Source organism: Maniola hyperantus, chromosome 19, assembly GCF_902806685.2.
Source record: "Maniola hyperantus chromosome 19, iAphHyp1.2, whole genome shotgun sequence".
NCBI classification, from domain to species: domain Eukaryota; kingdom Metazoa; phylum Arthropoda; class Insecta; order Lepidoptera; family Nymphalidae; genus Maniola; species Maniola hyperantus.
In genome coordinates, this window is record NC_048554.1 from 1,915,923 (window position 1) to 2,060,101 (window position 144,179).

Below are 144,179 nucleotides of genomic sequence, written 5' to 3' on the forward strand. Positions count from 1 at the left end.
GGCATTTTATCTACGAGCCCACCCTGACAGCTTATTCCGTTTATCCACCCTAAGGTGTATACTCGGAAACGAGCGTCCGTCAATCCACCCCATACTAAGAATTTTGTCATCCGGGGTGGATAGATGGGACAGACATTTCGGAGTATACAAAATGGAGTATACCTAGGGTGGATATTTTAGAGTAGATAAACGAAATAAGCCCCTGATGTCACAAAAAAGAATGCATTTTGGAGTTAGAGAGTGCTTTGTAGTGACATCTAGGTCCAAATTCATAAAGATCTTCGTTCAGTGGTAAATAAAACAACAAACATAACTAAACAATGACTTTATTTATATTACACTAGTTAAGTATTATTATAACTAAAAATAAATAAGGGTTTGAAAGTATTTAAATATGACAGATCCTTTCTTGACAAATTAGTTGTACATACTATATCTTACAAATATCACACAATTTTCATATTTAAAAGCCAAGACTGATTATTAAATCTTTACATAAAAAGCAAAGAGAGTTAAAATTTCTTATGAGTAGGAAAATTAATTAGGTCAAGGTTACCTTCAGAAGAGCTAAGATTTTAATCAAAATTCAACTTATAATATTGCCCTGAATTTTTAGATAAATGTGAGACAAGCTACACAAAAATCTATGTACCTACTTCAAAGTAGGTAGGTACAGTAATGTACTAATTTTTTATTTTTTAGCAAATTTTTTAACAAATTTTATTGTTAGCAGAATAGTTTATTTCTTTGGTTGATATTTACAGTACGCGGCCTAAAGTGATGAACCTTTAGAATGACATTTCAGGTTTGTAGAGGGTTGTCTCTGTCACTCATACCCATATGACGTTTTGTCGCTCTCAACGACCGAGACAGTGCTCTACAAATCTGCTATCTCCATCTAAAGATCGATGTTCGTCACTTTTGGCCGCGTACTGTACCCAATACTCAATACAATATGTTTTAATGATTTATGAATGATTATTAAATATAATAACTTTTATATGACGATTTTGAATTACATAATATAGTTATTCAAAAATTTTGGTTAAAATATTGATTTAAAAAATACAAACTGTTAATATTTCAATCGTAATAAAATTACATTACATACATATAGTAAAAGTATCAGGTTCTTATAATATAGTGACCACTTTCCATGTTATTATTTTATAAATTTTTGGTAGTATTTTGGAATGTATCTTAAAACAATACAGGTCTATTACAATAATCAAAATGTTCTGATATTCTGTAATAATTATTATTTTACAAATCAGGCCTTGTTCTCTTTATTCACCCTAAACCAGCCACCCTAGGGGATTTACTTGGAAATGTGCATCCATCTATCCACCTTGGATGGCGAATTTACAGTAGCTGGCAAGAAGTATTATATATCACCTTTAGAAAGACATTTCGGCTTTATATAATGTTGTCTCTGTCACTCATACATTTTGTCGGTCTCAATGACAGAGACAACGCTCTACGAAACATCTCTTTCTAAAAGATTTACAATATTTCATGCCAGCTACTGTATATATTATTATTTAGTCTGTGGTGTATCGATGCACACGTTTCCGAGTGTACACCCTAAGGGCTGTTTTAGGGTGGATAAATGGAATAATCTAAATTGGTCACATTGGTGACATTAGTTAGTAAGAAACTTTGAGTATATACCAATTTGACTGCAAATCTTTTCATAACCAGACAAGTTCTAATTTTAAACTATCAGCGTACCAATGGCATAGTAACCAACTTTGCATTCAATAGCATGCGTCCAAGAGAGTTCGATCCCGGGCACGCACCTCTAACTTTTCAGAATTATGTGCGTTTAAATTAATTAAATATCACTTGATTTAGCGGTGAAGGAAAACATCGTGAGGAAACCTGCATGCCTGAGAGTTCTCCATTATGTTCTCAAAGGTGTGTGAAGTCTACCAATCCGCACATGGCCAGCATGGTAGAAAACCTATGGCCAAAACCCTTCTCACTCTGAGAGGAGACCCATGCTCTGTAGTGAGTCGGTGATGGGTTGATCATGATGAATGATGATGATGTACCTATGATGGTTCTCTTTTCACAAAGACTCCAACTTGGCTGAACTTACCCAAACACTCAGGGTTCTTATGCACTAATCTGATCCAAATCACTACCCATATTATAAAAATGCCAGTGTTTTTTTTGTTGGGATTGTCCTTCAATCACACTGCAATGGAGCAACAAATTGACCACAGATTGATTTTGACATAGATATAGTTAAAGATCTAGTGACGTAGGCTATCTCAGAAAATCAAAGAGTTCCTTTCTTGATAATCTTAATCCATGAGGACAAAGTTGCGGGCATCAGCTAGTCTAAAATAAATGATGTCCTATACAAACCGTTTTTTCTCAGATTTAAATCATACTAAGTCAGTAATGAGTATCCAAATTCAGTATAAAATTTTCTTGATCCATAGTCTCTTAGATTTGGATCGGACTAGTGCAAACCTAACTATTCCTCAAAATAAATTAAAAGTGTAGTTGGTAGATAATAAATTAGATATTGAAGCCCATTTTCCTCATGCAAGCCTTGTGTTCTTCAATCAATGGACCACAATTTTCTTCCCCATTTTCAATAATACTGGAAAAAAGAATCAAATATAAAATGTACCTAAAATATGCGATTTAGGTTTAGAAAATCTGTCCATAGTAGTTTTTTAGACAGTAATTACGTAATGATAATAAAGTTTTATTTACGGCAAAATGAAAAATAACCTTACCAAGCATCGCGCGCTCTTTTCGTCTCCGGACAGGCACAGCACGGTTTTAGCTTCGGTTTCTCCGCATTCGCTTGTGCCACCGGCTCTGGCACCTTCATTTCTACTGCTTTTGCACTCGCATTACCCATTTCTATTAAGTTTTCCAATAATTATTAAATTATGATGCAATAAAAACACCTTTGTGAATCGTGATTTTTTGACATTGACAGTTGACTACGAGCACCCGACGAAATAAAAGGATAAAAGACTACCTACGAGTACGATTTGACATTGACATTTGACAGTTTGAAGATTATTTGGCAAACGTTTGGAAACTAAAACAACGTTAAGAAAACAAAACCATAGAGTAGGATGTATATAGGGTAAACAAAACTTTTCGCTGGAAAAATAAACATCGACAGCCGACAGCAGGCAGCAGCGTAACTAGTTAACTATTTAGTTTTTTTAAGATTATCTCAACTTATTTTTTCCACTGTAGAAGTTACTTATTAAAATATAACTAGTTTCCACGGGTGAATCCAACTTTATTGAGCAACTTCCCGCTCCATAAAGCATGGCGCACATGCCGATTTTCGACATAAACTGTAAAAAAAAGACAAGTTAGAATACCTAAGTACCCCAAAGACAGTTAGAATACCTAACTTTCTGATGGTGGCAAGCACAGTCCTAAATAAACGCTGAGTTCGTTTTTTTAAAAAAAAAATACTAATTCTCGGAATGACACCATTGCCGTCCAATTCTAACACTCGTGATCACTTAGGTCAGAAACCTTCCCACAAGTCCCAATAACAACTGCACAAAGCTTCTACTCAATCGGATTAATAAATACCTACGCATAATACGTTACTGAGGCACGTAAGCTTGGTGTGATAATGGACGAAAATCTCCGATTTGAAAGCATGTACTAAACGCAGTAAGAAACTGCTTTTACCGTCTCAAGGTCTTCGTATCGAATAAGACCTTTTATTAAAACAGATGTGCGCATTCAACTTTGTGAATCTTTAGTTTTATCTAAGCTGAACTACGCAGACATTGTCATCGGTCCACGATTTTGGATAAGGTACGCATTTTGTACCTTATCCAAAAGGTACAAAATGCTTGCGCTCGTTACTGTTTTCAAATACCACCCCGTACTCACGTCACGCCATTCTTAAATAATGCTGGAGTTATGAAAATGGAGTACCGGAGACAGTTACACTTTGCCGTTTTATTATTTGGGGTTGTAAAATATAAAGTTCCTCAGTATCTATACCATAAACTGCAGTGGGCAAGTGATATTCATACCACTCACCATACCAGGGCAGCTGCATATTTAATCCTTATGCCGCGTCATGCATCTGCGGCTTTCAGAGGTAGTTTTAAGTATAATGCAACGAAATGTTGGAATAACCTTCCTCCACCTTATAGAAACCTTCAGACTTCTGGCGCTTTTAAAGTAAAATTCAAAAAACATCTTTTAAATATTCAAAAGTTACAGATTTAGTCAAAATTTATCTTACCAAACTTTACTTTCTCATCCACACCTTGCGAGCTATTTTATTTTATTTTTTCTTTATTATACTTACAAAAACAAAAAAAAAACTATCGTACAATTTTCCTATTCTTACAATTTACAACATCTATTTCAATGTATTATTTCTTATTTCTTCTTTTATGTCCTATATCACTTTAAATTTAAAAACTGTAAACACTTTATTTCATTTTATTTATCCATTTACTCGCCAACTTTATATATTCTATGCCACTGATGTTTAGGTAATATTTAAAAGGCGGTCACTGAAAATCAGCCAGTGTCCTAACAGCCCATACAAATCTTTTTTCTTCGTGAAAAATAGTTCGTCACTTTGCAGTAGATGGCGCTACTTCGGAGAATTATTTCTTCGGTGAACCTCAGATGTTATTAGTCTGTGTTCTGTGATTTTGTTTCCTTTTGTGATCCGTGAATGTGTTCTGTTTGTGTTTTTATGATAAATTCTACGATTTTGCTTGCTCCCTGGACTCCGACGGCTTCGTTTTTCTCACTGGACTTACGCGCAAACCCCTGGACACTGATCTGCCTAACGATTTGGACTATAGCTGCTTGTGAGAGAGGTTATTTTGTTGTGTGCCGAGATACGGTAAAACTCGTAAGTAATCAACTTATAAATTATTATTTAAAGCAAAGACTAATTATTAGTCTTCGTCGCCTTCGTGTCTATGCTAAAAACTGATGCAGATTTCCTCACGAAAAGAAGGAGTTTTAACAGTGTTATGAAACGTTTGATATATTAAAAACTTGAGTCCATCGGTTAAGCTACTGGTGGTTAGGGCTTCATAGTAAGGTAGCTCCACACTATATTTGCTGTCTTGAGTACGTCTCCTTCTGTATCTGACCTTTGGTCTAATAAAAGCTTCATTAAATGTTGCTCTTCATTATTTATATTATAAACTAGCTTATGCTCGCGACTTCGTCCGCGTGGAGTACACAAATTTCAAACCCCTCTTGGACTACACAAATTTCAAACCCCTCTTTCACCCCTTTAGGGGTTGAATTTTCAAAAATCCTTTAGCGGACGCCTACGTCATAATAGCTACCTGCATGCCAAATTTCAGTCCGATCCGTCCAGTAGTTTGAGCTGTGCGTTGATAGATCAGTCAGTCACTTTTCCCTTTTATATATTTAGATAATATGTAATTTTGGATGTTTGTTACCACATCACAATTAAAGAAACAATTTGGATTAGGTTAATTAGCAACAGAGATGGTATATTATGCGGTATGCACCAATTCTAAAGTCCTCGCAGACAAAGTCATAAACAGAAGCTGGTAGTAATACTCATTGATTTATGCAACGGTATGTGGTCAGTTCTCACAATTTTTTTTCAGGCAAAGATGGTACAATTCTATATTCATTTCTCAATCCTGAAAAAGAAATGGATCTGTATCTTGCGTGGACTCGAGCTGTTGGACTAGACACATCTTTGGATCCTCACTATGTGTATCGAAACCGACGAGTGTGCCATGCTTATTTTGAATTGAAGTTTCAGATTAAGACGAAGGTGATATAATTAAAATGGCATTTAATCTATTTAATAAAAGAAATTATAAAAAACTGTCTAATCGCTACACTGTTGTTTTATTTGCCTAAAGTAATTCAAATTCCACTGTCTCCAAAGTAATTTATAAAAGTCAAATCAATTAATATTTGATTTTTGGAAATTACTTTGGGGAATAATATTATTTAAGAAATATCCTGAGGAGCGCGATTTGTTCGGCTTTAGGGATGTCACATATCGCTAGATGGCGCTATGCAATCAATCTGAGTGTTAACTCTATACCCTATATTCAATGTACTCTGTGAAATCAGCGTTGGGGCATCTGGTACCTCAGATATTTGCTCTAGAGGTTTGTGTCTGAGGGGCCCGACGTCTCAACACAAGCTGAGTGGCCTACCTGTTCGAGGTGTTGCACTGCTGTACAGGACGATATTGCCTACACCATGTACCACCTATATACCTCGAATAAACATTATTCTATTCTAATATGTAATTGACTATTCACCTCCTTGGAGTAAATATATTCTGTGCTATTCACACAGACAAACACTATTCTCTATCTCTATAGGTAAAAAATGTATACTTATGACTTATCTATCAACGCACAGTTCAAACCACTGTAGTCTGTGGTTCAAACTACTCGGGCTGAAGCTATTATGACGTAGACATCTACTAAGGATTTTTTGAAAATTTTACCACTAAGGGGGTAAAATAGGGATTTTAAATTGGGGATGAAGTCGCACGCCGTATAGTTTTATGTATAAGAATAACAACAGTTTAGTGTAGCAGATATGTAACTACTTATAAAAAATTAAACAAAATATTAATATACTTTCAAAACTTTAATTGGACAGGCAAAACGATTCAAAACCATCGATTCAAAACCATCGATGGACAAAGCAAAAAACTGATCATGCATAACTTCTTTTAAAATTTATATAAAAAAATAGGTACTAAAACGGAGCGAATGCACATTTTCTTATCTTGAACATAACAAACTTCCTTGGAATTACAATTAAAAACTTAAATGTAAATCTCATAATCACTAAACCTAAGTACTATAAATCTGAAACTTCTGAATCAAACTTTAAAACCGTAAATCATAATCACAAGTTCATGATTAAAACAATAATTATAAACTAAAATGATCTTAAAAGAACTAAAATAAAAAGTATATGAATTGATACATAAATCAATGGTGACCATGAATTCTTTCAGTAGTTAATTGTATAGGTTTGACTGTGGTTTTATACGAACGCATTCACTATGTATCAAATCAATTACTAAAAGTCTATTAAAACTTAAATATCTAAAGAAATGACATTAAAAAATTATTTAGCATGTTAATGTGGTTAAAATCAAAATGCACATATTACAATATTCCGTACAAAATAACGTAAATTTGATAATCACGAACATAATGATAAAATGTTAATCGATTAAAACTTTTTCAGTGTTTGCGACCGAATTATAAATCATTTTATTATAAGTAATACGCGACCCAATCTGCATGCTTATTTGTGTATCTCGTGTTATTTAACAGACATTTAATTTAAAAATGTCCGTTAAATAACTGTCGAACTCCTAATAGGCTACTTGACACTTTTTTTAAGTTGGTCTTAAATGGTTAATATTTGTCCTATTATATCAAAAAAATTAACACTATATTTTTTTGCGCCCTAAAAACCGTAAAACTTTAATTTAAAAATATATTTTTCTTAGCCACGTGAAAACACTGTCGGCCATGTTTGGCCGATAGATTATCTGTGCTCTGACGTCATGCATTTGTAAACAACAGCATAACCTCCCAAAGTTTAATAAACATGACTTCTATACTAGTTTACATGAAAAATATAGTAATTATCGTTATTGTATCATCCGAGAATGTAAAAAACGCATCGATAAAGACCACAGGAAAGTTGTGGATTAGAGTGCCCAGTGAAATAAATATACGTAACACGCAAAGACTTGCTTAAAGGGATCCTATATGACTAACGACTTCAATCCAAATTTATTTTTGCAAAGATCACTTTGTTGTAAGTCTTACTTAATAACTTATTAACTTATTCAATTTATAAAGAGAAAACGATATTTTTTTACGTTTACTATGAGTTTTTAGAAATATATAAAAACTAGCTTATGCTCGTGACTTCGCCCGCGTGGACTTCATAAATTTCAAACCTCCATTTAACCCACTCAGGGGTGGAATTTCAAAAAATCCTTTCCTAGTGGATACCTTCTCTTTACCTACAAAGAACACACGCACAAAATTTCATGTATCTAGAACCAGCTGTTTAGATGTTTAGGCTGTGCGTTGATGTATAAGTTAGTCAGGACTCTAAATTTTATATATATGGATACTACGTTAGTCCCCGCGTGACATAGGGATGACATTTCTTTGTTTACATATTAATGACGTCACATCATGGCTGACAGCGTTTTCTGCGTTTCAAATAAAAATAAAAACTATTTTTTTAAATTGGATTTATATATCCATCCTGCGTTTTTAATAATTGTTATTGATATATTTCGTTGTCTTAAGCAAAATACTATAATAAATAATCATTTATTGGACGGAATTAGATATGAGTCAAGTAGCCTATTTGTTGCTGGCTTACCGGGTAAGTTTGGTGCCGCGAGTGATAGACAAAGATCATGATGGCATGGACAACACATAAATATCACAATAATTTAGTGAACTCTTTACTTTGTATGTAATTCAGTGCCAATAAAGATTCAAATCTAAAATGGCGTTAATAACTCTGTCTTACTCATGCACTATAGATTGTAAGTGAGAGGGAATAATTGTTGCTTCCATTTTCGATTCGATTCTTTATTGATACGAGTTAAATACAAAGCTAATGTTATCAAATCAAAAATGGCGTTAATAATAATTCTGTCTTACTCATACACTATAAATAGATAAATAGCGTGTAAGTGAGAGGTAATCATCAACCCTTCCATCTTGGATTCGATTCTTTATTGGCACGAGTAACATACAAAGCAAATGTTATTCAATCTGTCTTACTCATACACTATGAACAGGCATAGCGTGTAAGTGAGAGGGAATGATCAAATTTTCGAGTCATTTCTTTAATGGCACTAGTTATATACAATTAAGTTACAGGAAGAGATACGCGATTTAAGCCTGCAGATTGCGTATTATAAATATGTATTAAATTGTCACTTAAGTAGGCGCTGAAAATATATAAATGTTTCTCGTAAACGAGTTGTTTAAAATCAAGTCAAAAGCGGTCCAAATTTTTCCGTGGTACTGATTTAATATCTGTCATTAGCCAATAGCGATGTTGTCTTTTCACTGCATATTGATAAAAATATGACGATAAAAGATTTATCAAGTGGCAAAATTTTATAAAAAATATATGGACACGAAAACTTCAGTTAAAACAAAAAAAATCAAAAATTAAAACTGCGAGGACATTTATTTTTTATTTAACATAATAATTATTATAAAAACTAAGTCCGGATTTTTAATGTATTCGTTTAAAATGTGTTCGAAAAAAAAGGGTTAAAACTTAAAATCAAAAAATAAAACATGCATGTTCTCGCGAATAAATGATTGCCTAATTCTAAATTAAAAAAACCTTAACCTTCAATCTAATAGGATTTACCATCGGCCCGTTTACTTCAACAATATACGAGTCCGGAAATTCCATGATAGAGATCAAAATATTGTCGTAACGCTTTGAGCTAAGATAAAAATCTTATTAAAAAAAACTTATTAAAATACATTTTTAAAATCTCATAAAATCAACGAGAAACATTTGCCGGCTCATAACACCAGTCACGGTTTTCAACTTTGGCACATAAATTAACACTTATGCCATATGAACCACGCGATTATTGTCATAGTAACTAATTTGTGATAATATCAGTCTTGAGCTATTCAGTCGAGATCGATACGTAACTTTGTTACGGTAACGTTAGTCAATTAATCAGTCTTGAGCTTTGATATGATTGATCACTTATTTTCGTTCCTGAACGTAAAATATCAAAACTGTTTAAGTAACATATTATATCTAATATTTTTTCGTTCGAGTACCATAAACTGTCTTCATGGTTGATATTAGTGGACAACAATAGGAATTTCATTCGTATAAAATAAATATCGGGTTACATTATAATACTTATGAGATTAAAACGTTTTAATGTCCTTTAGACAATAATAAAATTACATAACATCCTAATCTTTTTCATATTTTCGTACCTTTTCTATTTCATAAGAGTACGACCCATGAGTGTAAGAATGTTCATATTATGAACTTTAACAAAACCGGAAAACTCCCTGAATAAAATCACCTCGGCTTTGTAATTCTAGCCATTCGAAGGTAGCTAAAACTTTTAAAATAATTGAAAATGACATTAACAAATCTTGAACAGTTTAGGCATAGGCAAATACAAAAATATATAAAAATACCCCTAAGATGATTTTATCGGAATTCTTCCAGTCGTGTGTGGGATCCTTAATATTTGTTATAAAAAAACACTATGCGCGCCAAGAATTACATTTTATGGCCTGTCCTAGCCGAGTTAACAAAATACATTTTTCAAATAAAATAAAGTAGGTACCTACCTATTTTTGAATGCATTCGCCCAACTTTTTCTACTTCAAAATATACCAATTTTTTAAACTCGGTTATCCTATTTGATGGGTAAAATAAAATAATTAAGTTCGTGCAAATAATAAACTTAATTTAAGTACCTAACTATGCTATAAGCAATTTCATTTTTGTCACCAAATAGTAGCGTAACAACGGAGGGACAAGAGATAATTTTTAAAAATCAATAGTTTAAATTTTTTGAAGGTCCGACAATTTTTTTTTGAGGACTTATATTTGCTGTCATAAGTTATATTATTATTGGCATATATTCATTTGGACCCCCTAGAAAATTATTTTAGAGCTAACGAAAGATGAGACTGGAAAAGCGCGGCAAATTTAAAAAATATCTAAAATCAGCATGACAGACCTGGAATAATTCCTTTAGTATCTCTATGGAATAACCTAATTTGATAGGACAGCACTATAAATAAGTAATTCTAAAGTATCAAATTAAGTTATTCCAGGTCTAATTTACTAATTTTGGGGCTGCCAAACTTGTTTTTTTTTTAAATTAACCGCGCTTTTCTAGCCTCATGTTTCGTTAGCCAGACTCTATAAGTACCTAACAAGGGTCAATCCAGATCATGATCACGGATAAAAATTAAAGATCGCCACGCACCCGTCCGTTACTTAGGTAATCATTCATCCAAGGTTACTTAGTATTTAGCAACGTTGTTAATTGTCAAAGTGACAATTTTTGACAAAAAACACCGTTGATATTCGATCCACGGATCGTGATTTGGATTGACTCTGTACCTATCGCCCTAAATCCATGTTTTACGCCACTGTTTCCATTATTTCACTAGTGTGTTAATCTCATAAGTATTACAGGTAAATTATGTCGTAGATCTATGATCTACCAATTGTCCTGCGTGCGCGCAGCAGCGTTGTATTGCTGCGGAGAGTTGAGAAGCCTCACTTCGGTCGGCACAGCGTCGAAGACGCGCGGTTGTTTTCTCAGTTCTGGGAAATAAAAGTGTGCATTGTGCAATTTAATTATTATTGAGGTATTTTCTTCGCGATTCTTTGTTAACTTTTCTTACGTTTCAGATTCATGACCCATGTACAAAATTCGTGACTTTTGGAAGACTTAAAAAAAATTAAAATGTGTTCATTAAAGTAAGATAACTAGGTACTTATATGAAACCTGTACATTCTAAAACAGATTTTTATTTATTTTTTGCATTAAGTATAGTTTTTTATTTATCATGAAAAATGCTAGAAAAATATCCGAGTATGTATTAAGAACAGACCGGGTTTTTTTATTTGAAAAATAAAATTACGCAATGTGCTTTTTGGGCCCTTCATAAAATTTTCAAATTCTTTATAAAATGAAAACACAATCGGATACAATTTCTTCGATAGTTTTTTTTTAAATTACTCCAAATACCTATCTAGATTTTTAGAAGGTGGACACGTCGATCTCATCCTCGAGTCCTCATGGTCGCCTCGATCAGTTGACAATACAACACTCACCAGCAATGATTGACAGCATCTTCTTGCGCGCGCCGAAGGCAGATACGCCGATCTCGATGAGGTCGCCCTCGATTAGCGACGCGAATGTGGGCAAATCCACCTCGTGTCTCTTGAACAATTCTGCAAACAATTATTTTGTTTATTAGGGTGTTTGAGAATGCCTATCTTCAGATCTTTAGCTTAGAATAATTTAGTTGAAGAAACTTTGGGACAAAATTCGAATGTGTAAAACTTGGGTAACTTAAGGACATACCTACTTAGATGAAGAAACTTGCGACAAAGTTCTTAGTGATTAGATTGATGGTCACAAAAAATAAAGAGAAATGGAAACCAGTACTAACAAAATATTAGTGCAAACGTAGCGTGTGATGATTAAGATATTTTATGAAGTGATTTTTTTAGGATCTTCGGATCTTAAAAAGAATCACTGGGACTTGGAGAAGAATTTTTTAAATGTTACACAACATGCCATCTTGTTTGGCGGCGACTATACGACAAAGATGTGGCTGGTTGTGGAGTTGTTATAGCATGCTCACCAATATACTTGTAGAGGCCGCGGTCTCTCAGCAGATCGTACAGCATCTGGTAGGTGCATGGCTTCTTGTTCGGCGGTGACGGTGTGTGCGACTGCGCGGGCGACTGCGTGTGCGACTGCGCGGGCGACGGCGTCTGCGACTGCACCGACGACGTGGACGGCGAGGCTCGTTGCGGAGGCGAAGTCACCATAATATTGGGACGCGATAACTCCGATCTATTCCAACCCTTTTCAGGCTGTAAAAGAATAAGGATTTTGACTGTGAACTGTAAACATGAACTATGTAAATTTTTTACGATTTATCTTTATACTTATTTGGTAGATACTTCATGGAAAAGGTGACTGACTGACTGTCCTCACAAAGCTGTTAAGCAATTTACTCCCCGATTCCCATTTGGACGGTGTTGCGCACTATAGTTCAGTGATGTTAGGATGCTTACCGTGGTCATGCCTTCATTCTCTTGCAGGTTCATGGGCCCGGGGGAGGTGTGGCTAAAGTAGTATCCCGACCAGCGGTTGGTTGGCACGCGGTACCCGCTTCCTACAGACTCTTGCATGGCCTGCAAACGTTGGTATGAATCAGATGGACGAAATAGCCGAATATTCAGTCAACATTCAAACGAAAACTTCGGCCAAACCGTGAATAAGTATAATTTATTATTTTGTAGACAGTAGAACCTTTAAAGCTAGCGCGCACCACGGTAAATTTCTGTACGTTTTTTTCACGCATAATCTGGTTCTTCTCAAAAATAAATTTTTTATTTATATTTTATTATGTACCTTATTGGCTTCGGCCCGCAGCTTTCTGTATTCGGTTGGCGGGGACATCTTGAGGGTCTCCAAAGTTTTTTTCTCGCAGCCGACGGCGCGGCGATCCGATATCGGCAGTTCCGAAATTATGTTCGCCAAATCTGTTGTGTGTCCAATGTTATAAGTACATATTTATAAAGCTATTTTCAGAACAAAATAATTCATTCAACAGTATTCCGAAAATTTTCGAAAATGAGCCAAGGTGTGTCGCAGCGCTGCTGCACCGACTAATCAGAAAAGCGGCTGTAAGTCTTACCTTGTTGCGTGCGATCAGAGTCCGTGGAGGTGCTGGTGGAAGCCGTGGGGCTGTGGGTGCTGACGCGGGTGCTGATCGGCGACACTGACGGAGAACCCACGTTGCTGGCGTTACCTAACACAAAATATTAATATTAATAAAACTCGTATACCAAGGGTTCCCTACCATTGTACAAGAAATATAACACTTTTTTTTTTTTTAATTTTCATGGTGGAGATATATTTCCGGAACTTTTAGTTCTATCAAAATGAACAATGGGGTCGATTCTCTAGTACACAATCTCTAAACTAAACTAAATTAACAGGTCTAAATCTAGTGCTTTCCTATTCCGCAAGCAACATTATGAAAGGGATAGCAATAGATTTAGACGTGATATTTTAGTTATACTCGTGCTACGTCCTCGAATCAGTAACGTCTAGATATTATTGAACACAATGTAGTACGCATAAGGAGTCACCACTTCAGCACTGTAGTTTAGAGTTTTTTTTTTTTTTTTTTATTATTATTATTACCCCCCGATTGGACGACCTCACTCGCCTCACGGCCGTCGCACCGCCGCTTTTCATTTCGCATTTTAGTGCTCAACCACTTCACTTGTTCAGTATCTCGCACGCAGTAGGCTTATAATTTAATAATTTAATAATTATAGTAACTATGCCGAAACGTGTAAACAAAAGTAGTTTGGAATTAATAGTGAATAAATTAAGAAAAGGAAGTGAAACTTTCACGACATAAAAAACGTGACGCGGTCACGTTAAGTTCTCCATCATCATCGAGCCAATCTTCGGATTCATCGTCAAATTCATCGAGGCCAGCCACGCCAAAAGAAATTGTTGATGGTAAGTACCTACCTACCCGCAATTATAATGATAAAAGAAAAAACTTACGAATGTATCAGAATTGTCTGCGAGACTCTTTCGCCACATTCGTTCTAGTTTAAACCTTCAAATGATACGCTACGGTCTATGCACCAGAGTAGTCTGCGGGACTATCTCGCCGCATTTGAACCTAGCTCTTTAAAGTGCATCAGAGTAGTCTGCGGGACTATCTCGCCGCATTTTAACCTAACTCTTTGAAGTGCATCAGAGTAGTCTGCCGTCTGCGGGACTATCTCACCGCATTTGAACTATTGGCTTTAAACTGCATCAGAGTAGTCTGAGGGACTATCTCGCCGCATTTTAACTATTAGCCGTAAATTGCCAACTTTTTAAAGTGCATCAGAGTAGTCTGTGGGACTATCTCGCCGCATTTGAACTATTGGCTGTAAAGTGCATCAGAGTAGTCTGCGGGACTATCTCGCCGCATTTGAACTATTAGCCGTAAATTGCATAAACTCTTTAAAGTGCATCAGAGTAGTCTGCGGGACTATCTCGCCGCATTTGAACTATTGGCCGTAAATACCTAACTCTTTAAAATGCATCAGAGTAGTCTGTGGGACTATCTCGCCGCATTTGAATGTTAACGACTGTGAAATAGCTTTATTTTTACAAATTGCATCAGAGTAGTCATTAGGATTATCTTGCCGCATTTGTACCCGCAATATCTACCCGCAATTATAATGATAACAGATAAACTTAAGAGTATATCAGAATTATCTGCGGGACTATTTCGCCACACTCGTTCTACTTTAAACCCTTGGGGGAATTCTAGGGTGTAACAAAATGCATCAGAGTAATCTGAGGGACTATATCGTCGCAATTGAATGTAAAAAGAGTAGTCCTTAGGACTATCTTGCCGTCTTTGTAGACCACAATTATATTAGCTTCTCTATCATACCCGATAACGTGTCGGGAGAACCGATTGCATCGAGTGTTCGTGATGAGGACGCTGCTAACACCATAATCTTGATATACTGGGTACAGACCCGATATGGGCCTGACATTATTAAGGAAGTTGCGCCTAGATTTATCCATGTAGCAACATTCGGTTCAAATAAGGATGTTCACAAGGAACTTTTGAAGAAATTCTTGGTTCCGAGGAACTGTATAAATATGGCTGCACCAAAGCTTAATCCCAAGTTTAAGGCCACAGTTCCTGATCAGGTCAAATGGACAAGGCCATTGAGGCACGTCAAAAGCAGATAACAACTGGTATTTTCTTGCTCGGAAAAGTAATATCGGATCAGCTATGTGCTACCGAGAACAACGATTTGACTAGAGGTCTTATGGGACTTAGTCGAATCTTATGCAAAGTTCGACATTCCGAATCGGAAGCACGGCGTAACTTCGCACTTTATATTTTATAGGATATTGTTAAGAGGGATTTAAAGGACTAGCTTTTGCCTACTAAGAATGGCAAAATTCTTTTCTGGTAGCAACCTTCCGGAGACCATCAGATGACCATCAGAACAGTTTGCTGTTCTGATGGTCGATGGCTGTTTCAAAATCTAGCTCGGACTTAAAACCCGAAATTCCCAAGAAGCCCAAAAGCTTCAACATCACGAGGGCCGCGACTCGCAGCCACCAGCCACCTGCCCCGCAGAACGTGCTGTCCCGTGAGAACCTGTCGCAAGGCTACACGCAGTGGCCCAAGTAGACCCACCGCCAGTACATCTGATACGTTACGCTGGACGCCTCGCCCAGTTTTATAAGTCTTAATTGACTTTGATTTAATACCATCTTATCTTAGATAAACGGCTATCAAATGAAACTTGATAGACCAGTCCTGCCATTCGGTATCTGTATACCTACCCTACGGCGCCATAAATGTTTACTAAACTGATGAAACCTATTGTAAAGTTTCTACATTCATGTGGTTTTGTATCATCTATAAGTATACTTATAGATACATAAGCTATACTTCGTTGGTTATACTTACGAAGACTGTATGCAAAATATTGAGGCCATTAAAAATTTACTAAGGGCGCTGGGCTTCATTATTAATGAGGAAATAATGAGTAAAAAGTAACAGAATGCAGGATACCTTCAAAGTCTTGCAATTATTTAGGTTATACTTATCATAAATGGCAATTTATAATATCACAACCTATGCTACGCTTAAAACGCTGCAAAATACGGAAATTTGCCAAATTATTAGGTTTATTTGTCTCTGAATGCAGGCCATAGAATACGGATGGTTACAGTACGAAACCAATATAACCTGCGACAATTATGAAGCATTTATGACAATGTCACAACCCTTACTAATTTAAATTGGTGGCTCTGAATGTCATTGACAATTCAGTTCATAGAATCAGAAGCGACCAAAGAATTTGCAAGTACTACTACGTAGAAGCGACAGCTATGTATTAGAGGAGCTATGTCTGGTCTGATGCCTCAAAAACGGGATGGTCAAACCGCTAAGTGGTCGCTGGTCTTATAGTGAGGGGCAACTACATATATCATTCATCTCGAACTTTTAACTGCGTACTTTGCCCTAAAGCTATTTGCAAAATGTTTTTACGACTTTCAGAGATTACTTAAACACAACTGCAGTGAGCTAGATTAATCGCATAGGCGGCGTTAAATACCCTCACATGAACAACGTCACTAAAGACATATGGCAGTAGTGTGAGTCTCAGATGATTATTATAGTAGCTTTATATATTAACTATAAGTCGTTAGATAATATTATTGCTGATCGGGAATCTCGTCAATCACATCATGATGTTTGAATGGGAGTTAACGAACTCTGGCTATCAAAAATTGATGGGAAATTTTTCCAGTCCCACAAATTGATTTATTTGCTACCCGAATAAATACTAAATGTGATAAATTCGGATCATGGCATAGCATAGGGACCCTGATGCTTTTGAAATCGACGCTTTCACATTAGACTGGTCTCAAGCTTTAATTTATGTATTTATTCCTAGCGCTGTTATACTAAAAACTTTGCAGAGCACAGACAAAGCTGTAGGTATAATGGTTGTTACTTATTGACCCAATCAACCATGGTACCCATTATTTATGCATCTGCTCAAATCAGACGTAAAGTTAAATTTTAACGATGTTCTAATACCTTGTCCCAGCAAACATTGCCCTGGGTTGCCGGGGTATTGTCCGGACCGTATTGCTATAGCGACGTGTGCCCATCCTTTCCATTCCTACCTGATCATCATCAATCATGATGGTTTCATGGTCGACTAACACTCTAATAATAAAACACAACATTTGCCTCAAACGTTGGTACCTATACCTTTTGTATAGATTATATTGTTTAAACATTTACGATCCATCCATTCCAATCGTCATAGAGTTCCTCATTAAGATAATTAATATTGGTGATCAATATAGAACTATCAATAGTCACAGAGTTGCTCCCTATCTAATAAGTAATTGGAAATATATCACAGGACGATAGGATTACAAGATTTTGTAAAAGTGTTTACTTACAAGCTAAGACCACCACATAATATCCACGTGGTAAACAAACATAGTTCAAATCAGTTAGATTCTTTGTCTCCTATTGAAAGTATGACCCTGTAGAACAGCTTTCAAAGAAATGCATGACTTTATTTGCTCTTGTGACAGCACACAGTGCGAACGCTGTCTAAAGTTAAAATTGACAAAGTAATTATTTCAAATGATCAATAAATTATAAAAATCATGGAATTTATAAAAACGTCCAAAGTGGGTACATAACAAACCTATTTTGTAACTACCTGCCTTCCTTCAAGGAACTCCCAGAAATATGCCCTGCAAAAACGCTTAGGTATTATATACATGGCCAGAACCAAAAACTTACGAAAGTCTGACCGACTATTGTGTTTCACCTCAAACGCTAAGCCAGTGGATTAAGTCCACCTGGAAAGATAGTGGAATTGACGTTTTCATGTTTTCTTCCCACAGCACCCGACACGCCTCAACATCTATGGCGTTCAAGCTTGGGGTCAATCTAGATATAATAAGATAGACCGCTGGGTGTAGCGGCAGTTCCACTACCTTTGCCAAGTTTTACAACAGGCCGGTAGTCAATAACTCGTTATTAAGTTATCTAGGCTACTAAGGTAGTTTACCTTAGTAGCCTAGATAACTTGGCCTTAGTAAGAACGATATGTTCGCTTTGATTAAAATTAATGACATTTATAAATAATATTGCAATTTTTGAAGACGATTACTCTTTGTACGTAATACTCTTTTGTTACTGTAATGAATGAGCAAAAGTTTCCTACATAATTCATATTATTTTTATTGCGACGTTCCCTCCACGTACTCTCAACATCTACATTGTGTTCAATAATATCTAGACGTTACTGATTCGAGGACGTAGCACGAGTATAATTAATGATTAAACGAACTTACCTGTACGTGAAGTTCTATCATAATTATACGAAGTGCTACGTCCGAAGAATCAGTAACACCCGCCCGCCCTGATAACCCAGAATGTTGCGGAAACATCGCAATCATCTAAACTAAATGAAAAGCGGCGGTGCGACGGCCGTGAGGCGAGTGAGGTCGTCCAATCGGGGGGTAATAATAATAAAAAAAAAAAAAAAAAACTCTAAACTACAGTGCTGAAGTGGTGACTCCTTATGCGTACTACATTGTGTTCAATAATATCTAGACGTTACTGATTCTTCGGACGTAGCACTTCGTATAATTATGATAGAACTTCACGTACAGGTAAGTTCGTTTAATCATTAATTTCGTTTAGAGATTGTGTACAAAGGAATAAGCCACAATAATGGGGCCGATTCTCTAGTACACAATCTCTAAACTAAACTAAATTAACAGGTCTAAATCTAGTGCTTTCCTATTCCGCAAGCAACATTATGAAAGGGATAGCAATAGATTTAGACGTGATATTTTAGTTTCGTTTAGAGATTGTGTACAAAGGAATAAGCCACAATGAGTATGTTGAACTAAGTAAACATAATTTTGTAGATAATTAGAATTTTTATTGTTATTGACGGTTTTTTTATATCTCTAATAGATTTTGCGGAATTAATTAAACATTTGTGCATACTTGAATGGGCCTTGTCTTTTGCTTAACTTACCGGAAATGTTCTGCGTGTCGAGCGACACGGAGCTGCCGGTGAAGTTGCTCTGGTAGCCGCTGCTGCTCGCCTGCGAGCTCGAGCTCATCTAAATATATAAAAGGGAAATACCACTCATTCACTCACTCACTCACTAACTGACTGACTGACTAATCACGAAATCTCAGGAACTATAAAGCCTATACAAACTTGAAATTTGGAAGGTAGGTTCTTTCTAGGACGTAGGTCTCAGCTAAGAAACGGTTTTGAGAACATCCCCCCCTAAGGGTGGGAAAGGGGAGGTCGAAGGTTGTATGAAAGTCCTATGTTTTTGAAGTTAGAGACATGAAAATCGACATTTAGGTTATTAGCTTTAAATAATAAAAACTGTATAAGTCAATTTGGGAAATCCCCTCCTTAAGGGTGGTAAAATAGGGGGGAAAAGTTTTTATAGACAAGTTTTAACTATTGTTATTTTTACTTGGAAACGTAGGTTCTTTCTAGGGGGTAGGTATCAGATAAGAAAGGATCTAACTAAATTCTCCCCCTAAGGAAGTGGAATGGGAGTTGAAAAGTTATATGAAAATACTATGGTTTTGGAGTTAGAGATACAAAAGTCGGCATTATGGGTATTCTGGGTTCCGTGACTTAAGGTGAGACTGAGTGAGTAGGTAAGTGAGGCCTTTTGTAGCGGGTTAATTTCAGATCTCATGAGAAACCAGAAATTTGACGCCGACGAAGTCGCGGGCAACTGCTAGTCATCATCAGATGACTAGCAGTTGCCCGACATGACAAACATGCTCGAGTCTTTGGAAAGCGCGTGTAATCTATAGAGGGCTAATTTACCCACGACTCAAGGTGCTGGAATGGCGACCTAGCACCGGAAGGCATAGCGTTGAAGACCCCCACTTAAATATTTATAACTATGTACCTTAAACACTTTTTATATCTAAATATATAAAAGGAAATGTTGACTGACTGACTGACTGGCCGATCTATCAACGCATAGCTCAAACTACTGAACGTATTGGGCTGTAATTTGGCATACAGGTAGCTATTATGACGTAGGCATCAGCTAAGAAAGGATTTTTGAAAATTTAACCCCCAAGGGGGTGAAATAGGGGGTTGAAATTTGTGTAGTCCACGCAGACAAAGGCGCGAGCATAAGCTAGTTTAATAATAATTATTGTCAATTTCTCAAAACTGTCAAGTAATGAAGTGTGCACATGTTAGGCGTTGTTACAGATCCTAATCTATTGTTTTTGTATTTAGACTATTGTTTAGTTACAACCTGTTTAGTGTGCCTTTACAATAAAAATAAAATAAAACTAAGTGGACGGACGACAGCAGACGAGTCTCAGGGAGCCGCTGGATTCAGGCGGCGCAAGACCGTGGCGTGTGGAAGTCCCTACAAGAGACCTATGTCCAACCGTGGACATCTATCGATTAATGATGATGACTGCGGCAGGGCTGATTTAGGAGGTGATTGCCAAAACCTAGGACAATCGGTTGCATATCTGCTTCTGCTCGCCGATGTAGGAGGTGATCTAGGATCTGACCTAGAATTACCCCTTTTTCTCCCCACTTTTTCACCCTAAATCTACTCTACCGCTAGCCGCAGTATGGTGGGTAGTCGCAGGGGTTTTAGACATTGCTCGGAATTTGCTGCTGAAAAGTGCCGCAAATTGCTATTGTGCTGAAACCATGTCTTATTAAAATCGAAATGACGTCATTTTGACGTCAGCCGAAAAAAACGGGACTTGTCTCTGCGTAAGTCTGTCTCCTTTTAAATTCGTCTTAAGTTTGAGCTAAGTCAAAGTAAGTACCTACCTATGCTTTTTTTTGAAGCATTTTTTCTACTGAAAATGTTAGATACCAAGCTGTTTTAACTTACGTGTCTCTGGTCATGCGGCATTTGTGTACATGGCGTCACTTCGGCGTTACCAGACATCGCTGTGAACAAAATGGACATAAAACACTTGACTGACGTTAAAGGTCAACGAACGTTGCGTAAATAGTGACTCGGAGTCAATGCCTCGTCTTAGGTGGGGCATTGATCCGAGTTTTACACGCTATACATTTTTGGGTTCTAAAATACTAAATCCCTAAAACTATCAGTACCCTTATTATAAATGCGAAAGTGTGTTTGTTTGTTGGTTTGTCCTTCAATCACGTCGCAACGGAGCAACCGATTGACGTGATTTTTTCATACCTGGAGGGTATAGTTAAAGACCTGGCTGGAGACTGACATAGCCTACTTATTATCCCGGAAAATCAAAGAGTTCCCATGACTGAAGACGCGGACGCAGTCGCGGGCATCAGCTAGTAATAAATAATGGCGTAGATGGCCAATTCGGTGACAAGTTGATAGGATTTATTATACCTACTCACTGGGAAGGAATCCTTGACTACATTAACTGCCAAGGTTTGCCAAGTTGGCAAAGTTACTGCTAAGAATGATACAAGTTAGAAACAATATGGAGAACTTTCAGCGAACAATTTCTCAACTTCATAGTGGTTAAGACTTAGTTAAGACTAAGTTAAATAACAACTAGCTATGATTGACTTCAGTCACACACACACACACACGCACACACACACCCCCCCCCCCCCACACACACACACACGCACACACAATATTGTTACTAAAATAGCCTAATTTAAATTTAAATTTGTATGCGGCGCCCGTAACACAGGTTTACCTAGCACGGACGCCAAAGCACTCCTTCAGGTTCTTATATTTTTATTGTTTCTACCTTTTTTATGTGTACTTGTTTTAAGGAGTCTTTGTCTTGTACAATATTTTTGAATAAATAAATATATTATTAAAAAAAAAAAAAAATTATACTCACGATTCCAAGATGGTTGGGCCTTATACATGCTGGGCCCGGGGTTAGCAGCCATTCCCGGGAAGTGGAAGGCTCCGGGGCGAGGCTGCGGCGACGGTATAATCCATCCCGGGAACATTGGCGGTGTCACAGCCAACGGGGATATTGGCGCCGGGTAACCACCAGGAGTAGGGGGACCGTGGCCGTACATCGGGCTGCCAAGGTTGGCGTAATTGGCCAAGTCGGTGATAAGTTGGAGACTGTACTGCGAGCGCGGAGAGTTGTTCACTGGCACTTGGGTTGGCGAGAAGGGATTGAAAGGGCCAAAGTTGGGCATGGCTCTGGTGACCGCTGGGATGTTGTAGGACTCCGGGATTTCCACGGTGATGGAAGGCTCGTTCGCGCCGAGCAATGCGCGGCGAACCTCGTAGATATCGCCTGTAAGGAAAGATACATCTTATTATTTACTATAAGATACCCGCGACTTCGTCCGCGTGGATTTAGGTTTTTTAAAATCCCGTGGGAACTCTTTAATTTTCCGGGATAAAAAGTCGCATATGTCCTTTCCCGGGATGTAAGTTAACTATGTACCAAATTTCATCAAAATCAATTGAACCGTTGGGCCGTGAAAAGCTAGCAGACAGACAGACAGACACATACTTTCGCATTTATAATATTAAGTATGGGCCGTGAAAAGCTAGCAGACAGACAGACATACTTTCGCATTTATTATATTAGAATGGATTAGAGTTTAGACGTAGTTTATTCAGGATCCTAATTCCTCATTCAATTCCTATCAGGTAGGCCTGATACATACATAAGGTTGGAATCAGGATCCTGAATCCTGAATCGATTACGAATCTTTACGAACCTACCACTGATTTAAACAGATACACAGCTAAATGCAAAGGAGTTCAAAGGATACAAATTTTATAAGCACAAGCAAAAATTATCGCTGGCACAAGCGAAGCGAGCGCAGTGTTAAGTTACCGGCGCATCTCACGATGCCCTTGAAGACGACGGAGGTGATGCCCTTCTAGCACGAATCTTTACGAACCTACCCATTGATTTAAACAGATACAATGAAAAATACAAAGGAGTTCAAAGAATAAAAAATTGCACAAGCGAAGCGAGCGCAGCGTTAAGTTACCGGCGTATCTGTCGATGCCCTTGATGACGACGGAGGTGATGCCCTGCTTGGGCTTGTGGCGCACAGTGACGAGCACGTTGTGCTGGCTCATTAGACGCTCGGTCTCGTTGTTGTCCGCACGGCAGCTGTCCTGCAGCACAAGTATAGGATATGTCTTACCGGCGCATCTCTCGATGCCCTTGATGACGACGGAGGTGATGCCCTGCTTGGGCTTGTGGCGCACAGTGACGAGCACGTTGTGCTGGCTCATTAGACGCTCGGTCTCGTTGTTGTCCGCACGGCAGCTGTCCTGCAGCACAAGTATAGGATATATCTTACCGGCGCATCTCTCGATGCCCTTGATGACGACGGAGGTGATGCCCTGCTTGGGCTTGTGGCGCACAGTGACGAGCACGTTGTGCTGGCTCATCAGACGCTCGGTCTCGTTGCTGTCCGCACGGAAACTGCCCTCTGGCACATCGAAGATCACGACTAGGGGGAGGCTTCCCTGTACACACATAATTTTGATTTTGCATTATTATCTACTCAATATATAAAAGGATTAGGTATATATCACTTGCTTTAACGGTGAAGGAAAATATCGTGAGGAAACCTGTATGCCTGAGAATTCTCCATAATGTTTTCAAAGGTGTGTGAAGTCTACCAATCCGCACATGGCCAGCGTGGTAAACTATGGCCAAAACCCTCACTCTGAGAGGAGACCCGTGCTCTGTAGTGAGCCGGTGATGGGTTGATCATGATGATGATATAAAAGGAAAAGGTGACTGGCTGACTGACTCTCAACGCACAGCTCAAACTACTGGACGGATCGGCCTGAAATTTGGCATGCAGATAGCTATGACGTAGGCATCCGCTTAGAGAGAATTTTTGAAATTTCAACCTGCTCGCGACTTCGTCCGTGTGGACTCATCATCATCATCATCAACCAATAGACGTCCACGACTGGACATAGGTCTTTTGTAGGGATTTCCACACGGCACGGTCTTGCGCCGCCTGGATCCAGCGGCTCCCTGCGACTCGTCTGATGTCGTCCGTCTACCTAGTGGGGGATCTTCCAACGCTGCGTCTTCCGGTGCGAGGTCGCCATTCTATAGGACCTTGGGACCCCAACGTCTATCGGTTGTACGAACTATGTGCCCTGCCCATTGCTACTTCAGCTTCGCAACCCGTTGAGCTGTCGGTTACTCTAGTTCTCCTACGGATCTCCTCATTTCTGATTTGATCACGTAAAGAAACACGCGTGGACTACACAAATTTTAAACCCCTATTACACCCCCTTAGGGGTTCAATTTTAATATAGGTATAATAATTCAATAAGGCCTAAGGGTACTGATGAATGAAGTGGGCATGGAAACAATGTTTGTCGCAAAGACCTTGAGATGCCAGTCTGATGGACTGCGACATAATTGAATTGCTTTGGAGAATAGACACGCCCGAATTTGCATGACAATATATCACGAGAGACGTAATAAATTGCAAAGTATGTCGGGACAATATTAATGCTTGAAGGACAGATATGGATTGTCCGTGCAATGTAAGGAAGTTCATACACGGACCACCGCATGGCACGACAGTTGTCGTGTAAAGCAAAATGGACTAAGAGCCAGCACGTGCCAGACCTTCGTTATTTTATAAAATCTGAAAGTTTCAACTGGGACGAAACGTTTGTTTGGATCATGGTATGGTGGCTTTGGGAGATAACCTAGGTAATAAAGGTGTAAAAAATCTTACAAGCGTCAAAGTGTGAAGTCAAATTTTTTATATTTTCTTCAGAAAAGTATTAGAAATCACGTCATACATGGCCAGACAATTAGTTATTAGTATCATGGCAACCCCCTGTTAGACGCCCTTTAAGTTTGAATTTTAAAGGTGTCTGGCAGGGGCCACGACACAAGTGTCTGGCAATGCATGACGTGATTTCTAATACTGTTCTAAAAAATATAATATAAAAAAATTAGACTTTATACTTTGACGTAAGATTTTTTATAACTTTATTAAGTAGTTACTTGTTATCTCCCAAAGCCACCATAATCCAAACAAACGTTCCTCCCAGTGTTGGGGGCACTACGCAGATAAACTTTCAGCTTTTATAAAATAACGAAGGTCTGGCACGCGCTGGCTCTCTCTCTAAAAGGCGTCGGATGTGGGTGCCGTTCATAATGAGCTTGAGCTAAGTGTGGGTGCCGTTCATAATGGACCTTCTAGAAGATACTAGAATCTACTTACCACTAATTGCTGCCTCGCTTTGTAAACGTCGTGGATCTGTCCAGTTATAGTAACACAGCTCTTGCGAAGAGTCGGTATATTAGGGTCGTCCGCGTCAGGGAACATGATCTGAGTATGGGTGCCGTTCATAATGAGCTTGAGCTCAGTGTGGGTGCCGTTCATAATGGACTTTCTAGAAGATGCTAGAATCTACTTACCACTAATTGCTGCCTCGCTTTGTAAACGTCGTGGATCTGGCCAGTAATAGTAACACAGCTCTTGCGAAGAGTCGGTATATTAGGGTCGTCCGCGTCAGGGAACATGATCTGAGTATGGGTGCCGTTCATAATGAGCTTGAGCTCAGTGTGGGTGCCGTTCATAATGGACTTTCTAGAAGATGCTAGAATCTACTTACCACTAATTGCTGCCTCGCTTTGTAAACGTCGTGGATCTGGCCAGTAATAGTAACACAGCTCTTGCGAAGAGTCGGTATATTAGGGTCGTCCGCGTCAGGGAACATGATCTGAGTATGGGTGCCGTTCATAATGAGCTTGAGCTCAGTGTGGGTGCCGTTCATAATGGACTTTCTAGAAGATGCTAGAATCTACTTACCACTAATTGCTGCCTCGCTTTGTAAACGTCGTGGATCTGGCCAGTAATAGTAACACAGCTCTTGCGAAGAGTCGGTATATTAGGGTCGTCCGCGTCAGGGAACATGATCTGAGTATGGGTGCCGTTCATAATGAGCTTGAGCTCAGTGTGGGTGCCGTTCATAATGGACTTTCTAGAAGATGCTAGAATCTACTTACCACTAATTGCTGCCTCGCTTTGTAAACGTCGTGGATCTGGCCAGTAATAGTAACACAGCTCTTGCGAAGAGTCGGTATATTAGGGTCGTCCGCGTCAGGGAACATGATCTGAGTGTGGGTGCCGTTCATAATGAGCTTGAGTTGCTCGGCGCCGCGCCCAATCACCACCGGGTGGTGCATTGGCGATATTTCCAGGGTCATTTGGACTTTGGTTTGGCTCTGGAGACAAAAAAAATGGTTTTATATATTACTAGATGATGCCCGCGACTTCGTCCGCGTGGATTTAGGTTTTTCAAAAATTCCGTGGGAACTTTTTGGTTTTCCGGGATAAATAGTAGTCTATGTAACTCTCCAGGTCTTTATCTATACGCATGCAAAAAATTACGTCAATCCGTTGCACCGTTCCGTTGCGCGACGTGATTGAAGGAGAAACCAACAAACAAACACACTTTCGCATTTATAATAAGGGTACTGATTCATGTTTCAAGCCGGCTGCATATTATCAGAAATTGTCTGTCAGAAAACACTCTATGTGAACATCAGAATCTGGCAAAACACTAACAGTCTGTTACAGCATTGCAGCGCCTGCGCCGGGGTGTATAGCAAAATGTATTCAGAGACATTGTGCGTATGTGACTTTTTCTGACAGACAATCCATACTAATATTATAAATGCGAAAGTCTGTCTGTCTGTTTGTCTGTCTGCTAGCTTTTCACGGCCCAACAGTTCAAGCGATTTTGATGAAATTTGGTACAGTTGGTTGAGTTAGCTTACATCCCGGAGAAGGATAAAGGCTACTTTTTATCCCGAAAAATCGAAGCGTTCCCACGGGATTTTTTGAAGACCTAAATCCACGCGGACGAAGTGGCGGGCATCATCTAGTTTCTACTAAAATGCGTCCGGTCTAAATAGTGATGAAATTCGTAAAACCTAAATTTAAAAAAAAAACATCTTACTCCAAAAGATAAGTATGATTAGTTGGTCGAAGAATAATAAGAAGGATAGTAGGTATGTATAATGTAATAGTATTTACAGTACACGGCCGAAAGTAATGTACATCGGTCTTTAGAATGACATTTCGGCTTTAGAATGGAATAGAATAGAATAGAATGTTTTTTTATTCATGTAAACTTTTTAAAAGTGCTTATGAATAGTCAGGTTTAATTTACCACTGGTTCGGAATGCCGTTCCTACCGAGAGCATTGTCCGTTTATAGAGCATTGTCTCTGTCACTCATACCTATTTGACGTTTTGTCGGTCTCAGCGATAAAGACAGTGCTCTACTTTGCTATCTCCTTCTAAAAGTCGATGTACATTACTTTCGGTCGCCTACTTTAGGTATTTTGATACAGAATACTGACCGCTAGGTGTCCGCACATATAATTCATCAGCAGCGTAGTGGCTTCCATAGTCGCGCTCACCTCCCACTGCACTCCCTTCACTACCATCATGTTGGCGTGCAGCTTAGGACGGTTTCGCAGCATCACCTGACAAACAAATAAGTTTAAGTTTTTTTTTTTTTTTTCCTAACATAAAGCACCATTATAAAATGGCAGCTTTATTACTACTACCATCTAGCCTATGGGCTAATAAGTAATATTATTCTAGCTTAAACTTCTACTTATGATTAATTTTTAAATCTAATTTACAGTCCAATAACTGTCCTTAGTTTATTCTAACACGTACTTACAGTTCACTATGTTCTTGTGACCTAGAAAAATAAAGTAGCACAAGCACTATTACACAGTAATAGTGCTTGTGCAAAGTATAAGTAAAAATAAGTTTAAGTAAAAAAACTTTTTTAAATTCAAAGCTCTGTTGACGTCGGGCTACAATTGGGTATTTGACTCCAATTTTTTTATTACTTTATTATAAACTAGGATAAAAATAATGACGTAAACTGAAAAAACTAATTAAATCGATCAAATAACAAAAAAGTTATAAGTATTTGAATACTTCTGATTAGACAGAGATAGCGATATATAATTTTGACGTCACACCTTACTAATGCCATAGTAGCTTCGTGCGGTTTCATACAAATTTTCGTTTTGCGAGAAAGGGATAGAAGATCCTCCCACTCCAAAATTAAAATGCCTGTAACTTTGTAAATCTTTGTTGGATTTTAATATTTTTTTCAGCATAGGTTACGTCATTATTTTTATCCTAGTTTATAATAAAGTAATAATATTTATCAAATTCAAAAGTAGGAAAATACCCAATTGCTCAAAGAATAATAAGTACACGCGGGGTCAGCTGACACATAGCAGTGTTGTGTCGGCTCTCACCTGCACTTTATACTGCTCCTGTATCTGCAGCACGTAGGGCGCGGTGATGTCGGGCTGCGACTGCGATGTGATCGGCAGCTCGAAGCAGAACACACGCGGGGTCAGCTGACACATAGCAGTGTTGTGTCGGCTCTCACCTGCACTTTATACTGCTCCTGTATCTGCAGCACGTAGGGCGCGGTGATGTCGGGCTGCGACTGCGATGTGATCGGCAGCTCGAAGCAGAACACACGCGGGGTCAGCTGACACATAGCAGTGTTGTGTCGGCTCTCACCTGCACTTTATACTGCTCCTGTATCTGCAGCACGTAGGGCGCGGTGATGTCGGGCTGCGACTGCGATGTGATCGGCAGCTCGAAGCAGAACACACGCGGGGTCAGCTGACACATAGCAGTGTTGTGTCGGCTCTCACCTGCACTTTATACTGCTCCTGTATCTGCAGCACGTAGGGCGCGGTGATGTCGGGCTGCGACTGCGATGTGATCGGCAGCTCGAAGCAGAATACTAGTGGAGTCAGGGCCTGAGACAACAACGTTATGCTTATGAATATTGAATATTCACCGCTTACTCGCGACCTCGCGGCTGCTGACACGACAAACTCGTATTGTAAGCCTAGTTAGTTTACTATTTATTGGAAATAGTTTTTTTTTTAAAGAATATTAGCCATGTTAAATGTAGGTACGACAATAGTGCAACGGGCGGGGTTTGAACCGTCGACCTTTCGGTTTTCAATCCACTCCTTTACCAGTTGAGCTATTGAGGCTCTAATTACATTAACAGTTCGTCCGCATGGACTACAAAAATTTCAAACTCCTATTAATTTACCCCCTTAGGAGTTGAATTTTCAAAAATCCTTTCTTAACGGATGCCTACGTAATAATAACTATCTGCATGCCACATTTCAGCCCGTTCCGTCCAGTGCTTTGAGCTTTGCGTTGATAGATCAATTACTGTCAGTCAGTCAGTCATTTCCTTGTATATAGATTCCTAGAGAATGCTAATTATCTGCTTACCCGTACGCGAGCTCTAGCACGTTCCACGCATTCCATGCCGCCAGCGATGGACACTTGGTTGCTCTTCTCTTGTGTGCTGGTCCGGTTGGAGTCCGGGAAATGGATGTGACACCCTGTCTCCTCCATCACACGCTTGATGGTCTGTCCGCCCTATGAAACAATATTTAGGTATAGGATGCGACACCCTGTCTCCTCCATCACACGCTTGATGGTCTGTCCGCCCTATGAAACAATATTTAGGTATAGGATGCGACACCCTGTCTCCTCCATCACACGCTTGATGGTCTGGCCGCCCTATGAAACAATATTTAGGTATAGGATGCGACACCCTGTCTCCTCCATCACACGCTTGATGGTCTGGCCGCCCTATGAAACAATATTTAGGTATAGGATGCGACACCCTGTCTCCTCCATCACACGCTTGATGGTCTGTCCGCCCTATGAAACAATATTTAGGTATAGGATGCGACACCCTGTCTCCTCCATCACACGCTTGATGGTCTGGCCGCCCTATGAAACAATATTTAGGTATAGGATGCGACACCCTGTCTCCTCCATCACACGCTTGATGGTCTGGCCGCCCTATGAAACAATATTTAGGTATAGGATGCGACACCCTGTCTCCTCCATCACACGCTTGATGGTCTGGCCGCCCTATGAAACAATATTTAGGTATAGGATGCGACACCCTGTCTCCTCCATCACACGCTTGATGGTCTGGCCGCCCTATGAAACAATATTTAGGTATAGGATGCGACACCCTGTCTCCTCCATCACACGCTTGATGGTCTGGCCGCCCTATGAAACAATATTTAGGTATAGGATGCGACACCCTACTGTCTCCTCCATCACACGCTTGATGGTCTGGCCGCCCTATGAAACAATATTTATGGGAGGAAGGACTTGGGATTATTTTCTATACCTACTCTTGGGCTTTCTTACTTTTGCTTTTGGTCACTCAGCGGGCGATGGAGAGAGCTATGCTTGGAGTTTCTCTACGTGATCAAATCAGAAGTGAGGAGATCCGTAGGAGAACTAGAATAACCGACAGGGTTGCGAACCTGTACCCGTAGTACAAGATTTTACGTCTCACCAAACGAAACCAAATTCGAGAGTCGAAATACTTCCGCGTTACAGTAAAGTGGACCTAAACAGCCTTGAATTGAAGTCAAATATTCAATGCCACTGATTTTAATTTCGCAATGTTTCCGCTTGGAGCGCTGGCTGTAGAAGTGTAGACAAACTTGAGCTTTAAAACAAGGCAGTTAAGATCCAGTTTACTGTAACGCGGAAGTATTTCGACTCTCGAATTTGGTTTGGTTTGGTGAGACTTAAAATCTTGTACTACGGGTACTGAAGTGGTAATGGGCAGGGCACATAGATCGTAAAACCGAGAAACGTTGGGGTCCTAAGGTGCTGGAATGGCAACCTCACACCGGAAGACGCAGCGTTGGAAGACCTCCACTAGGTAGACGGACGACATCAGACGAGACGCAGGGAGCTGCTGGATTCAGGCGGCGCAAGACCGTGGTGTGTGGAAGTCCCTACAAGAGACCTATGTCCATGCAGTGGACATCTATCGGTTGATGATGATGGTGATGATGACTCTTGCGATTATTACCCCAAGAGTCCGCAATAGCAATCCGCAAAAGCAAAATAAACAAAATAAAATAAATAAGTGTCGGGCTGTTCGACTTGTGAACGATCCAAAACTAACCGGCTCTTTGGAAAGCCTGGAACACCGCAGAGACGTTAGTTCTCTATGCGTGTTCTATCGCCTTTGTAATGGGGAGTGCTCTGAAGAGCTTTTGACCTCATTCCACCCTCATTTTTCTACAACCGCACCGCGCGCCACCGTAAGGAATTTCACCCTCACCACCTGGGTGTCTGGTGCACTTCGACCGTCCGCTGTGCCAGATCCTTCTTTCCACGCACATGCAAACTGTGGAACCAACTCCCATCGGCGGTGTTCCCACTAGATTACAACACGGGGTTATTCAAGTGGCGGACCAACAAATTCCTAAAAGGCCGGCAACGCATCGGCGGTTCCTCTGGTGCTGCAAATGTCCATGGGCGGCGGTAAGCACTTAACATCAGGTGACCCGCCTGCTCGTTTGCTCGCTATCTCTATTAAAAAAAAAATATTAGCATAGTTTAATTAGCCGTCACTCACTCACCTTGCCAATGATGTGTGAGTGATCCGTGTAGCTCACGTCTATCTTCATGGTGACACGGTTACTCTGCCGACAAAAAATACCCCCAATTTACTTACTAACAATCTCTAATTTTATATCTACGAGTAGGTACCTATAGTACGCGACAGGTTGAGATGGTAATCGGGGTGGAGACGCCCCACCTCATACCCCGATTGCCATCTCGAGGTGTCGCGTACTATACCTGCAGTGCCGGCCCAACCAAAATCGGCGCCGTAGGTGATATTTCAATCCATCCTTCCATACTCAATATTATAAATGCGAAAGTGTGTCTGTCTGTCTGCTAGCCTTTCACGGCCTATCCGTTTAACCATTTTTGACGAAATTTGGTACAGCGATAGCTTGCATCCCGGGGAAGGGGATCTAAGTGTTCCCACTAGATTTTTAAAAAACCTAAATCCACGCAGACGACGTCGCGGGCATCATCTATTATTATTACAACTGCGAAAGTGTGTCTGTCCACGTCTCATCCGTTTTAATTTTATTGACGAAATTTGGTACAGAGAATAGCTTGCGTTGCAGGGACAGACATAGGCTTTATGTCCCGGAAAATCAAAGAGTTCACATGGTATTCTTAAAAAAACCGGCCAAGTGCGAGTCAGGCTCGCGCACCGAGGGTTCCGTACTACAGTTTTACTTGTTTCGACATTTTGCACGATAATTCTGACCACAATTTTTTTTTTGTGTTATGTAACCCTAAATTCATGGTTTTCAGATTTTTCCACTTATGTCTGCTATAACTCATGTACCTGCCAAATTTCATGATTCTAAGTCAACGGGAAGTAGGACCCTGTAGGTTTCTTGATAGATTGACAGACAGATGGATGGGCAGACAGATAGACAGTCAGATAGACAGACATGAGCGTCAGAGTGCTAAATACATGAACTAAACATCTTTGCTAAAAAATGAAAATCTGAGATATGATTTCACTCTGATCCACTGAAAATACCTACCATGGAATTAAAAAGAAATATGTAATTACCTAATTCAAGACATTATTAGTATGGATCTACCTATCTACTTTACTAACAAATAAGACTCCTAACGGAAACAAATAATTAATTAATAGCTACCTATATTTACATAACATTATGTTCCTAAAAAAATCCGTATAAACTTTGATTTTACGGGATAAAAATCCTGTAAAATCCTTTGTTCGTTTCTATTCAAGCAATCTTCGAGCCTATCAAGGTAAAAGACAGATAGACTAAACTATAATCTAGGACAATACAGTATGGGTTGAGACCAACATCTTACCCTGGTGTCCAGTAGCTGCATAATCTTCTCTCGTGCGAGTTTTACATCATCAGGCCTGCCTGCGATACGTACGTGAGGATCTGCACAATTAAAATACAATTTACCGATCACGTCATATTATATTTATCACTTTATTCACACTGAGATCTGTTCACAATTCGCAAGAAGTCTTCCCTTCCATAAAAATAAAAATCTTTTATTTTTTTATCAAAATATGTCACAAAATACGCAAAATCTCACCTAAGAACTCTGAAAACTCAATAAAATTATTATCGCGTATTCTTTTAATAACATAGTAAATAAAATTATCGCAATGTTCTGTAACAAAAACCATGATTAATTCATTTAAATAAACACAAACATATTTAATTAGTACGAAATTCGCGTTTTGACCAACGGACGCGCACAGAAATTGTAACAAAATTTTGAAATAAAATTGCTTTTGCGCCAGACTGGCGCCGCGCGTTTGTCTACTTGGCGCCATCGGGAACGTTATTTTTCAAAAATCCGTTCCGAAACACGTAAAATTGTTTTGAATAAAAAATATTATATTTTAAGGTCAGTGTTCGTGGTCAATTTTTGGAATTATTGAAAAAAATATTATTTAATGTATTATTATATTTAATAAATTACTAATATAAATAAAATATTCACAGTCAATTGAATTAATAAAAATAAAATAAGATATTAAAAAATAAAAATATATCATTACGTATATTTTTTTTAATTTAGATACATTGGCCCTTGATTACAATTTCACCTGGTGGTATGCGATGACATGTTACTAACTTAACTATAATTCTATGTAAGTTTTACCATTTAACTCCTATATGCCGCTCTAGATGTGTCCTAAATATCAAAAGAAGATTAGAAAAACAGCTGTCAATTACCTTTTTTTGAGCGAGCTCCAATTTTCAGACGCGCGGGCCAGTTTATAAGCGTGTTTGTTTCATTCATGACCTACAATGTTGACCATGTGGATTAGATACATCTCTTTCAAATGACTAGATTATCATTCAATCTACTTCATTAACCTTACCCTATGAAAAAAAGCTTGAGCAGTTTGGGATTCTTCCAAGTTTTCTGAAAAAATTGACATAGGTTTAGGTAATAAAAACTTTTTGAGCTTTTTTAAAGTTATAAACTGTAACACGGTACTCATAAAGTATGTGTGTAATATGGTCAATTTTAGAATGTTTTTGCTCATACCAGCAAGCATAGCTTCCAATCGGCGCCGGTCGATGCGGAATCTTTCTTGATATACATCCTCGGCGCTATTCAATCCAAGTATCACTGCTAACTTCTGTAAGTCTTCTGCTGACGTCACGGAATTACTTGTTCCACTCTCGGATGCCTGTATGAAATTTAGGGTTTGCAAGTTACTTTGAAATATGTGCTAACTTATAAATTTTATAAGTTAGCACATATTTCAAAGAAAATCTATTATTAATTTTCTTACCACTAAACCACAAAACTACCATAAAACTTTTCGACTTTAAAGCATTAAAGTCGAAAAGTTTTATAAGCACGCTTAATTTTTACATGTTGCCAAAATGGCGGACGTCGAGATTTTTGAACAAAAATTTGTGATGTTAATATTTGATAGTTTTGTTCCATGCGTATCTGCTTACGTGTAATATTCACTTAATGTAATACTCACTTCACTTATGGTGTCTTTATCAGCACTATTCTTAAATTCTGATAGGTGTGATTTTGCCGTTAAAAAATTTGTTGACGCCATGCTAAAATTAAAAGTTATTTCAATATAAAAGTGAATTGATTTTCAGTCATTAAAATAAACAAATTTTAGTATAACTCTATAAAATTAATTAAGATGCATTTTCACTAAAAACTATACAAAACTTAAAACTTAGAAGAATGACCTAACTTTATAATGTCCCGGGCCCAACTAGAGAGAACAAAATGTCTGACTTTTGTTCTTCATATCAAATTTCATTCGTGTCAAATTAAAAATTTTATTGGCATAGATGAGGGTAGTTTTGTGTGTCATGGTCATAACTCGTTTTTTTCGATAGATTTATTGTTGACTCTGTAATTAGTAAATAATTTTTTTATAATGTACAAAAATTTAAATTCATTCTAAATGTATTTAAAAGATGCTTTTTAAAATTAAGGTTGTTAAACAGTACGTTCCTTTAATCCGTATCAATTATTCGAACATGGAGGCCTGTCATGGATTAGCCAATCAGAAAACAGCTTACCGCGCCGGTCGTCACGCGCCAAGACGGCGCCATTCTCTATTTCTTAGAATCATCTAAAATCATAGTAGTATACTATAAATATCCATATGATTTGATAAGTACAAATAAGTTGCCGTTTAGCTATAATAAAACTCTTATTAGTTAGGTAATTAATTTACTATTCTTCTTATTCGTTAGTTAACTAATTATATAACTTTTTGTTTGAATTGTAAATAAGTAAAAAGTTTTAAATTACATTTAGGTTACAGGTAACTACGCGAGTCTATTACAAAAATTGTGTTTATTTATAAATTGTAATACCTATGTAATTTATTTATTTATATATACATAACTAAAAACAGATTAATGAACTCCAGTAAAGAAATAATTTAAAAGAAAGTTTACTTTTTATTTTATTTTTAAACGAACTTGGTGCATGTTATGAATGAAACCTTTTATTTGAAAACGGAACGTATCCATTGAAAAGTATTTTGAGCGCAAGCCACTTGAGGGCGCGTCAGTCGGGTTTCTGCGCTTGCCGGTATATGTAGTGTGTGACTCTCGGCTCGAGTTCACGAAATTTTTAAAATTATTGTATCTACAAATTAGGTAATTAAAAAAGTGTAGCTGTAATTTAAATTGTTTTAGTAAAAAGTGTAAGCTTATTTTAGTGTATTGTCTAGTTTTGTTTTGTGCGTTTTATAAGTTAAGTGTTTAAAAATAATTTGACGGTGAGTACCTAACTCGAATTAATCTGAGAGTGAAGACGTAAATAATTTTGACAATATTTATACGAATAAAAATGTTAAATGCTAATTGTTTTTTAACATAGAAATACTTAATTGTCCTTAAGGTTAAATGCTTATGATCTTTGATTTCATAAATTATTCACGTAAAGCCGAAAACAAAATATTTACTGAAGTACCTAAGTAGGTATCCATAAAATCTTAAAAAATCTGTCTCGTTCATGCGTTCATACGAATTCTGCAGTAGCAGATTAATATATTAAATACCTACTACGAGGTAACAGATGGTCTTCGGTGGCTTAAGTTTCACGACTGTTAACCCTCTTTCACAAACAATATCGAACTTTGATGCACAAGACTTGGGGTATGAAATGCCATTTTCTTGGTTTGCTTTGTGAACTTGTGAAGGGTGCGTAGAAAAGATATTTACTGTAATTATTTCTTGATGTTCATATTATATTCCTGGCAATAAAAAGCTACTTAAAAATAAAAAATAAAAAAAAAAGAAACCGGCCGAATTGAGAACCACCTCCTTTTTGGAAGTCGGTTAAAAATAATAAGTAGGTAGTAGGTAGGTATACTGTAACGTTGAATCCTCGTCTCGGTGCATGAGTCTGACTTGCATTTGTTCAGTTATTTGCGCCTATTTGCTTAATCATCATCATCATCATCAATCGATAGACGTGCACTGCTGGACATAGGTCTCCTGTTGGGACTTCCACACGACTCGTATGTTGTCCGTCCACCTAGTGGGGGTCTTCCAACGCTGCGTCTTCTGGTGCGAGGTCGCTATTCCAAGACCTTGAGACCCCAACGTTTATCAGTTTTACGAACTAGGTATGTGCCATGCCCATTGCCACTTCACTTGCTTACTCATACTGGTTTAAAATTTAAAAAAAAACACCACATCACGTCTCGGGCAAGCAGGGTTTATAGGATGGAGATTTATAATGCCCAATAAAATATTATTTTTTACCTTTATATGCGATAGTGTCTGTCTGTCCGTATTTTATCTGTTACCTTTTCACGGCCCATCTTTTTTTATAATAGTGAATTTTTTGATAATACATAGGTAGGTACATATACCTATTAGTATTTACAAAAAAATTATAAATTCGAGAATAGGTTAAGTAATTTGATAGCTAATTAGTGTAGGTAGGTACGTATATAGTACATTTTATAAATATTTTCCTTTAGGCATATTGATTGGGACCTCCTCTGGGCTCTGCCTACCATCCTGCAGTCTGTAAGGTAGGTGGTAGGAACCTAACTTATTTTACTTTAAAACAATTAAAGATTTACATATACATAATATACACCTATAGCCAGTGGCCTGCAGGTCATAGAGGCATAAATGCACTGCTTACCCCAGTTGTAATAGCTCAACTTGTAATAAAACAGGTTCCTACCTAATACCTAACTAATGCCTACCCTGGCTTCAAACCCTGTGCACGCCACTGCATATAGCTATACAAACGCGACAGACCGAGATGGCAATTGGGGAGGGAACGCCACGAACAGCCCGCACGCTAACCCGGTGCGGGTGACGTGCGGGGCGTCCCCCGTCTCATACCCTATTGCCGTCTCAACCTGTCGCGTACGTAATACGTCAATGTAATAGACGATTAAAGAAAGTAACTGCACAGTAACAGGCCCATTCGTAGAATATTCATTGCATTTTAACGACAATCAGGCGCCATTGCGTTCCATTGAATACCTACCTACCTACAGTACTCGTAATGTCCCTAGTTGTAGTAGAGTAAATTCCCATCTAGCTGTGGTAGCCTAGTGGTTAGGACGTCCGCCTTCCAATCGGAGGTCGGGGGTTCGATCCCGGGCACGCACCTCTAACTTTTCAGAGTTATGTGCGTTTTTAAGTAATTAAAATATCACTTGCTTTAACGGTGAAGGAAAACATCGTGAGGAAACCTGCATGCCTGAGAGTTCTCCATAATGTTCTCAAAGGTGTGTGAAGTCTGCTAATCCGCACTTGGCCAGCGTGGTAGACTATGGCCAAAACCCTTCTCACTCTGAGAGGAGACCCGTGCTCTGTAGTGAGCCGGCGATGGGTTGATCATGATGTCATGATGAAATTCCCATCAAGATCAAGATGCTGCTCGCTTCGGCGATGTTCAGAATAAGTTAGTAAAAAGCAAAAACCGGTCAAGTACGAGTCGGACTCGCGCACCGAGGATTCCGTACTTACAGTCAGTGGGAGGCTTCGGCCGTGGCTAGTTACCACCCTACTCGCAAAGCTGTGCCGCCTTGCGATTTGGCGTTCTGGTACGATGCCGTGTAGAAACCAATTCGGCATGGGTTTAATAAAAAAACTGCCATACCTCTTCCAGGTTAGCGCGCTTCCATCTTAGACTGCATCATCACTTAACACCAGGTGAGATTGCAGTCAAGGGCCAACTTGTATCTGAATAAAAAGTTCCCGTTACCATCTTAGACTACATCATCACCTAGGTACCACCCAGTGAGATCGTAGTCATAAGGCTAACTTGTGTATAAGGAATTTAAAAAAAAACTCAATAGGGTCTTGGACTGTAGTAATAAAATGACCAGGTTTTTTGTATCGCGGCAGTTTATGGGGCTAGAATTCATTATTAAGGCCCAAGAGAATAATTAAAAAAACAACATTTTTATTTATTTTTAAAATAATTAATTATTAACGTCACGCTATGGCCAATGGCCAAAACCCTTCTCACTCTGAGAGGAGACCTGTGCTCTGTAGTGAGCCGGCGATGGGTTGATCATGATGATGATGGTAATTATTTGACTCTAAGGCGTAAACGACAAATGTTTTTAAATTATTTAACATAAAAATATTTTCCCGCAGAAATTACTCTATTTCAATGCTGCTTTTTAAAAAAAATTGTCGTTTACGTATTGTGACGTCATTATTCACCTTCCGTAGAGCGCGGCGTGACGTTCATGATAAAAATATCTTTATTTATTTTAAATGGCTTTTATACACTAGGTACATATGTAGATACATGTCAACCCTATCGTACCTTATAACATAAATTAACTAAAATTAAATTTTATATAAGTAACTAATATTCTACCTAACTTAAGTTACTTAATTTTTTTGTGTATATTCGTATCTCTATATTGAAAGTCATTCAGCATTTTAAGAATAGAAAAAGCAATCACAACACCTCTGTGTCCGACCAGAGGCGCATCGAGCTAAATGCTGAATGGCACTTCGACTATAGGTATACTTTTAAATAGCGACACTACTTTCTTCAAAAAATCTATTTTTCCGAATTATGTACCGTATACTTAGAACATTCATCATCATCATCATCAACCAATAGACGTCCACTGCTGGACATAGGTCTCTTGTAGGGACTTCCACTCGCCACGGTCTTGCGCCGCCTGGATCCAGCGGCTCCCTGCGACTCGTCTGATATCGTCCGTCTACCTAGTGGGGGTCTTCCAACGCTGCGTCTTCCGGTGCGAGGTCGCCATTCCAGCACCTTGGGACCCCAACGTCTATCGGTTGTACGAACTATGTGCCCTGCCCATTGCCACTGCAGCTTCGCAACACGTTGATCTATGTCGGTTACTCTAGTTCTCCTACGGATCTCCTCATTTCTGATTTGATCACGTAGAGAAACTCCAACCATAGCTCTCTCCATCGCCCGCTGAGTGACTCTGAGCTTTCTTATGGGGCCCATAGTTTGCGACCATGACTTAGAATATTATAACATAAGAATTATCTTATGTTCATAAGGTAAACGGGTAATACGAGACACCAACATGTGGGTAGCACAAAAAATGCCCTTGCTCTTCAATTTGGGCGATCGATCATTGAAACGCCCCTGACGTGTTGCTTAGCCTTGAGGCTATTCAAATCACATCCAAATACACTGCACACAGTGCGAATATGTTTTGTTTCGCAGCATTGATATAAGTCCCGTAAATTGCTAATGCGCGTGGCCGCCATCTTAATGACGTCAGGTCGACAGGTCGAGATGGCAATCGGGGTATGAGGGGGGGGGACGCCCCGCACACCCGCATATCACCCGCACTGGATTAGCGCGGGGGCTGTGTGAGTGTGCGGGGAGATATTTCCCCATAGGTATGTCTGCTATAAAGGTCTGTACGCACCTAAGCTGCGCTGCGCGTCACTGCAGGGCGCGGCACAGAGCGTCAAAATATTATTTCTATCATTTTGAATGGCGCATATCGCACTCGAGAGGCGCTGCACAGCGCTTCTCGCTCTTCTGCGCTCTGTGCAGCGACGCTAGTGCGACATACCCAGCGGCGCGTCGCGTCGCTTCAGAATGCTACGGTGCTCGGATAAGATACACGCGCATCGAGTTAAGTATTTAATTTAAAGGCGTGATAGACCTCAAAATAAATAACGTAGTTTTAATTTTTGGCACATGGCGGGCTCTTAGATGTATATCCTCAAAATTCCCTACTCCTAGGATGTCGGCTTCCACCCTTTCCCTCTTCACTGTCGCTCATCTTGAGACGATGACGCGCAAGTGACGCGAGCTGCCGCGTACTGCAGTTGTAGTGCGGTAGGTACCGTGAGCGGCCTGAAGTCGGACTGCAGCGACGCGCAGCGCAGTGCAACTGCGTACAGACCTTTAGACCTACCTACCTGCCAAATTCCGTGATACTAGGTCAACGGGAAGTACCCTGTAGGTTTCTTGACAGACAGACAGACAAAAAAGTGATCCTATAAGGGTTCCGTTTTTCCTTTTGAGGTAGGGAACCCTAAAAATCGATTAAAATAACTCAGTAGCGGCAAATATTTGATGTCACGTTCGATGTTAGTGCTACTCTAATAAATTTTAATTACTTTTGTTCGAAATGGAACGCAAAGATGACATACCCCGTTATTTTATTGGCGCCAAACGTAAAACGAAACGTCTCGCGTACTTAACGGTCCTTAAAAAATGAAATCGCAAATACACGATTTAAAAAAAGAATCATTTTGTACGGCAATTGACCGGAAGACCGTGAGCTGTATTTAATTAAATCATCGTCGATCAGTTATTTTAATTAATGCGGTGTTTTAATGCAAATACTTTTTTTGGCGATATAAACAGCTAGTGGTGTGAGAGACAAGTTTTTTTAAATTTAATAGCTCAATGGTTGTTGAGCGGACTGACCGACTGAGTTCCGATATGTCGGCGGTTCAAGCACCACCCGTTGTACTATAATGTCGCACCTACTCCTTTTTTTTTCCGTGGGGAAATCCTCATGGATACCACCGCACCCGGGGGGCACGGAGGTTGTTAGATAACCTCCATATCTCCATATTAAGTACTTCTATACCTAAGCTATACCTAAGTATTAGAGATAAACTGTACTAACTCAATATAATTTAATAATATATCTAACTATACCTACTAACCTATAATTGTACCTATCTATAACCTTTAAACCTCACATTAGTAAATAAGCCTATTTTAAAATGTACTCCATTATATTGTAAACAAATCATTATTATGTAAACAAACCAAATCTCGCCCTCGTCCTTTAGACCATTCATTATCCTCTCCAGTTCCAAATCACATATATAACCCAGATATCCCAAAATCCAAACATTCTATTTCAAACTCTGTTCTACACTGTTACTCTGTTTCTTTAAGTATAAGTTCTTTGTTTTAATTATTGTTTAAATATTATTCATCTTTATAAATTAAATTTATTAGTTTTTATTAAGCCCTTTAATTACGTAACAAATTGGCGCAGTTCGGTAGGATTATTGCGTAACAAATTAAATTAATTGTGCAAATTTAAGACGACAAGAACGTGCGTCAAGAGACAATAGCTCAAAACGTACGGTAGCTGCAAGCTTTTAACAAATGTCGCCGAACGCAATGCTCCTCATCTTGATGTTACTGTGGTAAGTGGCTTAATTTGTCTGCTCAATTCCTATTTTTTTCCTTGTGTGTACTATTTTATATCTATTTATCCTATTTCTACATGCCTAAATCCATAAAAAACGAACCATACACCAACTCTCTATATCCCAACTTATCTCAATCGCCGATACAGGACACAAACACAATGCCTCTAGAAATTAACACGTTATTAAAACTCATCCCAACATTCGACACCGCAGAATCACAACAAATCTACAGATTTGTCCGGTCTTGTGACTCTGCATTTCTTCTAGCAGACGCCGAGAAGGAACAAATCCTACTCGTCTATGCACTAAATAACATAACGGGTACATGTGCTTCCGATGTCCACTCTAAACAATATACGTCATGGGAAGACCTTAAGTCCTACCTTATTGAGAAATTCTCCAATGTCAAGACGATTTCACATCTCAATTTAGAACTACAGTCGATGTTCCAAAAACCAGCTGAAAGCATAACCGACTTCTTCCACAGAGTCGACTTATGCCGAAGCAAAATAGTTGAAAAACTAAATACCGAAATCAAAGACAATACGTTATTAGGTCGGATGGCAACAACAGAAGAGACCGCCTTAAGCGTCTTCGTTAACGGCATTAGCTCCGAAATAGGTACGATGCTAAGAACGCGAGGTTTCCGAAACCTAACTGTAGCTGGGCGTTTTGCCATAGAAGAAGAAAAAATACGAGCTATGAACACAGCTAGGCAATCCTTATTTAAAAATAACACGAATCAACATAAACCCAGCTTACAACGAACTCAAATCGTTCCTAATCCTCGTACAATTTATAATTCATACCCATCAAATACGAAAACCTGTAACTATTGCAAAAATCCAGGTCATCTAATATCTGAATGTCGCAAAAGAGCATATAACAATAACTTGCGCAATAATATCCAGTCGGACTCCCTCATACGAAACACGTTGCCAGCCTCTCTGGCACAAACGCGCCCGTCAACACAACGAGCCTTACCAACCCCTTCGGCACAGACACGCCCACTAATACAACGTGCCCTACCAGCTCCTCCAGCTTATGCAAATAATTTAAACTGCGAAGCGACCAACGAAATGAGCAGCTCGTCGGAAATCGCTTCAGCCTCCTGCTCAATGATCCAAACTCCAACACCGAGTTTGAACCTAGAGAATTTCCAACTCAAATGGTAAGCAGACCTACTCTGCCCAAACAAAGTCTTAGTCGCAGTTTCCAAAATCCAGTCCATCGGGGACACAATATAACTGCCTCTAAGGAAATCAATGACGCATCGCCAGTCTATGGGAGACAATACAAAGATGCATCTACGCAAACCAACCAAGATTCAATATCCTCGAACACTGTATCTGAATTTCAATCAAAATCGGTAACTCACGAACAGGGTAACCAGCCCCAAACCCGCAGTACTGATGTAATTACTAACTCCGAATCTTTCAACAATACTAAATCTGCGAGCTCCGCAAAACCTACTAATTCTAACAAACCTACTATTTCCAACGAATCCAACATACCTACGAGTTCTACTATTCCAACTAACGTTACCAAACCTACCATTTCCACTGATTTCACCAATTTCTCAAAAAATCATGCCAAACCCACTATTCCTACGAAATCCCGTAAATCTACCAAATCACGATACCATTCAAAGCCTAAACCCAAACCTAAACCTAACCCAAAACCTCAGAATACTATTCCTACCGATTCAAACCCTATTCAATCCTACTCCGTATCGCCTCTAAATGACGTACCTCCCGAGAACTTATTACATTGCACATTCCAAATAGAAAATCAACCCGTAATTCTATTAATTGACACTGGTGCAGGAATTTCAATATTGAGACAAGACAAAATAGGTACAGCTCAGCTAAATGACCTAGACAAAGTCTCTATAATAGGCATTTCTAACTCGCAAACATCAACCACCAGTTTTGGCTCAGCTGAAGTTTCTCTAGACAACTTCCCAAAGTTTAAATTTCACGTAGCCAATTTGAACCTTAAAGCGGATGGTATTTTAGGTAACGACTTCATGACACAGTTTAACGCCAATATTTACATGAAATCAAAAACAATGCGCATACGTGATAAAACCTATAAGCTTCACTATCTTAACGAACCCGTCACTAATTACGATCCAAATAAACAATTTCTTGCAAGCCGAACGGAAACCATAATTAGATGTAAAACAAATAACATTGACTCGGGCACAGCCATTATTGAGAAACAAATATTACCTAATGGCATCGTTATTCCTAACGCATTAGTAAATGTCACAAACAATTCATTCTATATCACTTGTGTAAATGCTAACAAAAACGACGAGATAATCACTACGCCTATTATTAATGCGGTTCCATTTAATACTAATGACTATAATATTACAAACAACAACACATCCCAAGAACCTATAACGATTAACAACATGAACTCTTTAGACCGTCAAAGCAAAGTTATGCAGTTAGTAAGAAAAGAACATCTAAATTCCGAAGAATCAGAATCTTTAAACAAAATAGTTTCCGAATTTTCAGACATATTCTTTATTGAAGGCGACTCTCTCACATTCAGCAACCACACGAAACATCGAATACCTACAACCTCTGACAAGCCCATTCATACTAAGACTTACAGATTCCCACAAGTTCACGAAAACGAAGTTAAGACTCAAGTCCAGAAAATGTTAGACCAAGATATTATTCAACCTAGTTCATCCCCTTGGAGTAGCCCAATCTGGGTAGTTCCTAAAAAACTTGACGCTTCTGGAAAACAAAAATGGCGTTTAGTCATAGACTACCGCAAACTAAACGACGTAACTGTAGGTGACAGCTATCCACTTCCTAACATCACTGACATTCTAGACAAATTAGGACACTCTCAATACTTTACTACCTTAGATCTTGCCTCAGGATTCCATCAACTCGAAGTCGAACCCGAAGACATTCCTAAAACAGCATTTAATACACCCTATGGTCATTACGAGTACAAAAGAATGCCTTTTGGACTTAAGAATGCTCCTGCCACCTTCCAACGTGTAATGGATTCCGTACTCTGCGGATTACAAGGTGAAAGATGCTTTGTATACCTAGATGACATTGTTGTTTTTGCATCAAGTCTACAAGAACACGAACAAAAACTTTGTGAAGTATTTTCTAGACTCCAAAAATACGAACTCAAAGTCCAACCTGACAAATGCGAATTCTTAAGACGTGAAGTAGCGTACCTAGGTCACATTATTTCTAGCGAAGGCGTAAAACCCAATCCAGACAAAATTCAAGCAGTCAAAGATTTTCCAGTTCCAAAATGCTGCAAAGATATAAAAGCATTTCTAGGTCTTACAGGCTATTACCGACGATTCATCTCGAATTTTAGCAAAATAACTAAACCACTTACTAGTCTTCTCAAAAAGGACACACCTTTTATTTGGGGCGAAACCCAACAAAAAGCATTCGAAGAGTGTAAAAACTTACTAATTAATCCACCTATCCTGCAATATCCTGACTTTACAAAAGAATTTGTTTTAACCACTGATGCTTCAATACACGCCATCGGCGCAGTTCTATCTCAAGGACCAATAGGCAAAGATCTACCTATAGCTTATGCATCTCGCACACTTAATAAAGCCGAATCAAATTATTCCACCATAGAGCGCGAATTATTGGCAATTGTTTGGGCCGTCAAACATTTCCGTCCTTATCTATTCGGTAGAAAATTCAAAATTGTGACTGACCATAAACCACTTACATGGTTATTTTCTATAAAAGACCCAGGTAGTCGTCTCGTTAGATGGAGACTAAAACTAGAAGAATTTGACTACGAAGTTATTTATAAAGCAGGTAAAAGTAACACAAACGCCGATGCGCTTTCACGACCCCCTGTCATGAACACTAATGTTGTAGACCCAACACTCGACGATAACGACATTCAAAATTCCACTCAAAATCCAAAACCTACTGAAGTATTCTCAGAAGATTATCTCCAAATCAATTACTCTCATTTTTTTGAAAACTCCACTTATAGCTTCGACACTCCAAATCTCCATATTTCTCCAGACAATCTCTTAGACGACAGACATAAAGACATATTTATTCCCATTTCATGCGAACTGTCAGATAAGAACGACCTTTTTAACACTGCAATCTCAACATGTCCTCAAGTAGATCCATATTTAGAAAAACCCAAAACACTTTACGATGTCGATTTAGTGGTTTCAAATAACAAACAAAATATGTTTTTCGGTTGTACAAGGCCAACACATTTCGACTCATGGGATTCTGAAAGTTATTTCAAAACTCTTCTAAGTTGTTTACAACAACATAATTGCAAATCACTTTTCGTCCCAGATCTCAAAAATTACCCAACATGTAAATTACAAGGCAACGAACAACTACACATCACCGCATACTTAGCTGACTCCTATGACTGTGAAATTACGATTTGTGAAAATAAGGTTAAACATCCAAATCCAGAAGAAATCCCTGAAATTCTAAAAACATTTCACGATGACCGTTTATCAGGACACAGAGGAATAGTAGAAACAACACGTAAAATCAGATCCGAATATTTTTGGAATGGTATGACTGATACTATAAAAGACTATGTTAATAACTGTATGACATGCCAACGTGGTAAAATACAAAGAAAAACATACAAAGCTCCCATGGTTATAACAACCTCTTCTACAGAACCATTCGAACGAGTTACCATCGATTTAGTTTCTTACTCTGACATTACAGGTGACTCTAACAAATACATACTGACCTTACAAGACGACTTAACTAGATTCGTCCAAGCTTATCCCATTCCCGATAAACAAGCAATCACTGTCGCTAAATCCCTTCTAACCTTCTGCCAACATTATGGCATCCCAAAACGTTTTCATTCAGACCAAGGTGGTGAATTTGTCAATAATATCCTGAAACAGCTAATGAAATTATTAGGCTCACAACACACGTTCAGCACAGCATATCATCCACAAACAAACGGCGCATTAGAACGATTCCATGCAGTACTCAGAGACCATATACGCATGTACTCTACAAAAAGGTCCCACAATTGGGATCAAATCGTACCACTTGCAATAATGTGCCATAATACCTCACTGAATCAGTCGACAGGCTTCACACCTCATGAACTCCTATTCGGATATAAACCTCGTTTGCTTTATACCCTTAAAGACTCGCGCGAGTACACAACAAGTGACTACCTTAACGACCTTAACGAACGTCTTAAAATATCTCGTGACATAGCTCAAAGAAACCTTAACAGCATGAAAGATAGAGCTAAAATACGCTATGACAATAACATCAAAAACATAGCTGATTTTCAATTAGGCGATAAAGTTATGCTCCGCGTACCTAATCCTAATAATCTAGATAGCAAATGGGAAGGACCATACGAAATTGCAAGAAAAGGGTTCAACGAAAATTACATTATAAGGAAATCTGGTAGAAACCAATTAGTTCACGGCAATCGCTTAAGACCTTTACAGGATTGCAATGATCAACTTGATACCTAGTTTTAATTTATATATTAGATAGTTTTAGATAGATTTATACATATAGTTTATACAATTAAAATAATATTATTTTACAAATTTCTATTTACAAATTATACAATTTTACCAAATCTTTTATACTTCTAAACTCTCTAATTCAAAAAAAAATAAAATAATTTCTAAGTCGTATAAAAGAATAATGTTTTTCAGGTCGTATCATTTGGTGATGGCCAATCCTATCCCACGAAATCAACGAAATAATGAAACACGACATTTCAATACCAAATTCGCTGAAATCATGAATACCCATACTTCAGTTTTACAATTTTATCTTTACTTAAATTTATTCTTGTACAAACTCTACATCTTTGTGAAAAACTTCTATATCAATAAATTTAAAAATTCATACACTCCTAACGTTTTATGCTAAATTATATTCTATATTATAAATGAATTCTAAACTTGTAATCACAAATTAATACTTCTATTTGAACTTCGATTAAAACTATTTTAAGAATTTTGTACGACAAATACCTAAGTATTCTATTTGCGAATATTTAGATCATACTTAAATCAAACTAATGAAATCATTTTTAACTCATTATAATTAAAACGAATATCGACTATATCTTCTAAATCCTAAAATTTACAATTGGCCCAAAAATAGTTTTAGATATTATTACAACAAGCATATTGTCTATTGAATCGAGCACAATCTGCCCATCTATTATTTTACCGTATCCATCAATATGTTTTTTTTAATTATAATCACATGAAAAGCTTCATCAATATAATTGCTTCAAAAATACATAACACTTTACACAATACTACAACTTTATAGAATCTATAACTCTAATATTATACACAAATCTCTTTAAGTTAATTTAGGTTTTACAATTTTATTCAAATTAATTTATATTATCATAATATAACATTATATTCCATTCCTTTTAATCATTCCAATTCCTCTTTTATTCTACCTTCCTTTCCTCGAGCAAACATAACTTGCCACTTCTACGACACGGCAACGCTGCGTGTCTACAAGCTTCCGGAAAGATGCAAGATCGTCGTACTTACCTGAAAGAAGATTCTACAAGCAACAAAAAGAACTACCAATAAATTGCCAATTCAATTATTCTCAAAAAATAGCAACACTTTTAAAACGCTTAAAAATAACCGATGGATATTTTCACTAAAATTTAAATTGAACATCAAAAGATCTCTGAAGACTCTAAAATCATTTCATCGAAACAAGATGCAGATTCTACGCAACATTTGTGACATTGAATGCAGAACAAGACACATACCACTGAATTCGCTGTACATCATCAAGGATCAAATCAAAGTACAAAAACAACTTCTAAAGGAGTATCAAAACTCCTTCAATCATAGTGATTCCAATACCAAATACTCTTTTGCCACTATGGCACTGGGCACATCTATGCTCATTTTCCTAATATAATATAAATGTTGTCCCTGGCGCCGCTTCTGCCTTCGAAACCAAAACCAACCAGATCGAGATCTGCAATCCAGAGGTTGCATTCAAATTTTCAACAACTGTTTCGACAATTCTCGTCAGCATCAAACTATCCCAATGGCCACGATCATCACGAATGCAGTTTCCAAAGACGAAGAAGAAGAAGAAGACCTACCAACAACTAACCCAAGATCGCGCACTCCAAAGGCCCGATCTTTATTCTAAGAGGGGAGGTGTTAGATAACCTCCATATCTCCATATTAAGTACTTCTATACCTAAGCTATACCTAAGTATTAGAGATAAACTGTACTAACTCAATATAATTTAATAATATATCTAACTATACCTACTAACCTATAATTGTACCTATCTATAACCTTTAAACCTCACATTAGTAAATAAGCCTATTTTAAAATGTACTCCATTATATTGTAAACAAATCATTATTATGTAAACAAACCAAATCTCGCCCTCGTCCTTTAGACCATTCATTATCCTCTCCAGTTCCAAATCACATATATAACCCAGATATCCCAAAATCCAAACATTCTATTTCAAACTCTGTTCTACACTGTTACTCTGTTTCTTTAAGTATAAGTTCTTTGTTTTAATTATTGTTTAAATATTATTCATCTTTATAAATTAAATTTATTAGTTTTTATTAAGCCCTTTAATTACGTAACAAGGTTATGTCGGACTCTTACCGACTAAAACCCCAAGATGTTCCACGCATCGCCTGGTGGCTGGGCTACGGGGCCAAACACGTTCGCGCAATCCAGCCAGCGGCGCCTGCTGAGGACCCACCTCAGGAGACCAATATAGTCCCTACACACCGTCTGAGGCGCACCAGGAACACGAAGGTGCGCCTCCCTACTCGAGGACTGGTTTCTTTCCGGACGATAGACTCCCAGTGTCTATTGCCCGAAAGTCCTTCTCGAAGGGGGTAGGCGGCGGTCGTGGGCGACTCGCCTACGCCCTACCCTCTTACGACGGAGCTGAAATCATCTTTTCTCTACTCCTAGCACAAGCTTTACGCTTACTTGCAGGGGAAAGGGGAATATTAGTCATGGTTTAGCATGGCGAATATCCCTTTTAAATATGCAATTACACATAAACTTAATTTAACCAAGGTCTGGTTTTAATTCCATAATCCTAACTCTAATCTTTGGTTCTAAATTCTTATTTGGCTACAAACTATTTTATTGAACTTTCTTATTGTTAATTTTTAAACGACCTGTGTCCAGAGCCATTGCAATAATTTAAAAAAACTGACTGGGATTTGCGGACCGCATTGTGCAAACCACTTACAGTGCGACAAGGCTATCTTGGCGCGTGGCGAAAATCGGAACTAATGTTGCCCTCAAGTGTCCCCTATGTTCTTGTTTGAATATTCTTAGCCTTTGTTCTCCAACAGTGCCCCCCTGTCAATGTCATTCAAGTGCCATGAGATCGTACTGAGAGTGTCGTACTGTAAATTGAAACCGATGTTCTTGTGAATTATTTAATTAATTTCACAGTTTATTTCATGCGTGAAATATGAATGCCACGCGATTTTCTCATTTGCTGTAAAAAGAACCCAACCGCTGTCCTCTAAGGCCTAGAACACACAACGCAACTCAAAAGTGACTGGAGTTACTTTGTATGCTTTACAATAATTGTCTTACAAGACAAATATATGAAACCAGACCACTTATGTCGCAAATTGTTTGAGACGCGATTGATATGCCTTGTTAATTAGTTGCATTGAAGTTGTTTTGGGCCCTTAGGGGAATTAGATACGTGAAACTACTTAGTTTCATCAAAGGTGCATCAAAAATTACTCTATTTTTATGTGTTAAAAAATCGAAAAATATTTGTCGTTTACGCATTGTGACGTCATTATTCGCTTTCCGTGCATCGTGGCGGTAATAATTAATTATGTTAAAAATAAATAAAAGTCGTGATTTTTTAAATTATTTTCTTTAATAATGAATTGTAGCCCCATAAACTTCCACTAGATACAAAAAATCACATCATTTTAGTACTACAGTGCAGTATTTCACGTTGGACAACTAGTGTCTCTTATGCTACGTCTGGGACTCTATCACGGGTTCAGAATGTAGATAATACGGAGAAGAGCCGGCAAGAAACTCTGCAGTTGCTCTTTTATAATTACCATAGTCAAATGCCTGAAATGTATTTCATTGCAGTTGCGTTGCGCAGTCTGTTCTGGGCCTATAATAGTAGCAAATAAGCGAGCTGCTAAATAATGGCCACATTCCAAAGTGTCAATAGGTATACTTAATATCGAGGTAACTGTGCCATTTTTTGCAATGTGTGAAATACCTACTTAAACATTTTTATTTTATTTGCAGTTCAAGTCATTCCGAATATGGCCAAGACAGAAAAGTCCTTTCCGAGAAACTTTACAGGTAAGAATTTTTATTATGACCTCTGGTTTTTTGTTTTTAATTTTTTGGGCTTTAAATACCGGTTTTTTCGTTCAGTTTCCAGTTGGTTGCTTTATCGTTTTTAACACTTGGTTTAATCCGGACACGAAAACTAGTTAACTTACCTATCTATTACAGCGAGTTTGATAAATCATAATATAACATGATATAGGGTTGCCAACCGTACTATATAGTTATTGTTTTCCATATAGTAAGACTAGCTTATGTCCTCGACTTCGTCTGCGTGGACTACACAAATTTCGAACCCCTATTGGGTTGAATTTTCAAAAATCCTTTCTTAGCGAATGTCATCGTCATAATGGCTATCTACATGCCAAATTTCAGCCAGATCCGTCCAGTAGTTTGAGCTGTGCGTTGATAGATCAGTCAGTCAGTCAGTCACCTTTTCCTTTTGTATATTTAATTGTCGTCAAGCGCAAGCTAAATTCTAAGTTCTAAATTAGCCAGTACTGTCCCACGTCTGGGCAAAGGCCTCCCTCCGATCCTTCCACCATTTCCGATTCCGTGCCTCTTCAGGCCACGTGACTGCAAACTTATCGAATTCATCACGCCAACGTCGCCTCGGCCTACCACGCTGGCGTTGATGATTCTGGGGAGAACGAAACAGATTTTGCCCATAAGTCATCTGGCCTGCGGCACACATGACCTGCCCAGTCCCAAGCGCAAGCCTTGTAAGAAAACTAGCTTATGCTCGCGACTTCGTCCGCGTGGACTACACAAATTTCAAACCACTAAATTTACCCCTTTAGGGATTAACTTTTCCAAAAAAGTTCTTTCTTTCTTAGCAAATGTCTACGTTATAGTATTATCTACCTGCCTGCATGCCAAACAGCCCGATCCGTCCAGTAGTTTGAGCTGTGCGTTGATAGATCAGTCACTCAGTCAGTCACCTTTTCGTTTTGATTGTCGTCAAGCGCAAGCCTTGTGATAAAATATTTGCACAGTGGCCTACGCTCGGTTGCACCCGTCGTGACGTAGGTGGCCGCAAAGTGCTGGCACACAGCCATCTTCAAAATAAACTCGCCTATCTCACGCGTAATCATTTCGCGTTTCCGTTCATTACCCAGACATTAGGAATTAGGATCACCATCGATCAACTCGTGCTCACTACAGAGCACGAGTCTCCTTTCAGAGTGAGAAGGGTTTTGGCCATAGACTACCACGCTGGCCATCTGCGGATTGGTAGACTTCACACACTTTTGAGAATATTATGGAGAACTCTCAGGCATGCAGGTTTTCTTACGATGTTTTGTGATATTTAATTATTTAAGACTCACTTAACTCCGATGAAGAATCACTTAAATGCGAAAGTGTGTCTGTCTGCTAGCCTTTCACGGTCCATCCGTTCATCCTATTTTGACGAAATTTGGTACAGCGATAGCTTGCATCCCGGGGAAGGACATAGGCTACTTTTGTCCCAGAAAATCAAAGAGTTCCCACGGGATTTTTAAAAACCTAAATCCACGCGGACGAAGTCGCGGGCATCATCTAGCAGTTTATAATAATATACTGAGCCTGATCCTAAAAACGTGTAAAGAGAAAAAATATGACTAAGAAATCAAATAAACCTTCCTTAGACCTCATTAATTAATCCATCGGTTTTAATACGTATAATCCTTGGACGATTTAACCTAAGGACGCGCCTCGCATGATTATTCCCCTCTGTCAATAGTAATGGATTTTTAATCCACTGCGTTTATAAACACTGTTTGCGGAATCGATTTTGTCATTGTCAGAATCGTTTTCGATGTGTGACGACGTCTTACACGCTGGGTGAAAAATGCCTGTTTGTGCCGTTAGTGAGTGCAAGAACAAATCAAACATCAAATTTACAAAAAGATGGAATTTCATTTCATAAGTAAGTATTTTTGGTGTAATAAACGCTTTCTATAAATTAAATTACATAAATTATTATAATAAAATAACAATCGAGAACTTTACCGATTCAGTAATTGAGTACGTAATAATTCGGTAGAAACGAGTCACACTCCTCACGAGCTATATTTTGTTTTTTCTAAACAATTGCAACCCTCGATATATACAAATTAGGTTAAAATTTGAATACGCGTGAACAGCATGAAATTACGTAGTAGTACGATAGTGATTGCGGTTCGATTATCGATATCGATGAAAACATTTTCTTTATTATTAACGACTAAATTACCGTCTTCAAGTCAAGTAAAGAATAGTTATTATTAATTACCACAATTTTTTCGCTACCTATACTTGTAATAAAACTGGTCGATTTCTGTGATTTCACGTACTTAATACATTTAAAAAAAAATTAAAGCAACGCAATTTTAGTGATAGGCGCGAAATGTATAAAATTTATGTATTAAATCGCCAAGAATGTACATAACATTAACCTAATGGTAAATAATGACGTGTTAAAAATAGAAGAGGCCACCGTGTGTGTTTACTAATTTATTTTCATAGTATCATATCTGTCTTATGGAATTTTGCTGTGGGGTAAAAGCGGCAGGTATTGAGAAAATTTTTGCATTGCTAATTTGTAAGGGCAATACGTGTTATATTTAATAACTTACATTTAATTTTTTTGGACAAAGAGTACACCATATTGGAATTACCATGTAAACCCAATGTGCAATAAATAAATGATTGATTGGAAAGAAAAAAACATTTTATTGATTGATATACCTACTAATTATGTTTGGTAGGCTTTTGCGCGGTCAGGTTTATTTTGTATTATATAATAATATAAGTCATTAATAAGCACATTTTCACTATCGAAATTTTAAATGAAAATTTCGTTTTATAAAAAAATACAAAGATTAAAAATGATATAAAATAAGTAAAAAAGTATGTGCATATTTTTTAAATAAATATTTTTCTTATTTTTACGTTGCATTATTAGTTTTTGGGATAATTACCTATTAAGTGAGGTGAATGTATGCAAGAATACGCTACGCTGACCAAACACTGGTTTTAAGTAATTAAATACGAGTAATAAATTCTTACTTCTACTTTTGTTTCTGAAAAACTATCGATATATTTTAAAATATCGATACGGTAGCATCGCAAATCAATTTGACAGTCTTACACTCGTAATGTCTTTGTATGTTGATGTATATAACTTATTAGTGTGCGTAAAATGTAGTAGTGTTGAAGATTTAGATATGTTTGTGTTAATAATGACACAAAACTTTGTTGAGTGAGTGTGTCAAGTTGTCTATGTAGTGTTTCCTCGTCCCGCACCAAAAGTGACAGAAATTTTTATTCGTAATATTAGGCGCGTTACAAGTCCATAGGTTAAATCGTCCAAGGTATAATCCGACCATAAAAACGTGCCAAGTATTGACAGGTCCTTCTACAACCGGAAGTAAAATAAGCAATCTACCTTACGAGTTACATGGAAACGTCAAAACCACAGAACTTTAAATAAGAATATAGTAGAAATGGTATCCCACCAAAAATATTACATGTAAAGGTTGCCAAGACTCACAAGTTCATCATGCTTTCACTGTTAAAAAGTTATGAGATATCTAGTAGAGCCACCGACCGACCATGGACCGACCAAATTAAGTCTGCTGTGGGCGGTCCTTTGCACGAGTGTACCAGGCTGTCGGCCAGCAGGGAGAAATGGCGAATGCTCGTGAGGCGTATAACATCTGCCCTCAAAGACGTTGCTTCGTGATGACCACGACCGCTCTGCCAAGAGTGATACGACAAAGAATAAGAAGAAGTAGAGCCAAGCCCCTAGCTGAGCTTTGATTTGTGCTGCCCACGGGGCTTGTCCTAAGAACAAAGTATGTATATAGCTCTTAAATGCTCTTGACTGTATCACATTTTAATAATATTAAACAACAAATAACTCTACTTATAAGCCCTGATTCTACAATTCCTAGATCTTGGTAAAAAAGGTAGGTATGGCTTGGCCGTTTAATCGGGGGTACGTTTTCGGATTTTCCTATAACATGTGCTATATGACCTGCCTATCTGCCAATTCACGATTCTAGGTGAACGGGATTCGGGAAGTCCCCTGTAGGTTTCTTGATAAAGAATATATCCTATAATAAGGGTTTCTTTTGTCCTTTTCAGGTACGGAACCCTAAAATGAACGCGTCAGAAATGTCGGGCGTTTGTAGATAGTTGAACGGCCTTGGCATCGTTAAAGAACTCTTTGCCACAGCTTTGCGCGTTATTTGTATACAAACATACACGTGATGTTATTCTTATACACGTTTTTGTATTTTATTCACATGTCAATCTCTATATTATATAAAAATGAATCGCTGAATGTGTTGCTGATTGCAAATCTCGAGAACAGCTGAACCGATTTCGCTATTTCTTTTTTCACAATATTCCTTGAAGTGCGGGGGATGGTTCTTACAGAGAGAAAAATTTTAAAAATTCCTGAAAAAGAAATCGACTGTTAGGCGGTACGAAGTTCGCCGGGGCAGCTAGTTATTAATAATTTTATTAGAACATTTTAAGTAGGCTGATTAATCAAATCATTAGAAGAAAAAAAAATTAAGCAAAACTGATTTTAAATCAACATACCTAAACTGAAAGTTGAAACAGTTTTGTCGATCTAATCTATATCTGTCAATAAATTGATAACATGTCAATTTATTAGAGCTTAAATCATACTTTTGAGTTCGACATGGTAAAAAATCTCAGGCAAAAACAGCAAAAGCACGTGTGCCCAATCATAAAATCGCTTAGCAAATTGACAGGTGTGTCAAGTTCACTGCGCACGAGTGTAATTTGGGACAAGCCGACAAAATGCTCGAAGCAAAAAAACTGACACGATTTATGAGTCAGTTTAAACAGGCAGCTGCTCGATTGCGGTAGAATGACAGCTACAATGTCTCGATCGCAATCACCTCTGATTGGTTGACGCTCGCTTACTATTGGCTACAATGCATTGTTGCAACAAGAATCGCATAAATTCAGCCAATCACAACAATTGAGATTGTTATAATGATTGCTGAAATGATTGATTGGCAGGTTTTACGAAATCGACCTACAGATTGGTTGATGCTCGCTCACTATTCGCTACAATGCATTGTTGCAACAAGAATAGCACAAATTCAGCCAATCACAACAATTGAGATTGTTATAAAGATTGATTGGCAGGTTTTCGACCTACAGGTGTCTTTATCTTCTTTCAGTAGATATATACTAAACGAACATTTTTGTGGTTTATTATGTAAATTAGTCTACTTTCTTATAGCATTAAGAGCGTAGGGTTTTATAAATTGTTATTTGGAGAAAGTCTACTCCCTATATTTGCTTCAAATATCCATCAGTCCATCTCCTTGTACCTGTTGACTAATATGACAAAGTATTCTTCAATTCGATGTTAGAGCATTTTCGTTTATACCTACTAAACTTTCCTATAAGTTTTCATCGTCTTTAAAGTGAGGATTGGCAGTGAGTCCCAGTGTCACTACAGAGCACGGGTCTCCTCTCAGAGTGAGAAGGGTTTTGGCCATAGTCTACCACGCTGGCCATGTACGGATTGGTAGACTTCCCATACCTTTGAGAATATTATGGAGAACTCTCAGGCATGCGGGTTTCCTCACGATGTTTTCCTTCACTGTTAAAGCAAGTGATATTTAATTAATTAAAACGCACATAACTCTGAAAAATTAGAGGTGCGTGCCCGAGATCGAACCCCCGACCTCCGACGTCCTAACCACTAGGCTATCACAGCTATATTGCTATATTGGCAGACTTTACAATTACTTAATAAGTTCTAAATATAATGGTGATGGAATTCTCAACTAATCGATCGCTCAGGTTTAAAATCAATTTACAATCTCCACTAAGAAGTACCTGCTTCTTCCCACATACCTTTCTCAAGTGTCTCGTAATTTCATCAACTCTGACATATACCTTTATACAGCTTTGTCATAAAACACTATCTTGTAGCGTAGGTAGTTACCGGCCGCAGCCGCCCACCGAGTCATCAGACGTCACGTCGTCGCCATAATTTCACGACTCTGTCCTTATAGCTTTATAGCGAGAGAAAGCTGTAGAATCGCTACTTTTGTGTAAAACTAGTTGGTTCATCTACACGATAAAGACAAATATTGGCGATATTCACGGCTTTGTTATAGCGTAAGTTGCGAAGTACAAGTACACTATCAGTGCACACAGATAGCAGTTCACGACAGTTAGGGAAAACGTTTGACGACCTCCCTGGCGCAGTGGTGAGCGCTGTGGTCTTAATAGTGGGAGGTCCCGGGTTCGATTCCTGGCAGGGGTTTGGAATTTAATAATTTCTAAATTTCTGGTCTGGTCTGGTGGGAGGCTTCGGCCGTGGCTAGTTACCACCCTACCGGCAAAGCCGTGCCGCCAAGCGATTTAGTGTTCCGGTACGATGCCGTGTAGAAACCAAAGGGGTATGGGTTTAATAAAAACTGCCATACCCCACTCCAACTGCCATCATCACTTACCACCAGGTGAGATTGCAGACAAGGGCTAACTTGTATTTGAATAAAAAAAAATAAAAAAACGTTCAGCATCAGCAGTAGGAAAGGCATTCCGAATCAGTGGTAGATGCATCTGAAGATTCAAAATGCCGTCAAAATGTGAGTACATTTGACGCAGGTAGCCATAATTGTAGCCCTATTTTTCTATGATTTCACGTCACCATAGCACAGAATAAATAATAGTACATAGCAAGTGATATTTATAACTCCGAAAAGGTATAGTGAATTCAATATTAACTGGCGTAATATTAACTTATATTAAAAGTGACGGGTAAATTCAGAAGTATCAACACTGGTTGATTTGCAACAAAATATATATTACTAGATGATGCCCGCGACTTCGTTCGTGTGAATTTAGGTTTTTAAAAATCCCATGGGAACTCTTTAATTTTCCGGGACAAAAGTGTCCTATGTCCTTCCCCGGGATGTAAGCCATCTTTGTACCAAATTTCATCAAAATCGGTTGAACTGTTGGGCCGTGAAAAGCTAGCAGACAGACAGACAGACAGATACACTTTCGCATTTATAATATTAGTATGGATATACGGTTGAACCGGTTCCTTTAATAATGAATGGGCTCTATGAGTGTTTGGTTTATTACCCCTATTGTTACGTGGCATGTCGAATGTAATCCTATTGTTATTGCTAATGACGGTCTTAAGTGGAAACACGCCAGTTTATATTGAATGCACTATACCTGGCGTATCTCCCCCCTAGTAGTAGGGCCTACGCAGCATAGTCAATCCGAAACAACACAAAACCTGGCGTATCTGTGACTGAACTCCCGACCTCCCGAATAGGAGGCGACTTAACCACTAGGCTATCACGGCTCTTGCACAGTACAACAACACCAACAGTACAAGTCGTTGCCAAACTAAATAATTGCTAACCTACGGTTGAACCACCGTCAAGTGCTCAGTTGCTTGCACGAGGAAAGTGCATGCTAATGAAATAGTAAACTGCTCGCCCGTGAGATCCTAACGTTCTGCCCACACCATAATGCCTACTTCCGTACTAATATATTATAGATGCGATAATGTGTACGTCTTACACACATTTAGGATGTAAGCTAGCTCTGTACCAAATCCATACTAATATTATAAATGCGAAAGTGTCTTTTTGTCTGCTCCACCGAGGGATAGTCTCTGGTCTGCTAGCTTCTCACAGCCCAACAGTTTAATGAATTTTGATGAAATTTGGTACAGAGTTAGCTTACACCCCGGGAAGGAAACAGACTACTTTTTGTCCCGGAAAATCAAAAAGTTCCCACGGCATTTTTGAAAAACCTAAATCCGGACGAAGTCGCGAGCATCATCTAGTTTCATATAAAGCAGTTAAACGGATGGGCCTATAAGAATCCCGTGGGAACTCTTTGATTTTCTGGGATTAAAAGTAGCCTATGTCCTTCCCTAGGATGTAAGCTGACTCTGTACCAAGTTTAATCAAAATCGGTTAAACTGATGGACCGTGAAAAGCTAGCAGACAGACAGACGGATAGACAGACACACTTTCACAATTATATTATTAAGTATGGATTTATAGGGATAAAAACTTTAGTACGTGATGATAGGGTAAACAGTCCAGTTATGTGACAAACGAAACCTTACAAACAAAATAACAAAATTAATGTTTATGTTGATTATCGACTGAACTGGCAACGTGTCCTATCTCAATTTTTTAACGATTTCATTTTATAAGCTGTTTTGTACTCCACGGTACACGGCCACAATTCAAGACAGTTACTTAGTTTGGATCAATTTTAAAAGCAAGAATACTAGCGAGGCTTCATCCACACTGGCAGGCGTATGTACCTATAGTCCGCGACAGGTTGAGATGGCAATTGGGGTATGAGGCGGGGGGACGCCCTGCACACCCACACGTCACCCGCGCTGGGCGCACCGGGTTAGCGCGTGGGCTGTGCGGGGCGTTCCCTCCCCGATTGCCATTTCGACCTGTCGCGTACTATATCTATGTTTAAAAAACGTAGTTAAATATCCTACAGTAACGGTGTCAAAAGCAGGCACAAAATAATAAGGTAAACGGTCTAGTAGACAGTCGTAGATTTCTGTTATTAAATTTCATTGCAAATCATGCATGCATGCATAATAATTGCCTAAATTACTATTCAACTGATTAAATGAACCTTGATTAAATGAACAACAGGAAAGAATATTGGAAATACGTCATATAATCAATTTTTATCTACTATAATTTTTCTTGGAAATTAATAGTTAAAGCTGATTATAGATTGATTTTTATAGAAATGATTATAATAAATAACAAAGGCAAGGTTATACCTGGTTGTTTATAGAAATACTTAATTGCGATTTTATAATCGACTAGCGTATGCTCGCGACTTCGTCCGCGCGAACTACAAAATTTCAAACCCCTATTTAACCCCCTTAGGAGTTGAATTTTCAAAAATCCTTTCTTAGCGGATGCCTACGTCATAATAGCTATCTGCATGCCAAATTTCAGCCCGATCCGTCCAGTAGTTTGAGCTGTGCGTTGATAGATCAGTCAGTCAGTCAGTCAGTCAGTCACCTTCTCCTTTTATATATATAATATATAGATATAGATAAAACCTTTTTTTTTTACTAACTACAACATTGATCTGGATCAAAAATATGTCACTATTATCAAGACAAGGATTAATGTACTAGTAATTCCATGACACTACTACACACATGTACACGACTTTCAAACCCCTATTTTACCCCCTAGGGGTTGAATTTTCAAAAATCCCTTCTATCGCATGTCTACGTCATATCTGCATGCCTTTCAGCCCGATCCGTTAAATAGTTTGAGGTGTGCGTTGGTAAGTCAGTAAGTCAGTAATCTTTTCCTTTTACATATTTAGATTTGATGTAAAACCAGTCTTGAATATGAGTGACGGTCTGTCTTAAGTGTACCTATATTTGAACTTGCGGTTTCATAGACATGAAGTTTTTGCTAATTAACTCCCGGAAACGATGATGCGTTTACCTTCAGCGTGTGCTCAAATTACTGTACTCTATACTCGAGATAAAAGATAAATTTCGTGGTTATTTTATGACAGGCTATATAAATAAGATGCACAAATCCGCAAGGTATTTCAAAAGGAGATGGTGTTCAAATCGGTCCGTTTTTTTAAAATGTATGTACACCGATTTTTTCGGGGTTTCTGGACCGATTCACAATTTTTTTTAAATTAACAGTTGAAGTTTCCGTGGTGGACCTATAAAAATTTCTAGACCCAACTCCTTAATCCTGATGCTGCAGGGTTACTGCCTGCTTAAGTTATCAAGATTCAGGAAGTGTTCATATTGAATTAATATTATAAGTACCTACCAAGCAAAGACTTCACGAATAATACACGAATTAAGGGGGTGAAATAGGGGTTCAAAATTTTTGCAGTCCACGCGGACGAAGTAGCGAGCTTAAGCTAGTTCTTAATGTGTCTAGGTTCAAAGATATTTAAGCTTAGGTAAAAAAAACATAACTCATTAGTCATTACTCAGTGTCCTTATCTATGTGTCTTTTTAACACATTCATAAGGTCATACATTACAGAACAATGGATAACCGGTCCCACAATGTATGGCCCCTACGTGTGACCATTGAATTAAAATTGTATTCATCCAATATAAGGAATATCAATTGTTATTTTGTTATGCAGTATAAAGACCTGCTGTCGTCCTGTCCTACCTTACTTTTTATGTGACTAGTGAGAGTTGAAATATGTGGCAGTATTCACTAGTGTGCATTTTAAACTTATACATAAGCTTTTGGATAGTGAAACTTCAAGTGAATATGTAAGTACTTTTTTTATTGCTGGAAAATGCGTTTCCAGCTTGATTTGAACTTGATTTGAACTCTTTGATTTTCCGGGATATAAAGTAGTATATGTCCTTCCCCGGGATGTAAGCTATATCTGTACCAAATTTCGTCAAAATTGGTTGAACGGATGGGTCGAGAAAGGCTAGCAGATAGACACACTTTCGCATTTATAATATTAGTATGGATTTATTGAATGGTCTTACTGCCGCACTCAGAGTAGCTTAATCATTACTTAAGTTTAGTTAAAACGAGACAGAGGTGATGATTGATGACGTATAAAGTAGACCAATTTATCGTTTATGTAATAAACTGAAGGAGGAAAAAACCTGGTTGTGTGTTTCCCGAGCTTTATTGAGTTGTTTAATGCTTGTAATCAACATAATAAACGGGATAAAATTATTATATTTTGATTGAGAAATAACCTCATACGAAATTAATTTGCACTAAATAAGACGTATAATGGGGCTGATTCTCTTGTACACAATCTCTAAACTAACCTAAATTAACAGGCCTAAATCTAGTGCTATCCTTTTCCACAAGCAACATTATGACAGGGATAGCAATAGATTTAGATGTGTCATTTTAGTTTAGTTTAGATATTGTGTACAAGAGAATCGGCCCCATTATGTATTTCTGTATGCTAAAATCATAACCCTTCCTTAGGATTTAACGTAGTCAGATAAAAATTCTTGTGCTTACGTTGTGGTTTTTATTATACTTATTTTTAACTAGCTTATGCCCGCGACTTCGTCCGCGTGGACTGCACAAATCTCAACCCCTTTTATACCCCTTAGGGGTTGAATTTTCAAAAACCCTTTCTTAGCAGATGTCTACGTCATAATAGCTATCCAGCCCGATCCTACCTACTATTATTGTTAGAATAGGTATTAGATAAGTACACTTTCAGTATTACTATACCTAATACCTATGTATGAAGTGCAAAGAGCAACCGCCGAGTTTCTTGCTGGTTCTTCTCGGTAGGAACGGCATTCCGAACCAGTGGTAAATTAAAACTACCTGACTATTCATAAGCACTTGTAAAAAGTTTACATGAATAAAAAACATTTTTTATATCTTATTAGAACGGCAGTGCCACTTACACTAACTAGATAATTAATAATAAATATAAATACAAATAAAGGTACAAGAAAAAAGACATAAAATACAAAACGATAAAAAATCAACATATTCTATTCTATTCTATTTTATGTAATGGTAAGTATTGCCAACAGCTTCCGTAGCTATATTTACCAAGGCAAAGGTCGACAACCTCTCTAATGGCTGTTTCACGTAATAGACTGCGGAATTATCTACACACACGTCATGAGAACTAGTTTTAAGGTCACTTTCAGGAAATAGAAAAATAGCAAAGTTTACTTACACACCGAAATTTATGAAAAAAAATCCATTCAAATTCAACTGCACTTATACATTAATAAAACCGGCTAAATGCGAGTCAGGCTCGCGCAATGAGGGTTCTGTACAACAGTCGTATTTTTTCGACATTTTGCACGATAATTCAAAAACTATGATGCATAAAAATAAATAAAAATCTGTTTTATAATGTACAGGTGAAGACCTTTCATATGATACCCCACTTGATATAGTCACTCACTTCGAAAGTTGAAAATAAATAAATTATTAGTTCATGACCACAATTTAATTTTTTTTGTGTGATCTAACCCTAAATTCACGGTTTTCAGATTTTTACCCAAATGTCAGCTATAAGATCTACCTACCTGCCAAATTTCATGATTCTAGGTCAACGGGAAGTACCCTGTAGGTTTCTTGACAGACAGACAGACAGACAACAAAGTGATCCTATAAGGGTTCCGTATTTCCTTTTGAGGTACGGAACCCTAAAAACCGGCCAAGTGCGAGCCAGGCTCACGCACAGAGTGTTCCGTACACACAGTACAGTCGTATTTTTTGCATTTGCGACATTTTACACGATAAATCCAAAACTATGATGCATAAAAATTAATTAATAAATGTGTTCACGGTTTTCTGATTTTTCCCCTTCCAGCATGCAGGGTGATTCGCTAAATCAGTTTCTAATACTGAATGATAGGCTCGGCGCTCATTTTTTAATTCGTTGAAGGTTTCCTACGAAAAATATTTTAATATCACCCAGTGAAGCAGCAATGGCACCGATTCTAAGCACAACCTAATTTTAGAGTATTCGCACCCTTTTCTTACTATTGTAATATGAAAAGGACAGAAGCAGTTTGACATTTCTAAATTTAATTTTTAGATGGTAAAACCCGTGATTTTAGCACGCACTCGCAAACCTACTGTTTAAATTTGTATTGTGCACTAAAATTTAGAGTCTTTAAATGTGAAAGTCATGTTCCGTTCCTTTTTTAGCATTAGTAAAAAGAAAAGGATGCAGATACTCTAAATTTAGTTTAGAGAGAGACTAGAGAATCGGGGCCAATGTAGAACTAACCAACCTCGGTGACTATCGTTTAGTGTTAGACACTGAGTTAGAGAATCACCTAGCTGTAGTACGAAGTATAGAAGTAGGTACGTAAGGAGGAACCGGTAGCACTTGTAAGTTGTAACATAAATCGGTATAATCATAGCTTTTTATTAGAACCATGAATAATTGCCATAGCGCAGCCACATATGGAAAATAATTTATTATAATCACGTCGTGGCCGGAAATAAGTATCTATGTAGGTTCTAAGAATCGGTTGTTAGCCTTTTAATAATACCTATCTAAATCACGATGTGAGAATTTCATCAATGTTAATAATATGTACTAGGGTTGTCAAAACAAGAAGAAACACCCCCTGTCGATTAAAAGAAAAAATTTGCAAATCGGTCCAGAAACCTCGAAAAAATCGGTGCACATACATTTAAAAAAAAACGGGCCGAATTGAGAACCACCTCCTTTTTGGAAGACGGTTAAAAATAGATAATAGATAGAAATACATATAAAGCTATATTTCGATGACTTCAGAGTTTATTTATAGTGCCATATTATATACAATTTATAGCACTAGGGGATAATGTAGCTAATCTAATCTATCAGTGAATGAATTTACAAAATCGGATCAGTTCCGGGAATTACTTCTAAATCCAAACTAACGTACTTAACCTATTTATATCTACTTAATATTAGCACAGTTTAACGAAATACTACCAGTTGTTCGACGCCTTTGAAGTCGAGCGATGCCGCCGCTCGTGTAGGTATATACGTGTTCCTACGCAAATATGCAAGGGTTGTCACAAAATTGGGATTAAAATCGCGGGGAAATCGGTGAAATTTTAGACCCTTGTTCTGTTTAGAATTCGTATAGCATCCGTAGACAGAACAGTAATGCTCCATTTTATGATAGAACTTACTAAACGACACTTAAATTATTTAAAACCACGCTCACGTAAACCCTCGTCCATCAATCACGCAGACTACGCGAATCTGCGTGCAAAGGGCCGCGCCGGCCGCGCTCCGCAAGTCGCAACCCACCGCAATTATTATTTTTATTGGACTGTATATTTCAAGGCTGTGATATTAGTGTAGATCACTTCCTATTTTAGGTTTCTGATAAAGACACTCTAAAATAGTTAATTAATAAACTAAACAACTATTAGGCATTCACCCTTCTACGTGCTTCTACTATCGTACCGCAAGGCATTGCCAAGGTCGGCACCCGTACGTAGTGGAAATTCCACGGATACGTACAAAGCGATTTGCCTCCTCATTTCTTATCCGAACCGCTAAGATTTGGAACACCCTTCCAGCAACACCCTTCAGTTTTCCCCTCCAATTATAATATGGGTACCTTCAAGTGGAGAATGAATAGGCATCTAGAGGCAAGCGCAGTCCATCTGCATATCCATCATCACTTGGCACTGGGTCTGATTGCAGCCAAGCGCTAGTCTATAACGAGGGTTCCGTACAACAGTCGTATTTTTTCGACATTTTGTACGATAATTCAAAAACTAAAATAAATAAAAATCTGTTTTAGAATGTACAAGTGAATACCTTTCATAAAGTTAAATAAGTACTTGTAAAAAGTTTACATGAATAAAAAAACATTCTATTCTATTCTATTCTGTTCTACCCCACTTGATATAGGTAGTTATCTTACTTAGAAAATTGAAAATACTAATTATTAGTTTATGACCACAATTTAATTTTTTTTGTGTAATGTAACCACAAATTCACGGTTTTCAGATTTTTCCCCAAATGCCAGCTATAAGACCTACCTACATGCCAAATTTCATGATTCTAGGTCAACGGGAAGTACCCTGTAGGTTTCTTGACAGACCGACAGACAGACAACAAAGTGATCCTATAAGGGTTCCGTTTTTCCTTTTGAGGTACGGAACCGTAAAAAGTAAGTAAGAGTAACACTGACGCCGTTAAAACAGCTGTAACTTACAATGTAATGTTTACAGTTATGTAATACAGCCGACTTTACACACCATTGTTTGTAACCGTTACAATGTAGGTAGATTTGTGACCGAAAGGTGACAACTCACATCGTATAATATACATGCATAATGTTTTACCCACGTCCAACTCATTAGCCACCTTTTCCTTTTATATATTTAGACTACCTTATGCTCGCGACTTCGCCCGCGTGGACTACACAAATTTCAAACCCCTATCAATCAAATATTTGAAAAGAGCAACCGCCGAGTTTCTTGCTGGTTCTTCTCGGTAGGAAAGGCATTCCGAACCAGTGGTAGATGCATCCGACGACGATTCGAAAGTACTTGTAAAAGTTTATTTGAATAAAAAAGATTTTTATTTTATTTTATTTCACCCCCTAGGGTTGAATTTTCAAAAATCCTTTCTTAGCAGATAGGTACCTACGTCATAATAGCTATCTGCATGCCAAATATCAACCCGATCCGTCTAGTAATTTGAGCTGTGCGTTGATAGATCAGTCAGTCAGTCACTTCAGTTTTATATATTAAGATTAATAAGATACGAAATTCCGAACCTGCCCAACAACATTCTTACAAAAAATGTGTTAATTGTAAAATATGCAAGGTCAAGATAATAAAGTAGGTACCCGTACTTAATTGAATGAAATACAATTACATTCGCTCGTACGAGACGTCAATGTTATCATGTTCATACCAACTTCCTTTGTGAAATGAAAATGAATGAAAAAAATGAAAATCTTTTTTATTCGTATAAACTTTTACAAGTGCTTACGAATAGTCGGATGCTTCTACCACTGGTTCGGAATGCCTTTTCTGCCGAGAAGAACCAGCAAGAAACTCGGCGGTTGCTCTTTTCAAATATTTGATATAGGTACAAGATTATGCCATGTATAAAATAGTATTTGCAGTCTTGTGCGTTGCTGGAACGAGCTGCAGGTCAAATCCACGCTCTTTTATCATTTAGATAATCTTCAATTGTGTAATATGCTTTTTTCAGGAGCATATTTTTAATAGATTTTTTAAACTTGTGCAAAGGTAAGTCCAAAATAGTTTGCGGGATTTTATTATAAAAGGTATGATACTATTATCAAAACTAGAAAGTTATTTCCGCCACAAAGGGAATTTAAAGTATCTGTTTTCTATTTCTAACTAGTTGATGTCCAAGACTTCTTTCGCGTGTATAGGTTTTTTAAAAATCCCGTGGGGACTCTGATTTTCTGGGATAAAAAGTAGTCTATGTGCTAATCCAGGTTATATATCTATCTCCCTTCCACAACCAAATTCGTTTAGTAGTTTTTGACACACATACAAAATTTGACGGCCGCGACTTCGTCTGCGTGGATTTAGGTTTTTAAAAATCCTTTAGGAATTCTTTGATTATCTAAAATAAAAAGTAGCCTATATCACTCTCCCTAAATCGCTTAGCGGCATGTCTTTTGTCGGTAGGATGGTAAATGGCCACGGCCGAAGCCTCGCACCAGAAAATTGGTCATTCATCACCATCATCATCATCAACCGGTAGACAGACTGCTGGACATAAGTCTCTTGTAGGGACTTCCACACGCCACGGTCCTGCGCCATCTGAATCCAGCGACTCGTCTGATGTCGTCCGTCCACCTAGTGGGGGGTCTTCCAACACTGCGTCTTACGGTGCGAGGTCGCTATTCTAGCACCTTGGGACCCCAAAGTCTATGGGTTTTACCAACTATGATGCCCTGCCCATTGCCACTTCAGCTTCGCAACCCGTTGAGCTATGTCGGTTACTCTCGTTCTCCTACAGATCTCCTCATTTCTGATTTGATCACGTAGAGAAACTCCAAGTATAGCTCTCTCCATCACCCGCTGAGTGACTCTGAGCTTTCTTATGAGGCCCATAAGGGCCCATAGTTAGAAATTATCATTGTATGAAGTTAATTCTAATCTTTGATTGTTTCTCGAGTCTGATTTATTTCCGTGCATTACGATTTATAATCACGAGGTGATTTTGCAAATGCGCCAATTTTTTTTACAACTGTTAGGTACCCATCTACTGTCGGACCGCTGAATACTAAATGCGTGTTTTTCGACCTTGGGCGGAAAGGATTTACGGCGTCCGTCAAAGCTATTTGAATTACTAACTTTAACGCCTCGCCGGCTGTAAAAAGTTTATCTAAATATTTTATTGTAGTTTGGAGCTATTTTGTATTGTCTTTGTTTACCACACCTGCTGCTCGATTGCGGTAAAATGTCAGCTACAATGTCACGATCGCAATCAGCTCAGCTGCGCGATTGCGGGAGAATGGCAGCTACAATGTCACGATCGCAATCATCTCTGATTAGTTAACGCTCGCTCACTATTGGCTACAATGCATTGTTGCAACAAGAATCGCACAAATTCAGCCAATCAGAACAATCGAGACTGTAATAGGTAATGATTGATGCAGGTTTCTTGACAGATCGACCGGCAGACAGACAACAAAGTGATCCTATAAGGGTTCCGTTTTTCCTTTTGAGGTACGGAACCCTAAAAATTATAAAATACCTATGTCCTTGTATTACTTGTTTATCAATTAGGAAGGACGAAGATTAACTCCATCACAGCGTCAACATAATATCCTGTTAAACATAACGGCTTTAAATCACAAGATTATAATACGTCCTTGTGCGGAATTTACATTATCAAAATCTATAAAGAAAATCCTTCACTAGACTGGTTTTATGCGTTAAGCTACAACATAAACAAATCGTTATGTTAATAGCGTATTATTTGCATATACTCAAATCGTTTGTATATAGGTCACTATGAATTTAAATGAAAAATGTTGACTTTTTAGGGTTCAAAAAAACTTCAAAAAGCACGCTGTAAGCGAGGCTTCACCTATAACCACAGTTCAGTCTGCTAAACTCTATAGAGCGTGCTTTGACTTTGCTTAGACTTAAGTACTTGTTGAAACGAGACAGACTTATGACAGCTATATAACGCTGTCTCGTATAATAACAGTGTCTTAAGTCTGAGCAAAGTCAGAGTGCGCTCTATTCATCTCACCCTTATACTCGCAGACTAAGGCTGAGATCTATAGAGCGAAAACGAGACAGACTTATATAAGCAGAACTTCAACTGTTTTAAAACTGAGCAAATGCAAAGTTTTCTTTATAAATCTCAGCCTACATTAGTATTTTATAAGGCTCAGCAATCTTCATCGTCATCAACCGATAGACGTCAACGGCTGGAAATAGGTCTCTTGAGGTCTGATGTCGTCTGTCCACCTAAGGGGGGACCTTTGAAGGTCCGTCCACCTTCCAACGCAGCAGCAATCTTAAAACATTGAAATTGAAACAAAATTCTGGATCATCATCATCATCATCATCATCATCAACAAATAGACGGACATACCTCTCTTTGTAGGGACTTCCACACGCCACGGTCTTGCGCCGCCTGCATCCAGCGGCTCCCTGCGATTCGTCTGATGTTGTCCGTCCACCTAGTGGGGGGGGGGGGGGGGTCTTCCAAGCGGGGGGCTGCGTCTTCCGCAATAAAAATCTGGATAACTTAAGCATATTTTTTTAGGTAGTCGTGTATTAATTACTCATTGTACAAAGTATACATAGTTTTTACAATAAAACCTATTCAAGATTTGCTTTTATATGATGTAAAGTGTAAAAACCCACTAGTTATTAAAGGAGACGAACAAATTCTTCACTTAGATATATGTATGCAGGTATATTAACATAATTAGTTAATGCAACATTGATCTTAATCTTTAGTTCATGCAAAAAGTTGTTTTTAGGGTTCCGTGCCTCAAAAGGAAAAACGAAACCCTTATAGGATCACTTTGTTGTCTGTCTGTCTGTCGGTCTTTCAAGAAACCTACAGGGCACTTCCCGTTGACCTAGAATCATGAAATTTAGCAGGTAGGTAGGTCTTATAGCAGCCATTCGGGGAAAAATCTGAAAACCGTAAAGTGGTTACATCACACAAAAAAAATTAAATTGTGGTCATGAACTAATAATCAGTATTTTCAATTTTCGAAGTAAGAGAACTATATCAAGTGAGGTATCATATGAAAGGTCTTCACCTGTGAATTCTAAAACAGTTTTTTATTTATTTTTATGTATTATAGTTTTTGAGTTACCGTGCAAAATGTCGAAAAAATACGACTGTATTACGGAACCCTCGTTACGCGAGCCTGACTCGCACTTGGCCGGTTTTTATGAGTATATCCGTCACAAAATTAAGTTTTATAATCATAATTGTTTTATTATCTAATAATTTATAACCTTAAGAACGTGGAAGGTCGTTAAGTCTTCTTCACGGATAATAATTCAAACACAAGATTTATTTTATAATTATTTTAATTTATGTCCAAAAAATTAAACAGAGTGAGACAAAAATAAAAAATACTTATATCAATTCACATTACCTAACTACATACCTACTACCTTTTCATAAAGGATAACGCCGCCCGTAATTAATATCCCAAAACTTAGTCCAAAAGTTTTCATCATCTGCATCATAGACTTTATTTAAAAGTAGCTGATGCCCGAGACTTCGTCCGCGTGGAATTAGATTTTTAAAAATCCCGTGGGAACTCTTTGATTTTCCGGTATAAAAAGTAGCCTATGTCACTCTCCAGGTCTTTATCTGTACCCATGCAAAAAATCACATCAATCCGTTGCACTGTTGTACAAGGACAAACCAACAAAACACACTTTCGCATTTATAATAAGGGTACTGATTTATTTTCTACCCCTTTTTGAAGTGGTCGAAGATTCCACCCCATTAATTATTGAAATTTTATCTTCAGTTTTTGGTCCCAACCTCCTACATAATATTTTGTTCTTTTAGGAACATCAAACTATTATTGATTTGCTCTGGCCCATTTTCTGAGATCATGCTGCAGTAGCCTCTTGAACTCGATCCGTCATCGCCATCCCGCGGGGTGATTACGTAAAAAGGTTGCAATAGCGACAGCAACACGACATCAGTAGCAATGCGACAGTTCATTTGCTTTCTCTCTTCTTCTTCTTCTTATTTTGCTTTGTGGCTATTGCTGTCTCTCTGCCAGGACGTTTGACAGCAATGATCGCGAGATTTACGCCTGTCACAAGCCTGTCGCGAGATACGTAAACACCCCGCCGATCATTTGAAAGTTCACGTAGTTAAACAATTTTATATTTTGCCTCACTTTACTTTCATTAATTTTAGTACCCTCCCAATTTGGTTGCCAATTTTCATATTTTGATCTAAATTTTGATCTGCTCACATCTTGTCAGTTGGTAAGACCTCGTCAATCTTTATGGGTGCTCTGAACTACGCAGTGAGTTCAACAGACATGTATTGTAAACGAGCTCGCATTTGCGCATGTGTATGAGAGGTCATACGTTCCGCTGACAAAAATTTGCCTACTGCGTATAGAAATGCTGCTGTTTTCAAAGCAGTCACAAAGATGAGCGAGGGCTGTACCATTAAGCAAACGTCTTACTCAAATATCTCGTAAAATTTACTGATGATATCTGTTCTTCCAGGTTGTCTAACATGCGTGCAAGTGCTGAACATCATGGTGCTCCTCGGCTTCATGCTGAACTACGCGCTGCGTGTGAACCTCACCATCGCCATCGTCGAGATGATCTACGACACAAAGAACCACACAGTTGCCAACCTCACAGAACACATCAATGGCACAGTAGAGGTGAGTGCAGCAAAAACTATCTAGATTAAAGATAGTTGGGTAAATTGACGATTACCGCAGTGGCGGTAAATTGACGATGGATAAATTCAGTTGTATGGGCTTAACATCTGTTTAAACTGCGTCTTAAGTTATTCTGGTAAAATAGCTGAGGTTTAAGCTTAAGTTAAAAATATTAATTGGCAAATATTATGAGGGAACGGGTTGAAAGAAATGATCCGCGGGATTATCTGAAACTTTCCTGCTATTGGCTGAAAGGCACAGTCGCAGCAATAATATCATAAATTCAGTCAACTACATCAGCAGCGGTTGTTGCACCATCACAAAACCTTCGCAATCATCATACTAGCAACCTGAGTGACGTAAGTAAAAAAAATCCCGTACGACTTAAGTAAAATAAAGTCGGTCGTCGTGTCCTTTATCAGACTATTATTACAGTACGTCAAAAGATCATTAGATATGTAGTTGCAGAAATCTTAGTTCTGTCAACAGAATTGCCTATTACACTGCAAATTAAGACAAATGTCGGTTCGACGTGACCTACATGCAGCCGGCTAAATTGCTCCGAGATAAAACGTGGTCTGGGTACATAATCATTATCATTCAATGATAAATCTATTAAAAAGACAGTAAACCTGTTTAAAGCTTGAATAAATTACCGTTAATTAATCTGAGAGATAAAACAGAGACAAACTTATGTAGCATCTTCAATATATTTCTTTATAGATATGTCGGCAGAGAGCTCTAGGATCGTCGTATTTCCTTCTATTGGGCGTTTATCTACAGGGTTATCATGTTGGCTTAATAGGAACGCGGGATACGATTCTACACAAGTACACAAGTCGTTTCTCTTACCATCTTCAAACCATATTGTTATTCTTACGTGTCCATGGTAACCCAGATTGTGTCATAATGCGTAGACTCGATCAACGCCACTAGACAACGTTTGCGTCCCGATTACTGCCGAGTATCTCCGACACTCCTGTTCTTAGCAGCACACGCCCTCGTGTGAAGTACATCAGCTGCAGTTACTCTGAGAAGAAATAAAACAACCAAAGAGTAGCTATTTAAACACTTACACACGAGTGCTTGATTCCTCGGCCAATTCTGACTTCAACTTCAATAGAGAAAATCTAAGAAATATTAAAATCATTATCGCCAGTTATCTCAAATATCTAGAAACCATTTAACTGAGCTACAGTTTATTTCGCATTATTGTTCATAAACAAAACAAATAGGTTCTCAATCATTTTTTTTTACCACAGCCATGTATCAGTCGTTTACTTTAAAAATCAAAAATAATTCAACCAAAAAATGTATTCTGAAAACACTCGAGTCAACACTCCTATCGGCCCGGCTCCCACAGCCAACGAGCAATTGTAATTACCCACGCATATCCATCCCCCGTGGATTGCGGTTTCACTCTCACATCCATCACAGTGGATCAACGAGCAATTGTAATTGCCCACGCACATCCATCCCCCGTGGATTGCGGTTTCACTCTCACATCCATCACTGTGGATCATCCGTGTGCATCTCCCATACACACGCGCACCTGTCTGCGCTACGGTCTCTCAAGACCCCGACCTCCACCAGAGCTAAACGCGCATCGCGCGCCCACGGACTCTCAAGTTGCCCCAAGAGACACCGATTTCTACCGGGCTGCGACTACGTAATAACTACTGGCACGGTCAAACTTCATATGGCCGATAGAGTCTCTACTCGAGCTGTTACTGATCGTGATCATTCTACTCATTATAATGATCTTCACTTAGATTGTTTACATCACTCTCTTCGAGTGGTACATGACCTACTGGCATTTTTTTAAACTTATCATGTGCATATTTTGTAACTTCTATTTAAATTTAGAGCTTTTAACGTATAACGGTCACGTACACAACATAAAATCCATTCCGTAGGTACTGAACACTCGTGTTTGACCAATAGTAGCCACAGAAACCACATTATTAACACATTCAGCGTTAAACTTGATTGTAAAACTTTATTTAAATAACGAGCACTCAGCACAGGAATCTTAAGAAAATGCATTTACATCACCTTTATGTTCCAATATGCCTAAAATTGGTTGTACGACGCAGACATCTACGTATCGCTCACCAGCTGCCCTCGTCGCGCTCGTCCCGCAAAGGAATATTAGTTGTAAACGCCATAGCTCGGATTTCTCGTAGTTTGAATAAATTATTTTGATTTTGATTTCATACGTCATAATCGTTTGTCGTGCATGATCTTGAATCCGTGCCTGGTTATCAGGTAATCAAACTCGGGTAAATCTCCACGGTAATTTGGTTTAGGTTATTGTAAGGTGGCAATCCGTTCACGCATGTTTTCGTTCTGTTGTTCAAACAGTGTACGCCAATTATCATTACCGTTCCCGTTGTTCCCGGTCTGTGCCAACACTGATCCCACTTCTGATGTCGGCAGAGAGCTCTAGGATCGTCGTATTTCCTTCTATTGGGCGTTTATCTACAGGGTTATCATGTTGGCTTAATAGGAACGCGGGATACGATTCTACACAAGTACACAAGTCGTTTCTCTTACCATCTTCAAACCATATTGTTATTCTTACGTGTCCATGGTAACCCAGATTGTGTCATAATGCGTAGACTCGATCAACGCCACTAGACAACGTTTGCGTCCCGATTACTGCCGAGTATCTCCGACAGATAGATTAATCAACTCATCTTCACAAAACTGCTTTGTTGTTCTAATGATCAAGAGGTATCTATCGCGTTCAAGTAGTTCTAATACCAACCGGTCTGGATCAAAAAAGTCATGGAGGTGTTCTGTCAAGGAATTTTCAGTTGCCAGCTCGGTATTGGGAAGTTGGCGGATTATATCCCCAAACTTTTGAGACCACGGAAAGCCTTGAGCCTGATCTCTCTCCAATCCAATCCATCAGCCTGTTTGCGTCCACTGCTAGACATAGGCCTTTCCAAGAGCTCGCCACCAAACACGGTCCTCAGCCTTCCTCATCCACCCGCTCCCCACCACTTTCTTCAGGTCATCGGTCCAGCGGGCTAGAGGTCGTCCCACACTGCGCTTACCGGTACGCGGTCTCCACTCCAGAACACGTCTGCCCCATCGGCCGTCGGTTCTGCGACAGACATGACCTTCACTCACATTCACATTGCCACTTCAGTCTCTCTCCAGTCGTGTCAAATGGAAGAGTAAGGGAACATTTCCTGCGTATGAGGCTAGACCGATTCTCAACGGAGACTATTTGACTAATTTTGACTAATTGTGATCGGTCGGGTTGAATTCGCTCAGGATAACCTTGTCAATCAATTCATCGATCAGTTGAGACATATCTGCAATTCAAATCGAAGCTTTAGAAGATTATTTATAAACAGTTACTTGTTGTCAAGGATGTTAGGTTCCGTGTATTCAAAAGGCATTAGTATGAATTATATAGTGTCATAAACATTGGTCCTCCATATTATTTTTCCTCAAGAAACTTGCTTGTAAAATCTGAACGCCTTTTGCGGTGGCCTCATTATAGTCTCAAGTCTAAAGCCTGGTAATGACACTGTGGCATTTTGTATTTATACAGAATTTTGGCTCCTAATGAGGATGATTCACCTGCCACCGAAAATTCACGATTAAGGAAAACATCTTAAGCCTTCAGTTGCCCCGGCCTCGCTCGGGTGCCATTTCTGAAAATTATCTCTGAGTAGAGGTTTACGTTATTAATAAAAACCTACATACGAAACCTCAAGTCTCTAAGCCTTGGGGTTTGGGCTATGCGTTATTATACATACGTTATAATAATACAGGGCAAGATAAAAGGCAGACGTAGACCTGGCTGTAGACGAATATCCTGGCTTAAGAACCTTCGACAGTGGTTTAACATGAGTACAAGGTCACTGTTTAGGGCAGCGGTAAACAAGATCCAGTTAGCCTTAATGATTGCCAACCTCCGGTAGGAGATGGCACTAGAAGAAGAAGACGAAGTTAATATAGCAGTCGATGTCTCAATTGAGAAAGTATTTCCGATTGGTTTTGATGAATTGCAGACTGAAATTCTAATTTCTCTCATTTCTCCAGCACCCAGGTCACATAGAACAGACGAGGTATCACTGGGATACAAAACAGAAGAACCTCCTGCTGGGATCCTTCTTCTGGGGCTACGTGCTCACAGAATTGCCAGGTGGTCGACTAGCAGAGATTATAGGAGCTCGGTGAGTTCTATAAAATTGTTTTTTTTCTTGGAGCAAATCATTCTGATTTGGTAATTTTCAATAGCGTAGTCATGACAGTTCTCTCATCAGCAAATTGGCTAGGTGGTGGCTAAACCGGGTAGTAAGTTAGAAGAGCCAAGTAAAACAATGGTTCTACTGGGTTCTTCTATCCAATCACAAATATGTACTACCACATTAGTTACACGTGTGTACTTTCTTTAGGATCTTTAGGGATTTTTTTTAATGAAAGTGGACGCACACTTTCTATGCGGTATTTTTGATGACTCTTTTCTTTAATATTATGTTATGCTACGACATTGTATAAGAATTCTAATAACCTTGGCTGTGATATTAGGTAAAGCATTTTGGTACAGCAGTAACATTAGCCAGATATTAGACTAAACTCCAGATCTAAACTAATTTTGAAACCTGACAGCAGATTTTTTGAAATCTAAAACTTAATATGAGACGCTATAAGAGAAGCACAGCTAGTATAAAAAAACTTGTACACACTTAATTATTTTCAAAAAAAAATTTAGAAGCTAGTTTTTTACTGGTACTCAATAAATCGATATCAAACTAATTTTATTATCCCAAGAAACGAACTGTAAAATTGCATTCCTCCGTCAAATAAAAGGGCCGGTAAACGGAACATCGATGCAAGATACAAATCGATATTCGTGATTCTTAATCTAAAAGAAATAAGGGTCATATTGTAATGTGTTAAAACTAATCGATACTGAGTTATGAAAACAATATCCTTGATGATTAACTCAGTACTGAGAAATAAGAAATAACTTATTCGAATCATGTAGCGGAGGGCGTTGACTTTGCCTTAATTTCTATACCTGCAAAAATTTTTACAAAAAAAATAAAAACCGACTTCGATACACAAACACTAAAAATTGAAAAATAATTTAATTTATTACAGAATATATTATGCATACAAGAGTTAATATAGTTCCATAATAATACTTTTTGGTGCCGGTGCCAATTAGCTTTAGCTGCGCGAATCGTCTAGACTTCATATTTTTATGAGACTCCACAATGGCACCTCATTGGCACCGACCCCAAAAAATATTATTATGGAACTATATTAACTCTTGTATGCATAATATATTCTGTAATAAATTAAATTATTTTTCAATTTTTAGTGTTTGTGTATCGAAGTCGGTTTTTATTTTTTTTGTAAAAATTTTTTATTTCACAATTTTTAGTGGCCCCATGGAGTTATGCTATGACTGGTTAAAAATCTACTGTTTACTAAGCTATTACACTGATCGCGAGCAATTTACTCTTATCCGTTGAGGAGTTCCAGTATCTATCTTCGAAGATGTTCATCAGATCTTTACCAAATTTAAATGGGACCAACTTTGAAGTATACCCTTTCAAACAAAAAAAAAAATTTCAAAATCGGTCCAGGCGTCTTCGAGTAATCGGGGAACATACATAAAAAAAAAAAATAAAAAAAAAAAAAAAAAAAAAAAAAAATTCCGACGAATTGAGAACCTCCTCCTTTTTTTGAAGTCGGTTAAAAAGGTTTATTGCTTTTTTCTTGGCTTCTAACAAATCGATTTTAGTCAGACCATTATCGTGACGTATTTGTATATGATTAACATCTTTGTATTGTGTTTTTGGACGCATTGTATTGTATATGTAGTGGAAAAATTGATTATTTCTTCGTAGTGTCTTTTGACCGCGAGCTAACGTTAGATTTTTTAGTCTATCAAGTAATATGTTAAGATTTTTCCATAATGGCGAATCTTAGTACTTACTGTATGTACCTGAAATCTACCACTTATACATGCTATATAATGTTTAGCTTGAAAGAGGGTTAGTGTGTGCAATTCCTTGTAGCAGTCCATTTATACTTTTGTAGCTGACTCGGCCAAAAAAGTAAGCGTTCTGTGATTTTCTTTAAGCAAAGGGTTGCTAAAAACTCTAACGGTTGGTTGTTATTTCAATCATTTTTCTTCATTTATTTCGATGAGGTATTCCAAAAATACATATCCCGATAAAATGAATTAACTGCAATTAAAATGTTTATTAATTATCATTGTAGAACAGAGTTTTTTCAAGATAATGGCTTAATTGCCCCAGTTCGTCGAACCGGATTCTTTATCCATGAAACATTGTGTCTTTAATAAGGATATGTTTAATATCATCATTATTTATTGGTGCTTTAGGTGAGTTTCGGCCTCAAAAAAGCCTCATCTAAATATATAAAAGGAAAAGGTGACTGACTGACTGACTGACTGACTGATCTATCAACGCACAGCTCAAACTACTGGACGGATCGGGCTGAAATTTGGCATGCAGATAGCTATTATGACGTAGGCATCCGCTATGAAAGGATTTTTGAAAATTCAACCCCTAAGAGGGTGAAATAGGGGTTTGAAATTTGTGTAGTCCACGCGGACGAAGTCGCGGGCATAAGCTAGTAAATTATAAAAGTTAAAAACATTTAGATCTGGCACTGATGACTAGTAAGTAAGAAATAAGAATTATTATGGAGATATGGGTCAGCCTTGCGTAGTCCACCATCACAATGCATAACGCATTCATTGTATGTATATTTTTAATATTTTCATGTAGGTATGTAGTTTGGGCTTTTATAAGAATACTAGCTTATGCCCGTGACTTCGTCCGCGTGGACTACACAAATTTCAAACCCCTATTTCACCCACTTAGGGATTGAAATTTCAAAAATCCTTTCTTTGCGGATGTCTACGTTATAATTTTCAGTCCGATCCGTCCAGTAGTTTGTGCTGTGCGTTGATAGATCAGTCAGTCACTCAGTCAGCTTTTCCTTTTATATATTTAGACTAGCTAATGCTCGCGACTTCGTCCGTGTGGATTCCACACTAACGCCTATTTTACCCCCTTCCTATTTCTATTTCCAAAGGTCGATGTACATAGGTAGTCATTTCGGTGTACTTTTGACAATCTAGTCTAGACTCTGAGAGATGTTCACCTCGAGCACTGTTAGCTTCTCATTTGAATTTTATTAACCAATTAAACTCAATGATATTTTGTAGACAAGTTCTAGAAACTAACACATATTATGTTGCTATAGTTTGTCTGATTTTCGTAAAAATAGTTTTAAAGTTAACGGGTCCAAAGATTCGCAGGTAATGTAAAACATTGCGCCCGTGTTTTGTACTTTGAACCTAAATATTTTAACGGAAATCCGGCAAACTACAGGCAAATAATAATAATTAATGAAATTAAGAACCTGTGAATGAGAACCAACCCATGTTTGTATCGAAAACGCACTGAATACAAATTACAATTATTTTATTATTGATCGGCCGATCGGCCCGTGATATCACTGGGGGCCATGCCCGAAAATCAGCGCTGCAGTTGACCGACTGCAGCAATAAGCTGAGGCACAGCGCCCCGTTCGGCCAAGATAGACACTAAGCTAGTTTTAAGAAGTGGGTGCCTGGGTCTTGGGGAACCAGGGAGCATGGACACTGGTCGGCTCCTTGGTTCCCCAGCGACTACGGCACCCTACCTGTTTGTACCTATTTGTAAATTTGGCTGAATAAAAGGTTTTCTATTTATATTTATTTATTTATTTATTCTCTCAAAATCGCAAGCGTAACTGACAGCTAATCAGGCTTTTATAAGAATACTAGCCTATGCCCGTGACTTCGTCCGCGTGGACTACACAAATTTCAAACCCCTATTTCACCCACTTAGGGATTGAAATTTCAAAAATCCTTTCTTTGCGGATGTCTACGTTATAATTTTCAGTCCGATCCGTCCAGTAGTTTGAGCTGTGCGTTGATAGATCAGTCAGTCACTCAGTCAGCTTTTCCTTTTATATATTTAGACTAGCTAATGCTCGCGACTTCGTCCGTGTGGATTCCACACTAACGCCTATTTTACCCCCTTCCTATTTCTATTTCCAAAGGTCGATGTACATAGGTAGTCATTTCGGTGTACTTTTGACAATCTAGTCTAGACTCTGAGAGATGTTCACCTCGAGCACTGTTAGCTTCTCATTTGAATTTTATTAACCAATTAAACTCAATGATATTTTGTAGACAAGTTCTAGAAACTAACACATATTATGTTGCTATAGTTTGTCTGATTTTCGTAAAAATAGTTTTAAAGTTAACGGGTCCAAAGATTCGCAGGTAATGTAAAACATTGCGCCCGTGTTTTGTACTTTGAACCTAAATATTTTAACGGAAATCCGGCAAACTACAGGCAAATAATAATAATTAATGAAATTAAGAACCTGTGAATGAGAACCAACCCATGTTTGTATCGAAAACGCACTGAATACAAATTACAATTATTTTATTATTGATCGGCCGATCGGCCCGTGATATCACTGGGGGCCATGCCCGAAAATCAGCGCTGCAGTTGACCGACTGCAGCAATAAGCTGAGGCACAGCGCCCCGTTCGGCCAAGATAGACACTAAGCTAGTTTTAAGAAGTGGGTGCCTGGGTCTTGGGGAACCAGGGAGCATGGACACTGGTCGGCTCCTTGGTTCCCCAGCGACTACGGCACCCTACCTGTTTGTACCTATTTGTAAATTTGGCTGAATAAAAGGTTTTCTATTTATATTTATTTATTTATTTATTTATTCTCTCAAAATCGCAAGCGTAACTGACAGCTAATCAGGTACACTAGTATAGTAGCTATTATAATAAAATGCATAATATTATATTACGTGAGCTATAAGTAATAAGTTAACACGCATATCTATAACATAAACTGAGGTAACTGGTCGTTAGCAACAGGCGAATCCATCAACCATCATGCAATGAATTAATCACTATTAGCGATTCACGTAGAACTTTCTAGGAGCACCAATAGAAGGGTCGCCTCGGGTCAACGAGGAAAGATGGTCGCGCTTTTGGCATTTAATGATGCTATCATGCCTTAAAATAAGAAACATACCTATTGAATTTTCCAATTCCTATTTATATGCTAATGTCATCATCATGATCAACCCATCGCCGGCTCACTACGGGTCTCCTCTCAGCGTGAGAAGGGTTTTGGCCATAGTCTACCAACGCTGGCCATTTGCGGATTGGTAGACTTCACACACCTTTAAGAACATTATAGAGCACTCTCAGGCATGCAGGTTTCCTCACGATGTTTTCCTTCACCGTTAAAGCAAGTGATATTTAATTAAGTAATTAAAACGCACATAACTCCGAACAGTTAGAGGTGCGTGTCCGGGATAGAACCTCCGATGTCCGATTAGAAGGCGGACGTCCTAACCACTGGGCTATCACAGCCTATAATATGCTACTTTAAAAGCCCGAAATCCTAGGAATTTCAAGAAAACCTTAGGTTTTATTTACCAAGTCTTAACTGTAAAACTTTTGAACTTTTCTATAATAATCGTTTATTTCGGATTATATCTAACCAGCATTTACGTAGGTAGTAAATCGCAGGTTTTTTACAACAGAATTAGCGGACAGCGCGACGGTGAATAGTTACTTGTATAATTATTATATAGTTATATAGTTATACTCATTGTGTACCTACAGGCTACAAGGTTCACAGGATCTCGTAATAAAATATTTCTCAGACAGACGTTTCTACAGTGAGTCATGGAATGAGTAAGATTGCATGCGCTATGGTCATAATATCGCTTCAATGCAGTTTTGGTTTTTCAACGGACCGGATGTTATTCATTTACTTTATATTAGTAGTGGGGTAATGCTGCCAGCATCTTGGGTCTCGATGAGGTTTTAGATTTAATTTATTTTAGTTTTATTTTAATGTTGTTTTAGAAAAGATTAAAAGTAAACTTTTAATTTTAGATTTAAGTTTTCTTTTAATATAATTGCATATTTAAACTAATTAATAAAATTTCCTACTTAAGAATTAAACAATAAATTAGAGTTGGACTTTTAAGAATCCTGAGTTCACTAAGGATTCTTAAAAGTCCATCCGTTTAAACGATTTATATGAAATTTGGTACAGAGGTCATCACGGAAATTGACAAAGGCAATTTTTATCCCGGAAAATCAAAGAGTTCCCACGGGATTTTTAAAACATAGCTTACGAGATCCTGTCAAAACACTGGCATTGAGAAGGTTACACGTGATTCGACGTTAGGTATTGCCGCAATTTGAATTGCTAATACCGTTTAGCTGAAACATAGCCAGCACGATACGGCAATTATCATCTGCTTTCCATTACTTCGGCGCGGCTCACTTCAATTGCGGTTAAATAGAGGATAATAAGCAGTAAAGTAGATATAGTGCATTCAAAATAAACTGGCGTGTTCCCACTTGAGACCATTAGAAATAACAATAAGATTACAGTCGACATGCCACGTAAACAATAGGGCTAATAAACCAAACATTCATAGAGCCCATTCATTTTTAAAGGAGCCGCTACAACCTATTGTTATTGTTAATGACAGCCTCAAGTGGAAAAACGCCAGTTTATTTTGAATACACTATACCTAATGTAGGTACACTTTACATGGCTAGCTGTTGGTTGAGAACCAAGTCTGTACTCTATTTGCAGTGTTTGTTAAATTGTTATACAGAGTGTATCCAGAATGCTAGCAAAAAGTTAGCGCTATTGTTAAACTACCTAAACAAAATCCAGTACCAAAATAAACCATTTGTTCTAAATAATATCTGTCCTGGCTGTACTCACGTGCTTAGTCGACGTTAGCCCGACTAGTTTCGAACCCACCCGGGGTCCTTTTTCAAGGGAGTCCGTTCGCGCACGTGCCGCGGTTTTGACTGAGAGTCAAACAGAGAGAGAGAGAGTCAGGATGGGTTCGAAACTAGTCGGGCTAACGTCGACTAAGCACGTGAGTACAGCCGGGACAGATATTATTTAGAATGGAAATCACTCACGGTAGTTTAAACGCTAAAATAAACCATTTGCCTCATTTTTGTCAAATTACAATTATACTAGAAATAAATAAAAATCATAATTTTTTAAATTATTCTCTTTAATAATGAATTCTAGCCCCATAAACTACCGCTATACCAAAAATCACATCACTTTATTACTACAGTCCAAGAGGCAAGACCCTATTGGAAGTAGATCTTAGCTCATAGCATACAAAAGCTTGATCTTTATATATTCGAAATGGAACGAGTTTCACGAGATCGTATTTGTTTGTTCACTTACTAGGTTAGCTTACGGCCGAGCTGAATTATATTATTATTATTTGCAAATGATTCATGCATGTTGTGTTGATTGATGCAGATCGTTCTACCTACATGACGAATAATCTCGATAACACATCGAAAGAGCAAACATGATTTAACAAGTGGTTGCGGGGTTGTTTTTTTTTTTTTTTTTTAATAATATTATGAGTCCATAGGATCATTTTTATATTGATTTTTTTAATAGGGCTTACAATAGGGTTGTCAAATTATTTTCAGATCAAATGATTAAATAAAAAATTTGTTCATTTCGACGCGAAACTTTTATAAACAAGGGTTGTCAAATATTCCGCATATCAGACAAATCTAGCAATTTATTTTAAAACCCTAGTTGATGCCCGTGGGTTCTCGTCCGCGTGGATTTTATGATATATTTAAAAAATTCCGCGGAAATCATCGATTTTTACGGGATAAAAAGTAACCTATGAGCCAATCCAAACTATGATCTATCTCCATTCCAAATTTCAGCCAAATCTGTCCAGTATATACACAATCTTTTGCCTTTATAATATTAGTGTGATTGCAGTCTAGATGAAGAAAAGTATACATAATACATCAATATATTTAGAAATACGAGCAGCGAGTGTTGAATAGGTATTATCAGTCGCTGTTTACAAATATACTATAATATAGCTACTCAATACTACGCAACGAAAGTGCAAGTTATTATGAGACCACTTTCACCTTCTACATCAGCTATGATGATAATATCTCCGTACATTCAAATTATAATTGCGTTTGTATAAAAAATACTCGATTGTTTTATTTGTCTGATCTGTTTCATATGATCAAAGGAAAATATAATGAACTTTCTAATTTAATATTACGTGTACAATCTGAGAAAGGACTCGCCAAATTATTTGCTTTGTGTCATGTCAAAAGATGCATCAGATTGTCCGCGTAATGTTTCACCTTTTAAGTTTTAAAATATATCCATTTTCAGGCATCATTTATACTAACTAGTACCTACCTACTCGAGGTCGTTTTGAATTTTGATATAATATACTTACTTTTCAAACATGATAAACATAACACACAAGGCAGCGTCGGCGGTCCAAATTATAAGTTTGGACCAGTTTAATTCATACCTATTAATTATTATTATTCCATAAATATCGACGCTAATTTGGAAAAACCAAATCCAGTTTTAAATATACAAATGGAGTAATTAAACACACCCTAGATTTTGTCCAATGACAAATTAATTCATTCATCATCATATAAAAGTATAAAACAGCTTATATGCTTTAAGTCAGATTTTGTTCAGCAGTTTATAAATATTGTTCTTGTTGTTTGACAGGCGGGTGTTTGGCTACAGCACTCTCCTGGCCAGCGTCCTCACTCTGCTGTCTCCCGGAGCCGCAACACTTGGCTTCGGGTGGATAGTGGCTCTCAGAGTGCTCCTGGGTTTCCTTCTCGGAGCCACATGGCCTGCCATCCTTCCCATGGCGTCGAAATGGATTCCGCCGATGGATAGATCCAAATTCATGTCTAACATGATGGGTGAGTAAATGAAATAAAATTTCAAACCCCTATTTCACCCCCTTAGAGGATGAATTTTCAAAAATCCTTTCTTAACGGATGCCTACATCATAATAGCTATCTGCATTCTGCATGCCAAATTTCAGCTCGACCCGTCCAGTAGTTTGAGCTGTGCATTGATAGATCAGTCAGTCAGTCAATCAATCAGTCAGTCACCTTTTCCTTTTATATATTTAGATGATGTGCTAACTCATAATTGGGTGCAGAACTACGTAATATAAAGGTATTAAGGATACCTGTTGGAAAGATATGAGAGAGATTTGGTAAAGGTTTAGATGAACTAGGGTTACATTTGTGACTGATTTTGGCGAACACTATATTACGTGAAGTAGAAGAGGACTGTAGCTTACGCCATTATTCTAGGAACACGGCATCATAATGCACATTTAGAACAGTAAAGAGATTTTCTTTTCTATGCAGGAATCAAGATATTGGGGCCGATTCTCTTGTACACAATCTCTAAACTAAACTAAATTAACAGGTCTAAATCTAGTACTATCCTTTTCCGCAAGCTACATTATGAAAGGGATAGCAATAGATTTAGACGTGTCATTTTAGTTTAGTTTAGAGATTGTGTACAAGATAATCGGCCCCATTGTCTGGATATATCGTGGTACACTAGGATTAAAATGAAGTTGTTTTTTTATCAAGAAACATGGCACTTAAATTAATAATAATATTATTGATATTACCTAAATATATAAAAGGAGAAGGTGACTGACTGACTGAACTATCAACGCACAGCTCAAACTACTGGACGGATCGGATTTTTTTTAAATATCTAAATTAAAAGTTTAAAAAATCAACATTAAATTAAAACTAAAATTAAAATAAATTTAAAACCTCATCGAGACCACCGCAGCAAGGCATACTTGTTTTATCAATGTACAAAATATCAATAGATTGCGTAATCTTTAGAAGCATTTAAACAGTAAGTAACTCCGGAAATGTTTCACGCGGGCTGCGGGAGTCGATAACATTTAACTCATATTTATTTACACAAGTGTTCAATATAATTGCGATTACACTTTATTCAAAATACGTTTTCATACAATTGTCGCAAGATGATTTGCGACGATTGCTAACATCCGAGATAGTATGATGACGTAAACACACAAATGACCAAGTACATAGATGCTGGACGCAAAAAGAATAGTGTAATGAGTGGTCGCCTTGACCGGAGATTAGGTTCCATTGTTAATGGCTTTGTTATCAAGCTATTTCCTTGACGTCATTCCGTTGGACTCATTGTTAGGGCTGCGCGTTGAAATACTCATTGGTGAGAGTCGTGGCCTCTTAAGACTTGATCATATTATTTTTATGAAATGAATTGAATTTATTTTATGTAGGACAGCCTGTGCCACTTACGATAGTATTATGTCAAGAGTCAAGACTCTTTTCATTTTCATAAATATTGTCTAGACTTTGATTAAATTAACTTGACTAAATACAAAGTTTTCATAGTTGGTTAATCCTTAGTTAATCCTTTTTGCAATTTGTATTTGTGCACGCTAATTTTCATTTCTTTAAATTAAATGCACTTTATGCAACGAAAAAGAGAATAGTAAAATAAAATAGGTGTGTTTACTTACACTATCTACGAGTATTAATAAATTAGCGGGTTATAAGGCATTATGATCAATATTGTCATTGTTGTAGGTACATACAGTCAAGTGCAAAGTCATTTCAATAGGTAATTATTAACTATTTGTTTACATAATATTTTACGTAGTTAGAAGTGGTTAGGACGTCCGCCTTCTAACCGGAGGTCGGAGGTTCGATCCCGCTCACGTACCTCTAACTTTTCGGAGTTATGTGCGTTTTAATTAATTAAATATCACTTGCTTTAACGGTGAAGTAAAACATCCTGATGCATGCCTGAGAGTTCTCCGTAGTGTTTGTTCTCAATGATATAATACATGATACATAATACATGATACATATTAATATATCATAAATTATACAATGTGGAAACCCTACTGACGATATCATCGTCCTAAAATAAACCATGACAACTAAACTAACCAACAATAGCTTACACAAAAAAAAAAAACATTATTCCAAAGTATGATTGACAGCCCTAATTCGATCCGCAGTAGTTTATTCAATTTTATTGTTATCGTGCGAACGGACCGCTTCGACACGCTTCTGCGAGCGGCAATATGGCGGCGGAGGCGCGCGCAGGCGTGGTCGCTGACGTCACGGCGATGCCGCCACGCGATTGGCTGGCGTAATTTGACCGGCGGATTAACCTTGCGCAACGGTTGCTATGCGCGGGCTTACCAGTTCTTCGAAATGCGTCTTCGTTTTATTTTTGTGTGGGTTTGTAGAGTTGCGGTCACACGGAACGGGTTGAGTAGGGTTTTTTTATTATTTATTTTATTTGTTTTTTGCAATCAACAGCGATATATACAATATAATTTTACATAATAACAGTTTTGCTGGTTTTGCTATAAATAAAAGGAATTACCTACTTATCGATGTTTTATTTGGTAGTGTCGAAGCGAAAAATCGATTTTGTAGGGTTCCGTATTTCAAAAGGAAAAATGAACCCTTATAGGATCACTTTGTTGTCTGTCCGCAGTGACGTCCGTCTGTCTGACGTGTCCGTCAAGAAAACCTATAGCGTACCTACCGACTTCCCGTTGAACTAGAATGATGAAACTTGGCAGGTAGGTAGGTATTATAGCACAAATACCTGAACGAAAAATCCGTAATCTAAGACATAATGTACTAAAGGTTTGAGTTTGCGAAACTAAACGCCTTCGCAAACGCGGCGGCCGACAGAATATTGGCTCTAATTCCCACTGCTAGGGTAACCTGGCGTTAGAATTTGTCTTTGACATAGATACCTAATATTTTCACCGCACCAGGGTTTCCTTCACGCCCGTCAGGTACCTGCCCTAATTCCGCACATTGTCTTGATTACGTGACTTTTGAGTCTATCAATCACAACAAAGCATTCTCCCCTGTAGGGTTGTCAGATCTTAAAACCGGAAAGCCGAACAGGACAGCCAGTTTAGCCGGACATTTGGGTAAAAAGGCCGGACAATCTTAATTTTTCAGTCTTAGTATAACACAAAAAAAACTAGGCTTTTATATTTTTTACCTTAAAATCTCCTCAAATCCTAATAAAAGAACAATAAAATAAATGAATCAGTCCTATTTAACAAATCATCATTCTTCACACCTACTATTATTGCAAAATGTAAAAAATTGTCAAATTTAAAAAGCCTAACAAAAGCCGGACAGGCCGGACGCCGTCTAATTTGGCCGTACATGCAACCAAAAAGCCTGACTGTGTCCGGCTTTATCCGGACGCCTGGCAACACTACTCCCCTGTCCCCCGCCAACATTTTACGATTTTGTTTGGGTGCAAAACCTTGTATAGATGCGTAGGTACTCTTGAGGTTGAATTCTCTGTGATTAATTATAACTAGGTTTTTTTTGTCAGGACTGTAATTTTATACAAGGTGGTAACCCTAACCACTGCCCACATGCGTTGTATTGAGGTCAATGGTCATACTTCGGTACCTAATATATTGCAATTTCAACACATTATAATGACACTTTTTGGTCTATCAAAAGTAAATTGTGGCTCAGAAGCATAGGTACGATATAAATGACAAAATATGCCCAAGCGAATAAAAATTTTCACGGTTTTGGAACCAAATAAATCAGCGCCACCTCTTAGATAAAATCGACCCGTTTGAAATCCTGACGTCACTGAGGTTGCATTGGTGCTAAAGCTCCAATGAGTCGGTGCCATTTTGTTTGTTCAATGGCCCTGTCCATACGAAGTAATATAATATAAGTCAATGCTCAGAAGCGGACTAACACCCGTATTTACAACTAGGTCTAGGAGGTCTCAGGTCTTACAGTGTGCTCGTAAGTACAGTGTAGTTCCCACTAATCAGATAACTGTGTCACGTCAATTTTCTATGATCTGTGGCCCTACCGCGGTTGTTTGACAGCTACAATGTCACGATCGCAATCATCTCTGATTGGTTAATGCTCGTTCACTATTGGCCACAATGCATTGTTGCAACAAGAATCGCACATATTCAGCCAATCGGAACAATTGAGATTGTAATAATGATTGATGCAGGTTTTAGACAATCGCCCTGCTGATCTGCCCCCCAATTGTGTAAGAATAACCGTTTCATGGCTATCGCAATCGTCAAGAATATCTGCCCTTTGATTGGTTGATTCGCTGTTTACATTTTTTCACAGCCAATCAAAGGGCAGAATTCTTGACGATTGCGATAGCCATGAAATGGTTATTCTTACACAATTGGGGGGCTGATCTGAACGACCTTCTTTGGAGACTAATAAATCAAGTAGGTAGGTACTAGGTACTATTTTTACTATAGGTAGTATTTGAAGTCTGTGCCAACTGCCAAATCATCAGGCAATACCTATTACTTAGTACATGGATACCATGGATACATGGATTTTTGTCCAATCACCTACCTAACTAAGCGCACCAAGCGAAACTTTGTCCGAAAAACCAACTCGCGGCTAACTAGTAAAAAAATCATCAAAATTGGAAAATAATGTCCGTGTATGTTACTCTCTATTTCTCATGTTTTTGGTACAAATTAAACTAAAATCAAAAAAATAAAATAGGTTGTACGGTTCGGAGTGCGATAATTGAAGTGACTGTTAGGTTCGAATGTATAATATACTTTAATTAATAATCTAATAAAATATGATACAATGTGGCTAATTCCGTTGTCCACAATCTCTAAACTAAACTAAAATGGCACGTCTTAATCTATTACTACCCCTTTTATAATGTTGCTTGTAAAAAAGGATAGCACTAGATTTAGACCTGTTAGTTTAGTTTAGTTTAGAGATTGTGCACAAGAGAATTGGCCCCAATAATATGTACTTAAATAGTAACTTAATTTATATTATATATTCCAAAGTTGCAGTGCAGTCAGTAGCGTGCAGGTCATAGAGGCATAAATGCACTGCTTACCCCAGTTGTAAGCTCAATGCATATTTTTCATTAAGACCTGCCAGTGAACAGGTTCCTACCTAAATAATGCCTACCCTGGCTTCAAACCCTGTGCACGCCACTGAGTGCAGTGTAACCCATAAGACCTAGGTCACGTTGGAAAATTTTCTGAACCGTCTCCAACGGAACTCCTCCGACATATATCAAGTTTATGCGTCATTTATTATAACAATAATATTATAATGTGTACTCTGTAGTCTGTACTGATAAGAAATAGACAAGCGTTGATAACATTATCAATCTGTGACGATGTGACTACGCCTTCTTATGTTTCATCAGTACCCTTATTATAAATGCGAAAGTGTGTTTGTTTGTTGGTTTGTCCTTCAATCACGTCGCAACGGTGCAACGGATTGACGTGTAATTTTTTGCATGAGAGTGACATAGGCTACTTTGTAGTAGTATGGAACCCTCGGTGCGCGAGTTTTATAATGCGTACTCTGTAGTGATAAGAAATAGACAAGCGTTGATAACATTATTATCAATCTGTGACGATGTGACTACGCCTTCTTATGTTTCATAATAATTACGCGAGCCACAAGTTAAACGGTCATAGGTCATGTAAATTTCGTAAGCTGTACAAAAAACCGGCCAAGTGCGAGTCAGGCTCGCGCAATGAAGGTTCCGTACTACAGTCGTATTTTTTCGACATTTTGCACGATAATTCAAAAACTATGATGCATAAAAATAAATAAAAATCTGTTTTAGAATGTACAGGTGAAGACCTTCATATGATACCCCACTTGATGTAGTCACTCACTTCGAAAGTTGAAAATACTAATTATTAGTTCATGATTACAAATTAATTTTTTTTGTGTGATCTAACCCTAAATTCACGGTTTTCAGATTTTCCCCAAATGTCAGCTATAAGATCTACCTACCTGCCAAATTTCATGATTCTAGGTCAACGGAAAGTACCCTGTAGGTTTCTTGACAGACAGACGGACAGACAGACAGACATACAGACAGACAGACAGACAGACAGACAGACAGACAGACAGACAGACAGATAGACAGACAACAAAGTGATCCTATAAGGGTTCCGTTTTTCCTTTTGAGGTACGGAACCCTAAAAATTGATGCTAGTTTTGTTGAAAAAAAGGGGTTATTGTGTGATGAAATCGCATTCGAAAAAGGCGACTGTGAACGGTCCACTTTGAGATACAAGACCAAAGATGGACGACACTAAATAGCACTCTGACCTTGTACCTGAGCAGTGGGTGGTTTATCGATCATTTTGAACTGTTGGTTTATTGGTTTGTTGGTTTGTCCTTCAATCACTTCGCAACGGTGCAACGGATTGACGTGATTTTTTGCATGGGTATAGATAAAGATCTGGAGAGTGACATAGGCTACTTTTTATCCCGGAAAATCAAAGAGTTCCCGCGGGATTTTTAAAATGTAAATCCACGCGGACGAAGTCGCAGGCATCAGCTAGTAATCATATAAATATTTCACTACACATAAACACTTGGAAGTATCCGTGTCATAGTACCTACTAATAATATTATGTATTCGTAACATAGAGGTCTCAAAGATCAAGCAAGCGCTAAGTACGTAGGTACCTGTTATACAATATACATACATATAAAAGCGAAATACCACTCACTCACTGACTGACTGACTAATCACAAAATCTCAGGAACTATAAAGCCTACAAACTTGAAATTTGGAAGGTAGGTTCTTTCCAAGACGTAGGTATCAGCTAAGAAACGGTTTTAAAAAATTCCCCCCCTAAGGGTGTGAAAGGGGGGTCGAAGGTTGTATGAAAGTCCTATGTTTTTGGAGTTAGAGATATGAAAATTGCCATTTAGGTATTCTGGGTTCCGTGCCTTAAGGTGCGACTGAGTGTGTAGGTAAGTGAGGCCTTTTGCAGCGGGAAAATTTTAGATCTCATGAGAAACCAGCGGACGAAGTCGCGGGCAACTGCTAGTACATACATATTTCTAACGGGACTTAAGCGCAGGCCACATTGGGAGCGAAGCGAAACGAACCTAAGTTAGTTTCGCTCGCTTACTAAGGGTGAGATCTATAGAGCGCACTCTGACTTAGCTTAGACTTAAGAGTTCTTCTTCTCTGGGCTGGTTTCACACTGGACAGACAACAAAGTGATCCTATATAAGGGTGCCCTTTATCCTTTTGAGTTACCGAACCCTAAAAATGAATAGAAAAAAAAACAAGGGCCCGTAAACCCTCGGCGCGACCTTATCACGTGGGCAGTAAGGACAGCCCTCAATAATTAGGTCTAGGGTACCTTCGAGGAAAAGAATATGGTAATTTCATTTACACCTTCCCGCCTTGACCTCTTAAAAGTTCGCTATTGGAATTTAATATATTGCCAATGGTTTTCCCTGAAATTTCCATGGTTTCTAGTTACATTCTAATAGCAGGAAAATTACGCACCTAGATTGAGTTGGTATGTTACGGATAAAAGTCTAAATGCGGTTAGAACTAGTTTTAGGCGGCTATAATTAGATGCGGCCGGTAGCAGTTGACATGAGATCTATGCTTTTAGTCTGTTACATTTGACTAAATAAAATGTTTTGACTGCTAATCATTGACAAATAGATTGGGCCCAGAACGAAGTCTGGTAACCCCGACTCCATTCAGTCTTGTCTGCCCTACTACTAGGCTGAAATCTGTAGAGCGTACTTTGACTTTGCTCAGACTTAAGACACTACAGTACGCGGCCGAAAGTGAGGCCTTTAGAATGACATTTCGGCTTTGTAGAGCGTTATCTCTGTCACTCATACCTATATGACGTTTTGTCGGTCTCAGCGACAGTGACAGTGCTCTACATTCGAATATTTAATTAAAAATATTTTTTATAGTGTTGACGAATATCTAAGATGACATTTTTTCCTTTAGTGTGTATTGATCTTAGATGAATGATTACCGTATTGATGGTTACCTTTTGACATATTTTGTATTAAGTACTATCTTGTTTTTTTATTCTTTTGTGACTAAGTATTAAATTTGGCTAATTTTATCAAAACTATGTACACGTTGTTAGGAATATCATAACGTATTGCATGCTAATAGGCAGAATTTGGCTGTACCTTTTTGTTTTTGTAACATCTCCACTGTTTACCCAGATTCGCAATAAAGAAATTTGTATTTGTATCTGTACAAATCTGCTATCTCCTTCTAAAGGTCGATGTACATTATTTTCGGCCGCGTACTGTAGCAACAGTGTGCACGCACCTCTTTTTTTCTTTACGCAGCTAAATGTTTTAAGCAATTAAATATCACTTGCTTTAACGGTTAAGAAAAACATGGTGAGGAAACCTGCAAGCCCGAGTGTTCTCCATAATGTTCTCTAAAGGTGTGTGAACTGTGAAGGGGAAAATAACATAATAATAACTATATTCGTTGTTACAGCATCCTCTCTTGGTGCTGCCATGACGATGCCGATTTGCGGTTTCCTCATAGCGCACTTTGGATGGGAGTCTGCTTTCTATTTCACTGGTAAGTAATGTTGTACCTGCGCAGTGGGTGGATTTATCTGTCTGGTGCCTTCTGCCGCGCGATTGGTTCCTAAGTCAACCTTTTGCTTTCTGTACAATAATATACTGTCGTCCGGAGGTTTTGCTGACACCAACTTAACTCATAACTTAAGGTTTTTTGTTTTATTTACATAAAAAAATATGCACCTAAAGCGAGTGTATTAATTGTTTTTATTCTAAATAGACTAAAAGTTGTAACATAGGACCTCCATGTCAGTGGTATAATTCGGACAGTCCTACTTTTGTTTGTTTGTTTAACATTTAGTGATGTTTTAATTTTTTTTTTTTTTTTCAATTTCAACTAAACTAGAATAAGTATTTGTTAAGTTTATGCAAATCTGCTGTAAATATTTATATGGATATTTTAACATTATTGCGCAGATGTCTACCACTAAGAGCAGATTTTATCAGTCATCAGATAACCCAACTGAGGAATGAATTTGTCAGATTTCCGATACAAAAACTGTCGAAAATTCAATTTTATTCCTTAGAGATTAGTTGCTAATTAAAAAATTGGCTTATTTGTATAATATGAGCACGATTGTAGTAAGACAGAGGAAATATTATGAAATAGTCATAGTAGTGATTTATGTAATGTTCTTATGAAGTAGGTACTAGTTATGCTTTGTGTAATTTTACTTTATTTTTATTACTAAATATTGTTATACAGGTATAATCGGCGTGATGTGGTCGGTGGCATGGTTTGCAGTGGTGTACGACACGCCGGCGCAGCATCCTCGCATCTCAGACACGGAGCGAAACTTCCTGATGAAAGCGCTGCCTCAAGATACTAACAAAGGCGTAAGATTTAGAACTTTTATTACTGCGCTATACAATAGAGTGGTGGTGTTGTTTTCATTATTTTGTGGTACTCTAGAATCGTGTGGATCGATTTTAATGATTTTTCCGCTAATAGATTTGTCTTAATTTTGCGAATGCTACTAATGATAGCAAAATAGTAAAAAAAATATGCAAAAATTAATGTCATTAGACTAGTTCTTTTATTAAAATCATTTTTACGTTGTTAAGACAATTTTTACGTTTAACTTATCCTTTACGATTATTGAGGCTTCAACTTTTGTTTTAGTTTCATTTCGATTGCAAATGTTACACCGTTAAACTCACGTACATTAAGCATTAGCTTAGCGTTCTAAAATGATGCCGTATAGAGTTAGTTTAACGGGTATGAGTTTAATAAAAACTGCCGTATCACTTACGAGCTAGCCAGATTCCAACTTAGACTGCATCGTCATTCGATATTTATAATCAGGTGAGATCGAAGTCAAGTGTAAAATCGTCTGTCGAAACGAAACCCATCGCTGGCCTGGTATAACTGGGCACGTCTCCTCTCAGAATATAATATGCTCACACATTAATAGTTAGTTGTTTCTTTTATTGTTTTACCGTTTGACCCCGTTTATATTCTTTAAATAATCAAGCTTATACGCAAATTATATGTTATTTTAATGTTTTTCCTGTTAATTTTCCATGTCATCGCTTTTGCATGATAATAGGTATAATATTATAATTTTCGTACATAGTTAAAACTATATTATATACCTATCAAAACTTGTAACAGTACCTAAATGTAATAAATTATAGCTTGTTTATCGTTTTTTAATCAGGATTTTGTTTATTATTGATTACTATTAATCACGAAAATCGGTATTACGAGCAGTAAGCACCAGTAAGCTTATCGATAAATTTTGAAAACGTGTACCTTGATAAGTTGATAACATGGTATCATCAAAATTTCGCGGTCGCGCAGATAAATTATTGACATAGGTCGATCATCAAGATAAATTGATGACATTCATTACTTGGTTTTATAACAACAGATATTAAACCCATGTTACTTACATTACAATAAAGGTAATTTACTTTAATACACTTAATATATACAGTAGAAACTTGATTCTCTAAACTAATTATTGTCGTAGATCATTTAAACATTAGAGGACTCGGAAAAATATCTAAAAATAAAAATAACTGAAAAATTGAAGTTTGTTACATTTGTCAATATTTGCCCACAGCACATGCCAGTGCCTTGGCGAAGCATGCTAACGTCGGCGCCAGTATGGGCTATTGTTATAACGCACGGCGCCTCTGTATTCGGCTACTTCACAGTCGTCAACCAACTACCCACGTACATCGAGAGCATCCTCCACTATGACATCAAACATGTGAGTATTAACCCCAAGCTTTAACTGTGTGTCGTTTTTCCAATAGGTAACCACCCGTTTGCCGTTCTGGGTGTCCCTGGTACTTCGAAGCCCATACATCGAAAAAACCCTCGAAAAAGCTTTTTATCGTAAACAATCCATTGCTGGCTCATGCTGAGCACGGGTCTTCTCTCAGTATGAGAACAGTTTAGGCAATAATCTACCAAGCTGACCAAAGGCAGATTGGCAGATTTTGCACACTTTTGAGAACATCATGAAGAACTCTCAGGTAAGCAGGGTTCCTCACTATTGTTTTCTTTACCGTGAAAGCTATGATATTTAATTGCTTGAAACGCACATAAATTCGAGAAGTTAGACTAGGCTATCACCACTTAAAGTGTTTTTAAAAGATCCTCCTATGGTCACTGATACTGCTGAGTTTTCAGTTCAATTTTTTCTACATTTTTCTATGTCAAAATTTACGTATTAATTTGCCTATATAATTTGGTTTTCATCGGTAGTCACTAGTCACATTTAGAGATATTATGTAATGGTATATGTTTTTCCTGTCCACAGTTTACATATCTATAGTGTGACCATACACTTTGTATATGACGGATATGTTGTTACGAACGTATTTATAAGTTAAAATATTTTATGTCGTCGTTTAAGAATGCTTAACTTAAATATGTATTCGATTTTTTTTTTTAGATTAATACATATTTTTTAAATATGTGGATACAATAAGAGTCATCATACAAAAAGCTAAAATTAGTCTTTTCATATTTAAATACAGGGTACTGGGTAAATACTTACTTTGTCTAAGGAATATTATTCATTAACACGAAATACACGACACGTAATCGTTACATAATACCTAATCAATAAGTATGCTTAATCTAATTTTAATCAGCTGACGTAAATATGTAGTAAATGCAGCAAACATTTTGGAGAAAGTGTGACGTTGTAAATTTTGAACTACTAACTAGCGTTTCGCTTTTAATAAAAATCAATTTTGTTCAAAGTATGTTGGTGCCACCTAGCATCAAGGTGCAGAACTACGCGTGGGTCGATGTTCAGAGTTCATTCGAGCCACAATAGATGGCGTTTGCTTCGTTGTCAATTGTCGTAAAAATAAAACAAAATAATTAAATAAAACCATAATATCATTTGTTTATTGTTAAGTCATTAACAAAACGGTTCTTATAATATATCCTTAGGTTCCGCAAATATTCAAAAATGAATTGGCTTCATGATCAAACTAAATGAGAGCGGCCACACTCGGGTTGCGTCTGGCAACACCGATTGGTGAGATTTAGAATTTTTCTGGAGTCAACATGTGAAGACGAATTTTTCGTTCCAGGAAAATCTCACTCCTTTTCGCCCATGGCTTCGCCTGGGAAAATACAATAGTTATAAATTTAGTCATCCTAACGTATTTCAATGTTTCATCAATTATGGTGAGTGAAAAATCAAGTAATGTGGATTCGACAAAATGGCGGTTTGGTTAGAGAAAATCCTAATTTCATGATTTCACTTTCAGTTCCAGTTATTTTACCTTCCCAAATAAATGAGGATAATGGGTTGTGGGTGGACTCCTGAAAACCATTGTTGGACTATACTCAGAAAATTACTTAAACTATCAAACAAAATTTCTAACTATTAGTTATTATTTAGTTAGTTAACCATAAAAAACAGCTTAGTGCTCTTTGCAATGTGTCACTACTTAGAAAATTGTACAATCAGCGGAGTACATTTCATAAAATTCACAAAATTTCTCAAAATATACTGAAATAACTATATAAAAAAACGTTCGGGCGCCATTTGCAAGGGTGGTAAATTGGGCGGAATAGAAATATACCCGGATACGGAATAATCTACCACCTTACAAAGATTAGAGGAAAAAAAAAATAATTTTACTTACTTGATCTATCTACCTAGTAAAGAATAGAAGCTAGCCGTCGACTCCCTTGTAATGTATATGAGGTGTTATAAATGAAATTTGCTAGATGTTAGGCAAAATTGTTTTTAATGTAACTTTTACCGGGGTCGCTTAATACATAGTGATGGCTAATAATGCTTAGTTATTCTAGCTTAATGCCAAGACTTAATTTAGATACATTAGAATGCCTTAGGTAGATAGTACATAAAATCTATGTTTTAAATTTAAGATGCCATTGGCATGGAATAGACAATGACACAGTAAAATTCATAAAATTGTTTCAAAATAAAAGCTCAGTAGTAAAGACAGGGTTCTTACTGTACACATACACTAAGAAGGTTCACTAAACTGTTCCAGGATACAAACATTTGCTTACTTGTAGGTGCGAAGACTGCAATGTAGCTGGGCGGCATCGGCCAAGATCCAAAACTCAATTTAACTTGATTCTTCACAACCGAAATGTTTCCTTACAAAGATTTTCACCAAGTCTTATCCATAGAATTAAGTTGCCAACGTGAATGTACAAAAGAAATAAATACGGAAAACGAAAGCGAAATACGAAAACCGAAAACTAAAAACGGAAACGCAAACGGAAACTAAAACGGAAACCCTGCAACAAAGAAAAACAAGATTATTATTTGTGCTGTGTGAAAATTTCGACACGTGGAATTTTCCCGATCAAACACAACTCACCTATTGAACTCCTGGCCACCAATGGTTTTCAGGAGTCCACCCACAACCCATTATCCTCATTTATTTGGGAAGGTAAAATAACTGGAACTGAAAGTGAAATCATGAAATTAGGATTTTCTCTAACCAAACCGCCATTTTGTCGAATCCACATTACTTGATTTTTCACTCACCATAATTGATGAAACATTGAAATACGTTAGGATGACTAAATTTATAACTATTGTATTTTCCCAGGCGAAGCCATGGGCGAAAAGGAGTGAGATTTTCCTGGAACGAAAAAATTCGTCTTCACATGTTGACTCCAGAAAAATTCTAAATCTCACCAATCGGTGTTGCCAGACGCAACCCGAGTGTGGCCGCTCTCATTTAGTTTGATCATGAAGCCAATTCATTTTTGAATATTTGCGGAACCTAAGGATATATTATAAGAACCGTTTTGTTAATGACTTAACAATAAACAAATGATATTATGGTTTTATTTAATTATTTTGTTTTATTTTTACGACAATTGACAACGAAGCAAACGCCATCTATTGTGGCTCGAATGAACTCTGAACATCGACCCACGCGTAGTTCTGCACCTTGATGCTAGGTGGCACCAACATACTTTGAACAAAATTGATTTTTATTAAAAGCGAAACGCTAGTTAGTAGTTCAAAATTTACAACGTCACAATATAACTGGAACATAATTGATGAACAGTGGTTTTTTTTCTTATTTAATTAACACTTTATAAATGGTGCTTATGCCGTTTAATTATGTTATCGACTTACCTTGGAGGTGTATAAGTGAATGTTTGCCTTCAGTTTAGTAATAAACATTGCTTAACTGAGTTGTTGTTGGGTATTGCTTTCAATAGTAAGTACATCTTATGTTTGAAAATTCCGATAACTCTAGTCAACAAGTTTTGGTAGATGACTGGTATGACAAAACATTTAATGGCTGTAAAATCAATCCAGCAAATTTTCCGAATTTTTGTATTTTGAACGATAAACTATATCGTTACAGTAAATGTAAATACCAGCTTCTCAGTGAGTTCGACTGGAAAGAGGTAGTCCACAAGAACGACATCCTTAGAATTATGCAACAAAACCATGCAGACGCAACTGCAGGTCATTTTGGTGTGTTCAAAACTCATCGCAGATTATCCCTCAGATATTTTTGGCGTGGTATGTATAAGGACGTGGTTGAGTACGTTAAGAATTGTGATACTTGCTCTGCGTATAAACACACGACATCAGCCACTCCAGGTCTGCTAGGGAAGCCTAAAGTCTGCGAGAGACCTTTTCAGGTCATTTCGGCTGATTTAGTCGGACCTTTGCCTAGGTCTAAATCAGGATTTACATTTCTTTTTGTGGTGACGTGTTGTTTTTCGAAATATACAATGTTGTTTCCGTTACGGCGTGCCACAGGTGCCGCTGTTGTTAAAGCGCTAGAGAATTTTGTATTTTTGAACCATAGTGTTCCAGAGACTGTGATTGTGGACAATGGGTCCCAATTTACAGGATCTGAATTCCGTAATCTCATTAAGCGTTATAATATTCCGAAATTACACTACACACCACTGTACACTCCGCAAGTTAACCTTGTTGAGAGGTACAATAAGGTTGTTATGACTGCTGTAGCCGCTTTTGTGAAAGATAACCACAGGTCCTGGGACGAAAACCTGTACAAGGTCCAGTTCGCCATAAACAGTGCGGTTAATGAATCCACTGGATTCTCCCCGTTCTTCCTTGTCCACGCTAGAGAACCGGTTTTAAATGGTTCCTTCTATAAGGACACGGATAAGGAGTACGAGGCCGGAATTCCAAGGGAGGAATACGCAGGAAAGTTTGGAACTTTGGAGGACATATTTGGTCAGGTTAGGAGAAATTTGTTTCAGGCTCATGCAGAGTATGCAACGCATTACAACTTAAGGCGTAGGTCTGCAAGCTATTCTGTTGGGGATATAGTGTGGAAAAAGACCTATCCACAAAGCGACGCTACAAATTTTTTCGCAGCTAAGCTGGCACCTAAGTATGAAAAGTGCAGGGTTGTCAAGGTTTTGTCACCTTTGGTTTACGAACTAGTTAGAGTAGCTGACAACCACCCAATAGGCACTTGGCATATTAAGGATATTAAGAAGTAGATATTTGCCATTACTTAGTTTGGTCTAAACTGTTTGAATATTTAAGTTATCAATATTCAATTAGGAATTTGAATGAGTGTAGTGATGTTCTGAGTTAACAGTTACATTACCATGGTTCAGTTGAGGAGGAATGTAGTGGATGTATGTAGGGATGAATATGTGATGATTGGAATGCTTGTGGTAGACCAACCGGTTGAGAAAGTAAAAATGCAAATATCGTACTTTGGGGATAACGAAAGGGGGGGTTTTGTGTTTTGTTTTCGTTTTCCTTCTAGATAATGGATCATTTCTGTTATTTTTCCGATTCTGTTCCGAGATCTATTTTCTAGGAGAGTTATTTCGTTTTTTTTTTTCTCATATTCCGATTTTGATTCGGTTTTATTTTTCCGAATGGGATAGAGAACGGTTGCCATATAAGATGGACCCGTTCACAACCAGATTTTCCGTATTTGTTGAGTAACAAATATTACGATGGTAGTTTAAAAGAGTGAACCACCGTAGGCCTAGACGCATTCTATCAGTCAGCTGAAGAATGATGCCAAGATGTTTCCACTCAAGTGTCTTAGACACCATGAAGTTTTTTTGTATATATTCTTTTTAGAAGTTAGGGTTGTGTAGTTAAGTATAATGTATAAAACCTTACACTGTTTTCAGTATATTTATTTTGTTAGACAATTTTCCTTGTTAGTAGTAGATGTGCGTTCACGCGTAACTTCTGTGTTTTTGTTTGTTTGTTTCAGGCAAATTGTTAGTAGTTGTTGGATGACGCTGAGGGCAGCGTGGTTCAACCTGTTGAACCTTTTCGTAGGAGGGGAAGTATTGTGACGTTGTAAATTTTGAACTACTAACTAGCGTTTCGCTTTTAATAAAAATCAATTTTGTTCAAAGTATGTTGGTGCCACCTAGCATCAAGGTGCAGAACTACGCGTGGGTCGATGTTCAGAGTTCATTCGAGCCACAATAGATGGCGTTTGCTTCGTTGTCAATTGTCGTAAAAATAAAACAAAATAATTAAATAAAACCATAATATCATTTGTTTATTGTTAAGTCATTAACAAAACGGTTCTTATAATATATCCTTAGGTTCCGCAAATATTCAAAAATGAATTGGCTTCATGATCAAACTAAATGAGAGCGGCCACACTCGGGTTGCGTCTGGCAACACCGATTGGTGAGATTTAGAATTTTTCTGGAGTCAACATGTGAAGACGAATTTTTTCGTTCCAGGAAAATCTCACTCCTTTTCGCCCATGGCTTCGCCTGGGAAAATACAATAGTTATAAATTTAGTCATCCTAACGTATTTCAATGTTTCATCAATTATGGTGAGTGAAAAATCAAGTAATGTGGATTCGACAAAATGGCGGTTTGGTTAGAGAAAATCCTAATTTCATGATTTCACTTTCAGTTCCAGTTATTTTACCTTCCCAAATAAATGAGGATAATGGGTTGTGGGTGGACTCCTGAAAACCATTGGTGGCCAGGAGTTCAATAGGTGAGTTGTGTTTGATCGGGAAAATTCCACGTGTCGAAATTTTCACACAGCACAAATAATAATCTTGTTTTTCTTTGTTGCAGGGTTTCCGTTTTAGTTTCCGTTTGCGTTTCCGTTTTTAGTTTTCGGTTTTCGTATTTCGCTTTCGTTTTCCGTATTTATTTCTTTTGTACATTCACGTTGGCAACTTAATTCTATGGATAAGACTTGGTGAAAATCTTTGTAAGGAAACATTTCGGTTGTGAAGAATCAAGTTAAATTGAGTTTTGGATCTTGGCCGATGCCGCCCAGCTACATTGCAGTCTTCGCACCTACAAGTAAGCAAATGTTTGTATCCTGGAACAGTTTAGTGAACCTTCTTAGTGTATGTGTACAGTAAGAACCCTGTCTTTACTACTGAGCTTTTATTTTGAAACAATTTTATGAATTTTACTGTGTCATTGTCTATTCCATGCCAATGGCATCTTAAATTTAAAACATAGATTTTATGTACTATCTACCTAAGGCATTCTAATGTATCTAAATTAAGTCTTGGCATTAAGCTAGAATAACTAAGCATTATTAGCCATCACTATGTATTAAGCGACCCCGGTAAAAGTTACATTAAAAACAATTTTGCCTAACATCTAGCAAATTTCATTTATAACACCTCATATACATTACAAGGGAGTCGACGGCTAGCTTCTATTCTTTACTAGGTAGATAGATCAAGTAAGTAAAATTATTTTTTTTTTCCTCTAATCTTTGTAAGGTGGTAGATTATTCCGTATCCGGGTATATTTCTATTCCGCCCAATTTACCACCCTTGCAAAAGACATAAGCGACGCCCTTTGTTGGCGTTTAAGCCGTTGAAAATTTAGTTTTTCACTTTTTCATTATAAGCGCGCGTTAAGAAAGTCCTATTCGCCGTGCAAAGTGAATCGCGTGTTTCTGCGAGAAGTGACTTGACCTTGTAAGTCCGCTAAGGAAAATAAATTTTATAGCATTTCTCGTGCAGCCGCTTTTGAATTCTCGATGCAAAGCTAAGCATTCTTACTTCTTTATCGAAGGCGGTCAGAAGCAGCTTCCTTCTCCTTTCATACTCCTAAAACCCTCATGTCCTTCTCCACACCGTTAATCCACCAGCCTCTGCGACCCTCTGGTTTTCTGTCCAGCAATTTTTTCGAGGCTCTCATGCTGTTTATGCGTTGCACATTTCCTGTCCATTCTGGTTTTGTTGACCTTCAGTTTTTAAATACTTCGTGGAGACTGAATTCTCCATAAAAAATATTTAATTACTGCTGATAAATAAAAAATATAATATGGCCTTAATTCAATTTTAACACGTGTCTATTACATTGTGATTAATGTTTGTTCCAAGTTTGTTAGCAAAACAATGTAACCATAACTTGTTTAACATTACATTCTTATTATATTGCGGTTACAATATTGGTTTTGATTAAGTTGTTTTTTTTTGTGGTTTATTACAAAATAGAATAACACTTAAATGGACCTTTGTGCAATAAATGTCTTATTTATATATCTAATAATCATTAATGATCTATTTTTAACTTAAATACATTATAAATTTCATCTAATATTGATTTGGTTTTATTCTAACAGTAAAAATCTTCCAATATAAAAGATTCGCAGAGTACTGCTGTTTGTGCTCGTTCAAGGTGCGAAAACCTGATGTCTTATGCATAAAACTTGCTGGTCCATTTAGCTGATGCAATAGTGGAAACCTTGCGTCAGCCTTGTTTGTGTTTAAGAATAAAAGATCTTAAAATATTTAGACGAAAGCTCAAAATCGATAGGTATGTGAAACGACAACAAAATTGAAAGGTATAGGTAAGACGTATGTGAACTTTTTATTTTGTATCATTTTTATTTATTAAAACGTAAAACCAAGTAATTTATTTAAATTACTGCCTTAAATTAGTAAAATTAGTGAAAAAAGAATTTACAAGTACTAGTTGATTGAAGTAAGTGCTCATATTAGCTAAGATAGCCTAGTGGTTAGGACGTCCGCCTTCTAATCGGAGGTCGGGGGGTTCGATCCCGGGCACGCACCTCTAACTTTTCGGATTTATGTGCGTTTTAATTAATTAAATATCATTTGCTTTAACGGTGAAGGAAAACATCGTGAGGAAACCTGCATGCCTGAGAGTTCCCCATAATGTTCTCAAAGGTGTGTGAAGTCTACCAATCCGCACATGGCCAGCGTGGTAGATTATGGCCAAAAACCCTTCTCACTCTGAGAGGAGACCCGTGCTCTGTAGTGAGCCAGTGATGGGTTGATCATAATGATGATGATGATAAATCATTTTAATTAGTCGTGTCCAAAAACTGATCCACACGTCAGGTGATCCAAATACTGGCGCTTATTAGCTCAACGGCTAAGCCTATAGCTATGTAGCGAGGCAATAGCGCCGGTAATATTAGGCATCATGCCCGTTAATGACTGCTTCGATACTTTTTGTAAACATTTAAGTTTATTATGTGAATATTTTGTTTTGTTCCACGTATGTGTACATATATTTTAAATTGATAGTTTTGATAATAACATAATAATACATAATATATACAAAATAAATACAAAAGACATACATGTTAATTTCATTGTTTGTTATACTTCTAAGTTTCGAAGTATCTGTAAAGATTTTATTTTATTTATAAAATTAATAAAATTCCAATGTAATATGAAAACAATACATGTAGTAAAAAATGGTATAATGTTGCGAAACAGCATCAAAGTTAACCAAATAATCCGCAATTTTTGTTTTTATGGTCACCCTAGCGCCCACCTCAACGCGACGCCAACGTTTTTTCGCAATCTTTTTTGTTTCGATGATTTTATTGACCAGATGGTTTACACTTTACAATCTCGGGGTTTGTGAGTTTAATACGGGTAGATCTAGATTCCGATCTTAGTAACCGACATAGCTCAACGGGTTGCGAAGCTGAAGTGGCAATGGGCAGGGCAGATAGTTCGTACAACCGATAGACGTTGGGATCCCAAGGTGCTGGAATGGCGACCTCGCACCGGAAGACGCAGCGTTGGAAGACCCCCCCCACTAGGTGGACGGACGACATGAGACGAGTCGCAGGGAGCCGCTGGATTCAAACGGCGCAAGACCGTGGCGTGTGGAAGTCCCTACAAGAGACCTATGTCCAGCAGTGGACGTCTATAGTTAGGTAGGTTACATACGGGCAGTGCACTTTGAGCACGCACAAACACACAAGTTTTCGGAGTTATCAAGCTGTGATAATCTAGTGGTTAGGACGTCCGCCTCCTAATCGGAGGTCAGGGGTTCGATCAGTGGCGGATTTCCAGTCCTAGCCGCCCTAGGTCATGTAGTAAGTAGGTACCAGCCGCCCTCTTTTCAGCACTCATCATATTTACCAACTTTTATCATAACATCGGCGAATTTTTATCGCTAGGAATGGCCGCCCTAGGCCCGGGCCTACTGGGCCTTAGGGCAAATCCGCCACTGGGTTCGATCCCGGGCACGCACCTTAACTTTTCGGAGTTATCATGCCTTATAGGTGAAGGAAAACATCGTCAGGAAACTTGCGCAAGTTCTCCATAATATCCTCAAAGGCGTGTGAAGTCTGCTAACCCACACTTGACCAGCGTGGTGGACTATGGCTTAAACACTTCTCATTCTGAGAGGTGACTCGTTCTGAGTAGTGAGCCGGCGAAAGGTTGTGAATTGTGATGACAATTCTACAAGCCTTTACATACGGATAATGCATGGAACGCGAATAATCTCCTAGAATCTTACGAGTATAAGTAGGTATAAGTCCCGCAAATTGCTAATGCGCGTGGCCGCCATTTTAGTGACGTCAGTACTAGACTGAAGTTTCGAGCTGATGGTATATCATTATTTCGGCTGACGTCAAAGTGACGTCATTTCGATGTTAATGAGACATGGGTCCAGCGCAATAGCAATTTGCGGGGTTTATACTAATAATATTTTCATTTGAAAGTTTCTTGGCGCCTCAAAGTACGGTAAGCAACGAGCAATTAAAGTTGTATCATGCAAAACTTATCCTTAAAACTATCGCATTAAAGCGACTGATTATAATGTTGCCGGGTGTACATCATTTACATCATCTTCAGATCGGGTACAATTACCTTATCTGGTTTCCAATCTAGGCTCGAGTTAATCTATTGCAGGTATCTACAGCTAGTGTCTACATTCAGTTAATCCACATTTTTAGGGTGCCGTACCTCAAAAGGAAAAACGGAACCCTTATAGGATCACTTTGTTGTCTGTCTGTCTGTCGGTCTGTCAAGAAACCTACAGGGTACTTCCCGTTGACCTAGAATCATGAAATTTGGCAGGTGGGTAGTTCTAATAGCTGACATTCGGGGAAAAATCTGAAAACTATGAATTTGTGGTTACATTACACAAAAAAATTAAATTGTGGTCATGAACTAACAATTAGTATTTTCAATTTTCGAAGTAAGATAACTATATCAAGTGGGGTATCATATGAAAGGTCTTCATCTGTGCATTCTGAAACAGATTTTATTTATTTTTATACATCATAGTTTTTGAATTATCGTGCAAAATGTCGAAAAAATACGACTGTAGTACGGAACCCTCATTGCGCGAGCCTGACTCGCACTTGGCCTGTTTTTTTGTATAAGGCCCGGTATCCACCTAAGCGGAGCGGAGAGGAGAATATGTGTACAGTAAACCAATCCGATTTGTAAAAGATGACGTGATTATTTTTTCACGTCACTTCAACCTGTCGCGACTCGCGTACTAATAGCGTGGATTTAGGTGAAAATCCCGTGAAAACTCTTTGATTTTCCAAGATGAAAAGAAAAAATCTTTGTATCTACTCCTGTACCTACCCATCATACGTGTACCAAACACTTCGTGAGCGCGAGTTCGTCCACGGGAATTAAGGTTTTATTATATTTATTATTATACATAGATGTTACATTATTATTGCTTATAATATTAATGAACTTACTGCGTAGTCTATCAGAAAATTACATGTAATTTCCCTTTGGATTACCTACACACTCGAAGCTTGTTAATGTGAAGTAGGTACTTCCTTGAAAAGATGGTCATTCCATTTTTCATTGTAGATTTTCGCGATAAGATTACCGACCCAAGTACAATTTATATTTGACTAGCGACCTGCCCCGACTTCGCACGGGTGCAATGTAGATACTAATGCAATGTGGTGTCAGTGTGGTTATTTTGATATTTTTCAAAAAAGACAGCATTTTCTATGGATGTCTCTGAGAAAATTATGAAAAACTAGCTTATGCCCGTGACTTCGTCCGCATGGACTACACGAATTTTGAACCCCTATTTTATCCCCTTAGGGTTGAATTTTCAAAAATCCTTACTTAGCGGGTGCCTACGTCATAATAGCTATCTGCATGCTAAATTTCAGCCTGATCCGTCCAGTAGTTTGAGCTGTGAGTTGATAGATCAGTCAGTCAGTCACCTTTTCGTTTTATATATTTAGATACCCAGGCATGCAGGTTTCCTCACGATGTGTTTCTTCACCATAATAACAAGCGATATTTAATTGCTTAAAACTCACATAACTCCGAAAAGTTAGAGGTGTTACGCCTGGAATCGAACACCCGACCTCCGAATACAAAACCTACGTCTTTATCACTAGGCTATCACCTCTTCACCTAGCACCTATTTTCGTACGCTTTACGTATTTTCTATTTTAATGGGGGCTATTAAAAGTCCTACGTTTGCAAAGCCGGGGTTGCTGGTACAAATAGGTCCTATAAATAGTCTGGTATGCATTGGAAATAGGTCCCGGTTAATGGTGAGAATGCGGGTCCGGCGCCGTGGTAAGTGCAGTGCAGACTTTTTTGCATTCTTTAAAATTACCTCGGTACGCAATAAATAAGAAAGAAAGAGTGAGCTCACTCTCCAAACACGCCCGGTCTGAGAAGAGCCCACAGCAAACTTAGCCGGGTATTCTTTTTATTATCAACACATTACAATATCACTTAAAACTTATTGGAACTACCAAAGCTGTTAAAGCAACTCATTCCCAAGCTTTCTCATCATTTAATTAATCACGTACATAATAGAATTTTTCAATAAGTTTTCGTTTTATAAAAAGTTTGAACTTGTTGCGAGATATTTCCAATATTATCTTCTGGGAGTTTATTGTAAAAACGTACACAATCACAATTGTCAATAAATAGCTAAGTTTACTTAGCTAGCTGGCTATAGACGATCAAGTGTAATGTCAAGTTTGCAGCGGACTTGAAGCGGCGTCCAGTCAACTGATAGCCATACACAGTCAAGTTTACTGGACGCCGCCGCTTCAAGCCTGCCGCCAACTGTATGTGTATGGCTAGTGTTAGAAGCGGTTATGGGATATGTACTATGGTAAATATTCGTAGTTTTAGTTTTAAGTTCGCGTAAAAATCATCATCACTATATCATCTTACAAATCCAACAACCTACCATCAAAAAGTGTAATTTATTACCAATTTTGAATAAATTATTTGACTTTGACTGGACTATTATCTACCGCATGATTTCTATACCAGTTGCAGCAGCGGTTCACATAACAGCAGTTGGGCCTGCTCAGGACACAGGACTCTGTTGCATGCAGGCGCTGGCCCGCAACCGCATTACTAAAATAAAATATTTCTTGTTTGTCAAAAGAACGGTCTTCTGTCATCTCTACCATACCTGGGAAAATATCTGTGTGCGCTCGCATCATCAGTACTGGCTGACTCCCTGCGTCGCAGCGGCCGTCTCTCAACCACTGCAGCTAGGAAACTCTTCACCGGATTTGCTGTCGGGTTACCCGGTAATATGTCTTCTACATACATAACACTAATGTCCGGTTTTAGGACACTAATAACATTTGTGACTTGGGGTATGACAATATCGATACTAATGACCGATATGCCAACAATTGCAACACTGACTTTACCACTTGTACCTAATATTTCTAGAAGTGGATAATTTGCTCTCGCGCATCATTTGCAATCTAATACTGCGACAGCGTGTTGAAGATGTTTAGCAACTCAATATACAAAAATAAACCGAAAGCATCAATTTCTAACATCCAAAATAAACGTTAAAGCTATGCAAATACGTCTGTTTTTACAATTATACTTATTTTAATTCTTGGCCCCAACTAATTTATTATTCTCGCTCAGGTATCATGATGCTGGTGCAGGCTTTCTACGGCCACGACAGGGTGTGGTCCATCGCTATTTTCACGCTGGCCCTTACTATCAATGGAGCAGTGACGGCCGGTTACCTTGGCAACGGACTCGACATCGCGCCTAAGTTCAGCGGTAAGCTTCATAAATCTTGTTCTTTAACTGTGCTTTTGAATGCGTAAATTATACCCACTTTTTTAAAAATGCAAAAAACATAGAACTTACACCACTTTCCTTATTTTGTGATCGCACCTTACGATGCAGAAGGAAAAGGAACCATCCAATGAACAGAAAATATGAGGAGTGAAAGGAAAGTGAATGAAAAGTGAAAAAAGTAAGAAGCTTCTACCTTCTGCTATGCCAGATATTTTATGCCACGTATTTACAAATTGTACAATTAGCTTCCATCGGCTTTCTTCAAAACTACGATATGGGTTATTCAAAGCCAAAAGCTGGTAATGCATTGAATCTGGCGCTGAAAATATTCATGGGTGGCGTACTCGCTCAGCATCAGGTGACTTGCCTGCTTGTTTGCTCCATCCATACTAATTTTATAAATGCAAAAGTGTGTCCGTCCGTCTGCTAGCCTTTCAAGCCCATCCGTTCAACCGATTTTGACGAAATTTGGTACAGAGATAGCTTGCATCCCGAGGAAGGACATGTCTACTTTTTATCCCGGAAAATCAATGAAATCCCACGGGATTTTTATAAATCTAAAACCAATGTAGCATTTTTATATAAAAAATGTGTATTGCAGGTACGATCTTCGGTATCGCAAACACATTGTCTTCCTTCGGCGGCTGGCTCTCCACTTTCATGGTCGGCGAACTGACTAAGCACGACGTAAGTAAACAAGATAGACACCAAAAACAAAACGCGACTACTTCTGTTAAAAATACAACCACAGATAAACCAATATTATAACTACATATTAAGTTGGTGAAATGCAATTATATTATAGGCCTTAAATTATAGGATTTAATTTTACACCTAAGTTAATAAACAGCATTTACAAAAGACCTTTTATATTTTTGTAAATGCTGTTAATTACAATTTGCATAAATAAAATAAATATCACTGACCATTTATTAACCAAAATACTAGTTCAATAAGAATAGAGAACAATATGCATAGAAAACAGAAAAAGTTAAGTTGCCTAATGAATTTCGATCAAGGATTAGAGTCATTAAGCAGATTTTTGTGATCCTCCCTATTTAGTAACATTAGCAAAAAATAAAAATATCAAATATATCCTTGTTCACAGAAAACCTACGTTCAATGGCAGAAGGTGTTCTTCATACTAGCCGGCACATACGTTTTCGGAGCCCTGACATTTGTGATATTCGGCTCGGGCGAGCTGCAGCCTTGGGGCACGCGCCCCGAGCCGCAGGAGAAGAAGGAAGAGGAACCACTCAATGAACAGAAAGTGTAAGGAGTGAAAGGAAAGTGAATGAAATGTGAGAGGAAAGTGAATGTAAAGTGAAATAAAAGAGAGAATTACCTAAGTGAAAGGCAAACCAATGGAAAATGTTATTTAGTGACTAGCTTAAGTCAAAATCGAAGTAAAATTTTCTTTGGATTGAACTACATGGATCTTATATGAGCCACAAATTTCTATAACTTTTTCAAATATCTACTATCTATTCAAATATGTATGTGTGTACCTATTTCAATTGGTTTGCCTACTTGTTAACTATCTATCAATAAATTCCTAACGCCATCTATTGATGCTATACCGAACTACAGGAAAAATCGACCGTCAATCGAATATGGACAGGTTGTTAGATTTTATAAAATTAAAAAAAAATTGGTATGCAATATTGCATTTTTGAACTGATTTTACGATTTATATAAAAGTATTTTTATAAATTGATAAAAGTATGATATTGGTGCCATAGGTTGTAGGTACACAAACATGTTTATCTTTAAATTAATATTGCGACTACTATTGTAATCCTCTCAAATGTCATATGATAACAGGCGTGGTTTTGCACCTCCTGCTAACTTCACTCCCAAAGTCCCAACTAAGTTATGTTACTAACATTGCGGTTATATCCCTAAAGTAAATTAGTTACAGAGAACACGATTTTTGTCTAAAATAGTGTATATAGGTCCTAATTTATTTCCACGCGGTGTCAAACCGTACCCGTAAGCATTATAAACTTTTAGTCCTTCATCTAAGTTTTGTGTATTACTAATTAAATTACACTGAACCGTATGGACACAAGCGACAAAACGCCGTGTGTCCAGCAGTGGAAGTCCAGTAATAAACAGAAGTGCACCAATATAATGTAATTTATCGATTTTTTGAATGGCGAATTTACAAATTTGTATTAGGCCGAAAGACCCATCTATAAAAACTCAAGGGTTTGCTATATGCATAGTCGCATTTACTCTGCGAACGCTTCTAGCGTTTGGCCAATCTGGCGCAATCCTGACAATCAGCGGGGTTCAGTAAAAATGCATTAGCAGAGTGACTTTCGGAGCGCGCCAGGGTTTATGTGAAAGCCAATTTCTGGGTGGAATAGTGGTAAAATGTTTGCTGCCATACCTACTAGAAATGAATGAATGTCTATAAAACGTACGTCGTTGCGTGTAGGGTCTACTTGGTAAAATTATGATATCTGAAGAATGAAGCGACGAAGTATAATTTCTGGTGTTATATGTCCAGGCTAAAGTGGGACCAGGAATCCAATGAAAATGCGCTAAAAGCTGAACGGAGTTTCAATAAACCCGCGCAGTTTTGCCGAATATGCGAGACAAATGAAAGTCAAATATTTATTTGATTTTTTTTAATAAAAGAATATTAGCCATCAAGTTTATCATGCTGACTAATATTCCCTTTTTCCCCTGCAATTACGTAAAGCTTGTGCTAGGATACGTACGGCAATAGTGCAACGGGTGGGGTTTGAACCGGCGACCTATCGGTTTCAGTCCGCTCCTTTAACCGTTGAGCTATCGAGACTTGAAAAAGTTACATCGGGTTTTGTTGTTCAATAAAAATGGTTGAATTGAATGTGCCGACCCGACTATGCGTATAGCAACGCTTAGAAATATATTAGGGTCTGACTAGCCTTTATATCGAGGTAGCATTAAGCTAAAAGCACATACCATTCGAATATTTACAGACTGATTACAATTGTTGCTAATTTATATATTAATAGCATAAATAAATAAATAGCGGAATTTTGGTTCATTCGTTTTGAACGAGTTTAAAACATTGAACCATGTTGTTTAAGTTTGTGTAACGAATTAGGGTGGAAACACATTTATAATTCTCGATTTAGTTCTACGCCACGCGAAGCTTGGAGGTCTGGAGTTCAATCCCCGACAAAGGCAATTTGGCAATTTATAACCATAAATTGTCTCTAGTCTTGTTAGCTTGGAGGCTTCGGTCGTGGCTAAGCCCTTTTTTATTCAAGGCAAACGCTTGACCACAACCACACCTGATGGGAAGTGATGATGTGGCAAACCCTACTGGCAAAGAAGTGCCGCTAAGAGCCTTAGCTTTCCTGTACGATGTCGCGTAAAAACAAATTAGAAGTGCAATACACTTCTAATTTGTTTTTACGTGACATTTTAGTTACACACACTAGTTTTATTAAATTAACTTAGGTACATATTATCTCTTCCAAAATACCTCGCGTCCAATCCATCGTTACTTACCATCAAGTAAGATTACAGTTAAGGGCTAACTTGATATCGAATAAAAAAAACAATTTGATTTGACTCGTGTCGCAACGACTAATGTCGCATATTATAAATATGTTTCCACCCGTACACACGCGTCATGAAAGCTGAAAATTGGGGTGGTCTAGACTAAATTGACGGTTCAAAAGTAATGCTATCCTTTTCTATTGGGAATATTGTGAAAGAGATAGCGCTTGTTTTAGATCTGTGTTTATAATACTAGACTAGCCGATTCTTCGTCTGCGTCCGCGCAAATGTCAAAATGTTGCATGCCTTTACATCGTATTTTCAACTTTCGTGTCGCGAGCTGTATTGTGTTGTCCAATTAGGCGTCTTTTGTCATTTTAATTAAGAAAAAATTAAAAAAACAAAATGGCGTGAGATGGCTAAGGAGACAAAGTTTACGTGTTAGAGAATATTGTAACATGGGCGTCGCTGGAAATAATAAATAAAATAAAATGTGTAAGTACCTACTAAATAATATGCCATCATAAAAACCCAAATACTTAAGTCATCATAAAACGTCTCTCATAAGAGGCAACCCCAAGACGTCACGTTCTAGGCAACCCTAAAATATTACCGGACGGGTTTTTGGTATTTTCGCAAAAAAAAAAACAATTAAAGGTAGTATAAAACGGTGTTAACTAATTAATTAACTTTAACATTAGTAGAGTCAGTTTTTGTGATTACATTACGTATCGCGTATCTTTTTAGACTTTTTCGAGATGAAAAAACAATTTATGCATAATATTTAAATTTCCTGCGACGTCAATGAATAAAAAACAAAATAAAAAAAAAACAAAAAAAGGCTGTTAAGTAAAATATAATTATAAAAGGATTGTGATTTATTTTTAATAACGTACCGGCGCCGCGCAACGGACACGCTCTGCTATCACAAAGTCGTAACCCGACTCACTGTTATAACTATCCAGTAGTTTTAGGGCTAGGGGACGGGAAATCCTGCATTATGAGTTCCATTAAAAGTCTGAAAAATTCTGTACGTATGTCATATTCGTCGTTCTATCCATCGAAATAAATGTCAAGCGAACAAAATTTTTCACCGTTTAGAAACCAAATAAATCAGCGCCACCTCTTAGATACTAGATGAACGACCCCTTTGAAATCCAGACGTCACTCAGGTTGCATTGGTACATAAGCACCAATGAGTCGGTGCCATTTTGTTTGTTCAATAACCCAGTCCATACGAAGTAATACATATATGAGTCAATGGTTCTATCTAAATTTATTGGTATGACATAAAACCTATATCTCAGAAAAATATTTTATTGATCGGAACCAAAACGCTACTATACCTACCTACTTATTCGTATCTTATAAAGCGTACCAATAAAGAAACGAAACGAATCGAAAAGAGCGGCGTTAATCTTTCGATCTCACTTACACCTTACCTGTGTATTGTGTGTGAGGGAAACGGAATAATGTGCCGCTTCGTTTTGATTTGTTTTTTAACCCACTTTGAGAGCGCATAATATGACAGCCTCTTTAGCAGACTTCGGTTTAGAAACCAAAATCTGCTAAAAAATTAAGCTCATACATTGCAGGATTTCATGTCAAGTTTCTTTTTACAATTTATATTTAGTAGTATTTTTAAGTAAGCAGACGTATTAATTATTTATTTTTCTACTAGGACAGTTTAGCAACTTTATATTGTAAACGTTTTTTACCAGTGAAACTTTTTAATAATGGGGGTTAACATACCAGTGGAAAATAGCTTAAAACAAAACTTAAAATAAAGATTTTAAATTTTATTTTAAGCTGATTTCTTTAAATTTTAAGTTTTATCAAATAATGAAACTTAAAATCGAGTTCAAAAGAGGCTGTTTAATTGAATATTTAAATAGTTACCTCTTTTTGGATTTTTTTAAATTAAGTAAGGTAACTTTGAGTCTGAGTCCTAGTTATATTGACACCATAAAAAGACACCTTTGCAGCAAAATTAGAAAGCAAGTTTTTATTTATTTACTTAAGTAAGCCTCCATTATGGCCATAGACAAGCCCCGTTACTTATCGTAAGACATAGATGTAAGATTACGCCATGTTTGCACTTAGCTTTATATTACGACATAATGCATAGCCTCTATTTACACTGATGATATCATCATTATCAAACCATTGTATTTTGCCATTTTTTCTGTTTTAATACACGCTGAAATTGTAATGGTTGTTTTTCCGAAGCAAAATGAGTTTGTCATGGTATTACAATCGATTTATAAATATAAAAAAAATATTAAGAGTCAAAAATGGCAAATTAAAAATCGAGAAAAACAAAACTCGAATGAGACCTCGAACCAATAGTAGTACCGCGTGCGTGCAGGCTAGTTTATGCCTTATCACTACGCGCGAGAGCTTATTTTGCTCTAAACTTTTTCACTTTATTCGAAGCAAGGTTCGAGTGGATGTGTCTACACACTACAGCGGATTCACGTTATGTCTAGTGAATTACTATTGTTTCTCACACTTTCGAGTTGATGATTTTTTCCAGGTTGCATGTGTTTTTCCTAATAAATAAAATAAGGTTAAGAATAAAATTAGGAATATATGCACAAAGCATCAGTGTGAATAGAGGTGTAGTTTTTTTCGTGCATTTCGACAACTGTGATAGAGAGGTTTGTCTATGGATGATTTCACTTGTATTTTTTAAACGCTCCCTTTATTCTTATTAATTTTGGAATTGAAAATATTAACCTCGTTTCAGGTTATTATTAGTTCCTAAATTACTTTCAGTATTTTGTGATCTTTATTTTTTATTTTTATATTTTTAAGCGCTCTACACACCGAAGCAAACGCAAAAATGTGTGCTTGTGCAGTCGGCTTTGCAATTATGTGAAGCCGTGTAAAGCCGCCGGCTTTGGTGTTTAAAGTGCTTTCAACATTTTTTTTGACCACAGACTATGCGGGGTACACGAAGATGCTAATTTGATATTTAAAACTAAACTTTGTTAATAGGACTAAACCTCATGCCGTCCCTTTCTCAAAGAAACATTGTGACAAAGATGGCGCTTCGTTTGGTCCTGTCAATTTAGTATTTTAGTTTACGAATTAGTACCACCAAGTGCCTACCTGCAGTGTCATAGATATTAAAATATTGTCTGTGGAACATATTATTTCAGTGTATACATTTACGAGCCGCTTAGGTATTTTATTTTAGTTGTAAGGTGTGTAACATTATTCTCTATAATAAACTGCATATATATTTTATTTTTAAGTAAAAAAGCGTTTAATTATTTGTTTATCTCCAAAGGCTGTCTTTTGACGTAGCTCATTTACAAACTTGATGTGACAAAAAAGGAGGAGAGGGAGGGTAAGGGGAGGGAAGGACGATGATGACTAACGGCGGTTACGCACTCATCCGATCCGAGTCCATGAAAATACGTTCCTTTTTGTTTTGTATGGTAGGTAGCTTATGGTTATGACATATTATTTCGTAGATATTTTTATATCCGTATTTTCACTGATTCGGATCGGATGAGTGCGTGATCGCTGTAAAGATCAAGTTTTTAAATGGGCTACGTCAGAAAACTCGCTCCGTCGCCCCTTCATTCAGCTCACCTACTCAACCTTCTTTTCGCTCTCTTCATTCAAGACTTTCTTCGCAAGCTTCTGACTACGCGCTTTACAAAAACACTAGTGGTAGGACTGACAAGACTGCGTGGGGTCGGGGTGCTCAGATTTCGTACTGGCCTAGTACTCAGAACGCATCGTGGCTTTTCTTTATTTTCAGTTTTCATTAGAGCCATAACGAAACGAAACGAATCGAAAAGAGCGGCGTTAATCTGCGATTTCCACGACGCGTTTTAAGCAATTTTTTCGCTCAATGGGGCCGATTCTCTTGTAAACAATCTCTAAGCTAAACTAAATTAACAGGTCTAAATCTAGTGCTATCCTTTTCGCAAGCAACAATATAAAAGGAATAGCAATAGATTTACAAGTGTCATTTTAGTTTAGTTTAGAGATTGTGTACAACGGAATCAGCCACAATGAGCGTTTTAGGTCTTTGGGCGTAACATATTATATACAGATTTTAATGACCTAAAATTTTAAAACTTATTTCGAAACGCTATACCTTATACCTATTTACTGCTTAGTACTTACTGACCTGCCTATCTACTTTTACTTACCCTTTAATGAACTTTTGAATCTCAGAATAGTAAAATACCTATTAAGAGCCAACGAGAGATTGCGTTTTTGACATCTGTAAGTTACATACAAAATTCTGAGCATACATATTAATATTGCGTGCCCTCTCGCACTCATTACATTGCCATCTAACAACGGAAAGTCAAAAACGCAATAACTCGTTAGCTCTACTATACTTACATCCATATACTTTATGCAGTTTATGTTTAAATAAGTCTAATTAGATATTAATTACAATTTACCATTAATATTTAATATAATATGATATTTTGTTAATCAACAAAATCTATAGGTATTACATATAATCATGACACATACCTAATTATAAAAATAAGAAGAATGCTGAACAATTTTAATTACATATTGTAAATAGATTATTTTTATAAAACGTACATGTCACACAATGCTATTTATTACCTATTCTGTACTTCTGTAGTCTATGATACATTAGGGACATTTTACTGAGTCGATTTGGATAAATGAGAGCTTATTTGATCCACCATAATTGGATGTAGTTATGCAAACCATCGCTATGTAATCTGTATAATAAAAATTTATTACGTTAATTCACTAATTAGTGACTGCATAATCCGGACTTACAACACTTCATAACGTTTCATATAACCTTTATTTATTACGCCAATTGACAATTCTACGTGGGTATATGTGCTCGTGATACCAGTTTTATAACACTTGTTAGAAGTGCTCTGGATTATGAAAAGGTATCTGTAAACAACAATAGGTACTGTGTTTGACATAACCCTATCCAAATATTTCTTATCAACCATTTATTTTTTTCATGGCTTTTATAAAAATCCAAGAAGTCGGTTAAACAGATTTAATTATTCCCATCTATAGCAAAATTTTGTTAACGTGTTTAAGATATAGGGTCTATCGCAGACCACCGATTTTAGTCAGTAATGGTAACTCTGTTAAAATGAATGGGTGGCTTTGTCTGTGACCATGGTAGGTCTGCATTCTGTCCCTTACGCAATAGGTATTTACAGTTATAGTTATTCGTGTAAGACATTTTTTTTCCTATGACGACCGTTAAGGGTGAGGCCAAACGAGCTTAACATGTTAGTGAGTCTTTTGAATCACATAAAATTAACCACTCATTTTGAGTAGTCATGACTCATGTTATTAGGTCACTTTGTACTTTGATATGGCACTGAATACATCGTAAATTAAGTAGGTATGTGACTTATAAAATTTCGCTCGTTTGACTTTACCCCAAGTAGTAAATATAAATAAGCGGTTTATTTTCGCCAACTTTTCGGTGGTCTGCGTTAGGCATTACTTTTATTCACAATGTACTTGGATAAAACAGAATGAGTGCTAGCATGTATCTAGTTAATTTAATTAATTATTACTCTTGTTTAAGGCATTATTTTATCAATAGGTACCTACAATAAGCAATTTTGTTTTGTTAAAAATATCTTAAAATACTTTGTGAACCATATTTTTTTAAATAAAGTTTTCGAAAAATTCCTGCTACTATTTTTCTACTCTACCACCTCTCATCCATCTTCTTTATAATAAAACGTTTATATCTAGCCTATAGATATGAACGCACGGGCGGGCGGATGACCGTCGGTCAACAAATAGCCACGCGCCTCGTTGCATGGATAATGGCGTCGATTCTGATGTTTTTCTCTACACTAAGTTAGTTTAAAGTATCTGGATCTTTTTTTCTGAACATTGCTAAAACTGGATGGAAAATCTAAAACTCTTAGACATTACTAACTACAGACATAGACTCCTATTTAAATGCTAAAACTTAGTTGCGAGACTGCTATTTGACTAGACGGGCGCCCAGACCAGACTTCATTTAACCGCCCGTGCGCGCCTAGATTTACTATACGTCAGATGGCAGTAATCACCACATATTTGAGAACATTATGGAGAATTCAAAAGGCAGATCCTCACATACCACCGCCCACTGACCGTTGCGAGTCTCCAGAAAAGAGCCCTCTGTTCAGAGTTGTGTGTTTTAAGCAATTAAGTTGAAGAAAAACACCGTGAGGATCAATGCATGTCTAACGGTGAATCCACACGTCACTCGCTCCGTTCAGCTGGCGGCGGTATATGTCTATCCACCAAGTAAATTCAGAAAAGAGCTCTGAAGAAGTGTGTGTTCGGGGATCGACGCGACCCTCAGATTCCCTGCAAAAGGCCGAAGTCTAACCACTGCACTAGGCAGCTTTTTGTACTACCTATATATCTAATTTTTATGTCTATCCTGAATTATATGGTTACGAACCTGCTTTTGGGAAGTAAGTTTGATGTAAATAAAACAAGGTGATCGGTAACTTACGATAGTTTATTGAAGAAACAATGTAGCACAGCCTAGCTGTCCCTACGAAGCTCCCACTACACTCGCGAACGAGTGACTGCCACCCACTAAACCGATTGCTTTCAAAAATACTAAAAACGACCAACCATATAAAGATCCTAACTATTTTAACACGTTTTTATTTCTTAATACGGGACTTAGAACCCCTCTAAATAAACTGACTTAGTGACTTTTACGCCCTGCGCAAACGAAGGAAGGAGTAGCTTTAGTTTTAAGTTTGCGTAATAATTTTCACCACTATATCTTAGAAATCCAACATCTGACCATCAAAAAGAGTTATTAATTACCTATTTTGAATAAATCATTTGACTTTGACTTTGACCCCGCGGATGATAAAAATAGGTCACTAAGAACTGCATCGTATAACACACATGATGGACTTGTTATATAGAATCCAAATTGCAGAAAACTCCGTTAGTGCGAGTACTGTCGGCGGTACATTTGTTCGGGACTACGTCATGAAATGTTATCGATTGAATAGCGCCATCTAGTACGGTAAAAGGTGATAGACTTTTATAGTCCCTCGTCTGTGCAGGGCCTTAGAACTAAGGAATCCAACTGTTTGGTAACGTTGCTATTGCACGGCATCCCGGTAAAGTAGGTTAATCCGTAGGTCTATTTCATGATACTATCAATCATTGATATAAACCAATCATTATTACAATCTCAATCGTTGTGATTGGCTGAATTTGTGCGATTCTTGTTGCAACAATGCATTGTGGCCAATAGTGAGCGAGCGTCAACCAATCAGAGGTGATTGCGATCGCGACATTGTAGCTGTCGTTCTACCGCAATCGAGCAGTAGTTGTGAGAATGAGATTGTAATTTTGTGAAGTCAGTGGTGCTAATTAGGTTCGGTCAATCTCAAAAACTGAAAGGGTTAAAAATAGTGCTATCCTTTTCACAATACTCTCAGTAGAAAAGGACAGCCATGACGCAAACTTTAGTTCAAAGATTGTGTATAATCAGCTAAATTGACACATTTTCATTCAAAAACTGTCAAGTATGACAGCCTCAAGTGTAACCTTTAATAAATTTTATTTTAACAAGAGTAAAACTAGACTCAACAAATCAACGCACTTCAATAAAAATGCCAATCTGAACGCATCAGTTTCTCGCATTAAATTTTTTTTCGAGTAACTTTTTGGAAAAAAGAAAGATAAAGAAAAGCAAAGAATACCTTCAGAATCGAGTAAACTAATTACCTACGAAAAGTTTTTGACGTTATAGCATCGTTATACAGGGTGTAACCAGAACGTTGGCAAAAACGAAGACAGGTGATAGTACTGATGGTTACTGATATGATACCACAAAAAAAAAACGTGAAAAAAATTATAAAAAAATTCCTATAATTTTGTAAAAGTTTACGATATATTGCAAATAAAACATCCGACTGAAGCTAGAGGTCAACGAACGTTGCGTAAGAAGGCCACTCGGAGTCAATGCCGCGTCGTAGGGGGACATTAACCCGAGTTTTGCACGCTAAACATTGCGAGTTTGAAAAATACTAAATCACTATAACTACAAAATGAGGCAAATGGTTATTGGTATTGGATTGTGTTTAGGTAGTATAACAATAACGCTTAGTATTTGCTAGCGTTCTGGTTACACCCTGTATTATAACGTACCTAAAAAAAAAATATACCTACTTTTCTCGGTGAAATCAACTGAGATCAGAAATACTTCTCTAAATCCATTTGAGGCCCGATTTTTATTAATTTTTTTAAGTAACCTAGTATTTGAAGTTTAACTTTTAAATAAATAAATTATTTTTAGTTATTTTCAGTATTTTTTGAAGCAATGAACAATGTACATGATCCGGTTTCTTAGTTACGTTTGACCTATCACAGGATTTCTATATTATTATTATTAGTGACAAAGCCTTATGTATTTATATAATTAATAATAAATCACACAAAATATGTTTTTAACAAAAACTCCAGATTCACATGTTATATAACATTATAAGAATGCAAAATATTATGTTACATCCATCGATGTTTACATCGTATAGTGTAGTGAACCCGTTTTTAGCTGTTTATAGACGGTCCCCAAACAATATAACACTTTTGACAATTATTATTAAGTTTTGTTATATAACATGGTAATAAATTAATTTTATAACTTTGTGAGATCGTGTTATGGGATTTGAAATTTTCATTAAAATCACATTTCATTACAAAATATAAGCGAAAAACCCTTTGTCTTTGCATAAATATCACATGAATGAGTGCATCGTTTATCCTATTTAAGTTTTATATTACATTGTTATATTACGTGGAATGTAGTTTGAAAGTACGGCAATAAATAAATAATAAATAAATACTGACTATTTTTAGGATAAACCTTAAGAAAAAATCTTTTTATGTGAAGAACTTTTGAAAATTAGAACAGAATAATAGATACAGATCTCTAAATCTGAGTTTTGGAAGTAGTACTCTCTTTTTCACTATATATGGAGCCATATGGAAAAAGATAGCAATACATTAAGACCTGTTTTAGTTTACTTTAGAGATTTGTATTCAATCGAATTGACACCTTTATTTATTATTTAATTACTGAATAAGAAAAAATTCTAGATTTTGACAAACACTTTTTTCTTGCTATATATTTTTGAGTCATTATTGCATAATACCATCCTAACCTGTCAGCTTTACATTTCCGATCACAGTATCAAAGATCACCCAATCGAATAGAGACTAGAAATTATTATTCGAACAATAAGTAGAGAAACAACGATTGGTCGATTTACTACAATTACCCAACAATTTAACAATGAAAGAGAAATAAAAGTAAGGCCGAGAACATACTTATAAGGCAAATATGCATAAAAACATATTTTTTCCTGAATTTTAATCGAAATCTCAAGCCTAGTGGCTAATTAGGCTTTCGCAGCATCGTAGCGTAGCGTAAATAAAACTAATTTGACTGAAAATTATTTTGATTTCTGCTGTGGATAAAATGCATAACATGGCGTCAGCAGTACATCAGTTGGTGACGTCATTTGCAATTCTTCAGCGTACCCTACGCGGCTATTCGCATTGATGATGTCATACAAATTTTCAGCACTGATTTCGTGCTACTGTTGCGGTATATTCAACTTTAATTACTCAAAGTTCGTTGAGTAAAATCAAAATAAGGCTTTTTATTGGTGCTCCCACATAACAGTTTTATAATGTAATATAACACGATAACATTTATGTCACACACGATAGCATTTTGCTATAATTTTTCTTCCTTTTTAAAAAAGTCAAAATATATGCTGTCGTGTTGCAATTAGTTATAAAACATTGTATGACATTTCTTGTTAAAAAACGTTAAATAACGTATTAATAAATTTTATAACTTCGCATTTTTTCTATAAAATGTTATCTAACAATATGGTATATAACAATAATTTATAACTACTGTGGGAGCGAGACAAGAAACACACTAGTAAAACCCGACGCTCTCAAGTATGTTACCGGCCAATATTATAATTATGATAAATATTACATTATTACGAAACTTTTTGTCGAATAATTGACATTTATTTATACACATAGACGTATAACTCATGTCAGTAAAGAAACAAATCCAAACGTAACGGCGATAATCTTGCCGTCTCACTCATACACTACACTTACACAGCTCTGGAGTGTAAGTGAGAGGGAATGATTAACACCGCCATTTTCGATTCGTTTCTTCATTGGCACGAGTTATAGTTAAACTCAATGCTGATCGCACATCTATCAGTATCATACGCGAAATTTTTCCAAGCTTTCGGCATGAGTTAATAATCGCATAATTGTAAGAGTTTTCTTGGGGTAAAACCGACTTTGCTATCTTGTTTTATGCAGTCTAGTATCCAAAAAGCTTATGACCTCATCATTATTTCATAAGTATTTTGGCATAAACAAGATGAACAATTCGGTTTTACCCCGAGAAAACTCCTACCATTATGCGATTAATGGAAAAGGTGTCACGACTCTAAGAAATGGAAGAGAAAGAGTAGATTTATGGAAGGATAGATGTGTTAACAAAACTAAAGAATTTTTCGAAATAAATGTGTAAAGCAGTAATATTTTATCGACCTTAATTTTGAAACTTATTTCACAAATTTTATAAATTACATTTAAATATTAAATAATTTTTATTTTACAAATAATTACATTATTCGCAATAGTAAATCGAAATATTTAGGTACATAATTTTTGAAATTATATTTAAAAATTACATTTTAAGTTTTTTTTTAAGTAATTTTGACAAGCAACTCTTTTACTTCGCATTCAAAATTTCAAAGATTGTTTATACAAGTAATTTTATACATGAATAATTCCGAATAACGACAAACTTTATACAATAGGAAAACAATTTATTATCAGGCACCTTATATTTCTTGTTCCTATCCAACCATTTTCAAAATTCTGAAAAAGGAACCACTTGAAAAAATGCTTACTTTTAATAGCTTTTAATTTTTTATAAATCTCCCATCATCATGTCGAAGGACAAAAAAGGGGACACATTAAAAAAATATATAAAAAAAATCAGAATACTTTCTTGTGTCAAAATAAACGGGGTGAAAACTTTTGTCGTTTTTTTGAGCAATAAGTTTATTAAAAGTTTTTTTGTGCGATTTTGTGACAAGACAATGTTTTAATTTAGTTTTGCATGACACAAGTGTTATGATGATTAATTCAACAATTTTTTTCTCAATGACTTTTTGATTTAATCGACCACAAGTACCTACCTACGTATTGATTACGGTCTTGCCTTTGTAAAAAAAGATTAAGGATTAATAAAGCAATTTTAAACTTGCATTTCAATTCAATTAATTAATTAAAAGTTACTTCCGATTGCAGTTAATGTGAACAATTTTATACAAAACTAGATGATGCCCGCGACTTCATCCGCGTGAATTTAGTTTTTTCAAATCCCGTGGTCATCTCTTTGATTTTCGGGGATAAAAAGTAGCCAACTCCCTGTGTTGTGTGTGTGTGTGTGTAGGGTTTGGTATTTCATACCAAATTTCATAGAAATCGACCGTGAAAAGCTAGCAGACAGACAGACACACTTTCGCATTTATAGTATTAGTATTGCTTGCAAAACTGCTATTTTTCCTCCTCCATAATTACTAATTGCATTTTTAAAAATTAAGTTTTCATAGTTTTTTTTAATGTAAAATTTTAAATAAATAATTTTTTTGGTGTAGGTACGTAATTTTTTTTCAAGTGGCCCGCTTTACTAAACACACTCTGTCCGTTTACCCGTACCTCGCTACGTCTACACAATTCCTTTAGGAACTATAGTGGTAGTGCAAAATAAATACTCCGTCTCTAACACCCTATACCGGCGGCTGTGTGAAATATATTTACCAATCTTTTTTAGCCAAACCAAATTGAAAAAAAAGATCGTGTTTCATGATAGTCGTAACAAAAAATAACGTTCTCTGTCACGCTCATAAGTTGGCCGCGTGCGAGAGAGACAGAGACACTTGCGCTTATTCATAGACACTACTAAAGCGCATTAATGTGTTGTATGTTCCAGCTCTTGTTAACATGGCTGTAATTTTAGTATTTTTCTGAACTAAATTCAAAATCGCGAAAATGTGAGTTACGATGTTCTTCCTTGCAGGTACAGGACGCGGCCACAAGTGATGAACATTGGACTTTAGAATGACATTTCATATTTGTAGAGCGTTGTCTCTGTCACTCATACCCATATGACGCTTTGTCGGTCTGAACGGCCGAGCCACTGCTCTACCAATCCTTCTAAAGATATCGATGTTCATCACTTTTGGCCGCGTACTGTATCGATATTATTATGACGTCACACATCCGATGCTAGGTGCTTAAAGACGGTATTATGATCCTAAGCGGTAGGTGTCTTACTCTAGATCTTACACTCTCGAAGGCAATGCTGATGCATTTTGTGTATGTCACCCATTGATATACCGGAACCAAGATACACAATCACTGAATAAGTCTTCTTCTTCCTTACCTTATCCGACGCTACGTGGAGTCCGCACAACATGCCTTCTTCTTCCACTCACTTCTATCATTCGTTTTAAGTATTATCCACCTCTTTTTCAAGCATATCCTCTTTCACGCAATCCACCTTTTCTTTGGTCGTCCTCTCCTCTTTTTCCTTCCACATGCATATTTACCATTCTTCTAGTGACATGGCTTTCTTCCCTCCGCATTATATAGCCATACCATGCCAGCCTATTACCCCTCATCTTTTCTACCACTGGCGCTACTTTCAAACTTCCCCTTATATATTTATCCCTTATCTTATCCATCCTTGTCACACCACACATCCATCTCAACATTCGCATTTCAATCGCATGTATTCGCCTCTCATCCGTCCCTTTTACCGCCCAACATTCTGAACCATACAATGTGACAGGTCTAACGACTGTTTTATAAATTTCCCCCTTAAGTTTAAGGGGCACTCACTGAATAAGTAGGGGGAGTCCGGGAGAGTATACCCGCCTTCCACTAAAATGCTTATAAATCTTTATATACTTAAAAATCGCTATTTTCTATAAATTGTATCTTAAGCTGCACTATTTAGCTATATTTTCTCTTAATAAAATTTGATACATCATTAATAGTTTATGAGTAATTAACGATTTCTACCAAAGTGACATTCGGCTAATATCTCCCGCCTGGGTGGGAGACTTGACCCCCCAAGTGGGGAGCCTTTACCCGGGTACAAAAATAGGCAAAATAATCATTACAGATTATAATTCTATAAAAAAAATTAATCATAAAAATACGAAACATAGTATGTTGTAGTAAATGAGAATTCCTTTTTGAATTGGAGCAATTAATACAAATAAACTGCTCCTCATCATGTTTTTATCATATTTGGACAGTCCAACGGATTTTATGGTCATAAGTCTCATGTCCATAACTTTCTCTTCTCCACAGCTGAAACAAAACCAATTATAAATTTCGTCTCCCATGGACTATCAGAGCAACTCATACTTGGGTTCTTCGTCAGGGTCTGTCTAACCGTCACTTGACTGTAAAACTTGTCTTTTTCAATGGTCTTTTTACTGTCTTTTTCTCTTTGCTTTACCTTTTTGTTTTTAAGTCATTTTAATTTTCTTATTTTTTGGTGCTATCAATCATCTATATCATCATCTAGGTCTAGTCTTTCTGGCGTTTTTTTTAAACTTTAGTTTTTCTGGGCTGTCTACCACGACGAAGGAGCAGCCTTTGGAATTGAACGAATCATTTGTGGTACTACTATTTTCGGTCTATGTCGTAGGTAAATCAGAATCTACCGTTGTCACATCCATATTTTGAGATGTAGAAGCTACCTCTTCTGATTGTCTTAATATTGCAATTGGTTGCTCAGATTTTTTCCTCAGTCGAAATTGATGGTGAATTGGCTCTAGACGCCGCAGATAGATTCATGAATACTAATGCTGATGTTGAAGGCTCTGACTGACGTTGTACAGTAGATGATGAAGGTAATGAAGGAAGGCAGGACGATCGTGGTTACATCTGGAGGTAATACAAAAATATTATTGCCGGAGAAACAACGGGCGAGATTACCCGGGGTAAAGTCTCCTCCCGACGCCAGGGTAATGTCTCCCACCCCACACAAATCTGTCAGTTATTACATTTTTATAAAAAACTATGACACTTAAGTAAAAGCTGTTTGCCGTAAATGTTACTAGGATAATTACACTTACGATGTATATAAATGATATACTGGAATCTATTCACAGTAAGAAACAGAAATCAAATATCGAAATTTTAAAAAATTTACTTACCGGCACGAAATTTTTTAGTTACTTCTCACTCCTAAACCAAACTGCCGATCGTAACGGTATCTCGTGAGCGAGGTGGGAGGCGCCTATGGAGTTTAAGAAGTGTGGCAAAGTCGCAATATCTAGTTCCACAAAGATTCTATGAGCAGTGGCTAATGTCTCCTACCTGCTAAACTCTCCCGGACTCCCCCTATGGTTCTAAAATTACAACCATTATTGTTGCTTTTTAGGGTTCTGTACCTCAAAAGGAAAAAAGGAACCCTTCTTCTTTCTTCGCTCTGGGCTGGTTTCCGCACTTAAACGTTTCCGTCTGTTGTGCGTTAAGGAACCCTTATAGGATGATTAAGATAATGAAGATTAAAGTGCGCTTTGCCGCTCGGAGTTTTTGTCAGAATCCCATACGGGTTGTGACGTCACATGATTGAGCGGGCAGCGGCAGCGGCGTCACATTGCTTGTTCTAATATTTTATACGCCTCAAAACGAATAAACAATAATAAGTTATTGTTTTAAATTTTAATCTTTAATCAAAAAATTGTGTATCTTGGTTGTTCAATATCAATGACATTACTATAATTAATTAATAAGTAACTATACAAATATTATTGTAATAAGTAACTTGACTCGTTCATTCGCATGATTGCAAAAAATATATCAATCAATCAATCACTCAATCGACAATCGGGGTATGAGGCGGGGGGACGCCCCGTACGCCCGCACGTAACCCGCTTTCTCCCGCACCGGGTTAGCGCGAGTGTTCTTTCCCCGATAGCTATCTCGATCTGTCCCGTAGTATTATACGTGACTGATACAATCAATAATGTAAGGAAAGACTTTGAGAAATTCCTACTAGATTTTTGGAAAACTAGGTTTTGATATAATATTTTTATTGAATGTTTTTTTTAGGAAAAGTTATTTTATTTTAGTGCAACTTTTTCTACAGATATAATGATTGCGTTATATTTTTTTTTGCACCATTCTTGTACGACAATATGCTAAATATTAGGTTTATAGGACAAACATACAATAGTCCATAGACAGAGAGTTATATAATTACATTTTAGTATTACCATTGTCGTACAATAATAGTCGACTATTCCTAATATGTCAATAGTCCAAAAGTTGGATAGTACGATTTTATCATTGTGTGTGTAAAGTCGGAGAATATTATAATTATGAAATTTCTAACATTGTTTTAATTAAAAAAATCTCAGTATGATGTAATATATTTTATGCAATGATACGAAATATTTCTAAATATCTACTTAAAATTATTAATTTTTTTCGAGCAATTCTTTTTATTGATATAAGTAATTATTGTAAATAAAGGTCGTTGTGATAATAATAATTATAAATAGGTGGGACGTTTGTAAATAGAATTAATTTAATTAATTATGATTATTAAAGGAAATTGACAAAACATTGAATACAATAATTGACAAAACATATGGTTGAGGTAGAATTAAAGTTAAATGAGGCGTACCTATTGTTTAATAAACTAAAGACTAGATTTTTAAAATTTTAACTAGAGAGTTAAGAACTAGTGCTGTCGTAAATCAGTACCCATATTATAAATGCGAAAGTGTGTTTGTTTGTTGGTTTATTGGTTTGTCCTTCATTCACGTCGCAACGGAGCAACCGATTGACGTGATTTTTTGAATAAGACCTGGAGAGTGACATAGATTATCCCGGAAAATCAAAGAGTTCCCACGGGATTTTTAAAAACAAATCCACGCGGACGAAGTCGCGGGCATCAGTATGCGTAGCACTATATGCAAAAAAAAATTTAAAAAAATAACAACAAAAATAATCAAACTCATTCCAGATTATAGCGTTCTTCTTCTTTCTCTCAGATCTTTTTGGTATATGTAACACTATTTTTGGAATATCTAACTGATTTGAATAATATTTAAATAAAATGGAGAATTGAAAAAATATACTTTACGACATTTTTATTTAAAAAAATGATTAGCTGTTTTATCCTATTTTGGACTTCTTGGAGAACCTTGACAAGTTGGATTTTTTTAATATAAAATTTAAAAAATTAATATATCTTCGACAACACTAGCGCTTAACAAGAAATGTGTATTCCTAACTAATAAGTAATAACTATTAATAACTATTTTTATTGATGTATAATAGAATGGTTATACAGGGGTGGGTGTTTGAAGCGGTCTGCGGTACCTGTATAATGTATAACTATGTATAATGTATATTGTATAATGAGAGGCTCGCGTGATATAATGTCTGTTTGCACTGGCGGTCACTCACCCCTAGGGTATGCGCACTGATTGTAGGACTTTGCTGGCCTGGAAATTCAAACATAAAATCAGTACCCTTATTATAAATATACGAAAGTGTGTTTGTTTGTTTGTTGGTTTGTCCTTCAATCACGTCGCAACGGAGCAATGGATTGACGTGATTTTTGCATGGATATAGATAAAGACCTAGAGAGTGACATAAGCTACTTTTTATCCCGGCAAATCAATGAGTTCCCACGGGATTAAAAAAAAATCTAATTCCATGCGGCCGAAGTCGCGGGCATCAGCTAGTAGTTAATACAGGAAATCTTATCTCTTTTAATAGTATACGTAAGCTTAATACAGGGTGTAATAGGGATTTTGACGATCTCCCTGGCGCAGTGGTATTATTAGTGGGAGGTCCCAGGTTCGATTGCTGGCAGGAGTTTGGAATTGTATAATTTCTAAATTTCTGGTCTGGTCTGGTGGGAGGCTTCATATTATATTCTCAAAAGTATTTGAAGTCTGCCAATCTGCATTGGGCCAGCGTGACAGATTATGGCCTAAACCCTTCTCGCTCTGAAAGAAGACCCGTATTCAGTAGTGGGCCGGTAATGGGTTGATCATGAGGATGATAATCTCTATTAGATTAGACATACCTGATATTCGGTCTCGGACGCCATGACTCCATTGACACATAGTAGCTGGTACTGCTTAGCGCGCAACGCGGACGCGCCGCGACGCAACAGTCGCAACGCGGTCGCGCTGCTTGACGCGCTGCCGCACACCACTTGCCGCACCTGTGCGATACAAATACTTTCAAATCCAGGTCACCACAGGATCCAGTCCACGTAGAGGCCAGTCGGTCGTGGCTACGCTTGCAAATTGGTGACGTCGCCAGATCGTATCCAAGTGAGTTCACTGTGGTACATTTCAATACGAATTGTTTTGATGCGTAGCCGGCGACGTCGTCATGGCGTCCAAACTTAACATACCTGCGCGGGTGAATGTGAGGGGTCCAACACGAGTAGGGTCGCCTTGCCGTCTTTATGCCGCTCGTAGCCTATTATTGTTCGCGAGTGACCTGAAAAAACGAGCAATAATAGTAGATTATTCAACATGGGGGTAATGTAATGTCTTACGTCACGGGCGCCGGGATAAATCCCAAGCGTAAGGAGGGATCATGGAGTAACTCCCGAGCGTAACGAGGGTGTTGCATCTAGAATCCTGAGTGAAGCGCGGGGATTTGGGGCGACCAAGACTAATAAAGCGCTTTATTCACCATCCATCTTGCTGTACGTCCCGCCAAGGCCTTGCACGATGCACGATGCAAAAAGACCGTGAATAGGCTTGACGTACGTCGATAATTATTATTTATTAATTGTTTGCTGGATGTGCACGATGAATTTTGCATCCAGCGAGCGCTCCCACCACCGCCCGCGTCGTGCTGATAGACTAGTGAATAGCGCGGACGTACAGCAGAGTCGTCCTGCGTCTTGCATGCTTGATCGTGAATAGACGTACAGCAGATTTTACCATTTAGAGGTTGTTTCGTAACGTGAGTGCTCTCTCTCTCTCTCTCTCGTTTAAATACTGATTTATTCTGATCACGCTTGATGCGTGCACGACAGTCTGTATGCTACATCCAGCACCGCGGCTTTCAGCTGACGTACAGCCGGGATGGATGGTGAATAAAGCGCTTAAGACAGTGTTACACCCCCCAAGTTAGTTAATTTTCGGCACCACTACACTGACTCTATGATTTTATTTTAAATCAATCTACTTCATAGGCATTTTCGCATTCGGGAAGGATGCACACAGGCAGATTTTTTTATTTTAATTTTAATCAATTTCAGGTAAACTTTATATTAGTTTTTTAAATTGTATAACTTAGATTAGTTTTTTAAATTGTTAGCTCCATTTTTTTACATTTATATTCTTATTCTATTCAATTTTAATATTAATTTAATCCGCTTCATATTGCGTGTATATTGTTATGGGTTGTATTTTCATTGCCTGAAATAAAAAATATTTATTATTATTTATGCCAAAGTTACCTTGATGCTGTAGATACAGCGGTGGTTTGAACGCGTTGGGATCGTTTTGGAAATATCGTAGCACCCAGTCGAACAACGCGGGGTGACTGCCGTCGCCCGCTGTCGGCTTGTGGAAATCTATTAGCTGACACCTAAACACAAGAAATTAATATTTTTTAACGTTTTTTCATCAAAAAATATATATATTCTATGCTGTAACATTCCCAAATATATATAGATAATAAATAGAAGCAATATTTTGGGGTCAGGTCTAATGTCATTGTTCAATAAAATATAAAATTAGGGCATGGTATAACGTAATATGTGCGAGTATTAAACTTTTATGTGCACTTTGTAATAATTGAATATTGTTGTATAATGTATTCAATAAAATTATACACATCAGTCAATTTAAGTTATTCTGATATGTTTTGTTTGACAACAAATAGGCAAATATGTAAAAATACAACATTGTTATAGCGTTACGTTCTAACGTCAAAGTATAAATTTCATTTTAGTTAAAAGTATAATATTATTAATCCATATCCATACTAATATTATAAATGCGAAAGTGTGTCTGTCTGTCTGTCGGCCTGTCTGTCTGTCTGTATGTCTGCTAGTTTTTCACGGCCCATCCTTTCAACCGATTTTGAAGAAATTTGGTACCGCTGTCACCATGTAGTGAAACGACCAGCTGCTCGATAGTGACTGCTTTATTTTTAATCTACCTGCATGCAATATAATATTTTATGTACTTAGTAATACGCATACAACAAGTGATAGCTTGCATCCCGGGGAAGGACATATGCTACTTTTGATCCCGGGAAATCAAAAAGTCCCCACGGGATTTTTAAAAACCTAAATCCACGCGGACGAAGTCGCGGGCATCATCTAAATTATTATAAGATATTTTTTATAACTTAATTTTTATACCTAAAAAAAGGTGAACATTTTTTTTCCCTTTTTACTATGCTTGTAACTGCTGCCTTACCTTATCCTAAGTGAAGACAATACAGTGACAACCTCGCAAGCACCAATCCATTTTCTTGTGTTGTGCAGTTTGCAGCCCAACTGTTCTGAACCCTAACAATAATTACGTAAGTATCACAAAATATACAAAGTAATCTAAATATATAAAACGAAAAGGTGACTGACTGACCGACTGACTGACTGACTGACTGACTGACTGACTGATCTATCAACGCACAGCTCAAACTACTGGACGGATCGGGCTGAAATTTGGCAAGCAGATAGCTATCATGATGTAGGCATCCGCTAAGAAAGGATTTTTGAAAATTCAACTCCTAAGGGGGTAAAATAGGGGGTTCAAATTTGTATAGTCCACGCGGACGAAGTCGCGGGCATAAGCTAGTAAAATATTAAAATATAAAATTTTGTAGGAGCAGGAAAATTGAAGTTTAAATTACAGTAGCCGGCAAGATTGTACATTGACCTTTAGAATGAGATTTCGGCTTTGTAGAGTGTTGTCTCTGTCACTCGGTATGAGTGACATTTTGTCGGTCTCAACGACAAATACAACCGTACGAAACCGCTATGTCTTTCTATTTCAAAGGTCGATGTACAATATTTTCTGCCGCGTACTGTATAATAGTAGTGTATGTAAGGATTCCAGCACCTTGGAAGGTGCTGGAATCCTTTCCTTCCTTGGAATCCTCCTCCTTCCTTGGAAACCAGGCACGGCGCAAGACCGTGGCGTGTGGAAGATACAAGATACCTATGTCCAGCAGTGGACGTCTATTGGTTGATGATGATGATGATGAAAGGATTGCATAACAGGGGATATCAAAATAGGGTTGTTTTAAAGTTAATAATACTATTAATAACCAACCCGCAGGCGAGGATTTTTAATAGTATCACACGAGTGTTTTAATACCTAATTATGTAGAGTTCCATACACTCTTTTATCTAAACTCATATCTTAAAATCCAAACCATAGAATCTGGGTAACATAATATTGTGTGTAGATGCGTGGATGACAATTTAAAGGATTTTTCTTGCAGTTGTAAATGATTTATTGAGCGCAGACCGTTGGTTAGTTTTTAACAAAAAGAACAAAGGAATTTATGAAAACGTCAAACGATACAAAAAAATATATAGAAAATTGCAGGTGGTTATAAAAATATTATGTTGCATGAACTGACATTTGGAAAAGATAATAAATGTGTGATTTTAAATTAATAATGTTTGATTCCAAAATATTAACATGAGTTATAAAAGTGACTAATTTATATATATACAATAACAAAAATACTATAAAGAAACAATTAAATAATTAAGTGAACGACAAAATTATGAGTCGACGAATTGGTACGCATTTGCTGCGAAGATGTTGTAGGCGCTTCAACATTGTGTCATAACTCATAAATATTGCAGCAAAAAGTAAAACTCTTCCCATTTCTTTTACCTGTGTATCAAAGCCGAGTTGCCAGGCCCGTTCGACCAGCAGCTGCAGGCTGGGTATAGAAGGCACGCACTCGCACTCTCTCTCCGTGACGCCGCTCAGTAGTGCGGCGTAGGGCGGGTGACGCACCAGCGACGATAGCACCATTTGCATGTTCCTACACAATATGGCGACAGTACTTCAATATGGCGGATCACCTTGACAATAGTACTTCAATATGGCGGATCACCTTGACAATAGTACTTCAATATGGCGGATCACCTTGACAATAGTACTTTAATACGGCGGATTACCTTGACAATAGTACTTCAATATGGCGGATCACCTTCACAATAGTACTTCAATATGGCGGTTACCCTTGACAATAGTACTTCAATATGGCGGATCACCTTCACAATAGTACTTCAATATGGCGGTTACCCTTGACAATAGTACTTTAATACGGCGGATTACCTTGACAATGGTACTTCAATATGGCGGATCACCTTGACAATAGTACTTCAATATGGCGGTTACCCTTGACAATAGTACATCAATATGGCGGATCACTTTGCCAATGGTACTTCAATATGGCGGATCACCTTGACAATATTACCTCAATATGGTAGATCCCCTTGACAAAGATACTTCAATATCGCGGAATCCCCTGACAGCAATAGTTTATTATGGCAGATCCCCTTGACAAAAATAATATGGCGGATCCCCTTGACCATGAATGTATATTAATAGTGGATCAAAGCGTTCCAAATACCTACTTGTCCAGGTCTCTAACTACATATGTATATCCATGAAAAAAGTCACGCCCATCCGTTGCGGCGTGATTGAAGGACAAACAAACACACTTTCGCAATATGGGTTACCTGTACCCGCAGCCCCAGCCGCGGTCGCCGTAGGTGCTGGCGTAGTGGTCGACAGCGCTACACAGGTAGGTCTTGGCTATGCTCGGGTTCTGAGCGTTAAGCTGACCTATCCTCTCCAGGATACCTGCAACAATAACACATGGAATACTAGATGTCCGGGGTTTCGTCATGTCTTTAACTATACCCATGCAAAAAATCACCTCAATCCGCTGCGACGTGATTGAAGGACAAACCAACAAACAAACAAACACACTTTCGCATTTATAATATGGGTACTGATATCTCTATATATAAAAATGAATCGCTAAATGTGTTGCTGATCGCAAATCTCAAGAACAGCTGAACCGATTTCGCTAATTCTTTTTTTATAATATTCCTTGAAGTACGAGGATGGTTTTTACGGTGAAAAACATTTAAAAAATTGCCTGAAAAAGAATCGACTGTGAGGCGGTACGAAGTCCGTCGGGGCAGCTAGTATAATATAGATATGGGTAGTGATATTCTAAACTTGCGTTCCATTCAGCTGTAAAACCGAATAAAGTGCGAGCGAAGCGAGCTCAAAAAGTTGCTTTGTTATTTTTATGCATAAACGATAGTCTTCTTAATATAGAAAAGGAAAAGCTAACTACCATTGGTCCTAGAGCAACCCGCGTCGAGGCCTTGAGCGGAGGCCTTTTTAAGCCCTACACTGCGCTCATAGTAGCCGGCCACGGACAGGGCTCCGCTGTACACGGCGCGCTTTAGGCTGCTGGCTGCGCGGCTTGTGTACCCTTCCTCATCTTCCTCCATGCCATATTGAGCCTGGAGCAATCGAATTCACAAATAAAAAATTGGCTGCAACATTCTTCTGCCACAGGCCACGCACATAGGTTTTATTGGCTAATTTATCTAATCTAAATATATAAAAGGAAAAGGTGGCTGACTGACTGATCTATCAACGCACAGCTCAAACTACTGGACGGATCAGGCTGAAATTTGGCATGCAGATAGCTATTATGAGTTATGACGTAGGCATCCGCTAAGAAAGGATTTTTGAAAATTCAACCCCTAAGGGGGTGAAATAGGGGTTTGAAATTTGTGTAGTCCACGCGGGACGAAGTCGCGAGCATAAGCTAGTATGTGTATAAATAAAAAACAATTGCCGCAAGTAGCCAGCAAGAAATATTGTATATCGACATTTAGAATGAGATTTCGGCTTTGTAGAGCGTTGTTCCTGTCACTCATACGTCTATGTAAGAAAGACAGAACACTCTACGAAACCGGTATCTCTTTCTAAAGGTCGATGTACAATATATTTTCTTGCTGGATTCATGCGGCAATTGATTTTTATTTATATACATATTTACGTATAGATTTGTCATACCCTCAGCAACTGAAACTCATGCTCCTCCCGGTTCCTCTGCGCCTCTCTCTCGGCCGCCGTGAGCCCCGCTCCGCCGTCCTCGCCGCGCTCAAAGTGCTCATCTATGTGCTGGATCTGCAAATCAATTAAAAAAAAGCATATTAGCCATGTAAAACCAATATTCCCCCTTTCCCCTCTAACTAAGCGTAAAGCTTGTGCTAGGGGTAGGTACAACAATAGTGCAATGGGTGGGGTGTGAACCTCCAACTTTTCAGAATTAAATCTGCTCCTTAACCGTTGAGCTATTGAGGCTATAATCAATGAGAGTATTACCTCTTTAAGTCTATCAATCCATGGCCAGCGTGGTAGACTATGGCCAAAACCTTTCTCTCTGAGAGGAGACCCGTGCTCTGTAGTGATCCGGCGAATAGAATAGAATAAAATATATTTTTATTCAAGTAAACTTTTACAAGTGCTTTTGAATCGTCAACTAGTTTAATTTACCACTGGTTTGGAATGTGACGGTTGATTATTTATGATTACTTCCACACCATGGTAGTGGTAAAAACTATCACTTTTACAACCACAGCATTATACTTATTACACAAGGCAAGATAAAGAGCAAAAATAGTTATTATACAATATGGCATATTATTGTATAATATGCCATAATTCCTGAAAAGAGCAACTGCAGAGTTTCTTGCTGCTTTTTTCAGGAATGGCATTCCAAACCAGTGGTAAATTCTTTTGATGATCCAAAAGTACTTGTAGTTGAATAAAAATCTATTCTATTCTATTAAATTGAAATTTAATTTTATTTTCTAAGTTTTGCTAAGCATTTATAATTTTTAGGGTTCCGCACCTCAAAAGGAAAAACGGAACCTTTGTGGTTAGGAACTAATAATTGGTATTTTCGATTTTCAAAGTAAGGTAACTATATCAAGTGGGGTATCTATCATTTGATAGGTCTTCACCTGTGCATTCTAAAACAGATTTTTATTTATTTTTATGCATCACAGTTTTTGATCTATCGTGCAAAATGTCGAAAAAATACGACTGTAGTACGGAACCCTCGGTGCGCGACTCCGGCTCGCACTTGGCCAGTATTTTTTAATTAATTGATAAAATCACCAGTTCATTTTGTGAGAGTGGCAAAGGCTGGCAGCACACTGGACAGTTGCTGACTGGACTCTCCTCCATCATCACCACATCGTCACACGACGCATTGTCTGTCTGATCCTAAAATATAAAAGAACACATAAATTGGGTATTTGACTCCAATTTTTTTATTACTTTATTATAAACTAGAATAAAAATAATGACGTAAACTGAAAAACTAATTAAGTTGATCAAATAACAAAAAAGTTATAAGGATTTAAATATTTCTGATTAGACAGAGATAGCAGCAGTTTGACGTCACACCTACTAATGCCATAGTAGCTTTGTGCGGTTTCATACAAATTTTGGTTCTGCGAGAAAGGGACCCTAGAAGACCCTCCCACTCCAAAATTAAAATGCCTGTAACTTAGTAAATCTTTGTTGGATTTTAATATTTTTTTCAGTGTACGTCATTATTTTTATCCTAGTTTGTAATAATGTTATAATATTTATCAAATCCAAAAGTAGGCAAATACCCAATTAATATACTGAACCATACTAATATTATAAATGCTAAAGTGTGTCTGTCTGATTGGTACATTTTTACAGGTCATCTGTTTAACCCACTTTGACAAAAGGTACAGAGATAGATTTCAACCTGGACATGTCTGCAGGCTACTTTTATCCCAGAAAATCAAAGAGAGCAAGTATTTTTTTTTCTGCTGAGTAGTTCTGTATAAATAGAATAGGAGGTTACTGCAAACAAATACTCATAATCTATGTAGGGAATTGTACTAAAAATTATAAAATAAAAGTAACTAAACTTATGTGAACAGTATGGTTTCTAGGCCAGCTGAAACCTTGCAGCAGCGGTTCACATTCAAGCCTGTTGGCGCTAGACCACATCCACAGCACCAGGACATTAATAAGCCATAAAAATCTTCCAGGTTAGCACAACTATCATCAACTACATTAACATAATATTATAAGTAGGTAATCTTGATTTCATACAATCAAAAACATAATAGAACAGTACTTACTGATTTCTGAGGACTCAATATATCCCGGTGCTCAACATTAACATGCACTTCCACATCAGATCCGTTAGCAAACTCCCTTTCACAAATAGGACACTGGAACTTCGACCCGTGAGGTCCCGGGGATAAAGCCATCGCGCTTAACGCTAACGTAGGGTTCTCCAGTGTCAGGGTCGCGTTACTAAGTCCTAGGGTCACGTTCTCCGTGATATTGGAGTTACTATTAGCGTTAGCCATCACAGAAGGTGATGTGAGATCGAAATGCGCCCGGTTTATATGCTCTTCTAACTTTCGCGGACATGTTGACGTGAACTCGCACAGGAGACACTGCAATTGAATTGGCTTTGTTGTATTTCAACGTATATTAACTATTGTAAATTGATTACTTGTCATATTTTGAGTAAAATATGATTTATCATTCAGTAAAAATCTCATAATATAATTTTGGCGCCATAAGCCGGATCGGATTTAAAGGGATTTAAATAAACAATAATATGTCACTGTCAAGTAGAAAAATCATCTGTCAATTTTTTACAGATTATACAAAGTTTTTTTTTTGTTCTTCTTCTGGCTTTACACAGATTAGCCAATGTAAGGTTTGTTGTTTATTAAAGTTTAAAGTTAGGGACACTATGGATAAAATTGAAAAATCGGGATTTGGAATTATACATACAAAGTATATTCATAAAGCTTTGGTAAAGCTTAGCACGCATTCTGTAACATATTTTTGTTTTCCATTTTGCACTGCTTTCATGTCATTAAATTAGTCGTGTGTTTGACTAAAATGGAACAAATTTTTTTCATATGAATATTACAAATGTGCAAAATGTGTCTGCACTGCACCCAAGTGAATTATTTTTAAACACAGGCTATAACCTAATAAATAAGTGAAAAGTATTTCACTTATAGGTTTTACCTGTACTGTAGGACTAGGAGTCGGAGCAGATTTTTTGGGTGTATTAGATTTAAGTTTAAGTGCCAGTTGTGATCTAAGTGGAGAACCTTGACCTGCACTTGCCATTATCACCTGCAAAAAAATGATTTATTGATTTAAAAATCAAAATATTAGATAATTATCAATTTAATTAAAAATGAACAAGAGATTACCTTATTCTTACTTGGAGAATTGTCATTACTATTATGGTTTGAGCTTGAATGAATACCTACAGAAAAAAAATTGTAGGTGTAGGTATTTATAAAATCATCAAAGAGTTGGTAATGTATCAATCATAAAACTACAGATTAACAATATTCTTTTAACAAGTAGTCATAAATAAATAAATTCATAAATAAATAATTAAATGGATTTGAAATGGTGTCAATACACAGTAATTTAGGTATGTATGCGGGCACCTTTTTTATCATGTCCATTAATAACACTCATTCCATCACGCTCCATGGAATTCTCTTTACTGCAGTTCTTTTTTGGTATAACACCATTATTGATATGAATATTCTTCACTCCATTAGTAAGATTGATGTTCTTAGGTGACCTCGAGAACTTCTCGTCGTCTCTTTCGCTCTTATTGTGATAATTATTATCTTTCTCTTGAAAACCATTGTAATAGGAGTTTTTAGATATGGCACCGTTGTGGTATGATGACGTGGTGTCTGGACTGTGCCAGCCATTTATTGATCCGGGTGTATTGTAGCTACAACTGTCCGTTGTCATTTTAGAGTCATCGTCAAAGCTGTAACGACATGTGGAATTTGAAACAAAAGTAGAGACAATAACATTGTATTACTACAAGTGTTGTTTCTACTAACTATTACCATTTGGAGACAGTATAATAAAAAGAAGTAAGGGCTTTGAAACCCAAGTAAAACATATTCCGGACCATATATTTGAACAAAAGTATTTTTAGGGTTCCGTACCCAAAGGGTGTCAACGAAACTCTATTACTAAGCCTCCGTCATCTATCTGTCTATCCATCCCATCTGTTTGTCCATCCATCCGTCTGCCAGCAGTCGGTCGCTCGTTATCTTATGAACAGTAATAATATGGAAAGAGTTGAAATTTTCACAGAGTGTTTATTTCTATTACCGCTGTCGCAAAATATTAATGAGTATCATCATCATCATCATCAGCCTGTGGATGCCCACTGTTGGACATAGGCTTCTCTACAGGGCGCCACCACACCCAATCCGGAAACAATAATTTTTAACAGTACGTGACTAGTCTAACATTACATATTTTATGAACATAAAGTAAGTGGCAACGATTTTTACCTTGGACTTTGATCGTCTATAAAAGCCATTAATTCCCTTTCCGGTGTTAAGTAGTGCAAATGAGCCCTTTGTACATGGCCAACCAACTGTGGCTGAGGAACAGTGCAGTCACAGAAGGGGCAATCTGGACGACCTGCCACATGGGCTTCTAGTGTGTGGGACCTCATACCCTCGTCTGTGAGGCCTTCTGCGCCACATAGCTCACAGGTATACGGAAATGGGCTACTGGACATGGTTTGCTACAAAAATGGAAAAGTATTGTTCCTGAACAAAAGTCAAAAGTTTTAAAAATACTATAAAAATGAAAATTCTTCTGAAGAATATTTTAAACATATTCTTGTTTTTAATGAAAATCAAGTACGAACCTATGTAACTAATTAAAAAGTAATAGGCAGGTACTCGCTTTTTATGTCATAAATTTATTTCTGAAAAATTGTTTGTATAAAATCAAACTGTTACCGTATAAAATTTTACTGCCCTTGACCGCATTCTACTTATTTGAAGAAACGTGAGTCAAAGAAACGCTGCAACACGTAGAAATTAAGTATTTATGATTTCAAAGCAGACAACGTGCGCGCTAGTCTTAAAATGTTTCTAGAGAACCATAGATCGAGTTAGGTTTTTGGACGTTAACTGCGCTAAAATTTAAATTTAAAATAGTGGTCCAACTAAATGCGATTACTTTTATTTAAGTAGATATTTGAACGATTTATTTAAAAAAAATGTAAAGTAACCTTGAGAAACCTAAATTAAGTACTTTCTTTCAAGCTTAGTACGTCTTTTTATTCCTATGTAAATTTAGGATCTTCATACATTATGTGCTATCGATGGATATAGGACATTCGTGTAACAATTTTATTGACCAAACGACCAATAGTTACTTAATATCTTAAACAGCTTTTATCCAGTCTTAACTTTAAATTTAGGTATCGGAAAATGATATTCAGCACAATATTGCAGAATTTTAAAAACTGTATTCAAAATACCTACTCAATTCAAGCGCTGCTGGCAGTCACACAATATTTAATTGATGTCTTACATAAAAAGTTCGCATAGAAACGATTCACAACATTGAATTGGGGTAAAGTGTCAAATCGATAAAATTACCGCAGTTTTGTTTTTTATACAATTTCAACCACTTCAATAAAAAATATTTTTATAATACAAATTGGGTAATCCTATTGTTTCCGAACGCATTAAAAAATATTTCCTTTTTTTTAAAAAATAGAATGCATTTTTTAATTTTTCATTCACCAAAATACTCACGTTTTTTCTTGTCAGGTTTTAGTAGGAAAGCTCGACGCTTCCTGTTCACAACACTACCTAATTTGTTCGATACTATTATTATAATTGGTTTGCTGTAACATTTTCAAACATTAAAATAATAAATTATATTATGTAGACTTCAGGTTGTGGACTAGCGCCATTCATGAATTTCAGACATTGAAAAAAAAGGAAGTCGTTACGCATGCGTGAATCGCAAATGAACGACTGCTGCGCATCTAGCGGCGAATGTTGGAATTGAAAATTGGAAAAATTATACTGAAAAAAAGACGTAGAATTCGATATTTAAAATTTGTTTTGCATTCCTTCAGTTTTCTGTTAAACTTGGATCACTGGATAGGTATAACTTAAAAATAATGAAATCAAGTTATAACTTTTTTTATAGGAACCTTGTCGGTCTAAGTATTAAATCATGCCCTCTATCCTTAACTCAAAGAATTTCCTCATATTTCTGTAACCTTAAATTATAATGCAGGAGGTTTTCAACGAGGAGGTTTCCGCAATTTTATAACTATGCAACCAAAAGAGCAATTATATATTTTCAAATCAGATTCAAAGATGGTGTTGGGAAATAGTAGAATACTCAATCAATCATCATCATCATCAACAACAATAACAACCGATAGACGTCCACTGCTGGACCTAGGTCGTGTAGGGACTTCCACATGCCACGGTCTTGCACCGCCTGAATCCAGCAGCTCCCTGAGACTCGTCTGATGTCGTCCCTTCACCTAGCGGGGGGCCTTCCAACGTTGCGCCTTCCGGTGCGAGGTCGCCATTCCAGCACTTTGGGACCCCACTCCTCGGGAATAAAAACAATCATCATCATCATCATGATCAACCCGTCGCCGGTTCACCTCAGAATACTCCTCTCAGTGTGAGAAAGGTTTTGGCCATAGTCTACCACGCTGGCCATGAGCGGATTGGTAGACTTCACACACCTTTGAGAACATTATGGAGATTGGAGCACTCTCAGGAATGCAGGTTTTCTCACGATGTTTTCCTTCACCGTTAGCAAGTGATATTAATTAATTACTTAAAACGCACATAACTCCGAAAAGTTAGAGGTGCATGCCCGGGATCGAACCCCTGACCTCCGATTAGAAGGCGGACGTCCTAACCACTATGATATCACAGCTTACTTCCTTAAATCCTTATTTTATCTTATCTGATTGAGTAATGTTTAAAATTTTTGATTTCGTCAATGTAATGAACTAGAATAATTTTAATGTTGTAATATTCATTAACCACTTGCACACCAGGACCTGGTAGAATGTGTGGTAACTCAACTGATGGCCTACATGTACCCACATTCCAGCGAATAAACGTTTATTTATTTATTTATACTTACCAATGTATGGTTTTTCGAAACTAGTCGGGCTAACGTCGACTACACACGTGAGTAAAGCCGGGACAGATATTATTTAGAATGGAAATCACTCACGGTAGTTTAAATGCTAAAATGCTAAAATATTTATACTTAATTAATATAAAAACAATACAAATATCAAAAAGTTGGAATGACATAACACGTAGACTAGAATTGTAGATAGGTACATACCTACATTTGTACGTACAATTTCAGCATATTGGCAACAATGCATCGTTTCATATTTCGATATGAGCCGGCGCGCGGCGGTGGCCATGTAGTCACCCGTCCCGAATTACTTTATTCTGATATGCGCGCATTTATTCCTGAATCGGTACGGGTGTGTGCTGTGACCATGATTTTGTTTTTGAGTGGATCGCAAGAACACACCAAAAAGAATATAATTGGGTATTTGATTCCAACTTTTTTATTAGGTACTTTATTATAAAATAGAATAAAAATAATGACGTAAACTGAAAAAACTAATTAAATCGATGGAATAACAAAAAGTTATTAAGCATTTAAATATTTCTGATTAGACAGAGATAGCGATATAGAATTTTGACGTCACACCTTACTAATACCATAGTCGCTTCGTGCGGTTTCGGACAAATTTTCGTTTTGCGAGAAAGGTATAGAAGACCCTCCCACTCCAAAATTAAAATGCCTATAACTTTGTAAATCTTTGTTGGATTTTAATTTTTTTTCAGCGTACGTCATTATTTTTATCCTAGTTTATAATAAAGTAATAATAATTATCAAATTCAAAAGTAGGAAAATACCCAATTACTACGTTGAACACACCACATAACCAGAATACAGAGTGTAACAACGCTAGCAAAAACGAAGACAGACTTCTCATAAAAGAAGGTGTTACTACGTTAGATGTTTATTAATTACTAGCTGATCCCCGCGTGTATATAATAAAACCTATGTCACTCAGGAATAATGTAGCTTTCTATTGGTGAAAGGATTTTCAAAATCGGTTTAGTAGTTCCAGAGATTACCCCTACAAACAAACTTAACGATATTACCTTTTATAGTATAGATTATATCCGGGCCGTATGAGCCCTTACTCGGCGAATATATAATATTATTTAGAAAAGTCCTTACTTCTCATAAAAAAAGGTGTTGCTACGCGTTAGATGTTTATTAATTATTATATCCAAGCCGTATGAGGCCCTTAGACTGGAGGCACACGATGCGTTGCGGCGCCGCACCGCAAAGATTTCACCGTATCAGCGGGCACACGAGCGGTACGGCGCGGCGCCGCAACGTTCTTATGTCGCAGCAGCGCCATAGCAGCGTTGGACAGTGTCCTTCCTTGTGACGCATAAGCAACTGAGCGGTGCCGCTCCGACGTCGCAATGCATTCACCCCTCCCGCCTCGTCTCGGTCGTTGCAAGTCCGGTGCGGGCCGGAGCGCATCGTGTGACATGCCACAGATATTTCTATGTAAGACGACGCAGCGACACCGCTCCGGCGCCGCACCGCCGCCGCAACGCATCGTGTGCCCCCG

General features: G+C 37.5%; 4 protein-coding genes across 6 annotated transcripts; 2 read left to right on the forward strand and 2 right to left on the reverse strand.

Moving 5' to 3' along the window:
• Positions 1-11,067: 11,067 nt before the first annotated feature.
• On the reverse strand, positions 11,068-35,038 carry BicC (protein bicaudal C). Its single transcript, XM_069505009.1, has 20 exons — positions 34,822-35,038; positions 34,371-34,515; positions 34,201-34,244; positions 34,052-34,121; positions 33,162-33,241; positions 31,868-31,930; positions 29,691-29,840; positions 29,090-29,197; positions 27,755-27,880; positions 26,394-26,612; positions 23,698-23,866; positions 22,254-22,667; positions 21,296-21,354; positions 19,423-19,510; positions 13,488-13,601; positions 13,202-13,332; positions 12,862-12,981; positions 12,423-12,657; positions 11,887-12,006; positions 11,068-11,373 (listed from the first exon to the last, which is right to left on the reverse strand). The coding sequence occupies exons 1-20, from the start codon at positions 34,900-34,902 to the stop codon at positions 11,267-11,269; spliced, it is 2,643 nt and encodes an 880-aa protein (XP_069361110.1). The 5' UTR covers positions 34,903-35,038; the 3' UTR covers positions 11,068-11,266.
• An 842-nt stretch (positions 35,039-35,880) lies between these two features.
• On the forward strand, positions 35,881-118,114 carry LOC117991240 (sialin). 2 transcript variants are annotated; one of them, XM_069504941.1, is made up of 12 exons: positions 35,881-36,093; positions 51,313-51,369; positions 71,597-71,760; positions 75,823-75,956; positions 84,425-84,627; positions 93,071-93,157; positions 93,866-93,996; positions 95,229-95,378; positions 108,268-108,415; positions 108,771-108,911; positions 109,534-109,619; positions 110,041-118,114. In XM_069504941.1, the coding sequence occupies exons 2-12, from the start codon at positions 51,330-51,332 to the stop codon at positions 110,206-110,208; spliced, it is 1,452 nt and encodes a 483-aa protein (XP_069361042.1). In that variant the 5' UTR covers positions 35,881-36,093; positions 51,313-51,329; the 3' UTR covers positions 110,209-118,114. The 2 variants fall into 2 exon arrangements, with proteins under 2 accessions (XP_069361042.1, XP_069361044.1); XM_069504943.1 differs by having other exon boundaries at positions 35,881-35,971.
• Positions 42,148-43,164, forward strand: LOC138403681 (uncharacterized). The gene has a single exon (XM_069505099.1). The coding sequence runs from the start codon at positions 42,148-42,150 to the stop codon at positions 43,162-43,164; it is 1,017 nt and encodes a 338-aa protein (XP_069361200.1).
• Positions 118,115-127,443: 9,329 nt separating the features above from the next.
• Positions 127,444-141,455, reverse strand: LOC117991279 (zinc finger-containing ubiquitin peptidase 1-like). Of its 2 annotated transcripts, XM_069504893.1 has the most exons (17): positions 141,274-141,455; positions 140,467-140,531; positions 140,008-140,246; positions 139,132-139,469; positions 138,886-138,941; positions 138,695-138,805; positions 137,782-138,105; positions 136,775-136,882; positions 135,665-135,778; positions 134,931-135,102; positions 134,302-134,425; positions 133,445-133,598; positions 132,011-132,102; positions 131,041-131,171; positions 129,979-130,067; positions 129,643-129,783; positions 127,444-129,052 (listed from the first exon to the last, which is right to left on the reverse strand). In XM_069504893.1, exons 2-17 carry the CDS (start codon positions 140,494-140,496, stop codon positions 129,017-129,019), a joined length of 2,259 nt encoding a protein of 752 aa, XP_069360994.1. In that variant the 5' UTR covers positions 140,497-140,531; positions 141,274-141,455; the 3' UTR covers positions 127,444-129,016. The 2 variants fall into 2 exon arrangements, with proteins under 2 accessions (XP_069360994.1, XP_034834747.1); XM_034978856.2 differs by lacking the exon at positions 140,467-140,531.
• Between the last annotated feature and the right edge of the window lie 2,724 nt (positions 141,456-144,179).

Bases quoted from the DNA above. Each gene is read 5' to 3' on its own strand.
- LOC138403681 (XM_069505099.1), top strand. From the start codon at position 42,148: ATGCCTCTAGAAATTAACACGTTATTAAAACTCATCCCAACATTCGAC.
- LOC117991279 (XM_069504893.1), bottom strand. From the start codon at position 140,496: ATGCGGTCAAGGGCAGTAAAATTTTATACG. The intron at 136,883-137,781 runs GTAAGTACTGTT...TTTATATTTTAG, and splicing joins TATTGAGTCCTCAGAAATCA to GATCAGACAGACAATGCGTC. The intron at 135,103-135,664 runs GTATGACAAATC...CGATTGCTCCAG, and splicing joins ATGAGTTTCAGTTGCTGAGG to GCTCAATATGGCATGGAGGA.
- LOC117991240 (XM_069504941.1), top strand. From the start codon at position 51,330: ATGGCCAAGACAGAAAAGTCCTTTCCGAGAAACTTTACAG. The intron at 51,370-71,596 runs GTAAGAATTTTT...CTGTTCTTCCAG, and splicing joins CTTTCCGAGAAACTTTACAG to GTTGTCTAACATGCGTGCAA. The intron at 71,761-75,822 runs GTGAGTGCAGCA...TCATTTCTCCAG, and splicing joins ACATCAATGGCACAGTAGAG to CACCCAGGTCACATAGAACA.
- BicC (XM_069505009.1), bottom strand. From the start codon at position 34,902: ATGGCGTCAACAAATTTTTTAACGGCAAAATCACACCTATCAGAATTT. The intron at 22,668-23,697 runs GTAAGATATATC...CTTTCCTTACAG, and splicing joins GGGCATCGAGAGATGCGCCG to GCGATATCTACGAGGTTCGC. The intron at 13,333-13,487 runs GTAAGACTTACA...GACACACAACAG, and splicing joins CTCTGATCGCACGCAACAAG to ATTTGGCGAACATAATTTCG.